General features: G+C 42.3%; 2 protein-coding genes and 1 pseudogene across 3 annotated transcripts; 1 reads left to right on the top strand and 2 right to left on the bottom strand.

Annotated features, from left to right (window-relative positions):
• Nucleotides 1-5,227: 5,227 nt before the first annotated feature.
• On the top strand, nucleotides 5,228-41,983 carry Dhx9 (DExH-box helicase 9). 2 transcript variants are annotated; one of them, XM_041663038.1, is made up of 28 exons: nucleotides 5,228-5,366; nucleotides 9,996-10,128; nucleotides 11,116-11,256; nucleotides 16,122-16,236; nucleotides 17,151-17,269; nucleotides 17,735-17,883; nucleotides 20,208-20,254; nucleotides 23,050-23,186; nucleotides 23,556-23,645; nucleotides 23,737-23,898; nucleotides 24,050-24,127; nucleotides 24,531-24,722; nucleotides 26,578-26,719; nucleotides 27,137-27,219; nucleotides 29,311-29,467; nucleotides 31,813-31,913; nucleotides 33,078-33,291; nucleotides 33,439-33,533; nucleotides 33,795-33,868; nucleotides 35,281-35,433; nucleotides 36,388-36,548; nucleotides 37,373-37,484; nucleotides 37,701-37,862; nucleotides 37,975-38,102; nucleotides 39,284-39,513; nucleotides 39,609-39,724; nucleotides 40,054-40,254; nucleotides 40,979-41,983. In XM_041663038.1, the coding sequence occupies exons 2-28, from the start codon at nucleotides 10,018-10,020 to the stop codon at nucleotides 41,682-41,684; spliced, it is 4,176 nt and encodes a 1,391-aa protein (XP_041518972.1). In that variant the 5' UTR covers nucleotides 5,228-5,366; nucleotides 9,996-10,017; the 3' UTR covers nucleotides 41,685-41,983. The 2 variants fall into 2 exon arrangements, with proteins under 2 accessions (XP_041518972.1, XP_041518973.1); XM_041663039.1 differs by having other exon boundaries at nucleotides 17,154-17,269.
• Nucleotides 41,984-45,866: 3,883 nt separating this feature from the next.
• Nucleotides 45,867-73,865, bottom strand: Shcbp1l (SHC binding and spindle associated 1 like). Its single transcript, XM_041662917.1, has 10 exons — nucleotides 73,465-73,865; nucleotides 70,370-70,519; nucleotides 63,713-63,927; nucleotides 61,685-61,771; nucleotides 61,397-61,615; nucleotides 60,607-60,712; nucleotides 54,713-54,866; nucleotides 52,259-52,509; nucleotides 51,022-51,144; nucleotides 45,867-46,174 (listed from the first exon to the last, which is right to left on the bottom strand). The coding sequence occupies exons 1-10, from the start codon at nucleotides 73,825-73,827 to the stop codon at nucleotides 45,923-45,925; spliced, it is 1,920 nt and encodes a 639-aa protein (XP_041518851.1). The 5' UTR covers nucleotides 73,828-73,865; the 3' UTR covers nucleotides 45,867-45,922.
• On the bottom strand, nucleotides 64,945-65,278 carry LOC121455270 (annotated as a pseudogene).
• Nucleotides 73,866-126,617: the final 52,752 nt, after the last annotated feature.

A 126,617-nucleotide genomic window follows, 5' to 3' on the forward strand; every position in this document is an offset into this window, starting at 1 on the left:
CTGGCCTCGAACTCACAGAGATCCACCGGCCTCTGTCTCCCGAGTGCTGGGATTTAAGATGTGCAATACTAGCACCCGGCTATATCAGTGGTTTTTAAACAGACTGAGTGGTTAACAAAACTGTGTGCAGAGACACATGACTCAAAGTAAGACCGATGAAAGTGAAGACAGAGCCAGGCTCTTACCCTACTCTTAGTCGCGGGCTTCAGTGAGGAGTCAGTGCTTTTCAGTAAACGCAGGTTTCTAAGTGTGCACTTCCAAATGCTAGATCTCACACCTGGGACCAATGGCTAACTGAGGTGCCTTTAAACTTATCAAATCGGACCTGACTACCAGGTTCTCCCAACATCCCTCAGTTCCTTACATATTACTGGGTATGACTGCCATATCTCACCCCCTACCGTAAATTTCTCCAGCCCAGAGGCTGGGCTGCTTTCCCCCCAGCTGCCCTTTAACCCAACCATTTTGGTAACCCACCCTTTTTCCTCTACCCCTCCCCCCACCTCCTCACATGACCTGACAGAGGTTCCTGTTCACTCTGAACTCCCCTAGGTCTCCTGTCTCTGACTGTGTTCTCCCTCCTATCTGCAATAAACCTTCTCTTTGGCCACACCTAGGACAATCCAATGTCTTCTCCTTTTCATTTCTGTTTCTCATTCACAGGGGACCCCAACAAAGTGTTTGTGCTTCTGCCCTCTCAGAACTTTAACTGATCCACACTAAGGACTAGAGCTCCAAATTTAAGGGAATAATAATACTTTTTGTTTGTTTGTTTCCGTTTCTGAGTCAGGGTTGATCTGTGTAGCCTCGGCTGTCCTGGAACTCACTCTGTAGACCAGGCTGGCCTCAATCTCACAGAGATCCGCCTGCCTCTGTCTCCTAAGTGCTGGGATTAAAGGCGTGTGCTACCACCGCTGCCCAGCTGTGAATAATAATACTCACAATGTATTAAATGTATTGGCAGGGCGGTGGTGGCGCACACCTTTAATCCTAGCACTTGGGAGGCAGAGGCAGGCAGATCTCTGTGAGACTGGGGCCAGCCTGGTCTACAAAGCAAGTTCCAGTACAGTCAGGGTTGTTAGAGAAACTCTCTCTCAAAAAAGAAACAACAGCAAAAAGACAATGTATTTTAAATTCTTGGGGAAATAATTTATCCGATAAGACACCCTTTTCAGCCGGGCGGTGGTGGCGCACGCCTTTAATCCCAGCACTTGGGAGGCAGAGGCAGGCGGATCTCTGTGAGTTCGAGATCAGCCTGGTCTACAAGAGCTAGTTCCAGGACAGGCTCCAAAACCACAGAGAAACCCTGTCTCGAAAAACCAAAAAAAAAAAAAAAAGAAAGAAAAAAAGAAAAAGAAAAAAAAAAAGACACCCTTTTCTACTTTATTTATACATTAAACTAGCATTTACAAAAAACTTCTTTTTTTTTGGTTTTTTGAGACTGTGTTTTTCTGTCCTGGAACTCACTTTGTGGCCGGGGCTCATTAACGGAGAATTTACAATGTGCAGATATTGCAAATTCTAGTGAGTGAACTTGAGCAGTCAACATGCATCACTGGTCACAGTTTATGTTCAATGTTGGCTTTCACAAGTGTCTTAACCACTCTAAGACATCTACCGAACAACTGTTTTATACTAAGTACTTACATAGGCCCTCTTAATATGCCCTCTCATTTATTTATTTCTTTTTGAGACAGACTCTCATGTCACCTAGATTGGCATTGAATTCATGCTTGAACAACCTCCTGAAGATTGGGATAACAGGCATTTACCACCACACCAACTCCCTTTTGAGACAGTCTCAGGCTGGCCTTGAACACCATAAGTACCTCAAACTCCTGATCGTCTTGCCTCTGCCTCCTGAGTGCTGGGATTATAGTATTATGGGATTGTGCCACTATGCTAGGCTAACACTCTACCAACTGAACTACATCCCTTTAAAAAAATTACTGCAGGTTCACAGAAAAATTGTGGTGGTGCATGCCTTTAATCACAGCACTCAGGAGGTAGAGGCAGGAGGATCTCTGTGAGTTCAAGGCCAGTCTTGTCTATGGGGTGAGTTCCAGGACAGCCAGAGCTACACAGTGAAACAATCCTGGCTCAAAACTATACATAAATCTTCATCTCACTCCACGCTCTCTGTTTTCAGTATTGGCTGCTTGAGGCTTGTAGAACATCATGAGGAGAGTTGTGAACTCACGGCTCTAGAAGCCATGATGTGGCCTGGCAGTGGGAGAGCAGAGAGAGAGAGACAGAGAGAGAGAGAGAGAGAGAGAGAGAGAGAGAGAGAGAACTACAGGCAACAGATGGGGCTTTTTTTTCGAGACAGGGTTTCTCTGTGGTTTTGGAGCCTGTCCTGGAACTAGCTCTTGTAGACCAGGCTGGTCTCGAACTCACAGAGATCCGCCTGTCTCTGCCTCCCAAGTGCCAGATGGGGCTTTGAAGTGAGGGAGAGTCTTCAAATCCAGAGGACAAAGAGTTCTTAGAGGTTTCCTAAAGGGGTGGCTGGAGAAAATAAAGTTACTTGTAACCTAGTGTGCTTGGTCCCTGGGATGGAAGAGGAAGGTCTACACTAGGAAGCAAAGTTACAATTCAAAGTTATTTAGGCTTTGGTCTCAGGGGGAGAACTCAGCTTGTTTGCAGCTAGCTGTAAGGGGGACTGATAGAATTCTGTGAGAGCCTTGAGGCTGCAGCACAAGAGGATAAGGAGAGAGAGAGAGAGAGAGAATATGAGAATTTGGGTTTGGGGGTGAGGTGGGGGAAGGACTGACTTTAAGGAGAGAACAGCAGCTGGAAGATCTGTAACTCAACAGTTCCCAGTCCAGATTTGCTATCTATCATCTATCTATCTATCATCCATCATCTATCTATCTATCTATCTATCTATCTATCAATCTATCTATCATGTATGTGTATATGTATGTATATATTTAGCCAGAAGCAGAATTGCAGAATACAAGGTTAGTACATTTAGAGACTTTCCCAGAGCTATGGGCTTTGGTGGACTAGGTCTTTGTTTTAGTTTTAGCAGGTGGTGCTGTCTACATGCTGAGTTTTATAGTCTGAATGGTACTTCCATCATGAATTCAGTTGTGCTTGGGTCCTGTTACAAGGATGGCCTCAAACTCTTGCTATTTATTGAAGATGATGACCTTGAACTCCTTCCTGGTCCTCTTGCTTCTGTTTCCTGAACGTTGAGATCACAGAAGGGAACCACCACCCATCTTTTTATGAGGATACAGTTGGAACCCAGGGTGTCAGGCCCTCCAAGTGAGCACTCTGACTGATCCACAGTCACTAACCTCCTCTCTTTCCCCCCAGTGCTCTTACTGGAATCAAAAGTTCAATTTTGCTCTCCTTTCAACCAATCCCCCCTCCAAGAGAGAGAAGTTAAGGGGAGAAAGTCCCTGGGGAAAATTTTTCTGTCTCAAATCTCTTGGGGTAAGAACTAGGGTGGGAAGGTCACTGAAAGGTCACAGTTTTACAGTGGGCAGGAAGTCCTGTTGATGGGCAGCACAGTTCTCCGGACACCTGCTGGTTTTGGAAAGTTTGGAAGTGGGATCTCCTGGGGTCATTTATCTGCATTTTATGTTCAACCAAATTCTTTTGCGTTGAGAGGCAGAAGCTGTCCCAGGTGCCCTTCCTTAGAATACTACCTGAAAATCTGAAAGTGACAGGTCCTTAAAATAGAGGAAGGCCTGGCGAAAGTAAGCAGAAGCGAAATGTCCACGTGCTCTAATGCTGGAGTGCAGATCCATTGACCCTGCACACTAGGCAACCTGCCAGCCGAGAGTCGCCTTCACTCTCTGGCCCTGGAAGTTTAAACACATTCTTCAGTAATTTCGTTGACACAGGTGGAGATGGAATCCAGGGCCTGGGTATGCTAGTTTAGCACAAACTAATGATAAACAGATAAACAGGGTGGGGATGTTAGATTTGAGACTTAGTTTAGTGGTGGGTTACTCCTCAGAGCCTCAAAAACACAAGAGCCCACCAAAAAAGTATGAAATACAAAGGAGGCTTTACTCCTGAAGCTAAACAAAGGGATAGGAATTTGAGAGGAGAGATAACGGAGTGGGGGAGTGGGGGGGGGAGTTGAGCAAAAAGGAGGAAGCATCTTGAGCTAAGGTTTTCCTTTTTGTGGAGGGTAGACTGGGTTTCGTTATGATACAATGAAAGGCCTGCACCACCACTCCTGGCAACCAGCCAGATTCCTCCTCCTTTTAGATTTGTTATACTTTATTTATCAATCTCCTGCCTGCGTGCATGTATATGCACCATGCACCTGCTGAGTCTCCTGGAGCTAAGATTTTTGGGCAGTTGTGAGTCACTATGTGGGTGCTGAGAATTGAACCCTAGTCCTCTACGAGAGCAAGTGCTTTTAACCTCTGAGCCATCTCTCTTTAACTCCAGCCAAGGAGTTAGGGATTTTTTTATACAAATGAATTTTCCAGGTAACCACCACCTGTGGTAATCTGCACGTGGGCCAACCTCCTGAGGAAAGACGTTATAAGACGTAGAAAAGCCCATTTTCATCAGCTGAGTCTTTCATTCAGCTGGAACAGGCTAGCCTAGGACTCAACCTGGCTGCCTGCAGCATTTATTTATTTATTGAGACAGTGTTTTCATATGTGTATTTCTTATGTATAGCACTGGCCCGGAACTTGCCATGTAGAAGAGGCTGTTTTCGAACTCACGGAGGTATGCTAGATTGCCTCCTGGGTGCTGGGATTGAACGTGTGCACCACCAAGCAGTACATTGCCTGCAGCATTTTGGTGAAGCAAAACATTTTGAACCTTGTATTTCAACGTACTCATGGCACCTGGAAATACTTGGGCATATTTTTAAGATGGCTATTTGGGGGGGTGTACTTCTGAAAGGATTAATTTTGGTAATTAACACTACCTATATGTTAAAGAACCATCAAAAAGGAAACCCGTCGGGCGTGGTGGCAGGTCTGTAAAATATGCACCCGGAAGGCAGAAAGAGAGAAAGGGAAGACAGCGTTAGATTGTAGGCCAGCCTCCTCCACAAAGGGAAAAGCAAGAGGATCTCAACTTCCTGAAAATGGCCCTCAGCACCTGACAGGAAATGGCAGGCCCAGGCCAGAAGAACTAGCGCACGACCTCAGGTTTGGCGGCCGGAAGTGGCTGCAGCCCCGCCCCTCCCGGACGTGCTGGCTCAGGAGTTCGCCTTCTGCGCAGGCGTGACTCGCTGACTCCGCCTCCTCGGTGCCGCGGTCGGAGCCATTTCTCCGCTGCTTCCATGCGGGGTGAGGTGCGTTCCTTCGCCGTTTGTGTGGAAGCTTGGAGCTGCGAACTCGCCTGAGAGGGTTGTGCTTTCGGGCACGGAGCCGTGGAGGAGGGTAAGTGAGCAGCTTGGCGGCCCCCAGGCGGGCTCGGGGCCGACGGCCGATGCTGGCCTGCTCGGCTCCGCCGTGGCTTTGTTGTGCGGCGCTGGCGGGCGGGTGGGGGAGGGGCAGCGCGGCGGGTGCCCGGATTACGGGCCGTGGGCTCGCCCGCCGTGGCGTACTCGCCGGCGACCCTGGCCCCAGGCCGCGGTCTGCCTCCCTCGGGTTGACGGTTCTCGAAGGCCGCGTCCTCCATCGGCCTGTCACGCGACGGGTGTCGGTGCCCAGAGTCGCCCGTCGTGATGGCGGCTCGACGCCACTCGGGCCCTCGGGTCGCTCATCCGGGGCACTAGAGCCCTGGAGGGCCCGCCGCTTCGGCACACACGGGTGCTCTGCAGCTCCTCCTCTGCACGGGTGGCCGAGCACGGGTGGGGCGGAACGAGGAGCTGCTGGTAGGAAAATGTCTGCATGATTAAGTGAGACCGTGCAACGGGATCGCCCTACTCTAGATAACGGTCGCCGGGAACGGCTCCTCGGAGTCTGAGTCTGGCTTTGGGGTGCAGAATGTGTCATCTCCGATGATGCAGAGGCATTTGTGAAGCCTACGGCCATAGATCGACCGGGACGGGGGGGGGGGTGGGGGGGGTGGCGCGAGAGGCAGGTCTGGCCACGTGACCTGAGGGTGGCGAAGGAGACGGAAGAATTTGTTTTAGGGTAGAAGATTGAAAAAGAATTTCGAAATATCGCAGTTGTCAAAGTAGCGGTGGCAAGCGACAGGAGCTGGAGAGAAACGAGGACCATCGGAGACGTTCTGGAGCCAAAACAGGGTTGCGGAGGAGGCTTGCATCCGGGGTGATTGACATTTTGACATCCTACTAGGCTCTCTCGTCAGGGGAGAAGTTGTTTGTAGCTTTCTGAGTCTGTAAAAGAAATTGTGGCTATTTCTGGGGAACCCTTCACCATTTTCCCCCTTCTCGGAGTCAGGGTTTCTCTGTAGCTTTGGAGCCTTCCTGGAACTCTGTAACCCAGTCTGGCCTCGAACTCTGAGAGTCTGCTTGTCTCTGCCTCCCGGAATTAAAGGTGTGCGCCACCACCTCCCGGCAGACCCTTCTTCACACTCATTTCTCACTTTGCTGTAAGTTCCCTCTGCTCAAAGTAATTAAAACAGAACAGTACAGTATACAGTTTAAGGATTAGCTAGTTCCTAAACCCTCTAAGGATAATCTCAGCAGCCATTTAAGGATACAAAAGATAGCCGTGGAAGATCTTTGGGGATCGGATCAGAATGTCCAAATTGTGACACTGAATTACTTGGTGCCATTAATGTGGGTGGGGATTTATTTATGGGCTTGGGATACGTTTTTTGGAAAAATTCTTACTGAGATGCTAAATTAGTGTTTTGGTAGGAATGTTCCTTGGATAAAATTTGGAGTCTTGCATGCCTTCAATCCCAGCACTCAGGAGGCAGAGACAAGCAGATCTCTTGAGTCTCTTGAGTTGGAGGCCAGCCTGGTCTACAGAGTGAGTAGTTCCAGGACAGACTCCAAAGTTACAGAGAAACCCTGTCTCAAACCACATACATACACACACAAAAAATGGAGACTAAAGGCTCTATGTATCTATTTCGACTTAAATTAGCATAAATATTCTGGAATTAATGGGCTTCTAGGGATAAAAACTTGTTAACACACTTACTGTATACTTTTCTGTTTTGTGTTTGTGATTCTCCTGCCGCTGACTGGAGGTCAGGAATTGTGTGTACCACAGTGCCTTTTATTTATTTGTTTTTTTTTTCCTGAGTCAGGGTTTCTCTAGCTTTGGAACCTGTCCTGGAACTAGCTCTTGTAGACCAACTACTCTCGAACTCAGTAGCCTCTGCCTCCTGAATGCTGGGATTAAAGGCGTGTGCCACCACTGCCCAACTCACAGTGCTTTCTTAGGCCTTTTATTTTTTTATTTTTAAAATTTATTTCCTTGGTTTTAGACAGGGTTCTTTTTTTTCTTTTTTTTTCCTTTTTTTTGGTTTTTCGAGACAGGGTTTCTCTGTGGCTTTGGAGACTGTCCTGGAACTAGCAGAGATCCGCCTGCTTCTGCCTCCCTAGTGCTGGGATTAAAGGCGTGTGCCACCTTCGCCCAGCTAAGACAGGGTTTCTTAATTCAAGGCCACCTGCCTGACCTTGAATTAAAGAGCTGCCTGCCTCTGCCCCATAACTATTGGGATTAAAGGCGTGGGCTACCACCACCCTGTACACCTTTTATTTTTAAAGGGCATTAGTTTTGACATTACTGTCCAAAAGTATTAAGTGTTTTTGAGACAGGTCTCTACTACCTGTAAAATTTCCTATCTCTCTGTCTCTGGGCAAGGTTTTTCTCTATGGCCTTTGCTATAGACCAGACCAGCATTTTAACTATAGAATATCACTGTACATCCCTGGCTAGCCTTGATCTTTTTTTATAGTATTTTTTTTCTTTATTTTTTTTAGTTGTTGAAAAAAATGCCCGCGTCCTCCCCGTTTCCCATTTCCCTCCCCCTTAGCCTTGACCTTTATGTAGACCCGGCCAATTTACCAGGCTCTTCTGAAGTGATCACACGATCAAATTATAAGATTACAGTCTCAACACTTGGGAGATAGAGGTAGGAAGGTAAAGCTACACAAGAAATGGTTCTACAGCTTTTAGAGGATAATGAATTGGTCTCCTGTCTGGTGAGGTAACAATAACAGTCCTAAGGGGTTGGATAAAGCTGCTGTTCAAAGTCTTTGCCAGTTTGTAGGGGGTAATGGGGTATAAGTATTCCTTCTGTGGTAAGCCTTACTTTGAATGGAAGGCCCTACCTCTTAAAGCTTTATACCACTGCCTAGTCATACCATGGACCTTGGAGAGTGACTACTGTGTATCTTGTTTGATGCTGGGTCTGGCTCTGTTTCTTGACATCTTTCTGGAACTTAGAAAAACAGGTTGGCCTTGAGCTCAACATCTGCCAGCTTCTGCCCACCAAGTGCTTGGATTAGAAGCATGGGCCAGTACCACACCCCACCTTGGAAGTACTCTTCATTGTCTTAAATTTTCTGGAGTATGCCATTTGCTTTACCAAATGCTTGATCAAAGTTGAACTGACAACAATCAAATTCATACATTTATATTGGGGTCAAATTTGTTGGATGTAGATTTATTGTAGGTGCCTTGCAGCCTACTATAGTAATCAATCTCCCCTACCCATTCTAAATTTGGTTTTGTTTTTTTTCTGTGCATGAGTATTTTGTTGGCATGTTATGTAGATGTATCATTTGCTAGAAGAGGGCATTGGATCCCTTGAACTAGAGTTAAGAATGATTGTAAACCACCTTGTGTGGGAAATAAATCTGGGTCCTCTGTCAGAGGAAATAATGCTCTAAAACCACCTAACCATCTCTCCTGTTTGCCCGGGAGGGTTTTTGTTTTGTATTTGGGCTTTGTTTTTGACATGGTCTCACTATGTAATCTTGGGTGGCTTGGAACTGGTTATGTAAATTAGGATGGCCTTTAACTCAGAACTGCCCACCTCTCCCCATTATTAATATGCCTTTAAGAAAAAAAATCTTTGACTCATTTTTATGGGAGGTTAAACTTAGCTTAGGCTACATGTCAAATTGAAGGCTTAATTGACTTCATTAATGTATGTATCCTGTACCTTCGGAATTGTTGGTTATTTTTGTAATTTTGTTTGGTTTTGTTTTTAGTTTGCTGAGAGTGCTGCATGCAACCTCAAGCATGCCTTCATTCTTATCCATCTTCACGTGAAGCTTACTAAGTGTTAAAATTATACGTGACCCACCACATCTTTAGTGTGCCTTCGTGCGGTGCTGTTTCTTAGTCTGGTGAATTTGGGTTTCAGTTTAGGCTTTTACCATGAGTCACGTGGAACTTTTACTTAGATTTTCTTTCTTTTTTTTTTTTTTAAAACAAAACTTTAGTTTTAGCTGGGTAGTGGTGATGCACACCTTTAATTCCATTCCACCCAGCACTCAGGCAGGCAGATCTCTGGTGAGTCAAGGCCAGCCTGGTCTACAAGACAGCTAGGGCTGTTACACAGAGAAACCTGTCTCAAAAAAAAAGTTGTGTTTACTTTGTGTGTATCAATATTCTGCATGTTTGGGTACCACCAGTTGGATACCAGGTACAGCCAGATGTCAGATCCCTTGAAATTGAAAGCCAAAGAAGATTGCCAGTCACCACATGGCATATAAGATACCTATTGTAGAGTGTAGGACGCTGCATAAAATGTTTGCCAAGTCTGGATGGTGGTGGTGAGCACCTTTAATCCCAGCACTTGGAAGGCAGAGGCTCTCTCTGACCTCAAGGCCAACTTGATCTACAAAATGAGTTCTAGGACAGCCAATGCTACAGAGAAACCCTGTCTCTAAAAACAAAGAAAAAAAGTTTGAGGTTAAAAATTGGCCTACAGCGATAATTATTGGGTGTGTGTGTGTAACTCGCAACTTGTGTCTTTTTTAACCACACGCCATAGGCTTCCCAACATAAATCAATTTTCTTACCAGGTAAGTTCTAGTAGTATTGTGATAGAATACCTTATTCTTGTCCTAGATTATAGTGGTTTATTTATTTTGGGGTTTTGCTATCATAACATTTTAACTTGTTTTTTAGGTGTGAAGAAGACACCTGAATCATGGGTGACATTAAAAATTTTCTGTATGCCTGGTGTGGCAAAAGGAAGATGACCCCTGCCTATGAAATTAGAGCAGTAGGAAACAAAAACAGACAGAAATTCATGTGTGAGGTACTAAAGAATACAATATATTTGTATGCTTTCATTTGTTATATAAAGGAATGTTTGTTTGGAAAGGCTAAGCTGTTGCAGGTTAGGAAAAATTATTTTGACTTGACTGCTTACTAGAAAAATTATTCTGATGCTCCCAAAACAACTTCGATGCTTGTAAGTTCAGAAGATAAGTGCTTGTAGTCTTAATAACTTTATTTTTGTTTGAGAGGGCACGGAACAGTTTTACTTCTCGATCTCTGGCTGGCCTCTTAACTTTGTAGATGAGGCTGGCTTCAGGCTCAACTGCCTCACAAGTGCTGTGATTAAAGGTGAACACCATACCTGGCTTCTCTTTTAGAGAAAGAAAGTATTTAAAAGAAGAGAGCTTTTTTTAGTTTTTATAAAATCACTGTGTTACATGATTGTGTGTGCATACAGACATATAAAAGTAAAACTTGTGAGGGTCTGTTTTTCTTTCTGTACAAGTCTCAAGGATCTAATTTAGGTCCTCACATTGGAGGCAAATGCCCTTGCTGAGTTACCTTGCTGTGTGGGGGGCACATTTTGATTGTGATGGGAATGGCACTTAAGGCCTGACTAGGCAAAGCACTGTCCCATTGAGGTTACCAGCACTCAGGAGACAGAGATGGAGGCAGGAGAAACTAGGAATTCGAGGCCTGCCTGTCTGGTCTACAGAGTGAATTCCAGGACAGCCAGGGCTACAGAGAGAAAACTGAAAAGAAACCCAACCTTAAAATAGTTTATTGTGGGAATCTGAGCCACTTCAATTGATACTATTGGATCAGCATATCAGCGAAAAGTACAATTCCATGTTTTTAGTAAAATTCAGTGTTGCATGGGTGTGCTAAAAGTATGCTTAAATGCATGTTTAAAGTAGCTAGCTGTTCATGCTTTATCTTGATGGGCCATTTAATGAATAATTATTTTTTTTAATTCTAGAATTACCAAGGTTTAATTCAACTTTTTTCCCCTTGAATCTTAAAGGTTCGAGTAGAAGGGTTTAATTATGCTGGTATGGGCAATTCCACCAATAAAAAAGATGCACAGAGCAATGCTGCCAGAGACTTTGTCAACTATTTGGTTCGAATAAATGAAGTAAAGAGTGAAGAAGTTCCAGCGGTTGGGGTAAGTATTTATGGCCAAGAACTTGAGCTGTCTTTATGTCTGCTTTCACGTTTCTCTGGGTTCAAATTAACACAAGACTGATTTACAGGTGAGTGGACATTGTTTGCAGGGCTATCATGAGTATAGTGATTATGCAAAAATGCAGTAAGTTTTAGAAACTTTAACACATGTTGAGATTTGTTCTATCTGAAATGGTGTAGAACTGATACATACTCATTAGAAACCATACCTTGAATTGTGAATTTTGACATTTATCCATGCAGGCAATAAACAGTTGTTGGACACATGGCCAGTCAGATATGCCCCCAGAAGAGTATAAACAGCCAGTACTTACAACTTATGTATTACTAAGGTACAATGCTTAGTAGGATGGATATAAGAAGTTAGTGTTTGTTTCAAAAACTTGGTATTTTCAGAATAGGTGTTTTATTGGGAGATAGCACCATCGAGGCTTTGAGTGCTCTTATAGGTGATGGTGTATCTAGGTGCCAGTCTCTCATACCCCTCCCCTTTAGTTTTTTTCAAGACAGGGTCTATACAGCTCTGACTGTCCTGCAACTCAACTGTGTAGATAGATGATTCTGGCCTCCAACTCACATATCCGCCTGCCTCTGCTTCCTAACTATTGGGATTAAAAGCTTACATCTATTCCCAGCCAACATCTCATTTCTAATCCCATGGTATTGCTAATCTCAGGTTGTGAGATTTTGGGGGATAGGATAGGTAAGTGTTTTGGAAGGCCTTTTCCTTGTATATCTTTCTAAAGCACCCTAACCTTGAGCTCCAGAAGCCACAATTTCAGGTGTCAGTTCCTGAAATTCAGTTCTAAGATTGTCTTAATCCTTTTTTTTCCTTATAAAGATGCATGTTACATATTCCAGGCTGCCTAAAATTTTTTTAATGAAGACAGGATTTTTTTCTTTTTATGAATATAATATTCTGTTTGCATGTATGCCTGCAGGCCAGAAGAGGGCGCCAGATGTCCTTACAGATAGTTGTGAGCCACCACGTGGTTGCTGGAAATTGAACTCAGGACCTGAAGAGTAGCCAGTGCTTTTAACTGCGGAGGCATTTCTCCAGATCGAGGATTTTATTATTAGAACTCATTACAGGGGCTGGAGAGATGGCTCAGTGGTTAAGAGCATTGCCTGCTCTTCCAAAGGTCCTGAGTTCAATTCCCAGCAACCACATGGTGGCTTACAACCATCTGTAAAGAGGTCTGGTGCCCTCTTCTGGCCTTCAGGCATACAGACAGAATATTGTATACATAATAAATAAATAAATATTTAAAAAAAAAATAGAACTCATTACATATACCAGGCTGGCATTGAACTCACAGAGATCTGCCTGTCTCTGTCTCTCAAGTGCTGGGATTAAAGGCGTGTACCACCACCACAAGGCAGACTGAGGGTGTCTTATACTCATTTTTAAAAAAAATTATTTGAAGTTGGGTCTCTGGCCAAGACTGGCCTTTAGATCTTTTTGCCTGGGTCTCCAGACTTGGGACATGAGGTCCAGCAGGCTATATTGTGCCTCCACCCCCTTTTTTTTTGCTTTGTTTTGCTTTTCAGGACAGGGTTTTTTGTTTTTGTGTATAGCCCGGTCCATCCTAGAGCCAGACTGGCCTCAAACTCAGAGGTTCACCTCTACCCTGAGTGTTGGGATTAACCACCATTGTCGGAGTTATTGTGCTTTTTAATTTTTAAATATTTATTTTAAGGGTTTTATGTTTGGCTTAAGTGTGCATGCCTAGTACCCACAGGTCAGAAGACAGCAGATCTGGAACAGGAGTTATACTAGGAACAAAGTCCTGGTTCTCTGCATGAGCAGCAGGTTCTCTTAACCACTGAACTACCTCTCTGGCCCCTATATTGTTCTCTAATGAACGGTGGTATCTTTGTATAGAATAAGTTTCAGAAGTTTGTCTTGTACCTAGTTTACGAGTTATCTCCCTTAATATGTTTGCAAATTTTGCTCATGAAGCTAAATTTTCAGACTTAACGTTAAAAGCATTTTGAAAACTTCTCAGGGACAGGCTCTTAAATATCCTAGAATGACTATGTAACCAGGGTTGACTTGGTTGACGTAAGTAGTTCTGCCTCTACTTTTTGTGTGTGGTGGGTGGTTTTGAGACATAATAGCACTAGCTCTTGTAGACCAAACTGGCCTCGAACTCACAGAGATCCACTTGCTTCTCTGCCTATCGAGCACTGGGAATAAAGGCATGTACCATCACCGCCTGGCTCTGCCTCTACTTTTTTTTAAAATTATTTATTTAACTTTATTTTATGTGAATCCGTGTGAAGGTGTCAGATCCCCTGGGACTGGACTTTCAGGCAGTTGTAAGCTGCCATGTGGTTGTTGGGAATTGAGTCCTCTGGAAGAATAATCAGAGTTCTTAACCACTGAGCCATCTCTCCAGCCCTTTGCCCCTACTTTTTAATCCCCCTGCTTCCACCCCTCCAAATGCTGAGATTACAGGCATGCGCCATAGTACCTGATTTGCAAACAATAGTGCTTTAAGTGAAGTAAAGAAATGCAGCCAGGCATTCCAGACTAGCAAGTGTCTTTACTTAAATTTGTTTCATTGACCCTCCCAATTCTATTGTGTAGTTGGGTTTGGTTGTTTTTTTTTTTTTTAATATTTGAGAAAAGATCTTAGTATGTAGTCCTTTCTAGCCTGTTTTACTATATAGACCAGACTGGCCTTGAACTCAAAGATCTGCCTCCCACTATCTCCAAAGTGCTGGAATTAAACAGCTTCTAATAGTATTAAGAAAACTATTTCTCAGTTAAAAAATGAAAACAAGCTGGACTCGATGGTTCAAGTCTATGATATTGGCACTTCTAAGACAAGAAGCAAGATGTAGACTACACGACAAGTTTCAGGCTGTCTAGGGTATTGTCTAGGCTATCTTAAAAAATGGTAACAATAGGGGCTGGAGAGATGGCTCAGAGGTTAAGAGCATTGCCTGCTCTTCCAAAGGTCCTGAGTTCAATTCCCAGCAACCACATGGTGGCTCACAACCATCTAATGAGGTCTGGTACCCTCCTCTGGCCTGCACCACAGACAGAATATTGTATACATAATAAATAAATATTTGAAAAAAAATGGTAACAGTAAGAGGCAGGCAGATCTTTGTGAGTTCAAGGCCAGCCTGAGCTACAGGAGCTAGTTCCTGGACAGGCTCCAAAGCCACAGAGAAACCCTGTCTCGAAACACACCCCCCCCCCCCCCCAAAAAAAAATGGTAAGAGCAAATTCACACTAGTAATCAAAAGGTTTCTGCACCCCAATAAGCCTCTTTGCTGACACAATAATCCGAATCGGACCAAATCAATCCGAATTAGAAAAAGGTCCAGGTTTAATGGATACTAGTACTCCCATATGGCTTTCCAGCACCCCAGAGAGGAGACTGGGAAAGACCAAAAAACCCCACATCTTTGTTCTGGGGTGCTGTGGGAGTGGTCTTAGTCTCTGGGGAGGGGTCATCATTTGGCGGGCCCTCTCTTTGGTGGGGTCTAGAATCAGACAACTCCCAGGAGACAGGGCTTGGAATGGAACTTCTACCCAAACATTTCAGACTCGTTGTTTTTCGAGGCACGGTTTCTCTGTGTAGAGTCTGTTCTGGAACTCTGTAGAACAGGCTGGTCTCGAATTCACAGGGATTTAATTCCTGCCTGCCTCTGCCTTCCAGTGCTGGGATTAAAGGCATGTGCCACCACATCCCCAGACACTTTGAATAAATGGATGCCAGTGGCTTGGGTGATGCTTCCACCCAAACAGTAATCTTACTGATGTTCAAACTCCCAGTTGCCTTAGTGTAAGACTGTCATGAAAAAAGGTATACTATGTAATTAACTGTATAAACAGAAATTTGAACACATGAATCTTTTAACTTTATTAAAGTTCTAGCACTTAGTAGGCTCAGGTAGAGAAATTGCCTGGAGTGGGTAATTCTGATAACATAGGTCTTGCCTTAAAAATGGCATTTATCGTAATGTTAAATACTTCTGTTACTATATAAGAAAGGCAAGGTTTCACTATGTATCTTACAGCTCCTGGAACTCACATGGATCCACCTGCCTCCTGAGTGCTGGGACTAAAATTGTGTGCCACCATGTCGCACACTTATATTATAGAGATTATTTCACTAGCCTTTGCCGTCCTTAACTTTTAAGTTGTGATGGCTTCAAATTTACAGCTAACCTCTGAATCCTGCCTTCCTGTTGAAGGAATGCTTAACCATATTTGGCACCAGAAATTTTATCTAATGCTTTTTAATAAGATAGGATCTCATAATATATTCTGCAAAAATTTGCCTCTTCCTCCCCACTTCTGGAATTAAGCACATATACCACTATTCCCAGCTGCTTTCTTTTCTCACTCTTTTTTTAAAGCAGGGTTTCTCTGTAGCAGTCTTAACTGTTCTGGAACTAGCTCTAGACCAGACTGACTTTGAACTAGTCATAGAGATCCCCTGCCTCTGCCTCTCTCAAGTGCTGGATTAAAGACATGCCACCATTGCCCAGATTAGCTTTGAATTCTTGAGGGTAGTGTTATTTCCTGTTAAGGATGTATAATAGTTGGACATCCTTAAGTGGTCAGATGTTGAGGAAACAAACACCAATGGAGAAAGACAGGTTATAGCAAGACTTACTTTCAGCAAGTGGGGATGGGTTATGTAAGAGTTTGGTATACGCTTAAATTACATGAAGCTGTCTCTAAGAAATAGGGAAAATACTGTTGGAAAGGATCTTTAATATATGGCATCTTTTGAGTCTTGAAAGAGACTTCTAGTTCCACACACACACACACAAAAAAAGCCAAAACAAAGCACTGACTGTTGACATTTCCTTGTACAGATTGTACCACCCCCACCCATACTTACGGACACATCTGATAGCACAGCAAGTACTGGAGAAGGTGCACCACCACCCATGGGAGGACCACTTCCTCCACATCTGGCTCTCAAAGCAGGTAAGAAAGAGACTTGAATATCTGCACTTGACTGAGAATAACACTATTATGGTTGTTCATGTCTATTTGGAGAGTTTTATTCTTAGTTTAAAAAACAAATCTACATTAAAAATACATTATGGGTAGTAGTCTCATGCCTTTAATTTCAGCAGAGGCAGGCTAATCTGAGTTCGAGGTCAGCCTGGTCTACAGAGTGAGTTCCTGGACAGGCCCCTAAGCTACATCAAAGCCTGTCTGAAAACAAACAACAACAAAAGCCAAGAATATATATTAGTACCTAGGACAGAGAGACTACCATGCCCGAGGATGTGTTCTAAATCAACTAGCATCCAATATGGGCAGAAACAGATTGGGCAAGTTGGCCAGGCCAGCTTTTAATGTACTTGCTTGTGAGAAAAACCACCCAGATGAAAGCAGTTCAAGGGAGGATATGATGGGTTTATTATGGGTCACAGTCCATCATGACAGATTTCAAGGAGGGAGGAGATTAAAGCAGAAAGCAGCTGGTGACCTTGCAAAAACAGAGCGGTGAATTTTCACTATTACTAACTTAGCCAAGACATTCTCTAACAGACAATTCCTGCTAGAGGATTTAGTCAACAGTTCCATTAATTAATCATCAGAGAGCTTATTTACTGTTTCTTGGAGATTATACTATCATTTCCACATGCATAGGCATAGACAATCAAAGAAATGAACTGGATTGGGTTGTCAGTTACTTAAAATTTTTAAGATAGTCCTTAAAATTTTTAAGATAGTCCTGATTCATCAGGTGCCCTTCCACATTACTGAAAATGTGTGCCCAAACACAAAATGACAAAATTTTTTTAGGAGTGTTCTTTAAAATAATTAAAATTTCTTTTTAGTTAAAAGAGTGATTTTATTTTGTTTTATTTATTTATTTTATTTTTTAGCAGAGAATAATTCTGGAGTAGAGTCTTCATCTGGCTATGGTTCTCCTGGACCCACCTGGGACAGAGGAGCCAATTTAAAAGACTACTACTCAAGAAAGGAGGAACAAGAAGTGCAAGCGGTAAGGCTCTTACGATGTCACATCCTTGAAAATAGGATTTGGGGTAGAATTCACAGCAGGGTTGAATATCTCCACAAATTCATAATATAATTAATTATTGGGTTTTCTGTTAATATTTTTGAGACGGTATCTTGATCCAGTGGCCATAGCTTAAAAGCCGTTTTTAATGGTTGCTAGTACTAACCTGCTTGTAGTCCAGCAGTAGAAAGGGAATGACTTTCAAGGCCAGCCTGAGTGACAGTTCCAAGAACATAGGAATTTTAGAATTCCTATGTCTTTTCTCAAAAATAAGGGTTTTGGATAGTTCAGTGACATAAGTACTTGTCTAGTCGTGCACAAGACCCTGGATCTCAGCACTACAAAAACAAAACCTGGTTTTTGTATTGGAAAAGAGATGTTACTTGTTATTGTACCTTAAGTACTGATAAGTAGTGCAGCCAAATTTAATCATCATTGATTCCACAGACTCTAGAGTCAGAAGAAGTGGACTTAAATGCTGGGCTTCATGGAAACTGGACATTGGAAAATGCTAAGGCTCGCTTGAACCAGTATTTCCAAAAAGAAAAGATCCAAGGAGAATATAAGTACACCCAAGTGGGTCCCGATCACAACAGGTTTGCTTGTTTCACTATTTTCTTTGTAAAGAAGTTAAGGTTGTTTGGCTGTTTATGTTTTAACCAAATGTTACCCAGTTTATTGTATGCATCAGCAGTGAATTGTAAAAAGATAAATATATATAAGAATTACTGACTTGTAGTTGCCATAGTTTTCACTTAAGAATGTAATGCTGTTGTATAAGAAGTCCTATAAAAGTCTGTTGCTAGACTTTTAAGATTATCATTTGGCTGAGGCCTAAGGCCTTAACATCTACTGGCGATTTGTTAGTTGACCTAATCCGATGGTCAGAGGTGATTTTGTTTGGTGTAGTTTCATTGGAGATAGATAGCTTTAATACTTGAAATGGTTCTGGTATGTTTTGTTGTTTTAGTAGATTGTATTTCGTCTGTATCCAAATTTGACTTGAGTTTGATGTTGGCAGCTCTTTAAAGAATCCTGTTTCTTGAATACCATGAAGTCGAAGGATCGCGAAGGTTTTATATGTGACTTAAATTAGAATTCTTTTTTTCCTGTTAAGTTTATAAAACTGAATGTAAGGGAAGATATGTGACCGTATGTTTCTCAGCCTGCTTGATGTTCTTCCTAAGAGCATTCCAGGGTGTAGTACTTATTACTCCCAGGAAGGCTCATACAGATTAGATTCTTCAGGGAGGCACTATATTTTTATTGCAAGAGAAAGGAAGCAGTTTTGGAAAATGTCTTAATTGGATTTGCTGTCTTTCATTATAAAAAAATTAAATTATCCAAAATAAATTTAAAACATTTTTCTTAAATCAAAGTGTTCTCCCTTGGGTGCAAATAGCAACCCTAAAATTATCATTACATACAAAAAAACAAAAACAAAAATTGACCGCATACTCAAAATGATCAGAGCATGGCTCCTCCTGCTTCCTACTGCTTTGTTCAGTCCTGAATTCTCAAATACTATATGCTTGGTATCATTATTTTCATTTTGTTATCAGATAAAAAACAAAACAGACTATAACAATTTTTAATGCTTTATGTGTAACTTATTGGACTTGCCAGCTCCTGGTGGTTTTTCTTTGTAATAATAATTGGAAATGCTGGTGATAGAGCTCAGGTGGAGCATCTCCATAGTTTGCTTGAGGCCTAGAGTTCAAATTCCCAGCATTAATAATAATGTTTTAACATTATTATTACTATTATTATTATATACATAATTGTGCCTAAAACTTAACTGAATTGCTGCCAAAAAGCTTGATTTCAGTATCTTACTGATTTCTGATGTAAAAGCAAAGAATTCAGGACAAGACAATGTAAGAGGCAGACAGTTGGAGCTGGGACACATTGCTCCTTGTATGTCCTTTATTGAAAGGCATAACAGACAGCAACACCAGAGGTTTGTGTTCATATACACATGTGCTGATGCTTAGGCTGAACTAAGCAATCACATGGGAAACTATTGTAAACTGATTTCTGGTGTTGCTGTTCCCCCCTAGGTGGAGGAGAATGAGATTGAGTGCTGACTTTAAGCCTGGCTGAGAAACATACTGTCATCGGTGTCATTAATGAAAGGGTGGATGTTGTTCCCCTGAAAGCCAGTGGCCTTTGACCCCTTGAAGCCCTTGTACCTGAAGGTCAGTTGACAAAGAAGTTTAGGAAGGAGACTAACATTTTTTTTCCCTAAGCTTCACCTAACCTTTTGTTCACAGCACAAAGTCAAGTTTGAATGTACGAGCAGTGAAGGACCAGCATACTTTTGCTAAAAATCTAAATTTATTCCTTAGAACCTGCTAGCAGTTTTAGCTGTAATGTAAAAAATGACTTTTGTTCTCTAGGCCCTGGTTTAAATACCTAAAAGTAGGCTAAAATATTTTTTTTTTGTCACCAAGGACTTCTTGCAGCTATATGTAATCAGGACTCTGCCACAGGAGCTACTGGTATATAGTGCTTGCATGTATGAACTTGCCCTAACAGGTTGTAACTAGTATATATATATATGTAATTTGAAGAGTTTGGTCTTTTTCTTACTTAGCTACAAGCTAAACAAATAATTTTTTTTTATTGAAAGCATTCTCATACTCAGATTCTAACCTTGGAATAAAAATAAGTAAATCTATAATAATCTAAAAATGTAACATTTTCTTTTCATGAAAGAAAACTCCAGCTGTTAATAACTAATGTCATACATATTTGCAGTTTATATACTTTTTGTTCTAGGATTGGACAGAAATGTTCAGAATGTTTTTTTGCTATAATTTTTATTGAATGCAGTTGGAAAACCTCCCTGACTAGGTAGATATGGAGTTAGTAACTTAGAGAGATAAATTTCTAACCTTGTTTGTATATGTTGTTACAGGAGCTTTATTGCAGAAATGACCATTTATATCAAGCAGCTGGGCAGAAGTAAGTGTAATTCCTTTTAAACTACTCATAAAGTTTTTGCAGTGAAGATATTTTCACATTATAAAGTCTTGAGCTACTTTGAAAGAACATACAACACTATAGAGAAGTTAGTTTTAGCCTATTACATTGAAAAATTGAACTATTCATTAATGGGAAAGAATTGGAGAGTAACACGGGATTTTGAGAGTTATTGATACTGTATACTAACGTGGGAGCTAGGTATTTAAATTTCATGCCTAGTAATTTTTTTTTTTTTTTTTTCGAGTCAGGGTTTCAATGTGGTTTTGGAGCCTGTCCTGGAACTAGCTCTTGTAGACCAGGCTGGTCTCAAACTCACAGAGATCCGCCTGCCTCTGCCTCCCGAGTGCTGGGATTAAAGGCTTGCGCCACCACCGCCCGGCCTTCATGCCTAGTAATTTGAGTTATGGTTATAGAGTGGAAGAAGTTAGACTAGAGAAAGTTGAGGGTAGGAGGTGTACTGTGGATACCATTATGCATCATATAAACAGATGATGAAATTAACAGTCTAGATATGAAGCGCCTTACACCTAGGCACAAAAACAAGCCTGCTTGTATTTGTCTGTTTCCTTAAGTGATGTAGATTTCCTTTTATAGGAGTTTCATTTATAAAATTGGTAGCCTTTTAGACTTGACAGTTACCAAAATAGTTGGTCACCTTATAATAATGCCAGAGAAACCTATCTGAAACAGCAGGTTTTAGGTACCATGATACCTATAATATTAACATTGTAGGATATTACTGGAATTCAACACAGGTGTAAATCTCCTAAACCATGTATGCAAAAGATGCTTGTGTAATATTTTAGTAGTCAGATCATGAAGGATGTTTACAGTTGAAGTTTTAAGTAGCGAAATGGAATTTAATGGGCTGGATTGGGTAATAAAAAGCAATAAGCTATTGCATTTGAGAATCATGTAGCTAGGAATGGTGGTGGGACCTGCATTCTGTGTGTTAATGTAGGAGGGCAGCCTCTAAGTTCCAGTCTTGTATAAGACAGAAAAACCTTGTTTTAAAATAACAAAATACCAAAGGTTAAATAGAGCCAATAGGTAAATTTGTGGATTTAGGAGATAAGCAAATTCTTTGGTAGATTGCTTACTTATAGGATTATTGATTCAGTATCCTGTACATTGAAACAACTGTGAACCAAAGTCCCTGGAACTCTAGCTATCAGCATTCTGTTAAATAATGGTCTTTTTCTTTGGGTCTCAATGGTAATAAGATTATATTCAGAAGGCTCCAAATTAAGCCTTTTGTTCAAAACAAACCCAAAAGCAAGTTTTAAAGAGGCATGGGGGCTGGGCTTTTAACTTACTTGGTGATTGTTTGCATTTATTTCTGGCTCAAGTACCACACAAGCTAGGTAAGGTGGCATGGCGCACTGCAAGATGAGGCAGGAGAATCAGAAATGTGTTCGGGGTATTGGGGCCGGTTTGAGACCTGCCCATCCTACATAGTGAGTAGCCACATTCAGGACTACATGAGACCCTTGTCTTTAACAAAAACAGTTAAAAGTTACCTTTTACTACATAGAATGTTGGAAATTATGCCATGACTACATGAGACACTCAAAAACAACCAGAGAGAAACCATGAGAAAGCCCCTAACCTTAGGAAAACAAAGGATAAACTCATCCATAGTAGATGATAGAAAGGCTGAGATGGTACTTATATTAATTCTTCGGCAATAAGGCTTAGGGGGCTCTAGGTTAACTGGCTGCTCTTCCAGAGGTCCTGAGTTCAATTCCCAGAAACTACATGGTGGCTCATAACCATCAGTAATGAGATACGGTGCCCTCTCTGGCATGCAGGCACAACACTGTATACATAATAAATAAATCTTTTTTTAAAAAAGATTAAGACTTAAGGTTTGAGGATAGAAAGATACCCGTACATTTTTTTTACTGCCATAGTGTTAACTGTAAATAATTATACCATACATAATAGTGGTTCAGATTATTTGATCAGAAGATTTAAAGGAATGTCTTGAATTGTATTTCTGAATTCTTAATGTAATTTAACACATGCTTAAATTTAGCATATGGAAAATTTCATAGCTGATAACAGTGGTTGCTTTTTAGTTTGGGGGGGCGGTAAATAACATAACTTTGGCTTCCATGGAGGAAAGAATGAGTTGTCTGCATTGAATTTCATACTAAAGTAGACGTCACAGGTGTGATAGACTGTATGACCTGTGAGACCTACTTATTTTAAAATTTGGTCTGGTTTGCATACTAAAGCTTTGGAGTTCGGACTCTGGTAATCCTAAGAAGCTGTGACCAGGATGCTGGAATGATGGCTCAGTCAGTGGTTAAGAACACTGACCCCTCTTCCAAAGGTCCTGAGTTCAATTCCCAGCAACCACATGGTGGCTCACAACCACCTATAATGAGATCTGGTGCCCTCTTCTGACCTACAGGCAGGATACTGTATAAGTAAATAAATCTTAAAAAAAAGAGGCTGTGACTCAGGAACTTTTTAAATTAACATTTTTTAAATTAACCTCTTTCTTGATGTAATTGACCATTGTACATGTAATTTCATTTTATACTTACATTTTGAGTTTATCATTTTTTAATTTGATTTAATGATGTGGTAATGACAACAGTTGAGTGTAGGCTTAAATGATTAGTTATATAGAATTGGATTTGGTTAATAAATAGAATGAAAAGAACTGTGATGTACTTTTTATCAGTGGTTGTTTAGTATGTGAATGTTTAATTGTTACTGATGGTTCCTTGTTCAGCTCATTTCTGTCTTGGTAATCCTTGTAGGGATTTTCGCACGTGAACATGGATCAAATAAGAAATTAGCAGCACAATCATGTGCCCTCTCTCTTGTCCGACAACTCTATCATCTTGGAGTGATTGAGGCGTACTCTGGGCTTACAAAGAAGAAAGAAGGAGAAAGAGTAAGTATTTAGGCATTAATACTCGTAACTTCGTATTTGACTAAAGGAGTTGAATTTATAGTTCGAGGGAGGAATGACTTGGGGGACATGAGCATAATAATTAATGGAAATTAAGGCTTCTAAATGCTAGGCAGATGTTTTACTTCTGACCTGTATCAGATCAAAGCTTAGAATATCAAGAAATTAAAAGGTTGTATTTAATTAGCACTCTTTTAAGATCCACTGAGTGAACTGTAAAGATTCTCACTAAGAGGAATTTTTATGTCTATAATAGCGCTATTTTATATACTGTCAGCTCTCTATCTCTACTTTGCTAAAATTAATAGTTCTGAATTATTTATGGATGTGTTGATGATATTCTTTTTGTAGGTTGAGCCTTACAAAGTTTTCCTCTCTCCTGATTTGGAACATCAACTGCAAAATGTGGTTCAAGAGCTAGATCTTGAAATTGTGCCTCCAGTAAGCATATATACAGCTTTTTGTAGTTAACTTTATTTTAAAATCTTCCCATAGACAAGTGTCTACATTTATTTATTTTGCTTTTTCCTAGCCCGTTGATCCCTCTATGCCAGTTATACTCAACATTGGGAAATTGGCTCATTTTGAACCATCTCAGAGACAAAACGCAGTTGGAGTGGTACCTTGGTCACCACCACAGTCCAACTGGAATCCTTGGACTAGTAGCAACATTGATGAAGGGCCCCTGGCTTATGTAAGTACCACATGCCCTCTAAGATCAATTTTGAAGTTTAAAACGTCTTCTTCCGTATATTTTATTTAAATTCTGTACATTTTATTTCCTTATTTTACGGAAAAGTATATGGAAATAAAATAGATTTTCTTTGAATGTTTTCTTTTTATAGGCTTCTACTGAACAAATAAGCATGGATCTTAAGAATGAATTAACATACCAACTGGAACAGGATCATAATTTACAAAGTGTAAGTGGTGAAAATTTTAACTACATTGCCTAGTGTTTCAGAAAGAACATTGTTAGGTAGAATGGCACATTTCACCAAATTATTAATCATAGCTAACTGATAAAGTAGTGGCTTTTAATTCAGTCAGGACCTAGAAATGAGTTGTGCTTCTTTGTTGGTTTTCAAAAGTGCTAACATTTTTTGGCAAACAATTACAAAATTAGAAAGTTTCTGGAGACCTAAGAATGAAATAGGGGGATGAAGACCAAGAAAGATAATTTAAAAATTTAGTGAGAATCAATTCTATTAGAGATAAATAGGTATCATAGAATATATCACGAACTAAGCCAGTTAAAATATAGTACCTTTTTAATATGGAAGTGGTTCTAATGAAGTTTTACTAAGTTTTGACTTTTCTATGCAGGTATTACAAGAGAGAGAGATGCTTCCTGTGAAGAAATTTGAACCTGAAATCCTGGAAGCCATTAGTCAAAATTCAGTTGTGATCATTCGCGGAGCCACTGGATGTGGTAAAACCACACAGGTTCCACAGTACATTTTGGATGACTTTATCCAGAATGACAGAGCAGCAGAGTGTAATATTGTTGTGACTCAGGTAAATAACAAGCCAATGTGAGCTCTGTTAATAGTTTGGGAGTTGGAGGATTTTTTTTGTTGTTGTTGTCAAATAAGGTTTCGAGACTGTTAAGACATTGTCACCTGCTTTCAGGGAGCCTAGATTGATCTTAACGCAGGTTTCCTGCTTGTCAGACCTATGGGAGACCTTAAACCTTCTCTAAGGGAGCAGATGGTGGTTGGGAAGGGAGGGAGGAGGAATTGGGATTAATGTGAAAGTATTTCCAGTTTTACGGGGAAAAAATGTTAAAACCGTAATACCAACACACACTCTTTACTGCTTTTCCTGTCCTTGGTAACCTAGAATCTTGACAGGTTAGGAACGTACCCTAACCACTTAACTATAACTTCTATACTCTAGGTCATCATTGAACTTGAAGCCTGGGGGTTCGGGCTTACGTTAGGTATATAAACACTCAACCAGGAATTTAGGCTAGCCGGGCAGTGGTGGTGCACACCTTTAAGCCCAGCACTCTGGAGGCAGAGGCAGGTCAACAACATTGTGCCTCACAACAGTTATAATGAGATCTGGTGACCTCTTCTGGCTGGCAGGCACACAGGCAGACAGAGTACCATATATATAAAATAAATCTTTTTTAAAAAGGATCTTAGGTGACGCTTATGGCGCCAAGGGATCTCTCTCTCTCTCTCTCTCTCTCTCTCTTTTTTTTTTTTTTTTTTTGCTTTTTCAAGACAGGGTTTCTCTGGTTTTGGAGCCTGTCCTGGAACTAGCTCTGTAGACCAGGCTGGTCTTGAACGCCCAGAGATCCGCCTGCCTCTGCCTCCCGAGTGCTGGGATTAAAGGCGTGCGCCACCACTGCCCGGCTGGGATCTCATTTTTTATGTTTTTGTAAGTAAGATAAGCTTGTCAAAGTGCTCATGCATTGGGGACAGCTATTTCATAATCTGTCATGTTAAGCTGTTGGCGACAACTGACCATCAGGATAGATAGAGCAGGGTGGCTTCAAACTTTGATCTGTGTCTTCTACATGCTTGAAGGTCAGTAAAGTTAAATTAATACAAACTGGGCAGTGGTGGCACACACCTTTAACCCTAGCCTAGCCTGATCTACAGAGTGAGTTCCAGTGACAGGCTCCAAAGATACACAGAGAATCTCTGTCTCTGCAAACTAAAAATAAAATAAAAATGGAGGTACCAGGATGGTGATGATAAAACACTTGGGAGAAAAATAGTAGGGTTAACCTGAAACTTAGCATTAAGCTTTACTTTTTAAATATTTTTTGCAGTGTGTTTATGTTGCACATGTGGGTATTTGCAAAAACTAGAATAGAGTGTCATTACCAAGAGGTGGGACTTAATTTGTGAGCCAACTAACTAACATGGTTGCTAGAAACCAAATCTGAGTTCTTGATCAGTTCAGTGAGCCATCTTACTTAGTTCCAGCTATGCTGAGTGTAGTGTTTGTAAGAACCAGTTTCCTATTGGTTTGTGCCTTTTCTCTTAGTCACTTGTAATACCATAATTCACGTGGGAACTAGAGATAAGTACTCAGATTAAAAATAAAGAGCCTTATTGTACCATAATGGAAATAGTTAGCATATTCTCCATTTATTAAAGTTTCATATTCGGTAAAGATCATTTGTATCCTAACTTTCTCTGTTTCTAAGATAGCAATGAGAGCTTTTATAGTAATTTAAAATTTTAGCTGGGTGTGGTGTAAAGTTTGAAGTGAGACTCAGAACTTTTTGTATTATTAGTTAGGTAGAACACTTGGCCTAGCATGTAACATGTTCAGTCACCCATATAGCACATAGATACTTTTAAATAAGTATAACTAATTTTATAATTCCATATCACTTTTGTTTTGTTTTCAGCCCAGAAGGATCAGTGCAGTTGCAGTGGCTGAACGAGTTGCTTATGAGAGAGGTGAAGAGCCTGGAAAAAGCTGTGGTTACAGTGTTCGGTTTGAGTCTATACTTCCACGCCCCCATGCCAGTATAATGTTTTGTACTGTAGGTAAGTAATGCATTGTGGTACCTCATTTGTGACTTATTGTCATCTTTTTATTAAAATACAGAAAGTTTGTTGTGCAAATGTTAATCCTGTACAGAAGAGAGGCAGAAGCAGGCAAATAACTGTTAAGGGCCAGTCTGTTTCACAGAAAGTCGGGACAATGCCAAAAATACCTCAATGTGTCAGGATATTAATTATTGAAGACTGTTTTGACAATATAAGGATTGTGATGTAGCAAGATTGATTATCTAGTCATTTGCTTGCTTGATAGGTTTCTCTGTATAGTTTTATTATCTACATGATATCAGTAAATCATGCCTTTTTTTAAAGGTCTGTGCAATTAACCAACCTCAGCTAAAGTTTTTTGTGTTTTATTGACTCTAGGAAAGAAGCCTATCTCATAATTGTTTTTTTTTTTAGGTGTACTCCTAAGAAAATTAGAAGCAGGCATTCGAGGGATCAGTCATGTAATTGTAGATGAAATTCACGAAAGAGATATTAATGTAAGTAACCTATGAGTCAGGTTTGATTAGAAATCTCATCTTTGCTTTCTTTACTGCTAAATACTGTTTATTCAGAGAACCCAAATAAGTTAATATTCACACCGTAATGTTGTTTACTATGATCGATAAGAGTTTTATGTAACTTAGCATTTTAGTAGTGATTTATGGCCAGTATCTAGTGGAATTGTATGATTTAGTTTTCCTTTGTATGTGATAAATTTTGTGCTTTTTAGCAAAATGTTGGTAGGCGTTTATAGCTTAACATTTCAGATGTTAATTGTCACAGAAAATGAGAAGAAAATACAAATTTCTCACTCTAGCCTTATGGTTCTTGATAAGCCAGTGCAAAGTTTTATTATATATAGTTTTAAGATTGGAAGGTGGATACTACAAACAATATTTTAAAATACTCCATTTATACAACAAAAAGTGTGATATCTTTAAAAGGATATTCTACATTGCTTTATCATGCAAACTATCCAGAGTTGCTATTGGAATCTAGTAGTTATTCTTTTTTTAAAGCATTTTCTTTCTTTTTTTAATATTTATTTCTTTATTATGTATACAATATTCTGTCTGTGTGTACGTCTGCAGGCCAGAAGAGGGCACCAGACCCCATTACAGATGGTTGTGAGCCACCATGTGGTTGCTGGGAATTGAACTCAGGACCTTTGGAAGAGCAGGCAATGCTCTTAACCTCTGAGCCATCTCTCCAGCCCCCAGTTACTGTTTTTTAAAACAGGGTCTTGTTCTTTAGCACAGATTGGCCTCTAATTTCCAGTCGTGTTGCCTTAGCTTTCCTAGTCAGTTAAGAGTATGAGGAACTACATCCAGGTGTTTCACTAGTGACTTGACTTGAGTGTTAACATGCTAGTTAGTGGTCTTTAAGAATTTTAATTAATGTCCTGAAATAATAACATGGATGGTTACTTAATATTCTACTTTAAAACTGTTAAAGCTTGTCAAATAAATAGCATACTAAGAACTTAATGTGGGATAAGTGCTTTGTTGAAAGTGTACTCTTTTATCTATTACATGGAAAACTCCATCCCAATTTAGAATTAACATTGTGACTAGAAAGTCTGGGCAAAGTTATCTTCTCTGACTAACCACAGCTTTGCCTGTGGCATTAAATCCTCCTTGATCTTTTTCTTGGAGGAGGGTGCTTCGAGACAGGGTTTCTCAGTAGCTCTTTGGAGCCTGTTTTAGAACTCGAGTTGTAGACCAAGCTGATCCCAAACTCACAGAGATCTGCCTGTCTTTGCTTCCCAAGTGCTGGGATTAAAGGTGTGTGACACTATTCCTGGCTAAATTTTGAAATAATGGGCACAATGGGCACACCTTTTAGTACTATTAGAAGTATGTGTTTTAAAAGTGCTGTGTATCAAACACTTGTATTAAGCAGGTAGATACTCTATCATTTAGCTAAATCGCCTTTCCTAGCACTGGAACTTCATTATTTTGAGGAGCAGATTCATTCTCTGACACCACCCGATAATAGCATACCTCTGTTCAAATTATTTTCCTACAAAAGTATAGTATTTTTGAGATGAATATTAAGTCAAAAAAGTGTTATATATACAAAGGATATGTAGGAATTACAAATATAATTGAGGGTGCTGACCTGGGAGATAATTTTTGTCATGTTTCTAATGAAAGTTGATTGTTATAAACTTAATTTTACCAAAAAATAGTTGAAGTATTTGCATAACTAAAAGTTTTTTCCCCTTAAGTATGCAAGTACACTTACAGAAACAGGAAGGGCTGGTAATGAAAGGTCAGTTGGTAGAATGCTTGCCTAGCATACACAGAAGCTTTGAGTTTGGTTTCCCAGCAGTACATAATGTGCTTATGATCCCAGCCTTTAGAATTGGGAGACAGGAGAGAACACAGTCTAAGGTCATTTATGACTATAATGAAGTCAAGGCCGTGCTGAGATTCTTACTACCAAAATGAAAATAAAACTCACTGTAATATTTTTTCCACTTTTTTAATTGACATCAAAAATAATTTCAGTAATGTCTTAAGACTATCACAAATGTTAAGGTGTATTTTACCACCCTGTTTAAACTTTTGTTTTCATTTTAATAGACTGACTTCCTATTGGTAGTACTACGTGATGTCGTTCTAGCTTATCCTGAAGTCCGCATCGTTCTTATGTCTGCAACTATTGATACTACCATGTTCTGTGAATATTTCTTTAATTGCCCTATCATTGAAGTTTATGGAAGGACTTTCCCGGTTCAAGGTAAATTTTGTGTTGATGTGATAGGAAGAAAATCATGATTTGTGCTGGAGGTTTTACATTTTCTTAATTTAGAGGTCAGCGTGATAGTTTAAAAGACACCTATAACTCCCTTCAGTCCCAGGGGAATCCAACCTCCTCTCTGGTTTTTATCAAATGTCTTAGCATTTGGGGAACCTTGCTTGCCTGTGGTACTTTGTTTTCCAGAGTAAAATCAAATTTCATTCACTTTTTGAAAGTGGTTTCTATGCTTTTTAAAAATTTGAATCAACATAGAGCTCATAATTTTATTGAAATAACATTACACAATTCAATTGAGGAAATATGAAAATATGCTAAGAGCTTTAACATTTTGGTGAAGTGTGTTCGCATGAAATGACTAGCCATGCTTTGTTACTATATTTTTTAGTTCAGTAGTAAATTGTAGGTAACAGAAATGGGTCATTCAGTGTTTGTTGTATAAGCACAAAGACCTGAGTTTAAATACTTGCCCAGCACCCATCTAAAAAGCCAGTTACTGTAGCTTATGCTTGTAGCCCTGGAACTAAAATATGTTAGGAATGGGAGGTTCTACAGAACTTCCTGACCTATCAGTGAGCTCAGATTTTTTGAAAAGCAATTGAGAAAGATTCAAATGTATATACAATACACTATAAAAGGTTAACATACCAATGAAGTATAAGCTAATTTTATTTCTCAGGGTATGGGTTTTAAAGTTCAAATATTTGCTGTGTATCTGTACTTTGGAGCTTTATAAAGATTTTTGGAGGGTAAGAACCTAGTTTCTGCCGGGCGATGGTGGCGCACGCCTTTAATCCCAGTACTGGGGAGGCAGAGGCAGGCGGGTCTCTGTGAGTTCGAGACCAGCCTGGTCTACAGAGCTAGTTCCAGGACAGGCTCCAAAGCCACAGAGAAACCCTGTCTAGAAAAACAAAAAACAACAAAAAAAAAAGAACCTAGTTTCTTACAGATTGCAGTAAGAAATTGTGGACAATATTGTAGTGACTCTTAATTGCTGTAAAGAGACACCATGGGGGCTAGGAGAGATGGCTTGGAGGTTAAGAGCATTGCCTGTTCTTTCAGAGGTCCTGAGTTCAATTCCCAGCAACCCATGGTGGCTCACAACCATCTGTAATGGGATCTGGTGCCCTCTTCTGGCCTGCAGGCATACACACAGACAGAACATTGTGTACATAATAAAGAAATAAATAAATATTTAAAAAAGACACCATGACCAAGGAGAAAAAAGGTTTTGGGTTAGTCCATGATTAATATGGTGTCGACCACTGAGGAAGGCAAGCATGCCCTTGGGACAACAACTTGAGTTGATAGAATCATACCTATGCTTTTTAAAAAACTGATCATCTGAAATTTTGAAATAAATTCCTGCACAGTCCAATTGAGGAAATGCAATTACCCTAGGAGACTTAACAGTCTGTTGAAATGAATATTTATGCCACTGCACTTGTTAAAACTTTTATTTGTATTTTTTATTTGTGTTGTTCTGCCTGCACGCATGTCCATGTGATGGTGTCAGATGTCCTCAAACAGGAGTTGTAAGCTGCCACTTGGGTGCTGTGCACTTGAACCTGAGTCCTGGAAGAGCAGCCATCTCTCCAGTTCCATTCCACTACATTTTTAAAATCTCTCCTAATCTGCAGGCAGAAGTCAGTGATGGGCGCAGTTTGAGCAGAAAGTTAATGATGGTACTAGATTATACCTAAATCTCAAAATATAAATATACCCTGAATAGAAAAGTACGTGGTAATTAACAGATTTCCTTGTCAGTGCAATTTACTACTACTCAATATGTAGATTTGATAACAAATTTCGATCCTAAGGTGTGTAGTTCAGAGTGACTGGAGAGCATTATTTAATAGTGAATAAAATTGGTGGACATTAGTTTAGGTGATGGTGTGTGCACCTTTGGTTTGCAGTCTTGGTGGTCACTGACTGGTGAAGATACAGAAGACAGATTATAGAGACAATTCTTAACTTTTTTGAATTTCAGGCACATTATTGGTTAGCTATCTTCCAGTCTTCAGAGTAGGAGAGTATATACAGCTTCCAAGTGTATTTCCTTGAAAAATGTGTATAAAGGGGAAGCCCCAGCTGGTTTTGTAGAAATTTATGTAAGAATTACCTAAATTTTTGTCTAGAGTTCAAGGGAGACATGTTTAGTTTACATTGTTGAAGTTTAATTATGAAAATTCACTGTTGGATTTTATAGTAGTTGAGAAAACTCTGGTTGAGCGGTTTGAATTACAGATTAGGTAATGAAAATCATTTTACGGATGTACCATTTTGGAAATTATCAAGTGCATAACTCATGTGATTATCCTTGCCAGAATATTTTCTAGAAGATTGCATTCAGATGACCCAATTCGTTCCCCCTCCAAAGGACAAAAAGAAGAAAGATAAGGAAGATGATGGTGGTGAAGATGATGATGTAAGTAGATTTCTTTACACACATTCAGGAAGGAGAAATTTTCATTGTGAGTGTTTGATGGAGAAGAAAATAAGTGGTTAAAGCATAGCATGAATTAAATTGGCATTGCAAAGTCCTTTAAAATCATTTTTAATGTCTATTATTAGGTTAATGACTTAATCCAAATAATTTCAGGTTCAGTGCCAAGAGACTTCTAAGACTACACAGGTTAAGTAGTTTATGGCATAAAAGTCTTAAAAGGATTTCTATAAAGTTCTGGGACTGTTTGTAGTTGAATTCTCTATATCCCAAGAAAGTAATAGGAAATTCAGTTTATCATAGGTTCTATATATAAAATACATATTCATGGATATCAGTCGTATAAGTGCTTCCAGAGATGTCGGGGCAGGTGTGCTTTCTTGCAGGTCAAATTGCAGATAAGTCCCTGATGTAGGTGATGAGAAATGAATATGGAAATGCCCTTTACTGCTGACCTTCTTTCTACCTTAGAAGTTGGTCAATCTCTGTTTTTAGAGACAAGGTTTCTCTGTAACAGCCTGACTGAAACAGTTTGCTTCCCCAGTGCTAGAGTTCACAGTGTGTTTTCCCAACCAAGCATAAATCAAATATGCCAGGCCTTCCTTTGAGCCACTAACCAGGTACCAAACAATGAGATGGAAACTTAATAAATATTCATTACGAATGCTTGTCTTTGTGCTTGTTTCTAGCTAGCTCTTAATAACTTACCTATTTTTCTCCATCTATGGTTTGCGTTGTGTCTTTTCTTCTGTATGTCTTATTCCCTCTGGTTGACTGGCTACTGCCTAACTGGTTGGCCACTGACTGACTGACTGGCTGGCTAACTTGCTTGCTTCAGGAGTCCTTTCCTTGTTCTCTTTTTCTATTTATTTTCTGCCTAGCATCCAGGCTTATTCTCCTGCCTAGCCATTGGCTGTTCAGTTGCCTTAAGATGAAACATTATCATTAAACAAATGCCATATGAATAAATAAAGGCAACATATCTTTACACAGTTGAAGTAGTATTCCAAAGTACTTGTTTCATAATGAAAGTATTACTATCTACCCTAGGGTTAAACAGTATTGTTAAATGTTACTTGCTTAGATAAAATAAACCCAAGAGAATTGAACTGTTAATTATGCGTGACAAATCCCGTTTTCTTGCAGGCAAATTGCAATCTAATATGTGCTGATGAATATGGTCCAGAAACAAAATTGAGCATGTCTCAGTTGAATGAAAAGGAAACTCCTTTTGAACTCATTGAAGCTCTCCTTAAGTACATCGAAACCCTCAATGTTCCAGGGGCTGTGTTGGTCTTCTTGCCTGGCTGGAATTTGATATATACTATGCAGAAGCATTTGGAAAATAATTCACATTTTGGTATGACTGAGTTCTCTTGTTTTAGATTTACGATGAATATGTTTACTTTTATACTAGCTTGTATGTTGCTGTGTTTAATGAAGGTATGTGTAATGAAGAACAATGTTTTAACTTGCTCTTTTAGTTCTTATCCTTTTTGTATTGTAGGAAGTCACCGGTATCAGATTCTACCTCTGCATTCTCAGATCCCTCGGGAGGAACAGCGCAAAGTGTTTGATCCAGTTCCAGATGGAGTGACCAAAGTAAGGAGGGAATTACAGTGAGGTCAGATGTGAAAGAGATGTTAAATATTAATAAATGTTTGAATGCCTCTTGGAAAATGAACAAATATCAAAATCTAAATAGAAAAAGGTCTTCCAGTCTAACCTTGATAGACCCCCCCCACCCCCTTCTTATTCCTGTTGCTGTAATTCCTCTTTTACTACGGGTTAAATGATTCTGGTCATTTGTGTGTTCATAAGTGGAATATTTTCTATAGTATAATTTTTTTGTATTTTTTGCAGGTTATTTTGTCCACAAATATTGCTGAGACAAGCATCACCATAAATGATGTTGTTTATGTCATTGACTCCTGCAAGTAAGTTCCAGGGAATCTTTTTTTTTACTGTTAGCAACTGCCAAACTTTATCATATAACCTTTTGTGTAATTTTTCAATTTACTGAAATTTTTTTTATGGTTTATTAAACTTTATGTGCATTGGTGTGAAGGTGTCAGATGCCCTGGAACTGGATCTTCTGACAGTTATGAGCTGCCATGTGGTGCTGGGAATTGAACCCGGGTCCTCTGGAAGAGCAGTCAGTGCTCTCAACCACTGAGCCATCTCTCCAGCCCCCTGTATTATTATTATTATTATTATTATTATTTATGTGTATCAGTCTTATCTTTGCTTACATGCCTGCACTAATTGTGTGCCTGGAGGCCTTGGAGGCTAGAAGAATGTATAAGCTACCCGAGAACTAGAATTAAAGATGTTGTGAGCTGCCATGGGGCGCTGCTGGGAATTGAAACTTGGGTCTTATGTAAGATAGTCACTGAGCCATCTTTATAATTATTTCTTCTGAAGTGTTTGTGTTGCCTATGCTCACCTCTAGACTTAAGATTTTTCTTACTATGTAATGGGGTTTGTATCATTGCTGTGTACCATAACACTTAGTTTTTAACTTCATTGTCAAATTCTATACTTTGAGACCCAATGTGTTTGTATGTCTTAGATGTAGTTGAAGAGTACAGACTAACCATATTTAGTAGACAACAAAAATTTACCACTAATATCTTATTTCGTGTCATATAGTTTGTTATTTGTTTTTGAGTATTCTGTTGTTTAGGGATGACATGCAGTGACCATACTTTAAGCCAAGTATCCTGTAAGCAGTCATTCACTCTCTGGATCAAACCTATCTATCATATCTTTGAAGAAGCACGAATATGTCCTCTCACCTTTGGTTAAGGTGTAATGGACCCATTTATTTAGTTTCCCACATTACTCAGAGTGACAGTCTCACTCCTTTAAGAATTTAGTGAACTCCAGACTGGTGGTTTAAAATTTATGTGAGTTGAGTCATGGTGTTGTCTATAGGTAAAGTCAGTTTGTGCACTTTAGTTGAGGACAATAAAGCCTGGTTAAAAAGCTGGCATTATTATTGCACATATATCTTTCTAAGTAGATATATTTATCAGTCATTCTGTTTTTTTTTTTTTTGAGTGTGTATGTTCACACTCATGCATACAACTGTGTAAGCCTGAGGCAACTTCATCTATGCACACACCTTATTCTGAGATAAGGTTTGTCCTTGAGCTCGGGAACACACTGGCAGACCAGAGAATTTCTAGAATCTATTATCTCCACATCAAGGATGTTATAATTTTGCTTAGGGTATGTGGTGCATATAATGTTGATGTATCTTTGAATAGATTGGTAGCTAAGAATATAAAGTCATTGATTCCTTCCTTACTTGTTTTGTCTTCAATAACTACCTTTTCTTGTTTAGACAAAAAGTGAAACTGTTTACTGCTCATAACAACATGACCAACTATGCTACTGTGTGGGCATCAAAAACAAACCTTGAACAGAGGAAAGGGAGAGCTGGCCGAGTGCGACCTGGGTTCTGCTTTCACCTGTGTAGTCGAGCTCGTTTTGACAGGTAAAGTCTCTTTTTAATTTGACATTGGTTGTATATTGAAGTAAGTGAAGATCATGGAGAAAATTCTTAGCATTTCTTACTAAGCTGTCTTGTCCAATGAGATCAGTTTTAAAATAAGAACCTTTTTAAATCTTGTGTGTGTGTGTTTGTGTGTATACATATATATGCAGTTCTTCCAACCATCAGTGTGCTTCATATATTTAAACTAAATGGGATTATAGTGAGACTATGAAAAGAAATTTAGAGGTTGCTAGTGTTGTTTAACAAAAAGATTTGTGGATATTAATTCCATTTCTTTATCAGTTTGGAATTACAGATTATACAGGGATAGCTAGTTTTTTGTTAGCCATGTCTTAAAATTTTAGGTTTTGGTCCATTGACTTAAGACAGATTAACCTTGCTGGCCTTGAACTTGAGGGTGTACCTGACTTTATCACCAAGTGCTGAGATTAAAGACCTGTCACCCATATTCAGCAGTAGAGTAGTTCTTATTTTTATCATATTACCTGAAACATTGGATATTAAAGATGAAAAATACAGATATTTAGAGTTCTGGCTTTATGTGTAATTAGGACAGACAGTAAGCAATGTTCTAGAAAAAAATTAGTTAACTGTTTTACCAGCAATTATAAATGTACATTTAGATCAACATAGAGCTGCAACATTTAGATATGGAGTTCTTTCAAAAGTATTAGATTTTCGAAGTGGTAGCATTGACTTTTTCATGCTCCTTCACTTAGTTGAAAGGGCATGGCTTTGAGAGTAAAGACAGAAACCAGTTTATAAGTCTACTCTGTAAGGCATGGCTGTAATGCATAGGAAAAATTGTGGTAATTATAAAACGATGAGGAGAAAGGAACAATACCATATACTATTGTTTTTATGCAGATATTGTTGGATTTTCATTGCACACATAGGTGAGGCTTACTTTTTTTCTGCTCCTGTAAATTTTAGACTGGAAACTCACATGACACCAGAGATGTTTAGAACACCTTTGCATGAAATTGCTTTGAGCATAAAACTTCTGCGTCTAGGTGGAATTGGCCAGTTTCTTGCAAAGGCAATTGAACCTCCACCTTTGGATGCTGTGATTGAAGCAGAGCATACGCTTAGAGGTAAATGCTGATATTTTATGCTATCCGTCCTTAGGTAGCAAGTTCCACTTAACAAGTGTGTCAAATGAAGATAGACTTGGTAAAGCTGTGTTAGTAAAGGCTTCTTAGCATAACAATTTCGTTGAGCTTGAAGGCTGAAGGAGAATAAATGGGTCTCGATTAGAAAGCATATAAGGTATATATAGAATGCTACATCTTAAGAATCAGTACGTGCATTATTCCTTGACTTGTATTTAATATTAGCATGTATGTCTTAGAGTCTTTTTTCATCCCACATCTCAGATCTGTTAAAAAAGTAGTGTAATGAAAAGTGAAGGCATTGAAGCCAGAAGTGCTCTGTATTGAATTTGGAATTTTGTACTCACTGGTAACCCAGATTCAATTTTTTTCTTTTCTTTTTTTTTTGATTTTCGAGACAGTGTTTCTCTGTAGCTTTTGTCCTGGAACTAGCTCTTTTAGACCAGGCTGGCCTCGAACTCACAGAGATCCGCCTGTCTCTGCCTCCCAACTGCTGGGATTAAAGGCGTGGGCCTCCACCGCCCGGCTTCAATTTCTTTTTTATGGGTTATGTGGATATTTAATGCTGTTATTATTTTATTGACTAACTTTGGGCTATAGACCATCCACATTTGCCCAAAACCTGTTTGAGTAAAAGGAACTATAAATAGTGTCTTGTATTTAGTATACCAGAATTCTTTTTTTTTTTTTTCATGTTTTTTGACTGAATCATTTGCTCCTGCTTTATACTTGACTCTTGCATGGACATATAATGAAGTATGTACATTTATTGGCATTATCACTCATGAATAAGTATCTTCCCACAGAACTTGATGCTTTAGATGCCAATGATGAGTTGACTCCTCTGGGACGAATCCTGGCTAAACTCCCCATTGAGCCTCGTTTTGGAAAAATGATGATAATGGGGTGTATTTTCTAGTAAGTTTGTTTTCTTGTTTGTAATTGAGATGGGATGGCTTTCATAAATGGAGGTGGTCTGTCTAGAAAAAAATTACGGGGGAAATGTTGTTTTCAGGCCAGTTAGGTTCAGTACTTGTAAGTAGTATCCTCTCCAACAAAGGTTTCTTTCTGTTCATATTTGAAAGCCTTTCTGGCATAAAGATTGTGCTTCACTGTTAACTTTTATTTTCCCAGTGTGGGAGATGCTGTCTGTACCATCTCAGCTGCTACCTGCTTTCCAGAGCCCTTTATCAGTGAAGGAAAACGCCTGGGCTATATTCACCGGAATTTTGCTGGAAACAGATTTTCTGATCATGTGGCTCTTTTATCAGTATTCCAAGCCTGGGATGATGCTAGGTATGGAGTTAAAGGCAATTGCTTCAGGAACTACGTAACTGTCTGAGTTCATAGTCCTGCATGCAAACTTGCTGAGCTTTTTGAGAACGAATGCTTTTTCATTTTGTTTTAGGATGAGCGGAGAAGAAGCAGAAATACGTTTTTGCGAGCAAAAGAGACTCAATATGGCTACACTAAGAATGACTTGGGAAGCCAAAGTACAACTTAAAGAGATTCTGATTAACTCTGGCTTTCCAGAAGGTAAGATGTCTCTCATTTGTCAGCTGATAATTGTGGCTCATGTTGGTAAGTTCAGAATCCAGGAAGCTAAAGCCAGAGTAGACTCATTGAGAATTCAAGGATTGACTGCTTAAACTAGTGATTGCCTAACATCCTTTCTCAATTGCAGGAGAAAGCTTCCTCTTGCAAAATATTCTTTGTGAACTCTTGTCTTAAGCTAACATGTATATTGACAGCAGAGTACTCGTAATAGTCTCAGCTGTTTCTTTTTTTTGGGGGGGGGGGGGGTTCGAGACAGGGTTTCTCTGTGGTTTTGGAGCCTGTCTTGGAACTAGCTCTTGTAGACCAGGCTGGTCTCGAACTCACAGAGATCCGCCTGCCTCTGCCTCCCGAGTGCTGGGATTAAAGGCGTGGGCCACCACCACCGGGCTTCTCAGCTGTTTCTTGAAACATAATATCTAATTCTGTGATGCAACACTAATCCAACTTTCCATTTCCCTATAGTTGAGTTTGTCTTTTCTAAGTAGATTAAACTTTGTGAGCTGAGAAGATTAATGAAAAATAGAATGTTTGTTAGCACCAGGAAGTAGAATTTTAAAGGGTTATGAATTGAATTCTTTCTAAACTGACACTGTGAAAATCAAAGGGAGAAAATATTTTTATATATTAGAACCTAAAAATAATATAGGTGAAGCTACTATTCAGCTTTTTATAGCAAGTAGAATTAACATTGTTTAGGCTGTGCGGTGGCGGTGCATACCTTTAATACCAGCACTTGGGAGGCAGAGGCAGGCGGATCTCTTGAGTTTGAAGCCAGCCAGGTATACAAGAGCTAGTTCCAGGAAAGGCTCCAAAGCTAGAGAAACCCTATCTTAAAAAAAATTCAAAACAAGAAAGAAAACAGCATTTAAATGATTTTGGTACATTCAATTACATGTAGTAGAAATGATTTTTATATAGCACATTGCTGTTTGTTTTCCGTTCTATGATAAAAGTACTGCTAGAGTGTATCTTGGCTGAAAATAGCCTTCATTGCACTGACTTTTAGATTGTCCTTTTCATCTTCTGCTAGTAATAAGGATGGATACCTTTGATTACAGAATCTTATCACAAAAGCTCCTTCAAATAGTTGTCAGGGCGCTTAGCAGAGTCATACTATTACCTCATTTTTAACAATCATTTCTTTAAATTCTTTTTAACAGATTGTTTGTTGACACAAGTGTTTACTAACACTGGACCAGATAATAATTTGGATGTCGTTATCTCTCTGCTGGCCTTCGGTGTATACCCCAACGTATGCTATCATAAAGAAAAGAGAAAGATTCTTACCACTGAAGGGCGTAATGCCCTTATCCACAAATCATCTGTGAACTGCCCTTTTAGCAGCCAAGACATGAAGTACCCATCTCCCTTCTTTGTTTTTGGTGAAAAGGTAAGGTTAGGAAAGTCTGAAGGATCAGTTTTCTATTCATGCCATAGCTAATTACCTGTCAGTGTGTAACATTTGGCCTTTTTTTTTATCTGCAGATTCGAACCCGAGCCATCTCTGCTAAAGGAATGACCTTAGTCACCCCCTTACAGTTACTTCTGTTTGCCTCCAAGAAAGTCCAGTCTGATGGACAGATCATATTTATAGATGACTGGTATGTGCTTTCAGGTGACTCCAAACTGAATTTTTAGAATTGAGAATTTTTAGAATTCAATTTTTATTTTGAAACAAGACAAGATTTCTTTCATGTGTGTTTATTTTATATTTTATTTTCTTGGAGTTGTAAATCTTTCTGATTCAGTTATAGGATTGGTCATTTTTTAGTTGTTTTATATGGTTATTGCTGATTATTCATTCTTTCATATAGCCTTGGAAAATGTCTAATTCTAATAAAATAAGCAGTTAAATTTATGCCACATGGGAGGCAAATTTATTAACCTTAAATAGTCATCTGTCTCTCTGTGTATGTCTTGTTTCCCTTAGGATCAGACTGCAAATATCACATGAAGCTGCAGCATGCATCACAGCCCTCCGGGCCGCCATGGAAGCTCTGGTTGTTGAAGTGTCCAAACAACCAAATATCATCAGCCAATTGGACCCTGTAAATGAACATATGCTGAACACAATCCGTCAGATTTCTAGGCCTTCAGCTGCTGGTATCAACCTTATGATTGGAAGTGTACGGTGAGTACTTAATGAAATTTTTGTGTGTAAAGCTTTTGCAGAATTATTAAAGTTAGTTGGTAAAGTTCTTGCCACTTAGGTTAAAATTATAAATAAACATTAAATATGGAATTTGGTGTGACACAGAACAAAAGATTTCCTTTTGCTTTTCTTAATCTGTGTGCACAATATCGCCACATACTAAATAAAACGCAGAAGAGTAGAATGTATCGAGTGTTATAAGCTAGATGATACACTTTCCGTAATACTGTGTTGATATTTCAGATACAGTATAATTACTTCTTCCTCAAGTAGAAAGATAGGTATTTAATAGAAACTGTTTTAAGAAATATGAAATTTCTCCTTATAAAATACTTGTATTTTCTTAGTGCCCCCTACATTGATAACATATTTGTGTACAGTGGATGCTTACGTTTTTCATTTAGGCTTACTAGTTTTTAGTATTTTATTGAGTTTAATTATTGTAGTTGTAGACATACTGATTATTAGTCTGCTTAACATTCTTTAAAGCATGGCTTCAATGTCATCCTGCTAAATTAACTATTATAATAGTATACAAATATGCAGAAAGTCCTTTGTATTTTTATCAAGTTATTTGCTTCTAATTTCAATATAGCTGAAGTGTTAATTCTGGTCTCTTTAATTTAGTGTGCACAGCTCTGGGTTCATTCCCTTTTACCACACGTATACCTAAAGAGGTTTGTTGTTTTCTTGCTTTTCCTAGGTATGGCGATGGTCCTCGCCCTCCCAAGATGGCCCGATACGATAATGGAAGTGGATTCAGAAGAGGATATGGTGGAGGAGGATATGGTGGGGGAGGATATGGTGGTGGCTATGGTGGAGGAGGCTTTGGAGGCGGCTTTGGAAGTGGTGGGGGAGGCTTCGGAGGTGGCTTCAACAGTGGCGGGGGTGGCTTCGGTAGTGGTGGGGGAGGCTTTGGCAGTGGTGGAGGTGGCTTTGGTGGTGGCGGAGGAGGAGGCTTTGGTGGTGGGGGAGGTGGTTTTGGTGGTGGCAGAGGCGGCAACTTTGGGGGTAGTGGAGGCTTTGGAAGCGGTGGGGGAGGCTATGGTGGAGGAGGTGGGGGCTATGGAGGTGGTGGTAGTGGTGGGGGCTATGGAGGAGGCAGTGGAGGCTATGGAGGTGGTGGGGGAGGTTATGGTGGTGGAGAAGGTTACAATATTAGCCCCAACTCCTACCGTGGAAATTATGGCGGAGGTGGTGGTGGCGGCGGATATAGAGGAGGTTCCCAAGGGGGCTACAGAAACAACTTCGGTGGAGACTACAGAGGATCTAGTGGCGATTACCGTGGATCTGGTGGGGGCTACAGAGGATCTGGGGGATTCCAGCGAAGGGGTGGCTATGGAGGTGGTTATTTTGGACAAGGAAGAGGAGGAGGAGGAGGGGGTGGTGGTGGTGGTGGTGGTTATTAAGGCTTGTGTCAGCCTATGCAGACAATTTAAAAATGCATGCTATGTGTTTTTCCAAGATGTTTATTTGCACCCAAAAAGCAAACCCATTTTCCACTTAATCTGTAGCTTATTGTAGTTTCAAGCAAGGAAGAATGTAGACTAGTGATTTTTGTTTATATTATGTAATGTAAAATATGACCTATTATAACAGGTATCATACCATACAGTTTGTATTTTTTCTTCAAGGGATAAAGGTTTGCCTTTTAACTTAACATTTTCTTGGTTTTCATTTAATAGAAAATAAAGTATTACACTGAAAATTGGCTGTGTTCTTTTTTTTAAGAGTTTGAGCGCCCCCACCTCCTTTTTAGGCATGTCAGCATCTCCAGGAACTAACTGGTTTGCCTCTGTTTCCCAAGTGGTGGGGTTAAAGGTTGTATACCACACGTTATTGACTTCACTTCTGCACTTCAAGCACTTTTGTAACTTGTTGAAACATTTGACCTTAGCTGAAACACTGTCTTTGAAAAAAACCAAGGCCAGCATTTTCTGTTTTTTGTTTGTTTGTTTGTTTGTTTTTGTTTTGTTTTGTTTTGTTTTTTCAAGACAGGGTTTCTCTGTGTTGCTTTGGAGCCTGTCCTGGAACTAGTTCTTGTAGACCAGGCTGGCCTTTAACTCACAGAGATCCACCTGCCTGCGCCGCCACCGCCCGGCTGTTTAGTTCTTTCAAATTAGTTCTTTTTTTTTTTTAAGATTTATTTATTATGTATACAATATTCTGCCTTGATGTATGCCCGCACACCAGAGGAGGGCAACAGATCTCAGTACAGATGGTTGTGAGCCACCATGTGGTTGCTGGGAATTGAACTCTGGACCTCTGGAAGAGCATCCAGTGCTCTTAACCTCTGACCTATCTCTCCAGCCCTCAAATTAGTTCTTGAGGGGTTTGAGGGGGTAGGGTAGTATAAGCTATAGTAATCTTAAACAAATGTTTTATCTAGTCAATAAAAAAGGGTTGGTGAGCTTTGCAATGCATTACTTAGTATTTAAGAGTAGAAAAGAATTTAGTTTTTTCTAACATCAAAGGATGTAAAGCTAGAGGTGTCTTTAATACCTTACATTTTTCTAGTTATCTACTAGATTTCTGGGGAAAAAGGAATCCTGGAAATCTAACCCAGGGCCTAATGCTTGCTAAGTCTCTCAGGTCCCCCAGGAAGGTTCCAATATTGGAGGTAAATCACACAATACAGCAGGGTCCAAATTGAAGGACTGCTAACCACCATCTTGGGTGGATTGATTGGGCACGCTTTTTGAAAATCTTTATGCATCCTCTGGTTTTATGATATTAAGGCATGTTTTCCCAATGAGCTACTTTCCTGTCACAGCATAGGTGCTTTTAGATTCTTCAGTCTGTTACAATTTGTCATCTCCGATTTGCCATTTCCATGTGTATGGACACAGGGTTTAGCTGTTTACTTGCATGTTTGAGCTAGTCAGAACTCATCTGTTCTGGCTGTTCTTGTTCATAAAACATCTTAATTGGTCCTGCACCCAATACAATACATTCTCCATAGTACAGCTAATGCCACTTTTCCTTAAATTTTAGTGTTTTTTTTTTTTCTTGAGCTATGTTTTTCTCTGCTCCTCTCCATGTTACTTCCCTCTTCAACCTTCTCCCAAGGTCCCCAGTGCACCCAATTTACTCAGGAGATCTTGTCTTTTTCTACTTTCCTTGTAGATTAGATCCATATGTCTCATTGTTGTCTAGGTTCTCTGGGATTATGACTTCTGGGCTAGTTTTCTTTGTGTTTAAAAACCACTTATGAGTGAGTACATACGATAATTGTCTTTCTGGGTTACCTCAATGTTTTCTAGCTCCATCCATTTGGGAAATTCAAGATGTTATTTTTTTCTTCTGTCTAGTACTCCATTGTGTAAATGTACCACATTTTCCTTACCCATTCTTCGGTTGAGGGGTATTTAGGTTTCCAGGTTCTGGCTATGACAAACAAAGCTTCTGTGAACATAGTTGAGCACATGTCTTTGTGGCAGGGTTTAGCATCCTTTGGATATATACCCAAAAGTGGTATTGCTGTGTTTTGAAGGTTGTTTCATATTTGGAGGTTACATACAGTTGATGTGTTGGCTGTTGCCCAAAGCAGTGATCTTTTTTTCACTTGAGAATGAAGTACCAATTAGAGCAAGCAGTTTCAATAGTGGATGGCCTCACTTTTTTGAGACAAGGTTTTCAAACAGTCGTGGAACTCTCCATAGATCAAGCTGGCCTTGAACTGAGATCTGCCCATTTCTGCCTCCTGAATGCTGTGATCAAAAGTGCATCCCACCACCTAGCTCCTCATTGTACTTCTATGTATGGTATTTTGGCAGTTACCACCCTACTGGAAAAAGTGAAAGTATTAAACACCAGTTTCAGGAAGTTGTGTTTGAAAAGTAGGCTGGGTGGGGAGTGTGAAAGCTACCAGTGAAGCTGCACTTAAGATCTGTGCAAGAGGAAGTGAAGGGTTCCCTTCAGATCTGTTCAGATGGCAGGTAGCCAAACAAACATAGAAGTCAGAATATAAAGGATGCCAGAAGTGGGTTAAAGTTAATAAAATTGTATTTGACAAAGTTGAGGTCAATTACTGTTAAGACAAAAAAACGCAAGGATGGGTCTGTATGCCTTTAACATGGCTTTTACTAGATTATATCAAGACTGGTGGCTTTACTGAGTCAGCCCATTTTGTCAGACTTTAGTGATTTGGCAGGATTTAGCTGTTGTGTGGAAGACTCATACAGGGAAGCCTATCGCAGTGAATGATTGTGTCCAAGACCGACTAATGAACTATGATTTTGTTACTTTTTGTTGTATGCTCACCCAAGAGTATATGTTTGTAGGGGACCTCCAAAGTTGGAATGGGCACTGGACCCAGCCATTGAGTTCCCTCACCAACACATTAAAAGTCTGGATGAGGTTGCAAACAACTGGAGAGAATTGAGGTCATCTTTTAAGTTAGAATCTACAAAGGATTTGGGGGGGGGGGTGCATTGGTGTTTCTGTTGCTGTGGAAACTGGCCCAAAGCAACTTGGGGTTGAAGGGTTATGAAGGAAGTCAGTAAGGACTGAAGCATAAGTCCTGAAGAAAGCTGCTTACTGGCATGCTCAGTGTTTTCCTATACCATCTGGGACCCCCTGCCTGGGAGTGACATCATCCATAATGGGCTAGGCCCTCCTACACCAATCATTAGCCAAAATGCTCCACAGGCTTGCTACCTTGCAAAAAGATTTTCTTTATTGAGGTTCAAGTTGACAAAACACTGGCCAGCACAAGGAATAATGTGACAAAATGGTAGAATGTATGCTTAGTATATGTAATGCTTAGGTCTTTGATAAACACAAATGTTCATCAAATTTATCTAAATTTAGACTCCCAGTGACTGAGAAAAAATTGTTGATGGGGAATCTTAGTCAACCAATTATCTTTAAGAGGTAAGACCAATTTAGGGCGTGGGCTTTCTGGGGACCTGGAGAAAAACCAGGCAGCCCAAGGTTTATGCTCTCTGGTTCCTGCTCTGTACTGCTGAGCTTGGACTTCTCGTTCTCATTTTGTGAGTTTCTCCCTTATAATAGTAATAAACAACTTGTTCTATATTTTAATTAGCTTGGTTTTTTTCTCGATCTGAAATAATTCAGCAGATTATCGACAAAACAATGGTCCATCAAATAGTCCTCGTCCTCAGAACTATCAGTACATATTCTCTTAAATGCAAGGTTCAATGTGATTTAGGTTAAGGTCCCTGAGATCATTCTTGGTTATTCAGGTGAGCCTAATCTAGCCAAAATGGTTGGAAAAGGAAAAATGGAATGTAGCCCAGGCTGGCCTCAAACACTTCCTGTAGCACTAGCTGACCTTGACTGTCCTGATTGTCCTATTTTCATATCCCTCGTACTTGGATTATAGGCACACACTACCATGCAGGTTTGTGGTGCTAGTGCTAGAACCCAGGGCTTTATGCCTGTTAGGCCAGCACTTTACCTACTGAAGTACATCCCCAACCCTCAGCTACACTTGTAGCTAAGAGTAAATTCTATGGCACAACTCAACTTAATGAAGCTACAGTATCTTAGAAAATACATTAAAACGAATAATTCAATGAAAGCATTTAAATGTTTTAATCTTTGAATTTAAACTACAATTTCTGTGAGATAAATCATTTATTACATTTCTGAACTATAAAATAGGAACAGCTATCCAGATGCCTTAGCCAGTGACTATCCTAATATCCCCCTTTAGGTTTGCTTCTATCCTGTTGTTGTTCATTTCCACATTCAGAGTTTGCATGACTTTGGAGAGGATTTTGTCATCCTTTTTATCTCCTGAAGCAGCCCCTTTGTTGAGAGCTGCTTCTGCTACAATAAAGAACTGTTCCGATGGCTGAAGAATGCTCACTCCATAGCCATTGTTGTTGTAGATATGATTGTTAGTCATCTTCAGTTTGGGTGCTGGAAGAACCTGTTAAATTATTGGAGAAAGTCAGCTATTCAGTAATTCTGATACAAAGAAAACAAGAGCTAATAAGATGGCACAGGAACTTACTCTGAAGTCACCAGGGTTTTTAAAGCTACAAGAGTTAGTGCCAAACAAATGTGTATTATAGTTTTTATCCAAACCGATACATATAATTCTAGATGGGGATGCAGCCTGTTAATATCTACAGCATAATCAAGCACGAAATGATTCTAGGTAATGTGTTACAGAAGAATACAATAGGTCAATGAAACAGCATGACTTGGTAAAGACAGGCTGCCACCTAAGTGGAATGCCCTCTATTTCTCTGAACAATGATAATGGAGTATATTCACTCATTTCTTGCAGATACAGAATGTGTTTCAGGTTAACATATTACACAGGGGACTTGGACAGGATGTAGTTTACTACGTCTCACTGAGGTATGAGGCTCAAAGATCTACAGGGATTTTGCATTTTGTTTGCTGTTCTTTGCAATCCTGCCTCTGCTTTCTGGCAGGATGCTGCAGTTTCAGCAAGCGACCACGCGATGTCAGTGCTGTGCTATGGTACTGTCAGCAGTGGGATTATGTTTTAGGGAGTGGCCAGCAATTTTAGCGTCCCTTTGGAAACTGACCAATTTTCAGGCTTCACTCTACACCTACTGAATTGGTAACCTGGGTGTACCTCTGCAAGAGTGGTTAAGAGTGGTCCTGATACAAGCTAGTATTTCTGAACAACTGAGAATTATTTAAGAACAGAAACAAGCAACAAAATGGAACTTGAGAAGTGGCTCAGTGGTTAAGGGCACTGGTTGCTCTTCCAGAGCACCCAGGTTCAATTTCCAGCACCCACATAGCAACTCACCCTGTCTGTTTCTACATTTCTAGGGCTTTTGACACCCTCACACAGACGTACATGCAGGCAAAACACCAATTGTCATGAAATTTAAGGTGTTTTAAGATATATTAGGCTTTTCAAAATCGATCTTCCATGTACCATTCTTCTTTATCTGACTGATGTTGAAAACCTGCAGGGGCATTGGTGGGAGAGGTGGTCTACTATAGAATATATTCTGAAAACCCAAATCTGACTTTTATTGAGACAAAGTCTTCCTAGGTAGCATCAGCTGATTTGGAACTCACTGGTAGACCAGGTTGGCTCCCAACTAAGAGACCCACCTGCCTCTGCCTTTGCCTCCAGAGTAATGGGATTAAAGGTGTGTGTAATCACACCTGGCCAAGAGTAGCCTTTATTCCCTTCCTCACTCCTAGTTTTCCCCGCCCCCAGCCCTCCTTTCTCTCCTTCCTTCCCCTCCTTTCTTTCCAAAAAAGGGTCTCCTCATATACCTTTGGCTACCCTGCTATCTGTTATATTATTCAGGCAGGCCTGGAATTCACACCAGTCCTCCCTCCTCAGCCTCTTGAGTGTTGGGATTTATAGGAATACATACTATATTTCATCTCAAAAGTGTTTATCATATTATTCTCTTAATTTGCTTTGTGGTGGGATAGTTGAGACACAATCTCATTTATAACCCAATATGTAGCTAAAGGTGGTCTTAAACTCCTGGCCTACCTGGCTCTACCTCCTAAATGCTAGGATTACAGGCCTGCCCACAATACTTTATTTGCTTTACTTTCAAAACTGTATTACAAATCTTGCCAATGAAAACTCTTATTGCGTAAGAGCAAAGTCCACCTACTTTCTCATATTCAAAATTACTTTATGCTGGGCCTACTGGCCTGTGACCTCAGTTACTCAGAAGGCTGATTCAGGAGGACTATAATTTAAGATCTGATTAGGCTATAGACGACCAGGCCAACTGTCTCAAAATATGATGGGGACAAACTCAATGGGAGTGCTCACTAGTATGTATGCATAACCGCCGAGTGAAGTTTTCACTGTGGGGGCCGGGACAGGTCTGAGTCCCATTACCTATCATTTATTTTATTATGTGTACGATTCTTTTTAAAGTAGAAATAGCGGCAGTCCTGTCCAGACAACAGAAGAAGCAAGATGTGACTACAATGCTGAAAAAGGTACTGAGCCATGTAGCTAACACAGATAAGAATAATGGGCTAATGTAAGTTTTAAGAGTTAATAAGAAGCCTAAGCTAATGGGCCAATCAGTTTATGATTAATGTAGACCTCTGTGTGATTTCTTTGGGACTTAATGACTGTGGGAACTGGGCAGGACAGAAACTTCACCTCAGACAACAAATGGTGCCCAATGTGTGGACGACTGCATCCACATAAAGCCTGACAGAGCTTGGGAAGTAATTCTAGACAAAAAAATAGAGTTAAGCATGGCTTATTGATAGCATCATTTTCTCAGATAGGCTCTGCTCGCTAGAGACAAGTGCTCTCATTTAAGAGAGGCTTCCTGACTCAGCTTTAGCTGAAAAACCTTCCAGCTCTTTAAAGAGGTCCTGCCATGAAACACTTAAATGGTGTTGATGAAAAGCTGACTGCGAACCTTGAAATGCCATAGAGTTGTGGCAATAAACATGGCTCTGGCCAGAACATCCACCATGAGGCTGGAATCTCAGAAAGCTAAGGAATGGGCTGGATCCAGCTGTCAAAGCCATGGCTTTAATTCTAGCCATATTGCTTAGCAAATTAAAGACTCATGTGGTCTGAAAAGGAGAGATATACTGTAAAAGAAAGATTCAAAGTCGAAGAAAACCTCTAAATGTTTTACAGTGTGTTAAAAATATATCCAGGGGGCTGGAGAGATGGCTCAGAAGTTAAGAGCACTGTCTGCTCTTCCGGAGGTCCTGAGTTCAATTCCCAGCAACTACATGGTGGCTCCAAACCCTCTGTAAAGAGATCTGGCGCCCTCCTCTGGCGTGCGGAGGCAGAAAGTTGTATACATAATAAATAAATTAAAAATATATATATTCAGGCTTGGGAGAGAAAAGAAAAAGTTTAAAAAGAGAGTAGTTGGATGTGGTGGCACTCACCTTTAATCCCAACACTTGGAAGACAGAGGCAAACAGACCTCTGTGAGTTCAAGGCATGGTGACACACACCTTTAATCCCGGCATTTGGGAGGCAGAGGCAGGTGGATCTCTGTGAGTTCAAAGACAGCCTGGTCTACAGAGGGAGTTCCAGGACAGCCAAAGATATACAGAGAATCTGTCTCTAAAAGTAAAAGTAAAAATAAAAGAAATAGGGCTGCAGAGATGATGGCTCAGAGCTTAAGAGCACTCACTGACTGCTCTTCCAAAGGTCCTGAGTTCAATTCCCAGAAACCACATGGTGACTCACAACCATTTGTGCCCTCTTCTGGTTTGCCAACATATACAGTCAGAACACTGTATACATAATAAATAAATCAAAAAAGAAATAGAGATAAAATAAAGCCATGTAAAGATGAAAAATACACAGAGAATCTTGATACTGTATGTTATTATGCTCTCTTTGAATTGTTTGAATGCTGAGGAAGGAGCAACAGCTGCTAAAAGATATTTGCTTATAAATGCTGCTGAATTAATCCAAGATAGGTATTTTGAAAATACCTTGACTTCACAATTAAAGTCAAAAGATATGTTGCTTTGGAGAAGAGATTTTACTTTTGTTTCCACAGGAAATGAGAGGCTGTAGATTCATCCTGAGTTAAGAAAAATCAGGTTTGATCAAGGAAGACCCCCTAAGAAATCTCTCGTAGGAATAGATGACACAGATGTCAGAGTTCTACATCCAGAACAGATTCAAGACTGCTGCCTGAGATGATCAAGACTCACAGGATACTCCAGTCAGGACTTGATCACAATTCTAAATTTTCTTTAGGTCCCCATAAGACTATCAGCACTCCCAACCAGCAGGAAGTAGCCTGGAAAACTACACCCACATTCCCAAAAAATGGATTATGGATGTTCTTGTTTAAAAAAAAAAAGAGGGAGAAGTGGTGTAGGACAATTGTCTATATTCTGCCAATTATGTTTTAAACAAACATTGATTGGCCAGTAGCCAGGCAGGAAGTATAGGTGGGACAACCAGACAGGAAGTAGAGGTGGGTCAATGAGAACAGGAGAATTCTGGGAAGAGGGAAGCTCCCTCTGCAGTCCTGTCCAGATACAGAAGAAGCAAGGTGTGACTATGCCACTGAAAAAGATACTGAGCTATGTGGCTAATACAGATAAGAATAATGGCCTAATGTAAGTTATAAGAGTTAATAAGAAGCCTCAGGTAATGGGCCAATCAGTTTATAATTAATGTAAAAAAATAGAAATAGCATTTAAACAAGATTACTACTATTTTAACATTTGTGAAATATTAATTTTAACTAGAGAGAATTACTAAGCCTCCAAGCATACCAGAGGGATTCTTTAGCCTCTGGCTGTGCTGGTGAGGGATATACTGCTTGGGTTAATAGAGATGGGAGGACTTATCCTAAAAGGTGGTCCCATTCCTTGGGGTTAAGTACTAGACTCCACAGAAAGGAGAAATTGAGCTAAACATACACATTTAACTACTTATGATTGTGGATGCAATATGACCAGCTGCCTCTGGCTCTTACTGTTTTGACCCTGCAGCAGCAGCTTTGCCCCCCTCCACACTGTGTCCTTGAACCATGAACTAAATAAACCCTTCTTCCTCTCTTGAATTGCTTTTGTCAGAGTGTTTATCATAGCCACAGCAAAGGGAACTAAGACCTGACTATCTAAAACTCTTAGAACAGTTCTCCAGTATGAACTAAGGCACACCTTTAACCCCAGCACTCAGGAAGCAGAGGCAGGTAAGTCTTTGTGAGTTTAAGGCTAACCTGATCTACATGGAGTTCCAGGCTAGTAGGGCTACATAGTGAGACCCGGCCTCAAAACAAAAATAAAGTGCTAAGACAATACCTTCATGTTAACACCACCTAAGGTGCTTTTGGAACTGTCACTGGTTCTGAGATTATTACAGTGATGAATCTCATTCCCTTCCAAAATGGCTATGCTCCCAGGATATAGTTCAACACCAGCACCCTGAAATTCAAAGCAAACAATGCAAGTTACAAAATGTTTCCACCTGGAAGCAGGAATTGCAAGTGTATGCCACCATGCCTGACATTATTTTTAGTTATACACATGCTTGTTTATGTGTGGACACACACACACACACACACACACACACACACACACACGTATGCTACTGAAGGTGCTCACAGAAGACAGAAGGCGCCAAACCGCCTGTGAGCTCCCTGTGTGGGTTCTGTAGAAGAGCTGACATGTCTTCTGGGAGACAGAGCAGTGCACTCAGCCATGAGGTAGCTTTCTAGCCCTGTGTCTCCCGCTTACTGAGATGAGTTCATCTAGTTGTGTGGAAAGATAAAAACAGTCTTTTGGGGACTGGTTGGAAAAACACTTGTGTAGGCATGAGAACCCGAATCTAAACCATAAGAATGAGTGGAAAAGCTGGGCATGAGAATGTGCTGTCTAGTCCAGTGCTTCTGTGGTGATACTGGAGGCAGAGAGGAGGTCTAGATCACTGGTTCTCAACCTCCCTAATGCTGCAACCCTATAACACTTTCAGACATTGTGATGACCCCCAAATATAAAATTATTTCATTGCTACTTTGTAACTGTAATTTGGCTACTGTTATGAATCATAATGTAAATAAAGATCTGATAATGCGACCCTCTCGGGGTCTTAATGTAAATAAAGATCTGATATGTGACCCTCTTGGGGTTGTACCCCATAGGTTGAGAACCACTGCCCTAGATGCTCAGATGTCAACTAGTTTGGTGGGTACAGCAGCAGTGAACAGCACTCAGAGCCCATGGAAGCAAGAACTGAAAACTGATATGTGCATGTACTTGAAAACAAAGCACACAAAGCCTGAGCTTGCACAAACACACACACACACAAATAATAAAAACAGACAATTTTAATTATAGACACCCTGTTTCAAACAAGGTAGAAGGCAAGGACTCATACCCAAGGCTGTCTCTGACCTCTATACATGTTCCATGAGACGTGCATATGCACACTCACATGCCCAGATATGCACACCACTGTTATATTTTGTTTTTAAGTTATGATCACTCCCAGTTATCACACACAGCCATATAAAGCTATACTGTTTCTAGAAGGGAATACCTGGGCGCCAGTGATTTCACTGTCTGTGATTGTCAACGAAGCCCCTGTAAGAACGCACACTCCTGTTCCTTCACACTTTAACAGGCAGTTTTCCAGAGTCAAGTGACCAGACTCTACTACCACAATGCCATCAACTGTCCCTTGTTGTATCAAGGAGAGCTGCATTAATTTTACATTATCTGCTTTGGATACCACAAAACTGTCATGTGAAGGTTCAGAAGTAATCATAATTTCTTCTCTCTTTCCAACTCCTGATGCAGAGACAAAAACAAATTGTAACCCAATAATTTAAAGTTCTTTAGTGATTCAATAATGTTATTTCTGTTATTTTTATCTAGTTTTATATACACACACACATATATAATACAACACATATATACAAACATTCACTCTTAACTAAATGGCTATCTATGAAGGGATCTTGTGAATTCACATGAGTGAATGTATGTAGCTGTGCTCTGCGCGTGTGGAGGTTAAGTATCTTCCCCCACTATTCTCTACCTCATTGTCTGAGAGAAGGTCTATTGTTATACATGGAGTTCCCAGTCTCAATTAGACTATCTGGCCAGTAAGTCTCCAGGATATAGCCGACTCCACTTCCCTAGCTCCAGGGTCACAGACGTACCCCACTGCCACCCCTAGTTGTGTGGGCACAGGGGACCTCAGGACCCTCTCGCTTGCACAGTGAGTCCTTTATCCTCTGAGCCATCTCCCTGCCCACGCCTATAAAATAATATTAAGTTGGTGACTTGATGTTGAAATCTATATTTATAACCAGTCTAACTACACTTACAATATTTATTCAATATAATCATCTTACTAGTTATAATAACAACAATTACAAAATTACAAAGTTTCACTTTTAACCCAAGCTGTCCTGGAACTCACAATGTAGCCCAGGCTGGCTTTAAGCTCATGCCTCAACTTCCTAGTGTTGGGATTACGGGCATGAGGTAGACACCCAGCTTCTAAATCTTACACATTCTCATGTAATCAATAACTGTGTACAAATGTCTAAGACACAAAATGTACTACATCTAACTTGCTTTCAAAACCATAATTAATGACCATAACAATGGCTCAGCAGGTAAAAGTACTTTGCTGTCTGGCCTGTTGACCACAGTTCTATCCCTAGAACTCACATGGTGGAGGAAGAGAACCCATGGGCAGTGGTGGTAGAGCACATTTTTAAACCCAGCACTCAGGAGGCAGAGGCAGGTGGATCTCTGTGAGTTCGAGGCCAGCCTGGTCTGCAAGAGCTAGTTCCAGGATAGGATCCAAAGTCACAGAGAAAACCCAAACCAAAACAAAAAAAAAAAAACCCAACCAACCAACCAACAAACAAAAAACCAGAGAGAGAATCTAACAATAAAAGTTGCATACACACACACACACACACACACACACACAGACACACACACACACGAGAGAGAGACAGAGAATCAGATTATTCATACCAATAATTTTGCTCTAACCAAAGCAGTTGTCCAAAATTTAACATCAAGAAAGCTACATCTCCATTGTGTAAATGTACCACATTTTCCTTATCCAATCTTTGGTTGAGGGGCATTTAGGTTGTTTCCAAGTCTGGTTATAACAAACAAAGCTGCTATGAACATAGCTGAGCACATGTCCTTGTGGTATGATTGAGCATCCTTTGGATATATACCCAAAATTGGTATTACTGGACCTTGAGGAAGGCTGTTTCCTAATTTTCTGAGAAATTGCCACATTGACATCCAAAGGAGCTATACCAGCTTGCATTCCTACCAGCAATGCAGGAGTGTTCCCTTTACCCCACAACCTCTCCAGCATAAATTGTCATCAGTGTTTTTGACCTTGGCCATTCTTACAGGTGTAAGATGGAATCTCAGAGTTGTTTTTATTTGCATTTCTTTGAGTTTTAAAGTACTTATGTAATCCTTATTACCCACATTGTTTGGTAAAATACTGTTATAGTGAAAATTTGCTTGAATTTTCAAAACTCATAGGTAGAATGTAAATTCGTTATTTTCTTTTCACCAGACACTGGGAATACTCCTCTTTCAAAGTGAACAGGACACAAATTTAGGTACAAATATACAGAGGAGTATAAAATAATGCGATGCCTATTGGCTGGAGTGATAGCACACTGGTAGAGGGCTTGCCTGAGCAGGCACAAAGCCCTTGGTTCAATTCCAAGCACTACCAAAAAGGAAAATATGATGAACCACTGGGAATCATGGTGTACCAAGTAGTTCCTGTCACTCACAAAGCTTATTCAGGAAAGGCCACTTGATCCCAAAAATTTGAGATCAGCATAAGCAATATATGGTCTTTGCTGTAAAAGGCACATAGGGATTTTGAGAAGGATAAGCTGTTCTGGTTCCTGGTTTCTTGATTAAATATGCTTACCAGTACAGTCTGGCAAGTCTATGTTGCTGTAAGAAAAACTGCAAGGGCTTGCCTACTAACCCTGTATAGTGATGTCATCAGTCAGCAAAGCAAGATTTGAAGCTTGATACTCTCCTGGGAAAATCACTACTATATCTCCACTGTAGCAATTGTCCAAAGCCAGATTCAGATCATCGTGCTGCTGGAGAAGTGTGTCTGAAGACAAGTTCTTTACCTGGAAAGGAAAAGGAAAGCAGTGTGCCACCTGAATACACTTCCTGGACACATCATGTTCTCCAAAAGACTTACCTACATAGTATGTGTTCATCTGGTGACCAGTACCATCCTGTCACTAAATCAAGGATGACATTTTCTTCATAATCACAAATGATTATTCCTCTATCAGGGCTGGGTATGGATCACAGGCCAGAAGTCATTTTCTATATTACCTTGAGCATTGAGATTAGGTGAATGGTCCAAGGTCAAGCCTTAGACAAAAGGCAAGGGACAATGGACCCTGTGCTTTCTTATGGACCAACCACCCTCTGCTGCTGCTGTCACCACCACCTCACCTTCTTCTCCTCCCCCTACTCTCCTCCTTCCTGTTCTCTGTTGTCATCTGAAGGCGTAAGTCATAAACAATGCCACACCAGTTTGGAATTATGATTAATAGGGTGGTATTTATTTAAAGGGGAAAAAACTTACAGATAACCATCCCAGACAACAGCCCTCTGTGCAATCAGGAAGGAGTCTAGTCGCTGGAACCGGAGCAGGAAGCAAAGAGAGCAAGAAGGGAAGTAGCCGCTTTTTTAAAGGGAGAGAGACCACGCCCCAATGGGCTGGTATCTCAGCGGCTATTGGCTGGAGGAGCGGAAGGACCTCCCGCAACAGTCACCTTTTTTCCTCTCTTTTTAAATCAAAGTCTCCTTAAGTAGCCCAGACTATCCTGGAACTTGAGATCCTGTCTCATGTTGAGATCAAGACGTGTGCCACCGTGCCTAGTTCTACATTTTTTTAAACATTTATTTAGTTGATTGTGTGTGTGTATGTGTATGCACATGCATGAAAGCACATGTGTCAAGGACAACTTGTGGCTTTTGTTTCTCTCCAATAACCCTGTGCGTTCTGGGAAACAAACCCAGGTTGTCAGCGCCCTCTCCTACTGAACCATCTACAGCCCTGCCTTGTTCTCTTTAGCTCAGAATAATCTAATTGTGGGGAAATGATCACTTTTATAAATTGACGATTCCAGAGTTACAAAGGAAAAGTACTAATGCTTTGCATTAAGGATAGAGAAGGAACTTCATTACTTATAATAAAAAGCAATGACATTTATTTATCCATTTGTTTATTTATTTATTGAAATAGTATCTTGACATGTGATTCTCCTCTGTATGCTGTGAATATCATCAGTTAGTGAATAAAGAAGCTGCTTTGGCCTATATTAGGGCAGAATAGAGCTAGGCAGGAAAACTAAACTGAATGCTGGGAGAAAGTAGGCAGAGTGAGAGATGCTGTATAGCCACCAGAGGAGAAAGAGGCAAGCTATTAGTTAGAACCTTGCCGGTAGGCCACAAACCTCGTAATAAAATATAAAGTAATAGAAATGGGTTAATTTAAGATCCAAGAGCAAGCTAGAAATATGCTTAAGCTATTGGCCAAAGAGTATTTCAAATAATATAGTTTCTGTGTGATTATTTTGGGTCTGGGCAGCCAGGAACTAATGAGCAGCCTCTGCCAACAGTATCTCACTATGTAGTCTTAGCTGACCTGAAACTTTCTGGGTAGACCAGCCTGGCTTTGAACTCACAGAGATCCTCCAACTTTTGTTTCCTGAGTTCTGGGATTAAAGATATGCACCACTGTTAGAACATCGTCCAAGAATGGAGACATGTTCATATGAGATTTCTGAGTATTTGAAAGAAAACTCTAAGAAAACAGACAAGAGTTTTGTCCCTTCAGTTTCTTCCAGAATATGGACTTGTCCTTGGCTTTCATGCCCCTCAGGTGCAGCAGACAGGAGAGCGTTCACTTCAGATTATTCTTAGAGCTGGCTATTGTTACTTGTGTATATGCCTCTATGGAAAAACATGTCTTGCCATGTGTGACTTGTCCTTGTGACTGTCATGTGACTCTGCTTAACCCTCAAAGCATTGTCTGAGGCTCTAAATAAGGCTGGCCATTGTGTGATACGTCAGCCCACCTCATTTATTGGCTCCACCCTTCTAGGTCCCACTACCAACTGGAGTGGTAAATACACCACCATACCCAGCCTATTTATTTATTTATGTTTTTAAAGATAGGGTCTTGTTGTATAACCCAGCTGCCTTTGAACTCCCAATCCTCCTGCCAGGCCTTTCAATTGCTAAAATTATTGATATGTGCAATTATGCCCTGATATAATTAACTTCAAATACAGAATTTGGAAACTAAAACTATATTCTGAAAAAAAATCTACTATGTTCAGCAGTGGTGGTGCATGCCTTTAATCTCAGCACTTGGGAGGCAGAGGCAGGTGAATCTCTGTGAATTTCAGGCCAGCCTGGTCTACAGAGAGAGTTCCAGGACAAGCTCCTTACCTACAGAGAAACCCTGTCTCGAAAAACCAAAACCAAAATAAACAAACAAAGCAAATGAAGAAGAAAAAAATTTAACTTGTAAATTTTAATCTTGAAAAAACTTTATGTAGATATTCTCTTCTAATATTTCTTTATGCGTACATTGATTTCCAGTAAATCATATCATCATCTACTGTATGCAGTTTGGAATTCTCTCTTTCTAGTCCTAGAAACTGAACCCAGAGCTTCCCTCTATCAGGTGAATGCTCTTCTGCTGAGCTACACCCCAGCTTTCTTTCAGTTTTTCAGACAGGGCCATGCTAAGTTGGCCAGGCTGGGTTGGAACTCACAATAGCCCAATGAGGTCCTGAGCTTGCTCTCTTTCTGCTTCAGCCTGTGCAATAGCTAGGATTACCAGCATGTGTCACCAAACCTGACTCACTATTATGTAAAGCCTAAATTCTAGTAAGTATATATTATGTTATAGATGCATTATAAATTCCTCATACACATATAAAAGAAACTATTCAGGACTTGAAAACTGAAATAGAAACAATAAAGAAAACACAAGCCAAAGTAATTATAGAAACAGAAATCATGAGAAAAAGATCAGAAACCACAAATGCAAGCATGAACAGCAGAATACAAGAGATGGAAGAGAAGCCGGGCGGTGGTGGCGCACGCCTTTGATCCCAGCACTCAGGAGGCAGAGGCAGGCAGATCTCTGTGAGTTCGAGGCCAGCCTGGTCTAGAAGAGCTAGTTCCAGGACAGGAACCAAAAGCTACGGAGAAACCCTGTCTCAAAAAAAAAAAAAAAAAAAAAAAGAGAGAGAGATGGAAGAGAGAATCTCAAGCGCTGAAGATACAACAGAGGAAATAGACTCATCAGTTAAAGAAAACATTAAATCTAACAAAAGCTTTACCCAAAATACCCAGGAAATATGGGACACCATGAAAAGGCCAAATCTTAGAATATTAGGTATAGAAAAAGAAGAAGAAGTTTGACTCAAAGGCACAGAAAATTTATTTAATAAAATCATAGAAGAAGGGGGCTGGAGATATGGCTCAGTGGTTAAGAGCACTGACTGCTCTTCCAGAGGACCCGGGTTCAATTCCCAGCACCCACATGGCAGCTCACAACTGTCTGAAGATCCAGTTGCAGGGGATCTGACACCTTCACACCAATGCACATAAAATAAAGTTAAATAAAGCATAAAAATATTTAAAAAAAATCATAGAAGAAAACTTTCCCTACCTAAAGAAAGATATGCCTATGAAGATACAAGAAGCCTACAGAACACCAAATAGACTGGATAAAAAAAAAGTCCTTTCGCCACATAATAATCAAATTATTATGATAAACATACAGAGTAAAGAAAGAATATTAAGAGCTGGAAAGGAAAAAGGCCAAGTAACATATAAAGGTAGACCTATCAGAATTACACCTGACTTCTCATTGAAGATGATGAAAGCCAGAAGGTCATGGTCAAACACCTGTCTTCCTTCTTGCTCATTTGGAAGGACACTGTGTTAAGCTGTGAGTTTATTTTGAAGAAAACAGTCCCATTCATATCATGTTACTGTAGTGCAGATAATAATTATGCTTTGAATTGTTCTGGGTTCTTCACTTTGCTATATTACTCGGGAGTCTGTGACTTTTTAAAAAGTGACTCAGAGCTGGGCGGTGGTGGCGCACGCCTTTAATCCCAGCACTCGGGAGGCAGAGGCAGGCGGATCTCTGTGAGTTCGAGACCAGCCTGGTCTACAGAGCTAGTTCCAGGACAGGCTCCAAAGCCACAGAGAAACCCTGTCTCGAAAAATCCAAAAAAAAAAAAAAGTGACTCAGCCGGGCAGTGGTGGCGCACACCTTTAATCCCAGCACTTGGGGGGCAGAGGCAGGTGGATCTCTGTGAGTTTGAGGCCAGCCTGGTCTACAGAGTGAGTTCCAAGACAGGCTCCAAAGATACACAGAGAAACTGTTTCAAAACAAAACAAAAAAGACATGTTATATTTGTTTATGCTGTGGAATATTTGTTTGATGATGCAAAGATGTGTTGCATTTGTTTAACCCTATAAAGCTGTGTTGCCTTGCCTGCCTAGAACACCTGGTTGGTCTAATGAAGAGCTGAATGGCCAACAGCTAGACAGGAGAGAGAAACTGGCAAGGCTGGCAGGCAGAGAGAATAAAAAGGAGGAGAAATTGAGGGAAGAGAGTGAGGAGCGAGAAAAGGAGAAGAGGAAGACGCTAGGGGCCAGCCACCCAGTCATCCACCTAACCAGCTATGGAGTAAGAAGGAAAGAAAGATATATAGAAAAAAGAAAAGTAAAAAGCCCAGAGGCAAAATGTAGTTAAAGAGAAATAGGATAACTTAAATTAGAAAACAAACCACGTTTAAGCTGGGCATTCAGAAGTAAGCAAGAATAACTCTCCGTGTACTTATTTGGAAGCTGGGTGGTAGGCCCCCAAAGAATAAAATAAAACAAAACAAAACAACAACAACAACAAAAAACCAACCACACAAGGCTAAATTATGTGTAAAGGCGATTGGTTGGGACTATTAAAGTAACTCCTGAAAAACTGTAATTAGCAACTAAACCAATGCTGGGACCATTTACTGGAATACAGAGTTCTGAAACATGAGCAAGCCAGTGCATAAATATCTTGAATTTAATCACAGGCAGGCACTGGAGTGCTCAGGAGTAACAGGTTGGAGAAGGTCTGGGCCGAGAACAAACACCTGGCCTTTGTATATGTGTTTTGGACTGTAAACAGGTGAAGTTATAACTGATAAACAGGACAAGACAGTACAAGAAAAGACAAACTGGGCATTGAGAGGTCAGTGGGGAAAGCATCTAGAGACCATGAAAGCCAGGGGAGTACAGAGACCAAGCAAAGCAGTCCAAAGAGATGGCTGGGAAACACTATTAAGCATCAAGTCACCATTTACTTTTGGTCTCAAAGCAATTTGTATTTGTTCAGAGACTGACTAAACACATTCCCCCAGAGTTCACCTATCTGATATATAACCAGGTTTCAGTGGGCTTCATTTTCCCAGCTGGCACTGTCAAAATCCTTTGAAACGCCCTGTACATAACCCTGTTGCAGTATTTCTTAGTCTGTGTCGTAGCTGTTGCTGCCTTTACTTGCCCATGTCTCCATCTTGAAATCTGTGAGGTGTGAAGAGCCGAGACTGTCCCTCTGTTTCCCTGTCTGCAGCCTCTCGTGGGCTGCACTGGCAACAAGGCCAGGGCGCTGTGAAGAGCTCTCAGCGCTTATCTAGTATCGGGTGCCAACACTGAGACGGGCAGAAGGAAGAACCGAGGCATCCTCACCACGTCACACAAGAGCTCTACCTTGGGCACGGCTCCTCCACGCTGTGCAGCACACCTAAGTGACCACGGAAGAATGTTTCTTACCATGTCGGTCGTCATCACCTTTGCTACGATGTGTGTTATAGTCTTCCCAAAGTCTCTCTTCCCTTTCCTACGTCTCAGAATCCTTGGAAAGAAGGGTCCATGAACTCTATAGTAGAAAATATTTGTGGGTGAATTAACATGGAAAAACTCAACCTATCTTATCTTAACTTAGTAAACCACCACCGTTTATTGACCATAAGCAATTTGAGAGCAATCTAACAAGAGCCTTCATTTTTTATTTCTTTACTTATTTATTTTGGCTTTTTTGAAACAGGGTCTCACTATGGAGGTCTGGCTGCCTAGAACTCTGCATATAGACAAGACTTGCCTAAAACTAACAGAGATCCCCCTGCCTCTGCCTCCTACATGCTGGGATTAAAGGTGTGTGCCACCATACCTAGCCAACAAGATCTCTTAGATAGTGGAATGTAAGCCCTTACATTCTACATCTTTGTCTTCCTTTTTCTTTCTTTGGTTTTTCAAGATAGGATTTCTTTATGAAATAGCCCTGGCTGTCCTGGAACCCGATTTGTAGATCAGGCTAGCCTCAGACTCAGAGATCTGCCTGAGTGCTGGAATTAAAGATGTGTGCCACCACCACCATTTTTAAGGGATTGTCTTTAAATGGAGAAATTTACATTCAACCATCTCCACATGCTGGGCTTGTAGATGTGCATCATCACATCTAGCTTCCTGAACTATTTTAATCAAGCCAATCTGTGGGCCAAACGCTACCACACAAGAATAACCACGCGCTCTTTGTGGCTCTTTCAGTAGAACAAATCCTTACCGCAGGCGTAAGTCTTCCCACATTTTCAGCAACCCGCAGAGCATCACGATCTCGTAGTACTTCTTCCAGCACTCGACGGCCTCGGCTGCAGACGGGTCTTCTTTAATGTTGCTCTGGTACTCGATGAGCTCAACACGCTTGTTTTTGTATTTCTCCAGAGTTTTCTTGAAGCGTTGCGCGATGGGGCCAGGGATTGTCCCGTCCTGAATATCGCACCACCTGGAAATAACAATGCAGTTATACGTGCCTCCCTCAGAAGTGGCTCAGCGCTTTCTCAACTCTACTTACAGATTAATTCTCTCTTCAATAAGGGCAGTATAATTCTCACAAATTTCTTCATCATCCCAGTCTCTCCAAAGAAAATCATAGAAAAACCTACAATAGACCAAATTAGGATGACAGTGACTAACACGTGTAGACCATGTTTAGAAGCTTCTAAAAATTCATCTCAAAACTCTCTATGAATCTTAATTTAAAAATTACATTTATTTAATGTGTATACTCTAATTTGTGCACCACAGTGTGCAGCTGGAAATCAGAGCAGCCATGGGAGTCTGTGCCCTCCTTCCCAAGAAACTCCAGGGTGATGAATTCAGCTTTGACCAGGCTCACCATCAGGCTCAGCACCAAGCCATCTCCATGACCCCCATCTTCATCACCCCATACCTCATTTTTTACAGCGCAAAGGTTGAACTCAGGGCCTCATATGCTAGGCAAGCACTCTACCGGTGAGCTATCTCCCCAGCTCACATCTCAGTTTTCTTAAGGAAAAGTTTTGAAATAATCTATGAATGAACTATTAATAAGAGATCAAACCTCAAATGCTAAATGGCTGAACTGTATCTTAAACTACTACAGATAGGAAAATAATGTTTCTGGAAGTAAGATTATAAAATTCATGTTTTAAATTCATAGATTTGAGCTATGACTTTGTTCAACAAAGAAAATTTGCAAAATTTAACACAATTTATATGGGAAAATAACTTTAGAAAGACAAACATGTAATAAATACCCTTTTCTTCATAGATAGCTCTGTCCAAGTGAAGTCTGCTTATAACAACCAATCACACTATAGACAATACATTTAGTGTTTTGTTGTTTTGTTTTTGTAATGTCCTCATATATTAAATGAAATCAAATATATTTCAGATGCTGTCCTGGTTACTTAACTATCAGCTTGACACAGCCTGGTGGCCCTTGAGAAGGGAATATCAGTTAAGGGGCTACCCAGATCAGACTTGTATGTGGGCATGTCTGTGGGGAATTGTCTTGATTGTTAACTGACCTGAGGGCCCAGCCCACTGTGGGCGGCAGCATTCCCTGGGCTAGCTGTCCAGTGCTGTATAAGAAAACTAGTTAAGCAAGAGTCTTCTTCAGGGGCCAGCAAGCAGTGTTCCTCCATGGTGTCTGCCTTCAGGTTTCTGTCCAGGCTTCACTTATGAGATAGATTGTGACCTGGATGTGTCAGCCAAATAAACCCTTTCAACCTCTAAATTGCTTTTGGTCAGTGTTTTATCACAATGGAAAGGAAACTAAAACAGATGCTTAAACACGAAAAATAGCGATCAATCATTTCTAGAATTTGTTTTCTTTTTTAGACAAGGCATCGTTTAAATTGGGATGACCCTAAACTTCCTGGGCAGTTGATGAGGACCTTAAATTCCAGATCTTCCTGCCTCTACATCCCCAATGCTGGGATCACAGGTGCCTGTCACTACACCTAGCTTCTAGAACTCCTTTTTAAAAAATTATTTGAGACAGGGTCTCACTATGAAGCACTGAATGGCCTGGAATTCATTATATAGACCAAGCTGATCTCAAACTCACAGAGATCCCCCTGCCTCTGCCTCCTGGCTGCTGGGATTAAAGGCGTATGGCCCCACACCTGGCTTGTAACTTTTCCAAACTCAATTTTTATAAAGTACAAGATAAAAACAGAGCAAATCTTTCATTATGCAACTTATACAATTTGGTTATGTTAATTAAGGACAGGTTGATTTAATTCATCAGTCTCAAGTAAATTAGAAAAGTGTTTATGTGGGGGCTGGAGAGATGGCTCAGAGGTTAAGAGCATTGCCTGCTCTTCCAAAGGTCCTGAGTTCAATTCCCAGCAACCACATGGTGGCTCACAACCATCTGTAATGAGGTCTGGTGCCCTCTTCTGGCCTGCAGGCATACACACAAACAGAATATTGTATACATAATAAATAAATATTTGGAAAAAAAAAGAAAAGTGTTTATGTGTGCAGAACTTATGTAGGAAATGAGCTGCTCGAAACAGCAATTTCAACTCCACCAGTAAGAAAGCCCTGTTACCTCACAACTTCCAAGGCCAGAGCAATGTCCCGGACATCTGCGTCTTGTCCTTCAACTGGATACACTTCCAGGAGAGGTGCACTGTACTCCAGTTCCTCCAGAACCTCGTCCACCAAGTCCCTCGGGATGTTTGCAATGTTAGAAGAAAAGGGCTCAGCCACAGAAACTGTCACTTTGAAACAAGTTGACAAGTTCTGGCGTGGCTTACAAGTCACCTAGGATAAATGTCATAAGGAGGTAACTGCAAACGTACAAAGGCCACCACGATTTCTCATGTATAAGCTGCTCAGAGTGTTGTATCTTCTAAATTCTTAGGAATTTTCTTGCAATCAACATGCTGAATAATTCTGGATAAACACTAAAACCAGCAGGTTTGTTTTTGTTTTTCCAGACAGGGTTTCTCTCTGTAGCCCTAGCTGTCCTGGAACTCACTCTGTAGACCAGGCTGACCTCAAACTCACAGAGATTGTCTGCCTCTGCCTCCCCAGAGTTGGGATTAAAGGCATGCGCCACCACCTGGTTTCAAGTGCCTCCTTAAAGGTATTGGTTTTAAAGTTTCACAAGAGAATGTGTTGTGTTGGCTTGTTTTATTTATTTATTTTTATTTTTTTTTTAGTTAATACTGATTTTTTAATGTGAAAAAGACTAAGTTGAGTTTTTAAAGCAAACAAGCCATAACAATTTGGCACTATTTCAATAATGAAGTGCCCATAATATGGTATTAGTACAAAGATCTAAGCAAGGGGGCTGGAGAGATGGCTCAGCAGTTAAGAGCATTGCCTGCTCTTCCAAAGGTCCTGAGTTCAATTCCCCCGGCAACCACATGATGGCCCCACAACCACCTGTAATGAGGTCTGGTGCCCTCTTCTGGCCTGCAGACATACACACAGACAGAATATTGTATACATAACAAATAAATAAATAAATATTTTTAAAAAAAAGAAAAAAAAAGATCTAAGCAAATCTCAAAGACAGTAGATTAGTAATTAGAACATCATGCAATGTTGATTTTAGCAAGAAACTTAACAGGTAAAAGAAGCATCTTATTACATTATAAATTCGAGTATGCAATTATAATTTACAAATTATAAAAATCCTTCCTTTTTACAGCCAATTGTTTTGAATGGCTACATGAATGTGTAGTCAACAAGTCAAATAAACAAACACATCTACCCAAATTTACATCCCAGAATACCTAAGTAAACTGAAGACATTATTCAGATGAGTAAGTTCTATTCATTTTCGTCATCCGGGTGATCAGGTGGCAAAGGACATGCTTTTCTCTTTGATGTCCCTAAGCCACTGCATCATGCTTCCTCAGGAACCTGCTTCTCTTTTTCAGGATCTTTAGGAGACAGCCTGAAGAATTCTCCAATGCCTTTTGCCACTTTGGAGTTGGAGGCACACAAACTGGATTCCCTCCTGCATACTTATTTTCAGCTTTTCTCAGCGAACACGATGAGAATTGGTGACAAAGGTGGAGGAGCCAAGCACCTTCCTGGGGGCTCGAGAAGCCACCACTTTTCTGTAGGCTCCCGGGATGTTGTTTGCTTTGGTTCACACCATGTTCACACAGGAAAAGACAATTCGCACCAACACCCCAGCTCAGATGTCTTAACTGAACAAGAACCCCACCGGCTTGTTTTATATCAATTTAATACAAGCTAGAGTCATCTGAGGAGGGAGCCTCAATTGAGAAAAAGCGTTCATAATATCAGGCCGCAGGCAAGCCTGTAAAGGCATTTTCTTAATTAGGGATTGTTAGGGAAGGGCCCAGTCCATTGTAAGTGGTGCCACACCTGGGCTGGTGGTCCAGGATTCTATAATACAGCAGGCTGAATAAGTCATGAGGAGCAAGCCAGTAAGTAGCATCCCTTCATGGCCTCTGCATCAGCTCCTACCCCTGGTTCCTACCCTGCTTGAGTTCCTGTCCTGACTTCCTTTGGTGATTAACTGTGATATGGAAGTGTAAGCCTGATAAACCCTTTCCTTCCCAAGTTGCTTTTGGTCAAGGTGTTTCACCACAGCAAAAGAAACCCTAAGACATGTGTCCTTCTGCATTTTTTGTCTGTTTTTAGTTTTTGAGACAGGGTCTCACTATGTGGCCCTGGCTGGCCTTGAACTCACAGAGATTCCCCTGGATCTTCCTCTTGGGTGCTGGGATTAAAGTTTGCACCACCAGGCCCACTTTCCTCCCACATTATTTATTAGTTTTCTAATTTTGAGTTACTAGGCTTTTGGATTCCATGGAACAATATTAAATTTTTTTTCTTGCCGGGCGGTGGTGGAACAAGCTTTTAGAGGCAGGTGGATCTTAGTGAGTTCGAGGACAGCCTGGTCTACAGAGCTAGTTCCAGGACAGGCTCCAAAGCAACACAGAGAAACCTGTCTCAAAAACAAACATACAAACAAGAAACAACAAAAAATTGTTATTTTGCCACAAAGGTATGTTTAAGAAATATTGTTTACTTTATATTGTTTGTAAAAGAAAGGCCATTCAAACACCAAAAGGACATTAAGAAGTCCTTGGGCTGAATAAATTTAGCTTTATGACTTTGTGGAGTTGGGTCTCCCCTTCCAGCTTTACTTGGGTTCTCAAGCTTGAACTCAGGCGATGAGGTTTGCAAGGCAGCTGCCTTGACCTGTGAGCCATCTTGCCAGCTCCTCAATTTTCAAATTTCCTGAATGTTACAGTGAGCATCTGTATTAGCTCCTGCTTGCTGCTGTGATAAAACACCATGGCCAAGGCAACTTAGAGAAGGGAGAGTTTAGTTGGCTTTCCAGTTTTCGAGGGTGAGTCCATAAAGGTGGGAGAGGCGAGGCAACATGGCACTGGATGAGAAAGCTAAGAAACCACAGTTCCAACCACATGCAGGAAGCTGAGTGAACTGGACCTGGCATGAGGCTCTCAGCCCCCAAAGCACATACAGAGATCTTCCATAACCTCCCCCAAACCATGCCACCAACTGGGGACCAAGTGTTCAAACACCTGAACCCACAGGGGCATTTCCATTCAAGCCATCACCACCTTGAAAGATAGTCTTTTTATACTTTAAATTATGTGTATGGGGATGTACATGTGAGCACAGGTGCCCATTGGAATGCTGGATCCCTCTAAAGCTGGAGTGAGAAGCAATTACGAGCTGTCTGATGTGGGTCCTCTGGAAGAAACACAAGTACTGTTTTTCCAAGTTCTTTTGTTCAATGTCAAACCTTGGTGGGTAAAACAATGTCCCCTACAGATGCTCAGGCCCTGATTTTGGAACCTGTGAATTTGCCATCATAGCAAAACTGGCCTTGCAGACAGATTACACTGGAGGACAGAAAGGAAGGTTATTCTGGATGGCCTAGCCAGGTCATGCCTGTCCCACAAGTCCCTTAAGAGAGGAGCAACCTCTCCAGCCTGAAGAGGTCCATGATGATGCAATGTCAGAAGGATATTTCTTGTTCAACTTGAGGATGAAGGGAAATGCCACAAGCCAGATAATGCGGAAGCCAGACAATGAAGTCAGAAAAGGCACAGAAACAGATCCCCACCCCCCAACCCTGCTTCCAGAAAAGTCAGCAGTTCAGCCTGTGCTTCACTGTCAGCTCTGTTAGGCACGAGGCACACACTTCTGATCTACGGAGCTATGAGATCTGTAATTTAACATACGAGACATACGCTTCTGATCTACTGAGCTACGAGATCTGTAATTTAACACACTTAATATACAACCTTGTGGTCATTTGTTGTGGCAAAAATACAAAAATAAGAGAATTGAGGTATAACTCAGTAGTACAGTGTTCGCCTAAAACTTGTGAATCTCTGGGGCACAGTCCCTAGTGTGTATGTGCTCCCCTTCACACACACACCCATAACAGGTTTCTAGGAAGAATGACAGTTTGGGGTCCATAGGAATAAATTCTTGTGACTGCAGAAAAAAATACACCATGCCGCACTGCTGAGACTTGACTTCAGGAAGACTAAAGAGCAGCAGCAGACAACTGTCCAGCCTGAGGTCACAAGGTCCGGGAGTCTCACTTGGTCAACTGCCACGTTCTGAACAACTAGACTCAGTCCATATGTGATTCTACCTTTTCTTTGTTTTCCCATTTCACCCGTCCCTCTGATGTATAGAGGACATTAGCACTTACGGGACATTAGCATGCTAAGCTTGATGGTTCATATCTATAATCCCAGAATTTGAGAGCTGAGGCAGGAGGATTGCTATAAATATGACACTTGTCTTGCTACATAGTGAGTTCCTAGCCATCCTGGGCTACTGAATGGAAACTTGTCTTTGCTTGTTTGTTTATTTTTGGTTTTTCGAGAGAGGGTTTCTCTGCCTAACTGTCCTACCTGTCCTAGAACTTGGTTTGCAGAACAGATTAACCCCAAACTCATTGAGATCTGCTTGCCTCTTTCTCCCAAGTGCTGGGATTAAAGGTGTGTGCCTCCACCACCACCTTGCCTTGTCTTTATTTAAAAGGGGGTTAGCAGCTCCTAGAGGTGTCTAAAGTATCTGGGTGTGTTTGTGTGTGCCCTGTGTGTCTGGAATTCCATCACTCAGAAACCAGAGGCAGGAGCACCAGTATAATTGATATAATTAGATCAATATATATTGAGTTTGTATATTGAGTTTAAGACAGGCAAGACCCTGTCACAAATAAAATATTCTAAAGTAATATTTAGTGGGAATCTAGTAGAGTCATTGTATCTATTGTAAACATTAGAATGTAACAGTCAGAGAAAAATGTAGAGATCAATAAAAATCAATAAAAAAGAAGAAAAAATATAAATATAGAAAATTCAAATAAAGAATGTAACAGTCATTTCTTACTGTATCGGGGGCAACAGTAGAATGTATTAGTGTTTGATGAAGGTACCTAGACCTTGAAGAAATCATAGTAGAGGACAATGATTGTTTTCTATTTATAGAGCTGTCTTTCTAAGGTTTCCATCTGTAGCGTAGCTTTGGTCACAAGCCTATCCAGGCACACTCAGAGGTCTTGAATTATCGGGTACTGCAGACAGTAGACAATAAGGACTAAAGGTTGTGGGATGTGTTGATTTCCTTCAGGGAACATATAGATCAAAGGGGCTTTGGTATAAGGGACTTGGTGTACCCCAAATGCGACCTTTGTGTACAATCAACAAATATGCTTTCTGTTCAGGTCACAGAAGCTGTTCCTCTCTGCTGCTAGGGAGCCTAAAATTAGCATTCTGGGGTGACTCTCCTTGAACAGCCCATGCAACACAGAGCGCCTGACAGTAATATAATTTGCAATATTAATATTTTCAGAATAAGAAAGAGACATGGTAGTACACACCTTTAATCCCACACTCAGGAGGCAGGGGTCAGGTGGTCTCTATGAGGTCTCTATGAGTTCAATGCCAGCCTGGGCTATATTTGCAGTTCTAGGTCAGCCAGAGCTACACAGTGAGACACTGTCTAAAAAAGAAGAGAGAGAGAGAGAGAGAGAGAGAGAGAGAGAGAGAGAGAAAAGACAGGCCAGGTAGTGGTGGCCCACACCTTTAATCCCAGCGCTTGGCAGGCAGATCTCTGTGATTTCCAGGCCAGCCTGGTCTACAAAGCAAGTTCCAGGACAGTCAGGGTTGTTACACAGAGAAACCCTGTCTCAAAACAAACAAACAAACAAACAATAAAAACAAAAAAGAAAGAAAAGACAAATTAAATAATGAATATATTGTATTTCATGTAAAACCTTAGACCTCGGGAGGACTTTTGAGAAGCTAATGCAGGGCTGGTGAGATGCTCAGAACGTAAGCACACTTTCTCCCAAGCCTGAGACCCACACAGAGGAAGAACAAAACCGACTCTCACAAGTTGTTATCTGACTTGTTGTGCATGTACGCAAACACACACATATAAATAAATAGATAAATGCGAACAATTAGGAGGGCCCTGTCCATGTAGTGCACATTCCCACAGCACCTCAGCCAGGGCTACACAGAGAAACCCTGTCTTGAAAAACCAAGCAAATAAACAAACAAAACTCTTGGAGCACCAATAATGAGTATAATATTAATTAATATTAATATTATAATTAATAGAATAATATTCTATTAACATAATAATAGGATAATTATCTTTAAGCTCAGGTGATGGCCTGGATGTCAGTCTTACTGAAAAGGTCAAAGTTTGACAACAGTTTTCTGATCTAATTCTCTGTCCTCATCTGAACAGAAGTATATAATTCACATAAATAAAAGGACGTAATAGACTATTTGTGAAAGCCAAACACTGATTCTTCAAGAAATACATTTTTGTTGTTGTTTTGTTTGTTTTGAGATAGTTTCTCTGTGCCACCCTACTGTCCTGGCTCTCTCTGTGTAGACCAAGCTGGCCCCTAACTCCTGCCTCTGCCTCCCTAGTACAGGGATTTCATGCCTGGCAAGAAATACGGTTCTGCTATTTTACTGTGTTTGGGGAATTGCAATTGGGTTAATAATTATTGTTCGATGCTACCAGATCCTTTCTCACTATTAATTGCACCTAAGCAAATGTATGCTAGTGTTCATCTTTATCTTCTTCCACATGCTCATCTGCTTAGTATTTGTATGAGTATTAGAGCTCAAGATTAATAAAGTCACATTTTCATCATACAATGGGCTGCTAATTTCATTCAAAGAGCAAAGCAAGCAAAATTTACCTCAACTAGTATGCCAACGAAAGGGATGGAGGCCTCTTCATACTTCTCAAAGAATAACTCGGGGTTACTCTTCCAGACTCCAAGCCATTTGTCCTTCAGTCTCAGCTTTTCTGACAGGTACTTACTCATAGCTTCATCTGCATCCTCTGCCTAACAAAAGAGAAGACAAAGCTGTATAGAGAAATGCAAGTCTGGAGAGACAGCGCTGAGGGGAGAACACTTGCAGAGCAAGCCTGAGATCTAAGTGCAATTCCCAGCACCACATACAGGTGGAGGGAGAGAAGTGATTTCTACCAGCTGTCCCAACCTCCATGTGTGTTGTGACACACATACAGCCACACACATGCTTACACACACAGTGCACACACACTGATAATAAGTTTTAAATGGCCGGGAGGTGGTGGCACACGCCTTTAATCCCAGCACTTGGGAGGCAGAGGCAGGCGGATCTCAGGAGTTTGAGACCAGCCTGATCTACAAGAGCTAGTTCCAGGACAGGCTCCAAAACCACAGAGAAACCCTGTCTGGAAAAACTAAAAAAAAAAAAAAGTTAAATGAATGTTTTTTACATCAACAAATATATAGAAGGTTATAAGAAATATTTTTATTTGAAAATATAACCAATATAACATTAAACAGTGAAAAAAACTAGAAAATTCATAGATTTTTTTAAAAAACTAAAACTATATTTCATAAACTGTCATAAACACAAAAAATCAATTGAAGAGATTTACCCACTCAGCATACGCGATGTCTTAGGGAGTTTATTCACCCAATGCACAGGAGGAGTGTGATCTTTGAGAACACAACAGAGGCCAAAACCCCATAGGAATGCTTTAACCTTAAAAAACGGCATTGCCTATTCAAAACACATCAGGGAGTCACGTCTGTGATCCCAGCACGTAGGAGGTGGATGCAGAAGGACTGGGGTTCAAGGCCAGCCAAGACTGCATGAGACTGGCTCAAAAAACCACTGAACAAAAAATTCAACAATCAAAACTTTAAATCGCACTTTGTTTTATAAAACAAGTGAGTGTGTTAAACACTCAGTAAATATTTGCTCATTTGATTTTTAAATTTAAAGTCAGCTAGTTAAAGGGCAAGTAATCTAAACTATTATGAAATCGGTTAGGCCATAATCAATGACAGAAAAATTTATATAAATATTTTCCACTTATTTTTGGCAGACCTGGCCTCCAATCCTCAATATCTGATAAAAAATAGGTCACTTATGCAGTTTGAGTTTTACAGTAATGATACTTTTAAAATTAAAATTTTCTTCTGTCTCTAAGATCTGCAAACATCATGAGAAACACAAAAAAAAACACGTGTGATACGGTGAACACATCTGGATTCCCAGCATGCAGGAGACAGAGGCAGTCTAGTTGAAAGCTAGACTATATCACTTAGGAGTTTCAGATAGTCAGGACTACTTTGTGAGACTATCAAAAATCAAAAGGGGGGAAAAATAGGAAATGCAAAGACAGCTATTTAAATCGGCTCTAATCTGACAGAGGTACACACTGTTGGCCTCAAGCTATGTCTCCTCTCCTTTATCTGTGTCTGTCCACCCACCCACCCACCCGTCATGTCTGCCTCCAGGGCTTGTTTGCTTTTTAACCTAATCAGAGCATAAGCAAGGCTGTGGTTCTTGAAACATGCTTTTACAACTGCATAATCTCCCACTGCACGACACCATGGACATGCTCTGGGGTTGCTTTTGTTTGTTTGAGATAGCATGTTGCATAGTCCACACTTGGCCTCAAACACCGGGCAATCCCCTTGCTTCAGCGTCTTTAAGTGCTGGGATTACAGGGGTGTGTTACTATGCCTGCCTCACTGAAGTTCTTTACTGCTCCCTCCCTCCGTCCCTCCCTCCCTCCCCTCCCCCTCTCCTTCCTGTCTCTTGAGAGTGCAGGAACTGTGTCCATAAAAGCAGGGTGTGTGTATCAGACCAAGACTCACCTTCAGTCCTTCATTCAAGCCCTACCACTGATTCCTGTTACTCTTACCTCACTATGTAACCTAGGCAGACGTTAAACTCCTGATTCTTAGGCTCCAGTTTCCAGAGTACTGGGATTGCAGATATATGCCTCCATCTGGGAGGCAGGGGCAGGTGATCTTTGTGAGTCCTGGGCCAGCCTGGTCTACTTAACAAATTCTAGGAAACCAGAGCTACAGAGTAAGAGGAACTAAAATAAATAAATAAATAAAATAAAAGAAACAAAGCCACGAGTCACTACACTATGTTTACATCTTTATAACCACTGCAACGAGTAGACTTGTACACAAATTCTGCTATACCCTTTCAAAAAACATATGCTATTTGCTCTGTTTGGCGTTAACAGGTGTCTTCCATACAAAACACCTGTCTACATCGTGGCTCGTGGACTGGGAGCCATCATTTTCATTACATCGTAGGCTTGATTTTATTTTATGGGTATGTGTGTATGCACACCACCGTGTATGCCTGGTGCCTGAGGTCAGGAGAGGATCTGGGATTCCTTGAAGTGGAGTTAAAGATGGCTGTGAGGTACCGTGTCGGTTCTGGGATCCAAACTCGAGTCCTCTGCAAGACCAGCAACTGCTCTTAACCAATGAGCTCCCATTTTTAGAATTCCAGGGTAATCTCAGCTTTATGTTCGGGCCCAAACTGCTACTGCTACCCAATAGTATAAAATGAGATTAAAAACTCTTGTCAGGTGGTGGTGGTGACACAGGCCTTTAACACCATTTGGGAGGCAGAAGCAGGTGGATTGCAGTTCGAGGCTAGCCTGGTCTACAGAGTAAGTTCTAGGGCAGCCAAGACTGTACACAGAAAAACTGTCTAGGAAAACAAACAAACTGGATGTGAACAGTAAGATGTGTGGGCACTAGGGTGTGTGGACACCAAGGTGTGTGAACAGTAAGATGTAGGCTCAGGCTTAGGAGGTGTCACTTTAACCGACAATTTCCTCTGGGGCGGGAGCTGAGGGTCTGGTCTAAGGTGGCCAAGGTGGCCATTCTGTACCCCTTGAATCCGAGAGCCCGTTTTTGTCCCGCTGTGGGAGGGACCCGGCCTCCCCAGAGCTGGCTGTCCCTCTGCGGCTTCGCACCTTCGAGCCCTGCAGCACCTGGTCGCAGTACAGAGCCACCTTCTCGCTGCGCCACATGCCCCTCATGGGGGATGCGCAGAGGGGTGGCAGGGGCTGCGCCTCCTCCTGGTCCTCGGCTACCGCGAACACGGGCTCCTCGTCGCCAGCCTCGGCCTGAGAGACCGGTGGGAGCTGGAGCCGCCGCCGCGCCGCCTTGCCCTTCACAGGGCGCGGGGAGGCCACCACGGAGCGCACCGGGGACGCGAGGCCCTTAGCTACCGCGGCCGCCAAGTCCCCCGGGGTGGCTGGGTCGGCCTGCTCCGCTGGCGGACTGACGCTCCCGATCGCGGCCTCGGGCTCGGAGGTCGTGGGGTCCGACTCCATGTCCGTGCCGCAGCCGTTGGAAGCCTTCCCCGCGCGGGACCGCGCAAGCCGGTGTGCGTGCGGCGCGGGCTCTCGCGCAGGCGGGAGCAGAGGGCAGGCGCAGGGGCGGTGCCCTGGCTCTGACTCCGCCCATTGCTTCTTGGGAACCCCAGAACCCAGGCGGACCGTTTCTTAGGTCCTGAAACGTTTCAAGGCCAGGCTAGCTTCAACTTTCTACGTAGCTTAAGGATGATCTTGAACTTCTGATCCTCCTGCCTCTACCTCCCAAGTGCTGGGATCACCGGCTTTCACCACTCCACAGTTCAGTGTATGCAAGGCAAGCACTATACCAAATGAATCATATCCCCAGTCCAAGAAAACATATTTTTATGCTGGGAAGCAATTATAACTGGGGCTGCCTGGTTATTACCAGAGAAAACTCTGGGGTCAGCTTCCCACTCAGATCCCAGTGTAAGCGTTCCTTCATATCGTAAGTCAATTGCTCACTTTTTGTCAAGATGTGGTCACACCAAAAGGACTAATTAGCCGTAGAGCTACTCACAATTCTCCTTGATGGGAGTTTAACAATTCTGTAACCCTTAATGTGAGCATGGATTTCCAGCGGCAGCAATGTGAGCAAGCTGGGAGTGTTTTCCTAAAGGCTGCTCAAGGCTTTAGAAAACAACGGAACCCCAGCTCCTGGTGTTTGAGACTGAATGTCCATTGATCCAGTTGGAATATTGTCTGTTTACACTAGCCGTGAACTCTGTGCTGGGGCCCCACAGCTCCTGAGCTGAGCTGCCTTGGGAAAACACCTGCCTTCCTTCTTGCTCATTTGGAAGGACACTGTGTTAAGCTGTGTTTATTTGGAAGAAAACAGTCCCATTCATATCACGTTACTGAAGTGCAGATAATAATTATGCCTTGAATTGTTCTGGGTTCTTCACTTTGCTATATCAGTCAGGAGTCTGTGACTTTTTAAAAAGTGACTCCATTATAACTGACCAAGTCCACCCACCCAAATTAAAATCTATTACTCGATGTCTCTTTTTTCTTTCCCTTCTCCTTTAATTCATTATGGCTCGCGTGCACATGTGTGTTTGTGCAAAGGGTCTCATAGTTCATGCTTGCCTGGCACACTGTGTAGACTGCGCCTCAAACTCACGGGGTCCTCCATCTGTCTCCTAGGCATGATGATTACAGGCACCCACTGCCACTCCCGGCTCACTCTGCTTTTATTTTGTTTTTAATACCTTTTTTGAAAATTTTAATTTTTTTTAAGTTTTAATTATTTTGTTTCATTATTATTTTTTCAGTCCTTCAGAATAATAAAGATGATTGGCCCTAGTTCGAAGAGCTTGCAATTCAAAAGCAGCAGCAGCTTCATTTTCCTCCAGAAACAACCAATGCTTCTTAGAAAATACTAGGTGCCTGTGTAGATGCCAAAGGCCCAAGCGCTGCCCTCCTAACCCTAGTGAAGTGTACAGGTGGGTCAGTAGACAACTGTCGTGTGTAAGGACTATGAGTATTACATACGTATTTTAAAGTCATACTGTGTTGGGGCTGGAGAGATGGCTCAGCCCTTAAGCAGACCTGTTGTTCTTGTAGAGGTCCAGGGTTCAATTCCCGGGACTCACATGGCAGCTCCAGTTCCAGGGGATCGGATGCTGTTCTGACCCCTGTGGACCCTGAACATACATACTGCATGTACATACACACGTGCAGGCAAAGCACTCAAAAAAAAGGGAAATAATTTGGCCTAGGTAGAATATGACTAGCGCAGAAAAGACAAATTGGAACAAAGTCAGGTTGTCAAGATACACAATTACACAGGGCCAGGCATTCTGTGTTAATGAGTTACATTCTAGCTGTATTGATTTTCTCACTTATCTGACTTTGTGTCCCATCCCCTGCTCCAGCGCTCTCATTACTGTTCTCTTAGGAGCTCCTCAGTTCAAGCCAGTACACACTGGCCAGCTCCTTCACTGTCTAGACCTTGTCTTTCCTTAGCCAACTCAGCAATGGCCTGGTTGGATTATGTTGGCCAGGGATAAGTCTTCACAAGAGGCGCATGAGGTCAAAAGGCAGGTTACAGTATCATCTTCAAGCATACAAAGACTCAGGCTTATCATTTGTTTTGTTTTGCTTGGTTTTTCAAGACAGGATTTTTCTGTAGCTTTGGAGCCTGTCCTGGAACTTCTTTGTAGACCAGACCAGGCTGACCTCGAACTCACAGAGATCCCCCTGCCTCTGCCTCCAAGGGATTAAAGGCATGTGCCACCACTGCTCAGCTAAGACTCAGACTTCTAATGGACAGAAATGAGCTCAGAGGGTTCAGGGGAACCTGAAAATTCAAACCTGGAGGTTCACTACTTTTATGTGCATAACTAAGATGTACCTAATCCGTCTCCATTAAGACCTGACTTGGTGTAGTAGTCCTGCTTAGCCTAAGGAGTCAGAAGCCTTTCCTGAAACTTGGTAAACTTTGTAAAAGTCACGAGACTCTATTTTGCTACTTTTAATAGGGAGTATGTCTTTTCATGTGTTATCATTGTATTGTGTAACTTTTCCTGAGGAGATAAAAGCAAATGTCTTCTCACCCTAGATGAGACTCCAACAACACACCAAAAAGCTATTTCACAAAAGTCTAGTTTGGTGAACCAATGAGTTTCTTTGGATTACTTCCAGGACTACGGGTGAGGAATTAAAGGAGAAGGGATAACTCCAAAGCAACTGCATCACCAAAAAGCCCACCTCGGCTTGAGTAACAGCTCACTAAAGCCACGCTGCTAGGGCTCTCTGAAAAACTTGTAGGAAGTTTAATAAAACTCTTATTTCTGCTAAGTCCTTACTGCAAGGACTTAAAGCAAGGAGTAGCTTTGAGGAGTGTCCTTGTGAATCTTGTGAGTTTCAGGAACTCCCTGAGACTTGCAGGTTTTTTACTTCCCAATCATTGCAATTCTTGTTTACTTCTTGAGTCTTCTTGTTGTTGTTGTTTTGTTTTTCTGCACTTCTTGAGTCTTAATGAATTTCTCTCCAGGAATGTTTTGATGTAGAGGAAGTTGCTACACTCCACCTCCCCCCACCCATTCCCCCAGGTTTCCCATTCCTTGTGTCTTGTCATCTGCAGTGATCCCTGAGGCCTGAGAGAGGTGATCCAGAGGTCTGATTATCTGTCTTCATCACAGCAACAGCCGCTTGTCTTCAAAAGCGCAACGAGGCTGGGAGTCAGCAGTGTCCTTCCTATTGGAAACAGTTTCCTCCCATGACCACTTGAGGCCGACAGGAACCGTGATTCATAGGCATGAGCACAAATGTTTGAAAGACAATTTGACAGGAACATCACATTTACTTAACAAAGCAAGAGCAGTGGGCTTCCCACTGGGGCTATGCCCTCCCTAGTCCTTGGGTTTTGCTCTGGCTTACAATACCACCTGTGAGTTCCCTTCTGTGTTGTTGTAAGCAATAAATATATAGGAAAGTAATTGGTTGCACCCAAAATAGTTGTGACACTGTTATACCAGTGAGTACTTCTGGCTTGACATGTTCGTACGGTAGTATACAGGGGCAATAGCCAAGCAGAATTGCTGGTAACAGTTCCTCATCTTCCGGAATTTATGAAAACAAGCCATTAGGAAGGAAGATTTGGTTCAGTACAGGCTTGACTTCCTCATGCCATTCAGTCAAACCACCTGGTGTCTTCAGCAATAGGAAGTTATCTAGTTGTGGCAAGCAACCAACGACAATAGCAAGAACATTTTTGGTTTGCGGTTCTTTCTGGGACTTCCCTGACTTCCTTAGTTAGGTTTCCTATTTCTGTGATGAAACACCATAACCAAAAGCAGTTTGGGTTTATCCAGTCTACATAGCGTGTATCATAGTCGATTGAGGGAAGCCAAGGCGGGAACCTAGAGGCAGGAGCTAATGGAGAGGCCATGGAGGGGATGCTGTTTACTAGCTATGGCTTGCTCAGCCTGCTTTTATTTTTAGAACCCGGTGGCCCCATCCAGAATGGACTGAGACCTTTCCCATGCATTAATAATTAAGAAAATGCCCCCATTGTCTTGCCTATAGCTGGATCTAATGGAGACATTTTCTTGAGGTTCCGTCCTCTTAGATGACACTAACTTGTGTCAAGTTGACATGAAAACTAGGCAGGACACTGGCCCACAGCTCAAAGTGAGGTAACCTATCCCTGGAACTGAGATTTCCATTCAACAGCCTTCTAGCCTCTGGGAGTGCTCCTTTCTATCTGTACAGCATCCCTTAAAATGCAACAAAACAAACGAAAAACCCCAAATCCTTAACTTCTGTCTTTACTATTCCTCTGAGTGCTCTTACACACACTCAAGGGTCAACACTGTAGAAAGAAATATTAAAGAGGATGGACAGAATCCCTGAAGGTTTCCCAAAATGCATTTCTAGTAAGTGCCATTTGGGTAGCTAAGATGATACAGAAAAAGCAACACCAGCCAAGTCCAACATGGTACAAAAAGAAATCGCTTCTAGCAATTGTTTCTTCCAAAGGGTAATATTGGGTTAGTGGTGTGTATGAGGAGCACTACCCCATCCAGCCCTCTGTATTTCACAGCCTCTGTATCCCTCCGTGACTGACAGCTCTTTCTGTTAGGCTCAAATCCCAATCCAAGGGCCTTGAGAACAAGGCCATGCCAGCCCCTATGGCCAGAGCCCCAGCTCTTACAGGCTTCTGGCTGTAAGAAGCTTGGTCCTTAACTTTCTGTTGGTCACAACCAGCTGAAGGGCTGGGTCAATAGTTTCTACCCATAATATACTTTTTTTTCAAGGGAGAATTATATACTGGATGTCCGGGGGTGGTACTGACTGCCTCATTACTATGCTGAGCTCGATCCTTTTCTCTGTACTGCATTATCACTTAAGTCTCTTATGGCTGATATGAACCAGTCCACCAAGGACTCGTTCCTCAGTCGTCTTAAGGAGGGTTAGGGAGTTATGACTGTTTCTCTGCTTCCCCAGCACTCAGACCGATCCCATTCCCCAGTCTCACAGACAGGCTCTTCGTCTGCTTGTTTAAAAGTGGATTCAAGAGTTAGGCCCTAACGATTTTCTGACTATTCCAGTTTCCTCTACTAGGTCATTGTTAAACCCCAATCTGTAGGCTTCATCATGGACTTTTCTTTCTACTGAAGGTCGGGCTTCAGGGCGATAGCCTATCTCTTCTACCTGGCATCCTTCCTCCCCACTACCCAAGTGCTTTTTATGTCCTACTTAGCATCCTATATGATAAAGATTTTTATTTTTGAAAAGGCTAATCTCAACTCACTATGTAGCTGAGACTGGCTTTGCCCTTCTGCTCCTCCACCTCCAGAATGCTGACATTATAGGCATGTGACCCCCAAACCGGGTATATTTGGTGGGAGGGAGGGTTGGTACCCAGTGCTGACCTCCACCAACTGAGCTACACCCCGAAGGCCACGATAAAGCTGCATAAGGCTTACGTTGTCCAGAGAAGACACAAGTAGTGCATTTACAGATTTAGGAGTTTTGGAGTTTTGTATGGTAGAAACTTTGGTTTTTATTGTTTTGGAGATGTACACAAGAGGATGATGGGAAATGTGACTGGACTTATGTCTTGGTTTTCCCAATCGAACAGCTAAGTAATTGTTTTTTAAAAGCGCTCCTATTAGCAACGGATTCCTAAATAGTCTGGTTTTCTTTTTTTTCTGTCTAGGTACATCAGTTTCTTCCTCGCCCTTCACTCTGCCCAAACTCTATAATCAAATATCCCTGGAAGGTGGACGGGCTCCTAACAGGTCTCTAGAACGCGCATCTCCTTCCTCTGACCACAGGGGGGCACTAGAGAGCTTTGGGGGCGGCTGAAGGCCCCAATCCCAAAGGGCTGGGCACTGCCTTCAGCGTTCCTACCGCCGGGGCCAGCTCCAGCTCTGACTCAGAAGTCGGCTGTGCAAGCTGAGACTTCTCACCGCCAGCACTTTAGCCTCCAGCGCGCTGTTCTGCTGAGGCTTCAGCCTTAGACGACATGTGCTGACCTCTCTCCATGCTTGTTTTAGCGTCTGCTTTCAGCTCTTTCCGAAACAAATACAGGCTTTAAATTACATTCTATATAAACCACACAAGGACTCACCGTACTGGTCAAGGACACGTATGCCACTAGAGAGAGACAAAAAGGACACAACTAAATCTCTTTCTAAAGATAACCCTGAGAAAAGCTCGTGGCCCACGAAGGTCTTCATAGCTGGCAGGAAGCTTGCATTTCGGTTTTGACGGAAAAGGTCTCTTAACGATGCCAGGTAATAGTATCACATTGAAAAGAGAAGAAATTCCTAATAACAGGACAGGACACTCAGCATTTACAGCTGTTGACAGATGAGATAGCACAGAAGCTATCGAGGAAGCAATTCACACACACACACACACACACACACACACACACAGTGTGTTTTGGACACATAGGCAAGCATAAGAAAAGGATAGGAAAACGTGTACCTTTGCAGAGGAGAGGTGGTGTTATAAGAACTTGGTTGTGAAAAGGAATTTTATATTTCACCCTATATAATTCTATATTGCTGAAGTGATCTAGGGCAAACATATCTTCTGCTTGTTTTTTTTTCAATATATAGCAAGGTCTTGATATGTTATTCAGGTTGGCCTCAAATCCAAAATCTTAACTGCGTCATCCCCTGAGTGAAGGATTAGAGGTGTGTGTTACCATGCCTGGCTCTCCAGAATCTTTCTCTTGTTTCATTTTCTTCCTAACCTGGTAAAATTATCAGAAAATGAGTATTCATTTTTCTATGCATTCACATTTACATCTTAATTCATAGATCTGTATTTATGGCATTTAAAGAGGTTTAGACCAGCTGGAGACAGGCTTAGCAGCTAAGAGTGTTTTCTGATCTTAGAGGATCCCAGTTCAATATCCATGGACATATGGAGCAGCTAGCTCACAACTGTCTGTAACTCCACAACCAGGGGCTCTGATGTCCTCTTTTGGCCTGAGTGAGCCTGCATTAACTTGGACATACCTACACACAGACATACACAATTAGATCAAAATTTTTTTTAAAAAAAAATCTTTAAAAAAAAACCCCTTCACTTCAGACTTGAGAGGGAGGGGGAGAGGAGTGGGGAGAGGGGGAGAGGAGTGGGGAGAGGGGGAGAGGAGTGGGGGAGGGAGAGAGGAGTGGGAGGCTGGGAGGAGGCAGAAATTTTTTTTTTCTCAATAAAAAAATTAAAAAAAACCTTCAGAAGGCTGGGTGCACTGGCATTCACTTTTTAAAAATTATTTTTTTAAATTTATTTATTTTTATTTTGTGTGCAGTGGTATTTTTGCCATGAGTGTTGGGTCTCCTGGAACTGGAGTTACAGACAGTTGTGAGCAGCCATGTGGATGTTGGGATTGAACCCAGGTTCTCTGAAGAGCAGACAGTGCTCTTAACCATTGAGCCATCTCTCCAGCTCCTGGCATTCACTTTTAATCCCAGCAGTTGGTAGTGGTAGGGCCGTCAGGCTTCCAAGGTGTGCTTGGGCCACAGGAGACCCTGTCTCAAAGAAGAAGAAACAAAAGGGCCGGGGTTATGAAGTGGGTTACAGTACCTGTCTACTGTACTGGGGATATGAAGTGGGTTACAGTACCTGTCTACCGTATTGAAAGATCCAGGTTCCCTCCCACAGCACGGGGGAGGTGGGTCTCACGGAGGAGGTGTAGCTCTTTGTCTCAATTGTGAAGCCTGTTGAATTATATGGAAAGGGAAGAGGGTCCTTACCCTGGAGGAAATGAAGTGTTTCCTGGAGGTAAAAGGCTTGGGTAGTCTATAAACCCTAAGCTTGACGTTCCCAGAAAGAGGCTGTCCAGAGGACATTGCTGGGGACAGAGATGCCTTTTAACATACGAGCAGGGAACACCAGGATGCTCGTGAAGGCAAAGAGCTCTGGAAGCCAGCATAGACTCTGGGGTCTGACCATGGGAACACAGTCCACTGTTAGCTATGTACCCTCGACATATGTATTCGTTTTTCTGAAGTTCATTTGCTCCGTCTGTCACTGGGAATAATGGGATCTGTGATAATTAAGTGATATAATATACACAAAGATTTCAGAACTGTGGTCTGTCCATAACGTGTATTCAGATGATGCAGCCTGTTCCCTAAGTGGGCAGCAAAATGGAGTTCTCAACTTTCCTATCCCCCAGTTCAGTACATGGATCCCCAAAATACTTAGGCTGTGCCACAGAGAAATTCTTCTTTGCTATTTTAGGAAGTCATGGAAATAAGTTTATTGGATCAGATATAGGATGAGTCTACATTAAGATATAAGGATTTAAAATGCCTTTTCCAAGCTCGGCATGTTAGTGACTTTTCCGTCACTGTGGTAACCGCGATGACCACGAGAACCCAAGGAAGAAAGAGGCTATTTTGGCTTGAGGTTCCCGAGGGATGAGGGTCCATGATAGCAGAACAGAGGCATGGCGACTGAGAACTCACATCTTCAAACTTCCAGGAGAGAGAGAGAGGGGGAGGGAGGGAGGGAGGGAGGGAGGAAGGGAGGGAGGGAGGGAGGGAGGGAGGGTGAGACAGAGGTGTTCCGTTCATGTAGATCACATACTTTGATCACGTCCACTTGGTATATCCCCCATCTTCTCCCCGGATCCTGCTAGTCCTGCGCCTTTCCCAAAGAGTCTCTCTTCTACTCGAACCCACACGTGAGAGAAAGTGTGTGATATTTTCCTTTTTGAATCTGGCGTCTTTCACTTCATAGGCTGATCTCAGTCTCATTCGTTCATCTGCAAACAATATCATTGTGTTCTTCTTGACGGTGGGAGGAGACTGTTGTGTGTACGTGTATCTACGACACAGTTTCTGCTTTGCTGTCGTTACTGTTTGTTTATCTGGTTGTTTTGTTTGGTTGAGAGAGGCTGCCATGCCGGCCAGCCCAGCCTTGAGCTCCTGGTTCTCCCGTTTCGTTACACCCCAAGTGTGGCCATAGCAGGCACAGGCCTCCACACTCAGGGTGTTATCCCGCTGGCTTTCTGACATGTTTGTTGACAGCACCTTGGCCAGCAAATGTAGACGTGCAGGTGTGTCTGTGGGGTGCACACTGAACTCTTCGGGTCTATTCCCAGGGATGGCAGAGCCGGATCACACAGTAGTTCTATTTTTAGATCTCTGGGGTGTCTCCATATTCACTAGTGGCTGATCTTGTTCACGTTCTCACCACCAATGTATAAGGGTTCCCTTTTCGCTGCATCCTCTCTAGCATTTGCTATAAGGGTGTAAGTTTTCGTGTGTGTGTGTGTGTGTGTGTGTGTGTGTGTGTGTGTAGTGAGTTAGCACTTATATGTGTGCACACATGCATGTGTGCTCCATGTGTACATGGATGAGCCTGCATGTGGAAGCCAGGGTTTGATATGAGATGTCTTCCCCAACCTCTGACCACCTTGCTTTTCAGGCTCTGCTCACCAAGCTTGCCAACCTGCTAGACTATTTAGCCAGTGCCCTCCAGGGGTCTGCTGGGAGGATCTAGATTTGATGGGGACTTGGAAGTGGGGGGGATAGGATGCTCTGAGCAGGAGTGGGATGGCTTGAACAGAAGCTCAGAAGTCAGAAAGTCAGGAAGGGTATGAAGAAAGCCACAGGTCCTCGTGTGGGATAAAGTTCATCAGGCGACAAACCTAGAAAGGAAGTATGGACCCAACTGTGCAAAGTCTAAATGCAGATCCAGAGGATGCAACTGGGGATGAAAACAGTGAACCCTTCCACTGTTGGTGCCAGGCAGGCCAGATGCCATCCCCAATCTTTCTATTGCACGTCAGGTTTGCCAGTCAATCATTACTTAGCGCCCGGATTTTAAGCGTCTTTCAAAACATTAACTTTTCAAGGATTCAAAACAAAATGAAGGACATTTATAAGATAAATTGAAACTTGGCTCGAACTGACCTTGGCTGGAGTTTTCTAGTTTCCCATTACTGCATTCTTGTCTGAACTGACTAAAGGTGGCTGTCACAGTCTCTGCAGGCATAGTCCAATGAAACTATCCAGAGGTGAATTTTTCAGCATAGCCTTCACAGTGTAAAGAAAGACGTGATTGGTTTTTTTTTTTTTTTTTTTTTTTGGTTATTGGAACATGTATGTAGATTCTCATATTTAATGCCTGGTTTTTTGTTTTATTTTGTTTTGTTTTCCTCTCTACTTAGAATGCCCCCCCCCTTACCCTCTGAGATCAAAGAGGCAGAGAGGGAAGATTATATTTATGTCACACTGCTCCTTATCTGAAATGTAGCTCAGGTCTTTCCTCATTGTTAGGTATGTTCCCTCCAGCAGCAAGGCCACAGAAAAAAGATGACTCCCCTTGAAGAGCACTTGTTTACCAACATTCCCTGGGGCCCTTTGTCCCTTGGCCGCCCAGATGTGGTGGGAGTCCCAGTAAGGGCTGGGCTGCTAGCCTCTTACCTGGGAATAATTCCTTCTCTGGGTGAATCTTCTAGATCTGCAGCTGGCCAGGTGACAAGATATATGTCACCTGGAAAAGCACAGCTTGTCCTTCTCCACATATGCAATAGATAAGGTGAGTCCTGCAGCTGGGTGTGGCTTATGGCTGTCCTCCCGGCACTGAGGAAACTGAGGCAGGAAGACCACAGGTTAGTAACTGACCTAGGCTGCCCAGTGAGACTGTCTCAGACAAAACAAAACCAGGCAAATGGTGAGTCCTCTGCAGTAAGTAGGATTTCTATGGAGAAGAAGCGCGCGTACTTCTTTTTTTTTTTTTTTGAGACAGGGTTTCTCTGTGGTTTTGGAGCCTGTCCTGGAACTAGCTCTTGTAGACCAGGCTGGTCTCGAACTCACAGAGATCCGCCTGCCTCTGCCTCCCAAGTGCTGGTATTTTTTTTTTTACTTCTAAAACCTTGGTGTGGCTCTGAGAATCTGTTCACGTTCCATGAAGTTGGTCCTGTGACCCAAGATTTAAAAAACAACAACAACAAAAACAACGACAACAAAAAAACTAATCTCACTTATTTACCAGATACCTGGTTGCCTTATAGTATACACAATAGAAACTGTGTGTGTGTGTGTGTGTGATATGTGTGCTTATGCACATGTGTTTGAACCTTTGTGAGTGTATGTGTGTGTGCACATACATTGCTATGCATACACAGGTATTTCAGGCACACAGAGGTTAGGACTTCTGAGTGTCTTTTTTTGGTTTGCTTGTTTTGTTTTTCAAGACAGAGTTTCTCTGTCTAACAGCCCTGGCTTTCCTGGAACTCACTCTATAGACCAGGCTGACCTCGAACTCACAGAGATCCGCCCGTCTCTGCCTCCCAAGTGCTGGGATTAAAGGCATGCGCCACCACCATCTGGCTGAGTGTCTTTCTACATCACTATCTTATATATTCAGGCAGGATCTCTTACTTGAACCTGGAGCTCCCCCAGTTTAGCTAGTCTAGCTAGCCAGCTTGCTCCACGGACGCAGGGTCAGAGTCGTTGGATCACAGGTGGGCTCGTACACTCACCTGGAATTTATATGGGTGCTGCCTGGGACCCGACACTGGTGCTCATACTTGTGTGGCAAATATTCTCTGAACTCTTCTCCATCCCCTGTTTTGTAAGCATAGAAACCTGTGAGTTGTTGGTTTGGGAGGTTGCAAGCTTCCGGCCCAGCTGGATCTGGGTTCGGCCTTCCCTTCTTTGTCCCTCTAGTCATGGTGGTTTTGTGCCTAGGTTGCCCTTCCCTGATGATTGCCAGATGATGTCAGCAGCATTTATTGAAAAGCACTTGTAGCGGTGGTGCCGGCCTTGAATTCCAGCACTCAGGAGGCAGAGGCAAGACAATCTCTGGGAGTTCGAGGCCAGCCTGGTCTACTGATCAAGTTCGAGGACAGACAAGGTTACACAGGGAAACCTTGTCTCGAGAAACCAAAAAGTAGAAAAGAAAGACAATTTTCTGATTTCACTGTAGGTTTTAATGGATTGTTTCACTTTCCTTCAAAATCCAGTAGGGGCTGCATTACAAACACGCCATGCCTTTGGCAGACAGTGCTTCAGAGCACCGGGTGTAAAGCCTCGGTATACTTGAGTATGAAGAGAGAGGTATTACATCACCATGGCTACTGTGGATGCTTTCAACATCACAGCCGATGTGTCCCGGTGACTTGAATAGCTCTGCTGGTATGTGACGGGGGACGCCCACATCTTGCTTGTGAGACTAGGTACCAGGGCAGTCTTCTCATGTTGTTACACAGCCAATTTTCTTTAGAAATTCATAGATCATTTAAAGAGGTGCACATGAGGTGTGACGGTATCCTGGCATTTGGGAGGTAGAGCCAGGAGAGTTAGGAGTTTGGGGCTAGCCTCAGCCACATGAGACCAAAACGCCAGAATGTTACAGGTGTAAGACAGTTATTATGTTAGTCAGTTATCCTTGTAACAAATACTTCAGATCACTAATTGATGGAGAAAGATTTAATTTAGCTGCTTGTAGAGATTCTAGTATGTAATCGTCAGCCCCGTTGTATAAATTTAATTTGCAGGCTGCCCACAGTCTTGTGACCACCATTGCTAGTTCCGGGAAATCTCTGGCCTCAGGAGTTCCGCTCCTCCAATACAAAAAGCCCCCAGCCTCAGTTTTATGAGGTTCTTTGCAGCCAGGGACACAGATGTGTGAGGCCTTGTTTTAGGAGGTACATATAGCACACCAGTGCTGTTGAAGACTTCTGTGCTGCAAGCTTGGACAGAAACGGAGAAGACAGATGTGAGCCTCAGTGAATCCTTGCCCAGGAGTCAGCTCTGGGGCTAGCAGCAGCAGGAACACGCGTAGGTCACCTGGCTGCTAGGCCAGCAGAGCAGAGGGTCCCTCACCAAGGCCAGCACCACGGGTTTCAGTGTTGTCCCGAGTGTGGCCTGAAGCCAGTCCCCACAGCAGTTGGGTGAGACTTTCTTTTAGGGTTTATTGAGCTATAATTCATCAGCTATAAATGCACCTGCTCTCACCCAATGCCCTTATAACACATATTTCAACCAACTGTTTAGATTAGAGTCAGCTCACTGGGGGGTCCGCAGCCTTAGAGTAAGATGCCATTTTTTTTTTTTTGCGTTGTTCCATTGCTTCTTTTATTACTGTCACGGGAGATATTTGTCAGCTCTCTTACTTCACGTGTTCAATTGTGTTTCTCGGGCACACTTTTTATGTGTATATAATTCTTATTTCTAGAACATGGTATTAGGTAGCCCAGGGTGGTCTGAATTTTCCATGAGTAGTTGAGGATGACCTTGAACTCTTGTCCCACCCTCTGAGTCCCACCACTCCCAATTCTTTATTCAGCAATGGGGATCAAAAACCCAGGGCTTTATACATGCCTATAAAGTGTTCTACCAATTGAAGTACATCCCCAGCCTGTAATATCTATGTTATCATGACGGGTGTTGGGACATACTTGTCGTCTCAAAACTTGGGAGACCTGAGGCAGGAGGATCACTTCAGTTTCAAGGTTAGTCTGGTCTACATAGCAAGTGCTAGAGAGTATACTCTGTTTCAAAAAACTGTCATAAAAATGGTTAAAGTTACCCAGCGGGAGCAGTGGTGGTGTGCGCCTTTGATCCCAGCACTCAGGATGCAGAGGCAGGTGGATCTCTGTGAGTTCGAGGCCAGCCTGGTCTACAGAGTGAGATCTAGGACATCCAGGGCTACACAGAGAGACCCTGTCTTGGAAGAAAGAAAGAATAAAGTCAACATTGAAGTGTACTCTCTTTTAAAGGCTTCCCAGACCTCAGTCCGTGGAGACTACTCCGCCCATGTCACTATGACGTAAGGTCAGGAGTGTTGGGGTGAAGGCTGCCCCATTATCACTGTTGTAATCCTGGGGCGTTCAACCTACGTGTTTTTCTTATCACTAACATTGAAACTGAAAATCCAGGGATGCTTAGAGCAGTTCAGGTTTCTCATTAAAACCTGACAGAGACAGCAAGGCCGTGAGAAGCCTCCTCCGGCGCGAGAAGGTGGTATCTAAAGGATAATGATTCGCTGCCGGGATTCTGTTGTTTAATCTGAAACCCAAGGGATTTTCAAACAGTGAGTGGGCTTGTCTAAAAATCTTGCCTACAAATGGACTAGGTTGCATTCAAGACCCAATAAGATAGGAATAGGATTATTTTAGATAATTTTAATTGTGCGTTTACAAATTCAATTGAATTGAAACCCACCCACATTCCCCAGTCACAGTGATACCTCTGTGAACAAAAGCCCAGAGTGGAGTGAACTGTCTTCAGAGACTCCTTCTAACCAGAGAATAGCACAGCCGGACAATGAGGGACGGTCGTGGCATTTTTCAGATGGGCGGGCTAGATTCTGCCCCGAGTTCAGTATCAGCATATCTACCCTCAACAGTTTGGACCCTCAGTTTACCTTAATTTGGAGGAGAAACAAATACGTTACTTTTCTCATCATAGAGTTTCCTTTGGATTTCCAGGACTCCCTAGCTTCCGAGAACACAGGCCAGACAAGCTTGCTCTGCCTTCACCATACAGCGACAGTGACTAATCAGATGGGGTTTTTAAAGGTAGACTAGCGTTGCCTTTGTCATCAAGCTGTTGAAAGTAGACTAGTTAATTAGTTAACTCAAGCTCAATATCTGCTTAACTGCTCCCCTCCCCTCTCCTTTCCCCTGCCTTCCCCTCTCCCCTCCTCCCTTCTGATCGCCTCTCACTCTCTTCTTTATTTTTCCTTTCTATCCTTTCCATCCTTTCCTCCCTGTCCCTTCTCTCTCTCTCCCTCCCTCTCTCCTTCCCTCCCTCCCTTCCTCTCCCTCCCCCCCCCCTCTGAAACAGGGTAGCTCATTTTGGCCTATACTTGTTTAAATTTTATTTATTTGTTTGTTTATTAGTTTTGGTTTTTTGAGACAGGGTTTCTCTGTGTAACAGAGTCCTGGCTGTCCTGGAAATCAATCTGTAGACTAGGCTGTCCTTGAATTCAAAGAGATCCACCCACCTCTGCCTCTCTCGGAGTGCTGCTCAAACATGCCCGGCTTTGTCTGCGTTTTTGAAGTCAGCATTTACAGGTCACAGTGGGGCCTTCCTATAGGTTTTACGGGTTACTTCATGTGGATGGGAACAAGACACACATGGTAAAACTACCCATTTGATCTTCGTATCAGCTCCTCATTTTCTCTCTCTCTCTCTCTCTCTCTCTCTCTCTCTTTCTCAAGACAGGGTATCTCTGTGTAGCCCTGGTTGTCCTGGAACTCACTCTGTAAACTACGCTGGTCTCAAACTCAAGAGATCTACCTGCCTCTGCCTCCTTTATTTTCAAAGGCTTAAAGTGAAATAAACGCAGCAATGAAACCATGTTCTTGTTTTCCAAATTGTGAATTCATAATCATTTCAAGAAAAATACTCAGAGTTTTCAATATGAAACCATGATTTCCTAAATGAAAACATTCCCGATGGAAAACAGTAAAAATTTTTTTTTGTTTGTTTGTTTTTCGAGACAGGGTTTCTCTGTGGTTTTGGAGCCTGTCCTGGAACTAGCTCTTGTAGACCAGGCTGGTCTCGAACTCACAGAGATCCGCCTGCCTCTGCCTCCCGAGTGCTGGGATTAAAGGCATGCGCCACCACCACCCGGCTTTAATAAGTTTTTTTTTTAAAGAGGTTTGGAATTTTTGTCCAACAGTAGGAATCGAAACCATCTAACAGCCGCTCCAGATTACCAGCGACAACTACCAGAAGGAAGAGCATGCCTCCCAATTTATTAATGGCCAGGCTCCACACTATTGTGTGCCGGCAGGAGTTATTCATTGACAAAGCTGGACCCACCCATCCAAACAGAGACCCTTGGTGGATGTTCAGTTAGACTCTAAACCAAGAAAAAGAATTGCCTCGTTTCCTCACTGAACTTTGATTGGTAAGAACCGTGTGCTGTGTGACCAAGCTAAAAAAGTAGATGGAATTGCAAACAAGGCTTCAATGGCAGCTGCCACCAAACACTCTTCAACTAAGGAGAAACACAGCAAGTTAGATTGCATCAGATGGGAATTTATCTAAGAAAACCCTGTTACTGTAGCACACATCCACTGTCAGGGCTGACCCGTAGTTTACAGGTAACGGTAAAGACTCGCTCTGACATAGGTGGGATATGACGTGTGTCTAATTCCGTGTTTGTTTTATGAGATTGGGGTTCTTTCTGTAGCCCAGGCTGGCCTCAACTCACAGCCCTTCTGCCTCAGCCTCCTAATTGCTGGGATTCCTGGAGTGAGCCCCCAGGCTGAGCAACTTCTTGAATTTCTCAAATGCTGGGATCCAAAGGTTGGCAGGGTTCCTGCTCCCATGGAAGAGGCAGACTGTACATTTACTTTTAGGAAATGTTTATGGGCTGGTAAGGTGGCTCAGCAGGTGAAGGCGCTTGCTGCCAAGCCTAAATGCCTGAATTCAAGCCACAGGCCGCACACAGTGGCGAGAGGCCTGACTCCCACAGCTTGTTCTCTCTCTCTGTAAATCCATGCATGGATGCATACGCATACACAAAATAACTAAATTAAAATGCAATAAAACAGAACTATTGATAAAGTTTGCTTAGAGCCTAATCCTAGTAATTTGTAATCTGAGACCAGACCATCAACCAACCTTATGAATTCAAGACCAGCAAGATAGCGAGACCCTGTTTCAAACAGGGAAATAAATCACAGTTAGGATGTGGTCTATAGCTGAAGAGATAGGAAACAGCCGAGGGACACTAACTAGACAGGAGAAAAATTCTTCATGGGTTCGGAACTTCTAACTTGAGACCTGTTCAGAACCCGACTAGAGGACTATGGTGCCCAGAGCAAATGCACAGCAAGGCAGAATTCATGATGTCTAAGAACAGGAAGAAGCCAGCGGGACGCACCTCAGAGCCAGCGAAGGCCAGAAAGGTGGGTGTATTCAAACTCTCTAGGGTAGTGGTTCTCAACCTATGGGTCGTGGCCTTTGGTGGGTCAAATGACCCCTTCACAGGGGTCTCCTAAGACCACTGGAAAACATATTTACATTATGATTCATAATAATAGCAAAATTCCATCTATGAAGTAGCAACAAAATAATTTTATGGTCGGGGGTCACCACCACATGAGGAACTGTATTAAAGGGTCACAGCGTTAGGAAGGTTGAGAACTACCGGGCTAGGGCATCTCTTCCCGGCGACTTTTGATCATGGTGCCCAGTAGCAATGTAGTTTGTACAGTTCTCCAGAAAACAAAATGCAGTTCAAGGGGATCGATCTTCAGCCACAGAGTGGGGTCAAAGCCAGCCCAGGCTATGGGAGACCCCGTCTTAAACAAAACAAATAAACCTGTCCACACATTAGCTCGCGTGACCGCTCCCATCACATACCCAGCTCCTGCTTCTACAACTCTGCTTTTACAGCATTAAAGCAAGTCTTGGTAGGTAGTTGGGCAAAGAAAGAAGGCTTTGTTTTCAGTAGGAAATTAGAATATTTTATTAGAAAAGAATTAGATTGAGGAAGGAGGGGAAATGCCACAAGGCGCCACGGTGTAGATCGTCTGTAATAACCGTTGTCATTTCGTCTTCAGACGGGAATTCACAAGGCCCTTTCCGTGGGACGCAACTTGCTCTGGAGCACTTGTGTTGCAACTTGAAGAAGGCAGAGACTTCGTGCCAGGCCAGGCAAGCTCTTACCCTGCTGTTCCCGACACGTCTATACAGGACTTAGTTTCCACTCAGTGCTCAGCAGACACCAGTCAAGCTTGCTAGAAACCGAAAATACTACGTGCAAATCATTCAAATAAATTTTTTTCTGTGGGGAAGGGGGACAAGATCTCATGACATAACAAAATCCACATTGGCTTCGAACTCACTATGGGTGTCCTTTCTAAATCTGCAATGCCTGAATGGCTTACTCTAAAGAACCGTCTCCCAAACTGTAGTTATACCATTTAGAAAGATTTCTAAACAAACCTATAGCCCAAGCGAGCCTAGAACTCACAATATAGCCCAGATTGGTTTCTCTTCTCAGCTTCCCAAATGCTGAGATTACAGACGTCCAGCTCGGACCATTTTAAAATATATAGTTCACTGGCATTAGGAAGAATCTGTATGCGTATCTTTTGGAGGTTTTGTTTATTTATTTATTTATTTTTTGAAACAGGTCTTAGTATGTACCCCTGAATGGCCCAGAACATGGAACTCCTGACACCCTGTCTCTTCCTCCTGAGTACTGGGATTTCCGGTGTATACCACCACAACTAGCATTTCACGTTTATTTCTAAGGTAGTTTTCACTGGCTATGGTTAGTGGACTGTGTTTCTGATTTTTTTTCTAAGACAGGGTTTCTCTGTAGGCTTTGGAGACTGTCCTGGAACTAGCTCTTGTAGACCAGGCTGGCCTTGAACTCACAGAGATCCGCCCGCCTCCCGAGTGCTGGGATTAAAGGTGTGCGCCACCACCGCCCGGCTTGGACTGTGTTTCCTTCACCTGGAAGATCTCCTTCCTTTATATTACGGCTCCCACTGTTTCTGTTATTCTTCTGCTGTTAGTCATGTTACACATGGCTCTGCTGGGGCTCTCTGGGCTTATTGGACTTCTTCTTTTCTCCTCCTCCTCTTCCTCTTCCTTTTGAGACAGAGTCTCTCTATGGAGCCCTGGCCTGTTCCTGAACTCACTATGCAAACCAGGGTGTTTTCAAAGTCACAGAAATCTGCCTGCATCAGTCTCCTGAGTGTTGGAGTTAAAGAATTTTACCACCATGCCTGGCTTGACTTTAAGATGTTTGTTTGTTTTCTATTCTACCAAAGGTCCACACTATTTCTTGAATCTGTGGCTGAATTTTTTCCTAGTAGTTTTGAAAAACACTTATATTTCCCATATATTTCTCTGTTTATCAATAGAGTTTCATGTGATAGTCCAGACTTGTCTTGAATTCACACCAATCCTCCTACTGCAACCTCTCTGGTGCTGATGCTCAAGGTATAAGCTACCTTATACCCTTCTTCCTCCGTGTTTGTGTGTGTGTGTGTGTGTGTGTGTGTATGTGTGTTGTCTCGTGCAGCCAGAGTTGGCCTTGAACTTGCTATGTAGTTGAGGATGATGACCTTAAACCCTTGATGCCCCTGCCTCTACCTCCCAAATTCTGCAATTATAGACTTGGGTCTTGCTTTTGTTGTTTGGGGAGTCTTTTAAACCTGCTTCAGGTTTATACTCCACAGTTGCAAATGGTAAACACCCCATCCTTGAAGTTTTTTTCTTGTTACCATTCAGTGTGTTTGCACACATTTATGTCTTGCCTAAAGTTCTGAAGAAAACAGTTCCAGCCACTGGGGGCCAGATGTTCAAATGCACAAGCCTATAGGGGACATTTTTCATTCAAACCACCAGATCTAGGAAATGCAATTTTCTGTGATACAGCTCAAACCATGGAGATGTCCCCTATGGTCTGTGCCAGAGGAAGTATGCCCCTAGGGGTGGGACTTGAGAGCAAAGAAACTTTGCCTACTTCCGGTGTGCCCTCCCGGTCTCAAGCTTGCAGAGAATAATGTGTGCTCTCAACTTCCTTCTTTGACTACACGCCTGCTTCCTGCTGCCATCCCTCCCTGCCATAGAGCTCTCTGGAGCTGTGAGTTCCAAGGAAACTCTTCTTTTCTAAGTTGCCTTGGTTATAGCATTTTATCTCAGCCACAGAAAAGAAACCCGTACATTCGAGTTCACTGCTTTTGCGTAGGTTCATGTAAATGGGAGACCCTGGAGCAAGAAGATGGCAGGGAGAGGAAGAGTCTTCTCTTTTTCCGCCTTCTCTGCAGCTGCGTCTTCTCCAGGAGGTCTCTCTCCTGCGGGGTGCAGGTCCCTGCTGAGCCTGCCATCAGCTCTCTAGGGATTCTGTTAGATGACCCTGCTAATGCCTGCCTTGTGACATTATCCCCAAGGAAGGAGAGGTTGCTCAGTTTCCCAGTCATCCACAGAATTAGTTGGTTATATTAAATTCCTTTGTTTGGAGGCAGAGGCAGGAGGATCTCTGTGACTTTGAGGCCAGCCTGGTCTACAAGAGCTAGTTCCAGGACAGGCTCCAAAGCTACAGAGAGAAAGCTACAGAGACAGGTCTTGAAAAACAAAAACAAAAAAAAAATCAAAACAACAACAACAAATTTCTTTATTTGTAAGTCATAGACTCTTCCCATTTGTGAACTGGACCTGTTGTTACACACTTAGTCATGGTGTATGTTTTCTCACCATGATAGAGTTACAATATTGCCTGGTGCTGAAAGGAGGTCTTAAAAGATGATCTAAGTGTGTGGTCCCCCTTGGCCCCTGTCTTTCTCCTTCAAGACAAGGTCTCTGTCGGGGACCAGCCTCAATGACAGGTCTCCTATAGCCCAGGCTGGCCTCTAACTTGGTACTTAGCCAAGGATGACCTTGAATTTCAGATCCTCCTGCTACCACCTACACCAGCGTAGGCCTGTGTACCACCGTGCAGGTTAGGCAAGTACCCTCCCAGCTGAGCCAACATCCCCATTTTGACTTCTGGGATTGGAGCGGATTGCTTTAACTCCCACTGTAAACCGTGGAAGCCTCAAGTCAGTGTTGGCCAAGGAAATGAGTGCACTGGTGGCTAGGGGAAGGAAACGCCATTGTCGGAAGCCTAAGCTGCACATTCAACACAATGGGATGCTTAAAAAAGAAAACCGTAAGAATATATAAAAATAAGCTTGTTTCCTCTGAAATACTTCAAATAATTGCTTCCTCTATAAAAAATTCAGTCAATATATATTTAGAAAATAGATCATTCAATTGTGCTTCAAAGAAGCAAACTTAGGGGGGGGGACTGTGACTGAAAGACAAAGGATGAAATTCTCAGAGAATTAATACATTATTGTATTAAAATTCGAATTACTTTTTAAAATTAAAATTTTGAGTGGACAATAATTAACCAGAACTGTGAGGAACGCGCTGCGTGTTATGACACGCGCAGAAATGACAAGGTGTGATGTGTGTGGTGGCTCAGCCATCCTGATGTGCACTTGAGAAGTGAAGGCAGCTGTCTCCTTAGTCCCTGACTTTTAATTTTTGTTTTTGTTTTGTTTTGAGGCAGCGTCTCTCACTATATAGCCCACAAGTGATGCTAACCTACAGAATACCTGGCTAAGGAGAGAGCCCAGGTAGTAAAGTACTTGTGTTATGTTCTCAAGGACCTATATTCAATCCCCATAACCCACTTAAAAAAAAAAAGCTGGGCTTGGTAGCACGCTTATAATCCCAGCACTAAGAAGGATGCCTGAGACTTGCTGCTAACCACACTAATCTGGCTGGAGAATTCCAGGCTGGTCTCAGACCTTATCTTAAATAAAAAACTGTACTGCGCCCAAAAAATGTCCTCTGCATTCCACGTGCAGTGCGCACACACACTCACACCAACAAACACATACACACATGGACACACAACAGAGATAAAATGCTGGGAGGGGGTGTAGATAGGAAAGCTCAGGGATAAGTTAAATTTCACTGATATTCATATGGTACCTATTGTTGTATGCTGGAATCAGAATGAGGGTTTAAAATTTGGATATCAGTGATGCGATGCTGATCTCATTTTCTGCCACTTCCTCCCGTGTCTTCCTTGCTCATGCTAGTCTGGATTTATTCCTGTTTCTGGAATAAACTAAAGATGTAGCAGAAGCAGTGGGAAAATGATTAAAGAACAAAGAACCAATCAAGTAATAAAAACCATTAATAACGATGGGCACCCCACTATCAAGGAAAGGTGGACATGAACCTGAAATAAACCTGAATGAGCATTTTGTTTTATAATAGAATTAGAAGTATCATTGTGTGCTTGTAGCTTGACATATAGACAATAGACAGACAGACGTAGATAAGACATATGTTCCTAATTCTGGTGTGGAATAGGAGATGTAGAACTGCATCTCCCTGAAAACATCCACCTAGATCCAGACGCTTGCTTCCAAACATTGCCTTCCGCTATGAGGAACTGGGACTTCTTATAAAACTGTCTGACTCCAGGCTTGCTGCAAGGAGAGAGAAGATAAGCCTGGAGCATTTTACTGCCCTTGAAAGGAAGGAACTGCTCAAAGGATGACGTGGGGTGGGGTGGGAAGGGAAGAAGGCTGGGTGGGTAAAGGGTTTGACATGCCAGCCAAAGTGTGGACCCTCAGCACCCACACAGCAGCCTGCCTATAAACCCAGTGCTGAAGGGGAGACAGGATCCCCAGGGCAAGCTGGTTACCTAGACTACCTGGATTTGTGAGCTCTGAGTTCAGTGAGAGAGTCTTTTTCACTGAAGTACACACCAATTGAAGAGACACCTAATGCAAACCTTTGACCTCTATACCCACAAACACACTCCTGTGCCCACACACATGTAAACACAAGACCCCTCACAAGTTCAAAAAGAAAGAAAGAAGAAACAACAACACCACAAACAACTCCCGAGGATCTGGTGAGGCTTTACATAGTGCCAGAGTATTGCTTTACCCAATACTTACTGAGAAAGGAAGAAATCGTGACCAGCCAGTGGAGAAGCTGGCTAGACATCACCTCAGTCAACAGAGTCATATGAAATAAATGAAAATTCTCTGCTGCTAATAAGGGTGGATTGAGAATAGAACAACCCTTTACACACACACACACACACACAAAAAAAAAAAAAAAGAAGGAAGGGAGGGAGGAAGGAAAAAAGAAACAAAGGAAAAAGGAAGGAAAAGAAGGGAGAAAAATAGGTTAAATAAAAGAAAAAACCTTTAAACTGAATGTGGTGTCACATGACTTTAATCCCAGCTCTTGGGAAACAAAGGCAGACAGATCTCTACGAGTCTGAGGCCAGCCTCGTCTACAGAATAAGTGTCAGAATAGCCAGGATTACACGTACACAGAGAGACCTGTATCAGAAAAACAAAACAACCAAACCAAACAAAAACAAACAACAACAAAACAAAACAAAACAAAACAAAAAAAAAACCAACAACAACCAAACCCTTTAAAAGAACTCAGACGTCACAATGAGACCAGGGAAGGGAGGCTCAGGGGCTGGGCTGGTGTCTGCAAAGAGAAGATGGAAAGAAAGGAAAAAGAAAGAACTGCATTTAATTTGGTCTCAGAAAGTGCACTCTGAACAGGCTTAGCCGTGAGGGTCGGTAATCAGCTACACCAAGGGTGTATTTAAGTTCTTATCTCATTAAGGAGGGGTCAGCTAGTCCTCTCATTTTCTTAAGTCTTCAGGTATATCATGTTTCTTCCACTTCCTGGCTTCAGGCTGGTTTTCTTTTGGTTGTAAAATGGGATTTTTTTTTTCCTTTTCAAGAAGTCCTGTGTCTGGGCAAAAGAAGCACCTGCTGTCCATATCAAAAGAATATTATCAATCCGTGGACAAACCATTTGCTAAAGGGAACCATTGACTCTCAGCTATGCATTTATGCTGGAGTGTCACCGTGTTGGTACTTATGTCTTCAAAGGTTGGCACCAGGCTGTCTGCATCAGAAGGATGTTTTCAGCTGGGAGCATGCCATTATTACCAGAGGATGCTGGAATAGATGTGCATATGTCCAAATGGTACACAAACCAGTCTCTCGAAACAACCCTTTTATTCTATTTATTCTTGTCTACCATGCCCTGTCTTTAAAAATTTCTATCTTGCTTGCTTTATATGCATGGGTGTTTCGCCTGCATGTCCATATATACCACCTTCCGAGTTAGGTCCCTGAGTTGGAGTTACAGATGATTGTGAGCCACCCTGTTAGTGCTGCGAATCAGATCCAGGTCCCCTGCAAGAGTACTCTAAATCACTGGGCCATTTCTCCATCATCCTCCACCAGTGTGGGTTCTAGAGGGAAGCTGGGACTTGGGAGGCTGAAGCAAGAGGATGGCTTCAAGTTCAAAGCATGCTTGATCTACATAGTGAACTCCGGGCTAGCCTGGGCCATGGAGGAAAACTATGTCATAGATAAAAACAAAACAAAACAACCACTGCAACACAACAAACACAGAAAACATGGGTTGGCAAGATGGGTCCTAGGTAGGGGTACTTGATGGAGGAAGGTCATTGGTTAATAAAGAAACTGCCTTGGCCCATTTGATAGGCCAGCTCTTAGATGGGTGGAGTAGACAGAACAGAATGCTGGGAGGAAGTGAGCCAGACGCCATGCCTCTCTCTCCAGGGCAGATGCAATGGAGCAAGCTGCCGGGTCAGACATGCTGAATCTTTCCCAGTAAGACTGGTGCTACACAGATTATTAGATATGGGTTAAGGCAAGATATGAGAGTTAGCCAGAAGAGGCTAGATATAATGGGCCAGGCAGTGTTTATATGAATACAGTTTGTGTGTTGTTATTTTGGGGCATAAGCTAGGCAGGTGGCCAGGAGCTGGGCAGGAACACAGCCCGCAGCTCCTTCAACAGGCACTTGCTGCCGAACCTGGCATCCTTGAATTTAGTCCCTGGTTTTCACATGGTAGAAGGAGAGAATTGACTCCAGAGGGCCATTCTGTGACCTCTGTGTGTGCTGTGTGCCATGGCTAGCACTGTAACAGATAAAAAATGACAAATTTTGCCTGTTCTGGAAGAGATCTATCTCATCTACGTATCTCAAGACCAAAAGATGTTCATGAAGCTAACGTGAGGGACAGAGAGGCTTGTTCACCAGCAGTGAACTCAGTCATGCTTTGAAGGGGAGCCGAGGAGCCTGGCTTTGGCTCGCTGCCTTTAGCTTGCTGTGATAACTGCTGCTCCATTCCTAGGCTGGCTCTCAGATCTGCTAGACAAAGAGGAAGGGTGCTTGAGACTTGTCCAGAAGGAGTTCAGTCTGTGTAGCCAAAAATATTTTTTTAACCACTGTAGCAAAACAAGACCAGTGGCCCAAGACTGTAATCCTCCTGCTCAGGAGGCTGAGGCAGGAGAATGGCAAGTGTGAGGCCAGCTTGAGCTATATAGCAAGACCCTGCCTCAAAAACAAAGAAAAAATGAACCACAAACAATCCACAAATGAGATAAATGGTAACTGAATGAACACCAAATTATGAAAATATAAATATTAAAATTAGCTCTTGGCAGCCTATATGGGGAGCAAAAGGCCTGGTAGAAGTTATTAGCTAAAATGGCAAAGCTTGGAATGTAGATATAAGTAATTTAATTTCTAAAGAAGTTGTTGGGACAGCAAAATGGGTCAGTGGATAAAGGTGCTTGTTGCACAAACCTAACAACCTAAGTTTGATCATTAGACCCTCGTAAAGATGGAAGAGAAGAGAAGAACCAACTCCACGAAGTTCTCCTCTACGTTCTGCACTGTGGGAGCATTTGAGAGAGCATGTGGGTGCGCGCGCGCACACACACACACACACACACACACGCACGCACTAATGAAGTGAAACAAAAGAACAAATTGAAAAGCCAGACTTAGTGGCATATATCTATATAATACCAACATCTAAGAAGTTGGAAGCAGGATTTGTGGGTCATAACCAGTCTGGGCTGGGACATAAAACATCCTGTCTCAAAATGCAAACCAATCCCACCCCCAAGAAAAAATCAGAATGGCCACTGCTATTGAGGAAAAGAAGCTGCAGAGAGAGAAGTCACAACAACAAACATTTATATAAGAGGACTGGAGATGCAGCTCAGTTGGTCGCATGCTCGCCTGACATGACAAACTCCGGGTGTGACTCTCAGCATCGCATAAAACAGTCATGGCAGTGCACATCTGTAATTCCAGTACTTAGATGAGAAGAAAGAGAATCCAAAGTTTGAGGCCATCCTCGGCTATATATAAGCTTAAGACAAACCTAGGCTCTGTAGAGATCCTCTCTCAAAATAACTACAATCTATAAACAGAGACTTGTGAAGATCACTGAAAAGTAGGGCTTGTACTTGCCTATATTCTGATAAGATGATGAATTATAAGGACCATTTTATATGCTTCAGTGACGGTGGCCATGGTCTCTCAGTCCTCTTCAATGCCACCTTGGTCTTTGTCTACTCTTGCCTTTGAGATTGCTTCATTATTCTATAATAAACTGTTTCTGCATTATACTTTGTGTCTTGCACAAATTCATTGGGAACCAAGGGGAGACTATGGCCACTGGCCAGTGGGCCCATTGTGGAGAACAGCACTCCCTAAGAGTGGCCACTAGCCAGAGGGCCCATTGTGGAGGAGAGCCCTCACCAAGAGTGGCCACTGGCCAGAGAGCCCATTGTGAGGGACAGCACTCACCAAGAGTGGTCACTGGCCAGAGGGCCCATTGTGGAGGAGAGCCCTCACCAAGAGTGGCCATTGGCCAGAGAGCCAATTGTGAGGGACAGCACTCACCAAGAGTGGCCACTGGCCAGAGGGTCCATTGTGGAGGAGAGCACTCACCAAGAGTGGCCACTGGCCAGAGGGTCCATTGTGGAGGAGAGCATTTACCAAGAGTGGTCACTGGCCAGAGGGCCCAGTTATTTCCTATTTCTAATAGTGTTTAATGATTTATATTCATTCTTTCCTTGGTCATTTTTGTCAAAGGTCTGTTTATTTGATTGGTGTTTTCAATTAAATAGCTTTTGGTTTTTGTTTTGTTGTTGGCTTTTTGGAGCTTGTCCTGGAACTCACTCTGTAGAGCAGGCTGGCCTCGAACTCACAGAGATCCACCTGCCTCTACCTCGCGAGTGTTGGGATTAAAGGTATGTGCTACTACCCGGCTAAAATAGTTTTGTTTTTCTTGATTAAGCTTACTCTTTTAAGTTAGGTATGGCGGTATGTACTTCTTGGGACCAGTAGGGGAGTTTGTGTACTGGCCTGATGATCTGGATTCAATACCAGGATCTCACAAGGTGGCAAGACAGAACCAACTCCTGCAAATTGTCCTTTGTCCTCCACATGTGTGCCTTGACAAGTGTCTGCATCTGAGAACACGCAAACACACATACTTCTTAAAAAAAAAAACCCTCTATGCTGTGTGTGTGTGTGTGTGTGATTAAAGATGGTGGGCAGCCTGCCCACACTGCCTCAGGTTTTAGGGCTGCCAGTTTACTTTCAGGCATCTCTCTTTTTTATTTGTTTGTTTGTTTGTTTGTTTGTTAGATACAAGGTCTCACTCTGTAGCCTAGGTAACTGGTCTGATAACTCATTTTGTAGCCAAAGTTGGCCTCAAACTGGTGGTAATCCTTCTGTCTTAGCCTCTTGAGTTCTGGGATTTTAAGAGTGAGTCACCACACTCAGGTGAGTCCCGTCTCTCTAAAATTATATCTCTTTTATTGCTGTTTCTTGACTAATCAGTTCATTACATAGTATTGGTGGTCAGCATATAGATCAGGCCGATCCAGGTTCTTGGCATCTAATCCAAAGAACTGAAAATAAAGGCTCGCACTGACTTGCAAAAGAAGTAGGATAAGGGCTGGAGAAACAGCTCAGCCATTAGGAGTGCACGCTGCACTTAGAGATGACTAGATTTCGGTTCCCAGCATCCACTAGGAGAGGCTCACAATCACTTGTAACTGCAGCCCCAGGGCGTGGCCCAGCACTCACCTGCATGGACCCAAATGCAGATATACACACACCAAGATAATATAAATAAGTTTTTTTTTTTAAAGTCAAATCACTTTGTCCAGAGGAAGCAGCAGTGCAGATCAGAGAGGAGTCCATCCTTGGGACCGACAGCAGGCCACATGAGTGACAGAAGAGCTTCCTTACTGTCTGATGCTTCCTTCTATGCTAGGCAGAAGGAGGGGCTGAGTGCTAGTGGGATTGCTTAGGTGGTTGTCTATTTTCATCGGAGTTAGATTGTGCTTTTTTTTCCTACTTCTTGTCTTTCTTCCCATAATGCATCTGGTTTCAATCATATGTATGCCCAGCTATGCATAGACAAAAGCTGGTAAATAGGGGAATTCTCCCTAAAAGGTTACTAGAGAACACTGTTTTGCCTTACATTGCCTGCACTCAAAATCAGTTTGTCCCTTCTAGTCTTCCTACTCAGACATATTAGGAATATGATACTGTCCAAATTTGATTATTTTCAGAACTAGGAATTTTTTAAAATTCAAAATGTGGTTTAATATACCTCAATGGTATATTTCAGCACAATGGTCCTGTTGTGAGGTGGATAGCATCTTCCAACACCAGCCTAGATTGTTGGGGGATATTCGATCATGCTGTGAACTCTGAGTTTAACCTTGGGTCAGGAGCTGAGTTATCAACCAGTTGACAGGACGTGATCACGGAGCATCCGAGGGCATTTGGAAGTGACATGGAGGGATTCTGAGTGGCGCGTTTTTGTTTTTTAAGAGAACTAGGAAATTTATACTATTGTTTAGAGATGAGAGTATGTTTTTCCTGCTGCAGGTTGGTAGGGCGATCAAGGGGTTTGTGAGTTTGCTGGGTGCATTGTAGGGTGGTGTGGTACCTAGGTGAAGAACTAGTCTGTCAAGTGCGTTATTATAAGAGATTGATATGCATAATATAAACCAGATGGGGGCCCCAAGCTAAAACATCTCCTTTGTTTGCCTGCTTCAGCAAGGTTGAAGTTGACTTTTGTAATTCCCTTTCTTCTAACCAATGAGAGACTGGGGGTGTAGCCCAATTGGCAGGAGCTAGACTGGCACCAGATAGCAGGTTTCACCCCAAACAGTGTGTAAACTGGGCATGCTTGTGGAAGCCTACGTCGTTCATGCTACAGCACGTTCAGATAGCTTGGGTTATATGACACCCTGCCTCAAATTTTTTAAAAAATGTATATATATGTAATGTTCATGTGGATGTTTGTTGTTGATCCAGAAAGTACACAATATGGGTGATGTGATCTTTCTAAAAATGTTTTCCTATGATTAATAACTGGATTGCCACTATTTTTCTTTTAAGTTTTCCTTATCCTTGTTCTCTTTTCTCTTCAAGTGCTCCAACAGATCTACTAAACATCTAACAATAATCTTTCCAAAGGTCGGCTCATAATCAATGCGTCTGTGGCAGGCTGACTACCCAGCATCATCATGATTGAGCAATCATGTCCATTTTTATCATCCTGTCAATCTTTGTCCCACAGCCACACTATCTGCAGCAGCCTTTGCTGCTGTAACAAAATGCCTTGAGTAGGTAATTTACAAACAAGAGGGACTTGTTGCTCCCAGCAGGAGCATTCTAACTACAGATGGAACATTGACGAAAGCTTTATTTCTGCTTCATGGCCAATGCCTCCTGGTGACATCTTCACACATTCTCCCCCACGCCTACTGAGACAGGGTTTCTCTGAGTAGCTTTGGTGCCTGTCCTGGAATCTGCTTTGTAGACCAGGCTGGTCTTGAACTCACAGAGATCCTCCTACGTCTGCCTCCCGAGTGCTGGGATTAAAGGCATGTGCCACCACTGCTCCGCTCACATGTTCTTTTGTAAGAGCCCCAAAGATCATATCATCTCTTGAAGATCAATTCTGCTCTTAATATTATTGCATTGGGGATTAGGTTTCAATGTGTGAATTTTAAGGGGACATAAATATTCAAACCCTAATACTCGCCATCTTCCTGCTCTGGGCTGGGCTGCTTCTTTCCCTAGATCCAGCAACAGCTGCTAAGATAGAACATTTCTTCTTGGTTCACTTGTGAAAGACCCTTGTTGTCTGGATCCCCTGCGTATTGTGTGTGTTCTCAACAGTGCAGAGAACATACTCCAGCTGGTGCAAACCCAAAGGAAGTATCAGACCTCCATACCACTGCAAGCATGAGTCACCTCTAGACTGAGCCTCCAGGGCCTCTCCCAGTACGGACTGTCAGGTAGCTATTGCCTCTGCCAGGGCAAAAAGCTGCCAATCAGGAAGCTGCTATCACTAGAGCTAGCCACTTGGCTCTGGCAGAAGTTGTTGCTGAGTCTCCTGCTCAGGCAGGAGGGTGCCTGGGAGTCAGCCTTCTAGGGCCACAGCTGCTGCTGTAGAAGTCACTGCTTCTAGTGTCTCCACCCTTTGTAAATTCAGTTCCAAGTGAAATGTTTTCAGATGCATCTTCCTGGGTGAATTAAAATAAACTGATTCTGGAAATGTTGCCTCGGGGGATTTAGTGATGATTGGCTTTCGTGTTACAGGGATATATCCTTGGACAAGTTGAACTGGGTATGCGTATGCCTCTCCCCAATGTGCGCACAGCTCTGTGGCTACCCCATGTTCACCCACTCCCTTCTCTTCATACTTTAATCTCCCACCTCGATGAAACATAACACACCTGCTGCGATGCTTTATGCAAGTGAAAATATCTTCACCATCTTCCCATAGGAAGAACCCCAAAAAGTTTGGGCTACTGCATCCGTTTCTGAGTGATGTTCCTTCCTTCTCAAGTCCAGTCATAATCCTTCTCCTTACTACTCCATACTACTCTGTAACTTGTGGATGAAATCAGCTCATTGCCTCAAATACACACTGTATTAAACAGAAGGGGGAAGAATCTATTTTAAAAAAATGACCATTATTATATAATTTTATTATTTATTTATTTAGGATTTTTGAGACAAGGTCTCGTGCAGCCCAGCTTCAAGCTCATTATGTAACTATCACACACACACACACACACACACACACACACACACACACACTCATGCATACATGCACACACACACAGGCATAGCCAGCATCGTCTACTGTCTGCAGCCCATCCTGCTGATCATGTAGAATAGCTAGCACTCATCATCCCCTCCTCCATTTTACATGCTGTGCCTCTGTCTCTTCATCTGTCCCTCAGCCGCTGGGAGGATTTTCCTAGAGGTCAGAGCAAACCTTCACTTTTGAAGTGTCTGAATTTTTGTGGTTGGGTCTGTATCGAGGTGATTCCTATTAAGTTTTAGCACCAGAGAGGAATATCCAAAGACACAGCAGAGACTGTCTTGAGTTCTAGACACACTCTTCCCTGACCCAGTGTATGATATTCATAAGCAATCATCTTGGTGAGTACACAAGTCTCTGATTTGTTTACAGTCCTGTGGCAGGAGAAGGCCTAAGGTGCCAGGCATGAATCTCAAGAGACACCCTACCCCAGTGTTTTGATCAATGGAATTATTTTCCTTTGAGCACTGAGACTTCAACCCCAGCAGAGCCCAGAGCTACAGTGGTGAAAAGCAGGTTTTGTAAGCGAGTCACTGAGTGCAGAAACCAGCAGCAGTCTCTCTACTCTGCTCTCTGGGGTCAGGGATTCTGGCAACCGCAGGAATCACGTCACGTCTCCCAGTTCAGCGATAACTCCACCTCACACAGTCTGTTCCACTATCCTGCGCGGCCAGCCTAAACCGAGGGAAATAAATAGGTGGGAAGATAAGCAGATCTGAATATCAGTTCATTGTTCTTTTGAATAAAATGAATTATCTGCTCAGCGAGTGTGTGTGTGGATATCAAGGTGGGGAGCATGACATCCAGGAAACCTGGAGATAGTATTGTTGACAGGGATGGGCTAAGGGGCAGGGAGAACCCTAGTTATTCTTTCTGGCCAAGCCTTACCTTCCTCTCTACCTCGGTAGAAAATGATCCTTGTTAGTGCCATGAGCAGCAGCCCTTCCAGAGTCTCAGTGAGGGCCATTCAGGCCCGAGCAGTGATGGCCAGGGTTCAATCTATTCTTCGATTAGACAACTGTAGAGTTGTTTGTTTGTTTTTAGCTACTCATAAAATAAAAACTACATTTCTCATCTGCTCTTCCTTGCAGTTTGACCTCAAGACTAAATGATAGCAAATACTTTCCAGTTTATGTCCTTCGAGGGAAGTAACTGACTTTCCTGTCCCTTCAACTGGTTAGAATGGGCTGAGAGCTAGGGCAACCGCCTTGAACTACAAAATGAAATCCAGCAAAGTAAGCTACGTAATGGAATTTTGAAAATGGCAGAAAACAAGGAAAAGGCCTGGCTCCTTGATACTCAAAAAACAACTTATTATCCTAGATTTCCTACTGGAATTTATTCATTCATTCACTCACTGATTCATGTTTTTCAAACAAGGTCTTATGTATCCTAGACTAGTTTCAAACTTGCAATGTAACTGAAGCTGACACAGAACTCCGGCTGCCACCACCCCAGTGCTGGGACCCACAGACATGTGCCACGTCCCTTACCCACTGATATTTTAATAGAAGAGACATACACTTTATCCCCATTTCCTTTGTGTTGCTCAAGCCACCATATTTTTAGCTCAAACTATGCCCTAACTGGGGCAGCTCCCCAGCAGTAACATACACAATACAGCTCTGAGAAGGGGACATCCATTTTGTGGTCTTCTTATACAATCGCCATTATTATGAATTGAGCTAACTTCTACCTGATCCTAGCAAACATCCATTATCATAGCGAGGAAGCAGTTTGACAAACTGAAAGTCAAGAGCAGTCATATGCTCAACTGATTTTACAAAGCTCTCTTGCTGGTGGGGTAGGGAGCTGAACGATCTGTTTTCCACTCCCACATTACATCTATTTGCCTGTCCGTCTATCTATCTATCTATCTATCTATCTATCTATCTATCTATCTATCTGACATAGCACATGGGGATGGAGGTCAGTTTGTGGGGCCCTGTGATCAAACTCAAGTCATCAGATTTGTGGGAAGTGTTTTCACCTGCTGAACCATCTTACCAGCCCTTGATGGACAGAAATATCCTCTTACTCTGCATCTAGCCTGAGAATTTAGTATACTGTTGGTAGCCTGCCCAAGCCTAATTGCTAATCAGTTGCTAATGTTCACAGTGCACATTTCCCCAAGTTCCTGACCATTCAGCCAAACCACTGGGTCATACCCGTAAGTCACTGTTGTTAGCCTTGGGTTGTCAGCGGATTCCGAGAAAGCAGGTAACTATACAACTGTATAAAGTTCCCCCAGCACAAAGGGAACTGTTTTCCAGGGCTGCTTCTTGGTGCGTCTAATGCCACAGCTGGGCCAGTATCTATTCAACATTGTAAGTCAGTTAGAGATTTTCTTCCTCACTTTAGGGACTCTGGGCTTCATGAAGCTGTGTACATGGAGTGAGGGAGGGGAACCAGCGAGTGGCTCATGAGGGGGCTGCTCGCCTGTGTTTAAGGAACCACTTCAGACCGAGCTCTCAGTCCCAGTGATGGAATGTTGCATTGCTGGCCGCTCCCACCTCCAGGGCACTATCTTGGACGTGGAAGAAGGAGAAAAAACCCCACCCAGTTTGTGACGAGTAACTTGGCTAACTAATCTTTTTCACGTCCACAGTCAAACAGACTTTATCAGGATTCAGTATCAAATTAAGGGCTACTTATCACAAAGAGAATAGGTATTTGTTGAAGAGAGAATGTCTTTGTGATAAAATTGGGTCCCTGATAGGATTTGCTGGCCTGGGCCTGTCACAGTTTGTAGAGCATTTTTGTTAGCCACACCGTCATCTTTGCATGTTCTGCATTTCAAGGACCAAGGAGCCACGGACAGCCTTCTCTTATCGAAGGTTTCAACATTGTGGCTGTATAGGTTGCTCAGTAAAAGACAGGGGCTGTACACCCTGTTTTTACATAAACTAACCACTGAAAATGTTCTCTCTTCTCAAAGCAGTTTCCAGGTACATCAAGATCTCTTTCCTTTCGCAGGGACTATCCTGATATGTCTCAACCATTGGAGTCCAGAAGCCTTTGGACAAAGAGGGACCCCGCAAACTGATGGGAGTGAAGTTCCCTGCTTCTGCACAGACAGCAGCTGGCCAACAAGATAGGGACGTTGTCATCATCTCTCCACTAGGGAGGATAAACTAGTTCTGATGCTCTCTGCTTGTTACCATAAGAAACATGTATTCGTCAAATACACGGGTGTTGCGAGTTGACTTGACCCAGTAAAGAAATGGCTGTTCTGCTTTGTACGCAGAATCCCAGCTGAGGCAGAATTGTGAGTTTTGAGACCTGTCTGGATAGCAAAAGTCTGTCTCAAATAAAAGAGGGGGAAAGAGATACACACAGACACAGAGAGAGAGACACACACAGAGAAATTGGTGACTGATATAATAATGTCAAGACCTAATTATCTTCAGCATAAGTCAATTTCAGGTTCAGTAAAGATATGAGAAGAATTTCTCCGTTTTTGGCATGTGTTCCTCAGTTAGCTTCTAGCACCAATAGCTTTCAATTTTTTAAATTGTGTGTGTGTGTGTGTGTGTGTGTGTGTGAGAGAGAGAGAGAGAGAGAGAGAGAGAGAGAGAGAATTCCAGATGCAAGTACTCCTAGAAGTCACAAATGTTGGATCCCCTGGAGCTAGAGTTACCTGCAGCTGTGAGCTGCCTGAAGCGGGCCCAGGAACAGTCAAGAAGAATCCATGTTCTTGCTGGGCTGTGGTGGTGCACACCTCTAATCCCAGTAGAAGCAGGCGGATCTCTGTGAGTTCGAAGCCAGCCTGGTCTACAGCGTGAGTTTCAGGACAGCCTTGTCTTGAAAAACAGCAACAATCACCTGCTGAGCCATCTCTCTGGCCCTCAAGTCACCTTTTCCCTTTTTAAGTGAAGCTTAGCTGGAGTTCTTTATGTACAGATTTTTAACGTGGGCTTAAGCGTGGAGGTTAAGACAGAAAGCGAAGCGGAGGGGCAGACGCACCCACGTGTGGTTGTGGACTTCTCCAGGGCCCCGCAGCCGCAATCACTTTTAAGTGCTTTGACAGCATGCAGTTTTCAGCCCCTCCATACAGCGCTACTGCTTCTGCTCCCACTTCACAGACAGCGAAGGCCTGGCATTAAGTGACCAAGGATCTTGCCTAAGTCACACATCAGTAATTAAATGTAAGTGGTTTAGACAGATCCAGACCGACTCTCTTCCTCAGTTCCTTGTGAGAAATAAAACACTAAGCTGAAAAACATGCCTTTCCTTACACAGTTTGCATGGAGGGAAAGCTGGAGAAATTGTTAGACATTATTTACTGAGAAAAGAGTCAAGCCGACCGCTGGATGTTTTTGTAAAGAAGTTAGTTCCAGTAACTTCCCTGTTCTGTGGATGGAATCTCATCCTCGGGGCATGCTAGGCCAGCTGTATGTGTCCCTAGACATCAGGCAAACTGAGGTTTTTTTTTTCTTTTCATCTTTTTTTCTTTTAATTTTCTTCTAGTATTTCCCTTGGCTGTTTGTGAAATTATGCTCATTTATGCTGCCCCTTTGATTTCATAGTTTGTCTTCCTCCTAAAATCGGAAATTTCTTGAAGGAAGTGATCGCATTTCTTTCCTTTTTTATCTTCAGCAATAATGATCAACGGAGGATTGCTAACTATAAAGACAGCAGATTATTCTATTTGAAAGAAATAGCACTGATTATTCAAACTTAGTATTTATGAACACATTCTTTCTAAGGGAAAACCTTGTTTTAGAGTCTTTGATTAAATAAATCCCAGTACGATTCTTCTAAGAGTTAAACATTATTTTCTTATTTCACAATCAAGGGCCTCACTGACAAAAGGTCAAGTGACTTACCAAAAGCTGTAAAGTCAGTCACTGAAGGGAAAAAAAACCCAACAATCTAGGAATGCCTTTCCTTATTACAGAACAGTTCTCTGCCAGTCAAATGAATTCACAAATATTTCAAAATTTAAACACTGTATTTAATGACGACAAAGGCAAATTTGAATGCAAACAGCTACCTATGTTAATTTTGTATGAATTATCTTGAAATTGGAGCCTGAAGAGCCTCCGGAGCTTTCTTTCTGCGCTATCTTTGTTTTCTAGGCTGGATTTTTGCAGTAAATAGGGCCACATCCTCCCAGGAGAGCAGCAGGACGGAGGTGAGATAAGCCGCACACCACTTAACTTGTTTTGACCTCGTAAGGAAACGTGGCCACTCCAGATGTTTCCACGGTCTGAGCACAGAGGATCCAGTAGGCAGGAGAAACTGGGCCGAGGCCCAAAGCAGGGGCTCTCTTTAAGCCAGTAGCAAAGTCTGTACTTCCGGGAACGAGAGCTTCTGTTTTAAGAAGGAATCTTGTTACTACTCAGTTATGGGATAGTCTTTGCAAGTGATGTTCCTGGGACATGAATTTCTAAGTGTGGATGGTTCTTTCCTCCCTTCTGTCTGCCCCAGAGACTGTCCCTCTGACTTTGTTAATGCCTTCACCATCCGCGGAACTGACTGAATGGAAAACTTTGAGCTCATTCCAAAAGCTCCCTCTTCCTCACCTTCCTGTGTAAATCATTCTTCCTCTTCAGTAGAGAGACGCAGTGGACCTGGTCCTCTCCTGTGTGATGGACTTGCCGTCCTCACCACTGCCTCTGGACTCTCTTCCAGATGGTGACAATCACCTAGGTGTCTTTACTTTTCCACTCTCTGTTTCTGGCCATTTTTCCTCACTGGCTTAGCACAGTTCTTAATTCACCTAAAACAACCTGCGGCTTATCTTTGCCTGCAGATCAGAATAGAATCTCCTCTCCTGATTTGTTATAACACCCACTTTGTCGTTGTTGCTTTCTGTTCTTTGTTTTTACTTTTTGAGACAGATAGCCTTGACTGGCCTGGAACTTGACATGCAGACCAGGCTGTCCTTGAACTCACAGAGTGTTTGGACTAATGGCAGGTGCCACTACTCCTGGATAGTTTTTGTTTATGTTAGCAAATATCAATTATGCATATTATGAATTTCATTAGGACATTTTCGCTACTGTTATGAACCATAATACATCTGTGTTTTCTGATGGTCTTAGGTGACCCCTGTGAAAAGATTGTCCAACCCTCAAAGGGGTTGTGACCCACAGGTTGAGAACTACTGCTGTAGCGTCCTGCCCTTGTCCTCTCCAGTGAGCAACTTCTAGGTGCCTTCAAATTCCTGCACAGATATGGTTTCTTGGTAAAGAAAATCCCCATATAATCACACCAATGGTGTCAACCGACTCCCTGTGGTGGTTTGAATGAAAAACAGCCCTCTGTTCTGACTAGTTTCACGTCAGCTTGACAGACGCTGGAGTTATCTGAAAGGAGGAAACCTCAATTGAGAAAAAGCCTCAATGTGATCCGGCTGTCAGGCATTTTCCTGATTAGTAATTGACGTGGGAAGGCCCAGCCCATTGTGGGTGGGGCCATCCTTAGGCTGCTGGTCCTGGATTCTATAAGAGACCAGGCTGAGCAAGCCAGGAAGCAATATTACTCTATGGCTTCTGCATTGGCTCCTGTCTCTTGGTCCCTGCCCTGCTTGAATGTCCTGACCTCCTTTGATGATGAACTGTGATGTGGAAGTATAACCCAAATAAACCTTTTCCTCCCCAAGCTGCTTTGGTCATGGAGTTCACTGCAGCAGTAGTGACCCTAAGATACCCTCACAGGTGTTTTAACACTCTGTTCCACGTTGGTAGGGGCTGCTTGGGAGGGTTTAGGTAGTTGAGTCTTGCTGGAAGGAGTTCATCACTCGGGGTGAGCTTTGAGATTATATGGCCTCTCCCTGCTCCCAGTTTGCTCTCTCTCCTTAGCAGTTGAGGATGTGAGCTCTCAGCTTCCTGATCCCAATGCCATGCTTTTCCTTGCTGCATCCTTCCCCGCCATGATGGACCCTTACCCCTCTGGAACCTAAGCCCAAGTAAACTCTTCTGTAAGTGCCTTGATCATAGGATTTTATCACAGCAGCAGAAAGTAACCAATTTCTCTCTCTTTCTCTCTCTCTCTTTCTCTCTCTCTCTCTCTCTCTCTCTCTCTCTCTCCCTCTCTCCCTCTGTCCCCCATGTCATCCCCAAACTCAGGGCTCTCCTGCCTCAGACTCCTGAACACTGAGATTTATATGTATATACCGAGTTGTTTCTTGGTGCCTCATGTTTCCCAGTCAGAGGGTGGTCATGTGACTTCTGGTACCAGCTGATTCCAAACCCCTTGAGTCAGTACATGACCCAACTGTGTCCTCTGCTGGCAGCCAGGAATGACCTGTGATGAAATGACCTCAACGTACCACAGTTCTGGAACGGCTTTGAAAAGTTCTCTGAACTTACCCAAGACAAAACTGCGTTGCTTAAGTCACTTGGGGTTTATTTGCTACTGTGGAATGGTCTTAGCGAGTCTAACAAACTTAACTCAGTATATATCTTTTATACTGAGTTTTTATATTGCTTATTATATTGAATTTTAATGTATTATTTGTCTCCCATGTGGTGAGATATCAAATTTAGACACTATTTCACATTTGATACAATGTGATGCTCAAACTGAATTTGTTGAAAATTGAGCTTAGACTTAGTCACCAGCTGTTCTCTCGGTGGCTCCTACTCCAGTTACTGACACCCATTACAGCCCCTCCAGCCAGAGTCTAGGGACACATTTCTTACTGTCCTCTTACTTAAGCCAAGAAGTACCTAGATGGTACTTGTACCTCCCAAGTATATCTTGAACTTGTCATGCTTCTTACATTTGGATTTTATCCCCTCAAAATTTTTTTTGAGTCTGGAGAGATGCCTCAGTGGTTATGAGCACTGGTTGCTTGCCCCCCGCCCCTCCCAAAAACACGGGTTGACATTCTAGCATCTATGTGACAGGCCACACCCATCTGTAACTTTAACTCCGGGGGAATCTGACACCCTCCTTTGACCTTTTGGAAAAACAGGCCTGCATGTGATGCAAAGACATACATGAAGGCAAAACACCTGTGCACATATAATAAAAATAAACAAAGCTTTAAAAATTGTGCAGCATTGGACATTGTGCATACTGGGCTCCAACTGAGCTCCAACCCAGCACTCTCTTCTTATAATTAAAAAAATTTGCACTTATTTATTTTATATGTATATAAGGCCACACAAGTGTCATGGCCCTTGTGTGGAGTCAGAAGACAGATTTGAGTGGCAGTCCTTTCTTTCCCCTTGTGCGTTCTGGGGACTGAACTTAGGTTGTCAGGCATGGCTATATGTGCCTTTACTGACTGAGCCCTTTTTAAAGTTGTATGTGTCTGTGTGTATGTATGTGTAGTGTATGCATGTATGAGTGTGTGTGTATGTGTGTGTGTGTGTGTGTGTGTGTGTGTGAGAGAGAGAGAGAGAGAGAGAGAGAGAGAGAGAGAGAAACAGAGGAGGCCAGAGGCTGAAGTCCGGTATCTTCTGTTATTGCTCTCTACCTTATTTTTTGAGATGGGATCTTTCCCTGAGCCCAGAGTCCAGTCAGTGACTGTGTAGATCAGCCGTCCGGGCAGCCGTGGAAGTTCCCCTGTCCCTGCCCTGCACCAGGGATTGGGATACACACCACCACACCTGGCTTTTGACATGGTTGCTGAGGATCTGGACACAGACTCTCATGTTGTATGACTTTTTTTTTTTTTTTTACTCACCCCAGATAGGGATCCCACGACAGACATCACTGAATTCCATCTTGGTGAATCAATCAGTTTTACTGGGGTTACTTACTGGGATATGGGTGAGGGGTCACTTACAGGAGCAGAAATGACTCAAAGACAGCTGTATGATCAAAGCCCACCCCAACACAGGTGACAGTTCACCACAGCTGGGAACCTGGAGCACATTGCACAGCCTGCAGGTCAGTAAGCTGGAGAGTGTCCTTTCCAGGAGACTCAGTTGGCCTAACCTCTTCCAGTTAGCTTGGCTGACTGCTTCTTCCAGGCCACTTCTGTGTTCTCAGAGCCTTCTTGGCCCTCTCAGTTCTCTCTTCTGTTTGAGGGGACTCTCAACTTTTAGTGCTGACTCAAGCAGGGAGGGGCCTAATGAATCTGATCAGTTTCAAGGACTTCCTAAAGCTGTTTTGAATTCTTTAACCATCCTGCTTAAGGAGCTTGCTACAGGATGCAGAGTTTCAGTCTCTGAGGAAATTGTTAGACAAACCTCATTAGTAGAGCGAGCCCCTCATCAAATGAGCCACCTCTCCAGCCCAGTCCACTTTAACAATTCTATGTAGAGATAGACTTGCTGCCTTCCTGCCTCAGTCTCATGGGTAAGTGGTGTTATAGGCACGTGCTGCTGTTCCCTGCTAGATCTTCAGTTTTTTTGATTGAATTCCATAGAACCGAAAGCATGAGTTTTATTTTGAAATCTTGCATCTCCTCAAATTCTTAACCTCCAGATGCCTAGTATTCTATTCTGCACACAGAGAGCACTGGCATGCTGGCTGAAATGCCCACAATAGCTGCTTATTTACTTAGCTACTTACTTATTTATTTATTGGCAGGGTCTCACTTTGTAGCCCAGGCTGGTCATGAAATCATGATGTAGATCAGGCTGGTCTGGAATTTGCAAGCCTCTTGCCTCAGCCTCCTGAGTCCTGGGATCACAGGTGTGGGGCAACACACCAGGTCAAGGTAGAGGCTCCCGAGAGCAAAAGATTGAGGAGGCTCACTTAGTAGACAGGTACTGTCTGTCCTGTCTGAATGACTCCTGGTTTTCCTTCAAGGTGGGTATGAACATGGTCATAGTCTGGGTCTTTAATTTTAAACAGTCTGCATTCAGAAGCACACCCCGTGAGGGGACTTTGGGGAACCCTTGACTTTATACTGGAATGTCACTGGCCGCTGACCTACAGAGCTTGTGCTGAGGAAGTCTCGCTTGGGCAGTCCCAGGACAGTGGGAAGCACATGGTGTCTTCGGGGCCTCAGAGATGGCGTGTTTCTCTCACACAGGCAAGGCTGACGGGAGGCAGGGACACTGAGGTGGCCTACAACCGTCTTCAGAGGGAAGCTCCAGAATAGGAAACAATTGAGTACAACTGAAACAAACTGTCCCATTGCTTGCTGACTTTATGCTTAAAATGAGCAAGTACTTCCTTTAGTTCGTGCATCTCACCTCCATGAACATGTTCAATGCTAGTCACACTGAGCAAAGAAAACCTGGTCCCCACCCCCGCCCCACCCCGAGATAGGGCTTCTCTGCGCATCCCTGGCTGTCCCAGAACTCACTTCTAGACCAGGCTGGCCTTGAACTCACAGATATCTATCTGCCTGTCTGCCTCTTGAGTGCTGGGGTTAAAGGCTTGCACCACCACCTCTGGCAGAAAGCCTCTTGGATTTCCAAGACAGGGTTTCACTGTAGTTTTAGAGCCTGTCCTGGAACTAGCTCTTGTAGTCCAGGCTGTTCTCAAACTCACAGACAGAGATCCATCTGCCTCTGCCTCCCGAGTGCTGGGATTAAAGGCGTGCGCCACCAACACCTGACTAATAGCCACAATTTCTGAGATGTAGCAGGTTCACTTTTTGTCTCTGTAATGCTGTACAAGTAGTATTTTTTTTTAATTTAAACAATCATATTAGTCTGTTTAGGCAGCTATAACAAAACCCATAGACTAGGTAAATTAAACTATAGAAAGTTATCTTTTTTACAGCTCTAAGCCTCGTCTACCCACTCAAAACAAACAACCAAATCAACCCAACCCAACCAAAGTCAAAACAAAAAAACCACAGCATCAAACAGTTCCATAGGTTAGAAGTTAAGACCTAGACCATAGGCCATGTGACCCTGGTGAGCACCCCCTGCCTCCTCACACGTGTGACCCTGGTGAGCACCCCCTGCCGCCTCACGTGGCAGACACAGAGGAAGTTAGATCTTTGGTGTCTCTTCCTATAGAAATCCTAATCCCAGCAGTCTAGAAACCACTCCCTTGCTCTGACACAATTACTATTCCCAAACTTTGTCTCCCAAATCCACCTTGAGAGCTGGATGTCCAACATATGCAGTAGGGCGTCCACAAAAGCCCAGGCGGTCATTAGCAATGATTTAAAAGGTTTGGTTTTGTTGCTCATTTTGTTTTATTGAAACATTTCTGACTTTTAAATTGTTGATGATGATGATGGTGGTGACGATGGTGATGATGATGGTGGCAATGATGATGGTGGTGATGGTGGTGAGAATGGTGGTGATGATGAAGATGATGGTGGTGATGATGAAGATGATGGTGGTGATGATGATGATGGTGGTGATGATGATGATGATGGTGGTGATGATGAAGATGATGGTGGTGATGATGATGGTGGTGATGGTGGTGAGAGTGGTGGTGATGATGATGATGATGGCAGTGATGATGATGGTGGTGATGGTGGTGAGAGTGGTGGTGATGATGATGATGATGGTGGTGATGAAGATGATGATGGTGGTGATGGCAGTGATGATGATGGTGGTGATGATGAAGATGATGGTGGTGATGATGAAGATGAAGGTGGTGATGGTGGTGATGATGATGGTGGTGATGATGAAGATGAAGGTGGTGATGGCAGTGATGATGATGGTGGTGATGATGAAGATGATGGTGGTGATGATGAAGATGAAGGTGGTGATGATGAAGATGAAGGTGGTGATGGCAGTGATGATGATGGTGGTGATGATGAAGATGATGGTGGTGATGATGAAGATGAAGGTGGTGATGATGAAGATAAAGGTGGTGATGGTGATGAGGATGGTGGTGGTGATAATGGTGGTGATGATGGTGACAGGGCACACATGCACACACAAGCGTGTTTGCCTGTAAAGGTCAGAGGGCAACTCTGTAGAGTTGGTTCTCTTCCTCCACCATCACATGGACTCCAGGATGGGTCTTGGGTCACCAGGCTTGTGCTTCACTTGCTGAGTCTAATTTCTGGCTTAAATGTTTAAAAACTGCTTCGATGATTTCATGCATGTGTGTGCTGGTTTTGGTCATTTTCACCCCCATTACCCATTTCACTCTATTCCTACTTGAGAATCTTCTTCCCAACAAGCCCCTCCCACCATTGCGTGTCTTTTCATTTTTTGATTGTTGTTTGTGACCCACGGAGTTTAATTAGTATTGCTGCATGAGTCTGGATGGGTTATTTACTGGAGCATGGGCAATTTACCAGTGGCTGCACTCTGGAAAATACAACTTCCTCTCCCCCAGCAACCATTAACTGCCAATGGCACCTCAGGGAGGGGTGAACCCTCATGAACCCCTCTCCCATCCATCTGTGCGGCTTTTGGGAGTTGCCAGGGTGTCAAGAGAGTGAGGTGTATAAAATGCCTAGCCAGTTTGGATGTTCACCTTCCTAGACATGGACAGAGGGGGGAGGACCTTGGACTTTCCACAGGGCAGGGAACCCTGACTGCTCTTTGTACTGGAGAGGGAGGGGGAGAGGAGTGGAGGGAGGGGGAGAAAGGTGGGAGGAGGGGTAGGGAAATGGGAGGCTGGGAGGAGGTGGAAACTTTTTTTTCCTTTTCTCAATAAAAAAAAAAAAGAAAGTGCAAAGCAAAAAAAAAAAAAAAAATTACAGGACCCTAGATTCCAGTCCCAACGTCTAGTAACTTAGCTTTCATCGAGGTGAGGAATCTGCATTAAAAACAAGCATATCTCATGTACAAAATATTGGAATACATCACAGTGTTTTGGAAGCACCAGAAGATATCTGTCTGTTCTCATCCCAACATTGTAATAATAAGTCTTAATATTTAAGACTTACAAGGCTGCTTTGAGAAAAAAAAAATCCCCTCTCATCAAACCTTGCACTGGTTTTATTTCCCAAACTTCGGCCATCTGCTTTGTCTTTGCTTTGACCTTGCTACATGTTCGTGAGCTTTGCGATTGGCTGGGAGGATTCCTCCAGAGCTGGTCACTTCTTTTTCTCCCACACTGGCCTTGAGTAGTGGCCATCCTGTACCCCTGCTTTATCCGCTGCACCGTTAACCTCAGTAAAGCTTTATAGATGTCACCGAGGTCTTTGCTATTTGACTGTCTTTTTTACAGAGTGGTCCAGAGTTAGTGATCAACGCCTCCCCGAGGACAAGCGTTCAGCGCTGTCTCTGGGGGAACGGAGGTCTTCCTCTTCACATGGAACTGACACTATACAGTTCTTGTCTGTACAGCATAGTTAGAAAGTCCCCGAGTGTACAGCATTAAAGTTTAACTTGAATCATCTAGGTCATAGCCACAAGAGAAATAATATATGTACATAATTTAAAGTAAATAGAATTTTGCCTCTCCTCAGTTGATCTTATCTGTACAGCCATTTCATTTTTCCAGATCACAGACTCAGCCTATAGGTGTATTTTAGGTAATGACATTGATCACTATATACAGATTATTTCTGTTATGCCCAAAAATATAGTTTAGAATTTTTTTTAAATTGAAAGAAAATTTGTGATCTTATTGATGTGTAAAGCACCCATTCAGCATAAATGTGCCAACGTCTCTGACAGAACTCCCTATGTAAAGATTCGTCTGTGTCCAGAGCAGGAGCGCATGTGGGAACCGATGTTTGACCCTTAAGACCCGGGTATCGACTGAGAAACAGTGCTGTTTTACAACGAGTGCAGGCCAGCTGTCCATGTTAGAGTCTGGATCTGCTTTGTGATCTTCCTGTGCCCTCCCTTCTCATCTGTAAAATGAGATCATTGTAAAAAGGCACACATCCTGGGGTTGCGAGAGAGGTCAAATGAGGTCATATTATACTGAGCACTAAAAACGCCACTGCTGGGTAGAAAATTTCAGATAACCATTTGTTCGTGTTGTGTTGTGAGTAAGAAGCCTTGGGGGCCAATGTCAGGTACCCTGAGTTTGAATCCAAGCTTGGTCACCTTGGACTTGGACAGTATTTCTCAATATCTTACGGTTTTAGCCTCTTCATCTGGAAACAGGACTAAGTAAGAAGATAAGGACCCACTCAAACAGTAGGGAAAAAGCTTCGAAGAGCCCTAGTTGGCAATAAGAGCTGAGAAAACTAAGGGAGGGTATATGCCTACTGAATACCAAATGAGATGGGAAAAGATAAATATGGCATTGAGAGAAAGATGCCATCCTCATGTTTCATCAGCTTGGAGGATGACTTAGGGTCATGTATCTTTAGTAGTAACGTGACACCCAACATCTATCTTGCTTATTATGAAAATGTCTTTCTTTTTTTGGGTCTCTATGTCACAGTAAGCCCAGAAGTCTAGGAGTTATCATCAGTCTCAAGAGGCCACCAGCTGCGGTGACTGGTCTCTGTTGTGGAGAGGCCATTGCTGCTCCCGTGGTAGACACTTGTGTAGTGGTTGGGGCTGGGTCATCCCTTCCACCCTTCCATGGTCCAAGTCAGAAGGTCAAGGAATACGTACCAGCCTTTTTCTTTTAAGACACCAACTAAATCCCAAATGACGACACAAACTTATTAGTTTTGAATGCTCAGCCTAGTTTAGGCTTGTTTCTGGCTAGCTCCTTTAACTTAAATTAATTTGTATCTCTTCATCTACCTTTGCCTCAGGGATTTTTACCTTTCTTTCCTTCTGTACATCTGCTTCTCGTGTCTGACTGATTGGCGGCTGTGTAGCTGGCCCCGGGCATGTCCCTCTCTTTCTCATTCTTTCCTCCTTCCTTCTCTTGTTCTTCTCTCCAGCCTAGATTTCTCCTATTTATTCTTTCTGCCCACCAGCTCTGCCTGTCCCTCTACTGCCTAGCTATTGGCTGTCCAGCTTTTTATTAGACCAGTCAGGTACCTTGGGCGAGGGGAAACAGATGCAACTCGTGTTTACATAATTAAACAAATGCAGCCTAAATAAGTGTAACACACCTTTACATAGTTAAAATAATAGTCCACAGTATAGACAAATGTAACACACCTTTACATAGTTAAAATAATAGTCCACAGTATAGACAAATGTAACACACCTTTACATAGTTAAAATAATAGTCCACAGTATAGACAAATGTAACACACCTTTACATAGTTAAAATAATAGTCCACAGTATAGACAAATGTAACACACCTTTACATAGTTAAAATAATAGTCCACAGTATAGACAAATGTAACACACCTTTACATAGTTAAAATAATAGTCCACAGTATAGACAAATGTAACACACCTTTACATAGTTAAAATAATAGTCCACAGTATAGACAAATGTAACACATTTTTACATGGCTAAATATTCCACAGCAGTGTTACTTACCCACTTCTCAATAGCAATACTATGTGATTAACTGTCTAGTAAAGAGAATTTGCAAAATTTCCAAATGTTTGGAAATTTAGCAGCAAGCTTGTGAATGTCCTCTGGATCAAAAGAATTTTAACAGTAATTAGAAAACATTCTCAGTTGACTAATACTAACAATGACAAGAACCAGGTACATTAGCACTTAGGAAACATAACTAATGGGGTATTTAGAGGGAAGTTCTTCTTCTTCTTCTTCTTCTTCTTCTTCTTCTTCTTCTTCTTCTCCTTCTCCTTCTCCTTCTTCTCCTTCTTCTTCTCCTCCTCCTCTTCCTCCTCCTCCTCCTCCCCCCTACTCCCCTCCCCCTTCCCCTTCTCCTTCTCCTTCTTCTTCAACCCTAACTGTCCTGGAACTTGCTTTATAGATCAGTTTGGTCTCAAACTCACAGAGCTCTACCTGCTTCTGCCTCCTGAGTGCTGGGATTAAAAGCATGTGCCACACCCTGAAGAAGTTTTTATTCTTAAGTACCTGTGTTAAGGACTAAATGACTTAAATTAATTATCTAATATTTCAAAAATTTCATATCTAGAATAAGAATAAAACAGAAAATTAAAAACAGAGAAATGATGACATAATACATAAATATTAAACAAAAAAGCTAAAGGTTTGTGATTTGTTTCTTTCCCCCCCCTTGGCCTATATTTTTATTTTATTTTATTTTTTAACATACTAATCCCAGTTCCCCTTCCTTCCCTCCAATTCCCCCACCTTCTCCTTCCCCCACCCTCATCTGCTCCTCAGAGAGGGTAAGGCCTCCCGTGGGTAGGATCTGTGGCACAATGGACTTCTAGTGTGGTTAAGGCTTGTGTTTTGAAATGACTAAGAAACCGATTTAGGGGCTGGAGAGACAGCTTAGCAGTTAAGAGTATCTGTTGCTCTTGCAGAGGACCCAGGTTCGGTTCCCAGCACCCATATGGTAGCTCATAACCTAACTCCAGTTCCAGAGGTTCCGAGATCTGTCTTTGCTCTCCTTAGGTACCAGGCAGGCACTTGGAGTTCACACACATATGCAGGCAAATTGCTCATGTACATAAGCTAAGACAAAAACAGAAAGAAAAAAGAAAACCATTTAGCCCTAGTAAGTAGAACAAAATAAAACAGGGAACACCAACTTCATGAACAAAATAAGTTCTTGCCACAATTAAAAAGATAATAAGACACTAATATGAAAAATTTAAATATAGATAATATTGACAAATTCTTGAAAATGGAATTTACTAAAACTGATCACAGAAGACATAGAAAATTTAAAAATACTATAATAGTACTATTTTTATATAAAGTATGAAATCTACTATCACAAATAATGCTTTTTGTTTTTTGAGACAGGGTTTCTCTGTGTAGTCCTGGCTGTCCTGGAGCAGGACCAGCCTGACACTGAACTCATGAAGATCTGTCTGCTTCTGCCTATTAAGTGCTAGGCTTAAAGGCTTGTGCCATCACCACCCAGCTACAAATAGTGTTTTAAAAATAGACCTTTCTAGGTATGACTGATGAAGTCTTCACACATTTAAAAAGAGATACCACTTAGAGCAATTCTTTTTTTTTTTTTTTTTTGTGGTTTTTCGAGACAGGGTTTCTCTGTGGTTTTGGAGCCTGTCCTGGAACTAGCTCTTGTAGACCAGGCTAGAGCAATTCTTCAAGCAAACCAATGAGTCTCCAGCTGTTCCATGAACTAGGAATGAAAGATACCAACCCTCTACACAGCCAGAATCACCCTGATAAAAGCCAGACAAAGACAACAATAAAGAAAACTATAAACCAGTCCCCTGATAAACACAAATGCAACATTTCTCAATAAATAATTACTCACCAAATTTAAGAACACATCAAAAAAACATCATCCATGATGACTAAACTGGCTTCATTCCAGAGATTCAGGGACCGTTATAAATCAACAAACGTAATACATCACATGAATGGATTCAGTGGCAGAAATCATATGGTTATCTCAGTAGATACTGAAAAAGGTTTTGACCAAACCCAATATCCTTTTATGATTAAAACCTTGGGGGCTGGGGAGATGGTTCAGAGGTGGATGGTTTGTGCTGCTCCTATAGAGGACCTGAGTTTGGCTTCCAACACCCCCAACAAATTGTTAACAAGCATCTGGAACTTCAGTACCGGGCTATCTGAGCCCTCTTCTGATCTCCCTAGGACAGACACCTGTACTGACATGCACATGTCCTGTCTCCATATACATAATTTAAAAAAATAAAACAAATCTTTAAAAACAAACAAAACAAAAACAACAAAAACAAAACAAGAGAGACTAAGATTGAGAGACAATATCTAAAGACAATAAAGACTAATAGGACAAGCATATAGCCAGCTTCCTGGTAAATGGGGGAAAGTTTCGAAGCATTTCTACTCAATCAGGAAAAGACTTATTCAATATAGTGCTATTAGGTGTTACAACCTCTTCCTTTGTATCGCATATACAATACATATTGTAACAAAAGTTTTTGGATGTGACCCTTCCGCAGCCAGGGTCTTTGTTGATGTCCATAGCTCCTGATACCATCAAAGGCTATGCTGATCCCAGGGGTCTGGACCACGGCCTGGAACCTTGTTGGTGTCTTCGGGCCATGTGGCTGTGGGAGTCATGCCAGTATGAGTAACCTGTGCTGCCACCTGGGGCCATGGTGACATGAGGTCCAGGCTGCTGTGGAGGACCATGTATGGGGTCTGTGGTCCTACAACAGCCAGTGTCTGTGTAGATTTCTGTAGCCATGGTAACACCAAAGGTCACACAGATGCTCGGGGTCTAGGCTGCAACCTGTGGTCGTGTGTGTGTGTGTGTGTGTGTGTGTGTGTGTGTGTGTGTGTGTGAGTGGTGGGGAGAGGGTTGCTGACATTGGTGGCCTGTACTGCCACATGGGGTCATCTTGTCTGGGCCTGGGCTGCTACACAGGGCTGGGTCTGGGTCTGTGACCAGCAGCACCCAAGGTCTTAGTTGAAGTCCATGGCTCCAGTTAGCACCGAGGACTGTAGGGATGCCCAGACCCATGTCTGGACAGCTATCTGAGACCAACGAGCCTTGCTGCCCCCTGGAGACACGCTGATCTGGGTGGCCTGTGCTGCCACACGGGCCATAAAGTTCAGGCCCAATCTGCTCTCAAGAGTCATGTCTGGATCTGTGGTTCTGTTGCCACTGGCGTCTGAGTTGATGTCTATGGCCCGTGTTGCTGCAGGGGGTCATAGCAACCATGCACATGGAAATCCAAGGGTTGTACTGAGCTGGACCCACCCCTCACTGACCCTAGAATAGGTGGCCCTGCCCCTTGCTGGTCTCTATAGCAGGAGAGCTGGCCCTATCCCCCATGGGAGAGCTGGCCCCACCCCTTACCATGGATGTCCCCCATGGGAGAGATGGCCCCACCCCTCACCGTGGGTGTTGGAGAGCTGGCCCCAATGGCATGGGCCTAGGAGAGCTGGCTCTGCTCTTTGACTGAGGTGGTGTGGTCCCAGTCCCAGCTCAGCTACCACCCAGACCCACATCCTGGGCCTTGGGTTGGTCACCCCAGCATCCACCCTATCTATGACCTGCTGGAGTTTGTAAAGCAAATAATTCTGTGGATTGATAAGATCTCCATGACTCAGGGCAACTGCAGGATGTCCGAGAGGAGTTTCGGTGAGGGTCCAGTGAGGATGGTAGCCAGAGGCCTTGAACCAGACCAATGACTCATGGCGATGAACTCTTTGTGGGTGGGGCTGGTTGGACAAAAGGGTACACTTGGTGACACACTTCAGTTCTGATTCCAATAGGATGAATGAAGAGGTGTTGGAAAGACAGAGGAACAAAGTGTTCTTTTTTAAAAAAATTGATTCTTTTAGGGGTTTCCCTAAGTGGGGACCCTGAAGGGTGAGGGGAGAATATGGAGGGACTGGGAGGTGAGCAGGATTGGGATTCGAAATTCCCAAAGAATCCATAAAGAACTATGTTATTAAAAAAGTTGTTTTGATTCTTATGTTGATATCTCTTTTATTCTCCTTTGTAAAACCAGAGTCACAATTTAAGATAGCCTGAATTTGATAACATAGGACTGAATGGGACTGAGGAATCTTGTTCTTCTTTACCTGAGCTACATAAGGCCTCTTATCTTGTTATGCTAGAATTTGTACCAAAGACACAGACAGGATCTCCAAACTAACCCAAAATACCACGTGTGATTACTGTAGCTTTGAAGAGAGAAATTCTATTTCTTTTTTTAGTACCACTTTAGTTCCTCCTCAATTTAAACTCCTATTTGAAGCCTGGTCTACAAGAGCTAGTTCCAGGACAGGAACCAAAAGCTACGGAGAAACCCTGTCTCGAAAAATCAAAAAAAAAAAAAAAAAAAACTCCTATTTGATAACCTGAGAAACCTTGGCTGTGGAAAACAGCACTTCATTCCCCCTTGTTCCTCTTATGATCTTTACACGGCTGAAGAAGGAAGCCTCTGTGCACAGAGCCAGAGGGGCAGCCTTTGTCCTGTTTTATTTCTTACTTGGGGTCAGAGGTTACTTAACCTTATGGCTTAGTTTCTTCAGCACTACAGAGGCAATCACATCCGGTGCTTCAGAGAAAATCTGAAAAATGAACATAATAAATACAGGCTAGCATCATCTTATTATTACTAGTTGTTGTTGACGAGTAACATCTCTAGACACAAAGAACAAGGCAGAGAGGACAATGTCCTCGCGTGTGGAGACAATGGGCTCGGTGACGAGGTCTGAAGGACTGGAAACTGGAAAAGCAAACACATAGGTAACTGTAAGGGGTTAAAAACCTAACAAAGGTACAATCTTGAAAGACCAACACACAATTTAAATTTCTTTTTAATTATATAGCTTACTCTCTAGACCCTTAGGTAGCGGACAACTCTTGATTTTTTTTCCCCCTGCCTTGTAACCTACTGGCAGCAGCAATCTTTCCCCTGAGTGGCTTTGTCCCCGTGGACTGATGACCAGGTGCTCTTGTGAAGTTTGATAGGGGTGGGCATGCCTATAGATTCACAGGTGGTTAAGACAGTGAACATCCTTCCTTGAAGTTATTCCGGCATATCCTGAAAGGACAAGTCTCTTATGCAGGTTCTTTGGAGGGCATCCATTTTGTATAGCCACATGCTTTGATCCCACTTGCCTTGCTCCCTGGAGCCACTTGTGACTGGGTATTAAAAGAATCTGAATTTTACAAACCTGAACTTAATTTTCCCTCATAAATAGCAAGTCTGTTAAGAATATACTGGAGTTTCAAAGTAGTTAAGAATGTGTATTTAAAAAGATAAGGCTCTGGAATCCTTTGACCAAAAACCAAAACACACAGAAGAAGAAGGAGGAGAAGGAGGAAAGAAAGAAAGAAGAAAGAAAGGGTGTAACTTTTTACATACATTTTTGAGGGGGCCAGGTGAGGAAGATAGGGTCTCACTGGCCTGGAACCAAAGATTCTCTTGCCTTAGCCTATAGTGGATGTAAGGAAATCTCCCCAGTGAGGTGCCATCAAGTTTATTTGTTTGTTTGTTTATTTATTTATTTTTGCTGAATAGCAAGTCTATTGATAACTGTGATGCCTCCAGGAACTTCAAATACTTTGTTACCATCCAACATCCAGTGTCCAGATTTCTCAAACTGTCTTCAAAATTGTAGTGCAAAAAAAAAAATTGTAGTGCAAAGTCTTTGGTTTATTTGAATCAATACTCACAAATTGATGACTGGCACAGTGGCTCATGCCTGCAATCTCAGCATTGGGGAGGCTGAGGCAGGAGGATTGACGTGGGAGCCAGGCCATCTGGACTATTGACGGTCTCAGCCCCTGTCTCTGCCCCCACCCCATCCCCCTAATCCACTCAATGAAACCAAGTTTTATCATCAAGCACATTGGTTGGATACAATTTATTTCTTAAAAAAACTAAACAAAACAAAAACCCAATACTTTGTTACTTTAACATAGTCCAGTGAACAACAGCATTTAGACGTCAATTCAAGGTTCCTTCATGTGCTTTACAAGTAACAGACACTGTGCTTGTGATGAAGTTGCTTGAACTTAATTTTGGACATCAGAAGCCAAAAGAGAACAATGAAAAAGACACACACCAATTTATTTGGTGTGTTTAATAAGCGGAGACCTCATTCCCTCCAGGGATAGATAGACTTCAACCTTCTAAAATGTTATTATAGCTCCCAATTTTCTTTCTGTAAAGAGTTCCAAGGGGTAAAGAGTTAGAGACCTTTAGCACACATAATCTCTACCATCTCATCAATAGGCAGGCGGATGCATTCCCAGCAGGCTCAGTATTCCAAGTTCCCTAGGATCACGGTAGTTCATCATCCTTAAGGCTCTCTTCATTAGGACTCGTGGCCCTAACACCGGCCCTAACTATCAGTATCTATCATTTACTTATTTCATTGTTTCATATGCCCACTACTCCTATCTTTTAAAAAAATACGTTTGTTATATACAGCTGTTTGTGTTTAAATATGTGGGCACACGAGTGCCATGATGTGGTTGTGGATGTAGGTATGTGTGGTCCCTGGGGGTTGAACTCAGGTTGTCAGGCTTGGTGACAGGTGCCTTACCCGCTGAGTCATCTTGCAGATAGCAATATCCCTATCTTAAAAAGACTCCTGAAGCCAAAATCGTATTTATTGTTATCACTGTATTATTAAGTTAGAAAGTTTTTTAAAACGTTGTCTGGAGCGCTCGCTTTATGGGTCTGTTTGCATCTTGGGTTGAAATTCCAGCAGTGTGCTGCCACACCCAGCTCTCAGCTTGGTCATTTTTACTGCAACCTCCCTTCCTCTGTCTGCTTGTTCTATCAGACGTGTAGGTAGTTCTGATGTGGACTAAAACTCATGATCTTTTGGCTCGGGCTCTGCCAACTGAGTCATTCTGGCACTGACACTATTCCGTGACTCAGCAGGTCCGAAAAGGAAGATGTCAGAATCCAGATAATGTCGAGTCTTTTAAAGGCAAACTGGGAAACACAAACACAGTGGAAGAATTTCAAAGCGAGTCTGCACATCCAGGGGGAGAATGTCATTCCATTCCCAGCCTTCTCACTTCCTTCCT

This window comes from Microtus oregoni, unplaced genomic scaffold (genome assembly GCF_018167655.1).
Source record: "Microtus oregoni isolate MIOR12 unplaced genomic scaffold, Mior012 000013F_ref0000133, whole genome shotgun sequence".
Taxonomy (NCBI): Eukaryota; Metazoa; Chordata; class Mammalia; order Rodentia; family Cricetidae; genus Microtus; species Microtus oregoni.

What these genes read in the sequence shown, in the direction of transcription:
- Dhx9 (XM_041663038.1), top strand. Translation starts at nt 10,018, where the DNA reads ATGGGTGACATTAAAAATTTTCTGTATGCCTGGTGTGGCAAAAGGAAG. An exon ending in AGGAACAAGAAGTGCAAGCG is followed by an intron (nt 17,270 to 17,734) that starts GTAAGGCTCTTA and finishes TTGATTCCACAG; the next exon opens with ACTCTAGAGTCAGAAGAAGT. An exon ending in AGCAGAGCATACGCTTAGAG is followed by an intron (nt 36,549 to 37,372) that starts GTAAATGCTGAT and finishes ATCTTCCCACAG; the next exon opens with AACTTGATGCTTTAGATGCC.
- Shcbp1l (XM_041662917.1), bottom strand. Translation starts at nt 73,827, where the DNA reads ATGGAGTCGGACCCCACGACCTCCGAGCCCGAGGCCGCGATCGGGAGC. An exon ending in AGGTGCTGCAGGGCTCGAAG is followed by an intron (nt 70,520 to 73,464) that starts GTGCGAAGCCGC and finishes CTCTTTTGTTAG; the next exon opens with GCAGAGGATGCAGATGAAGC. An exon ending in CTGGCCTTGGAAGTTGTGAG is followed by an intron (nt 61,772 to 63,712) that starts GTAACAGGGCTT and finishes GGTCTATTGTAG; the next exon opens with GTTTTTCTATGATTTTCTTT.